At 38.2% G+C, this 144179-nt stretch overlaps 3 protein-coding genes and 1 pseudogene across 8 annotated transcripts in view; 3 read left to right on the plus strand and 1 right to left on the minus strand.

Moving 5' to 3' along the window:
* Nucleotides 1–3876: 3876 nt before the first annotated feature.
* Nucleotides 3877–81427, plus strand: KLHL20 (kelch like family member 20). Its single transcript, XM_082669919.1, has 12 exons — nucleotides 3877–3994; nucleotides 4916–4979; nucleotides 18656–19229; nucleotides 44266–44424; nucleotides 45172–45266; nucleotides 47560–47675; nucleotides 53740–53923; nucleotides 62455–62598; nucleotides 75530–75663; nucleotides 76335–76543; nucleotides 77162–77268; nucleotides 79900–81427. Exons 2-12 carry the CDS (start codon nucleotides 4957–4959, stop codon nucleotides 79982–79984), a joined length of 1830 nt encoding a protein of 609 aa, XP_082526045.1. The 5' UTR covers nucleotides 3877–3994; nucleotides 4916–4956; the 3' UTR covers nucleotides 79985–81427.
* Nucleotides 81428–102616: 21189 nt separating this feature from the next.
* On the minus strand, nucleotides 102617–118775 carry CENPL (centromere protein L; the record flags this gene model as incomplete). Of its 4 annotated transcripts, none has more annotated exons than XM_082676668.1 (5): nucleotides 102617–102688; nucleotides 104675–105217; nucleotides 110448–110699; nucleotides 114154–114330; nucleotides 118707–118775. In XM_082676668.1, the coding sequence occupies 4 exons, from the start codon at nucleotides 114325–114327 to the stop codon at nucleotides 102617–102619; spliced, it is 1041 nt and encodes a 346-aa protein (XP_082532794.1). The 4 variants fall into 4 exon arrangements, with proteins under 4 accessions (XP_082532794.1, XP_082532795.1, XP_082532792.1 ...); XM_082676669.1 differs by lacking the exon at nucleotides 118707–118775 and adding an exon at nucleotides 114657–114707; XM_082676666.1 differs by lacking the exon at nucleotides 118707–118775 and having other exon boundaries at nucleotides 110514–110699; nucleotides 114154–114327.
* A 1241-nt stretch (nucleotides 118776–120016) lies between these two features.
* Nucleotides 120017–141147, plus strand: DARS2 (aspartyl-tRNA synthetase 2, mitochondrial). Of its 2 annotated transcripts, XM_082676649.1 has the most exons (17): nucleotides 120017–120237; nucleotides 120939–121038; nucleotides 122175–122241; nucleotides 124387–124488; nucleotides 124885–124980; nucleotides 126373–126496; nucleotides 127087–127133; nucleotides 127799–127905; nucleotides 128708–128777; nucleotides 129671–129850; nucleotides 131292–131399; nucleotides 132956–133018; nucleotides 133891–134043; nucleotides 136382–136600; nucleotides 136804–136914; nucleotides 139155–139230; nucleotides 140530–141147. In XM_082676649.1, the coding sequence occupies exons 1-17, from the start codon at nucleotides 120117–120119 to the stop codon at nucleotides 140742–140744; spliced, it is 1959 nt and encodes a 652-aa protein (XP_082532775.1). In that variant the 5' UTR covers nucleotides 120017–120116; the 3' UTR covers nucleotides 140745–141147. The 2 variants fall into 2 exon arrangements, with proteins under 2 accessions (XP_082532775.1, XP_082532776.1); XM_082676650.1 differs by lacking the exon at nucleotides 133891–134043.
* Nucleotides 141148–143923: 2776 nt separating this feature from the next.
* The window catches only part of LOC309823143 (ADP-ribosylation factor-like protein 5A), a 999-nt pseudogene continuing 743 nt past the window's right edge, over nucleotides 143924–144179 (plus strand). Inside the window, exon 1 of the transcript in view lies at nucleotides 143924–143996. The product of the transcript in view is annotated as an ADP-ribosylation factor-like protein 5A (transcript). The remainder of the gene's footprint in view (nucleotides 143997–144179) is intronic.

Below are 144179 nucleotides of genomic sequence, written 5' to 3' on the forward strand. Positions count from 1 at the left end.
ATATGCAATACAGCATTATAAACTACAGTCACCATGTTGTACATTACATCCCCATGACATACTTATTTTATAATGGAAGCTTGTACCTTTTGACCTACTTCACCCATTTCACACACCTCCTGCCTTTGCAACCATCAGTCTGTTCTCTGTATCTATGAGCTTGTTTTTTGTTTGCTTGTATAAATGAAATCATATGGTATTTTTCTCTGTCTGACTTATTTCACTTAGCATAATACCCTCAAGGTCCATCCATGTTGTCACAAATGGATAAAATGTCATTATTTTTTATGGGTGAATAATATTCCATTATATATATAACATTTTCTTTATCCATTCATCCATTGATGGACACTTAGGTTGTTTCCATATTTTGGCTATTGTAAATAATGGTTCAATTAACTTGGGGGTATATATATCTTTTTGAGTTAGTGTTTTCATTTTCTTCAGATAAATACTCAGAAGTAGAATTTCTGTATCATATGGTAGTTCTATTTTTAATTTTTTTAGGAACCTCCATACTGTTTTCCATAGTGGTTGCACTAGTTTACATTCCCCCCAACAGTACACAAAATTCCCTTTTCTCCACATCTTCACCAACACTTATTTCTTGTCTTTTTGAGAATAGCCATTCTAAAAGATGTGAGATGATATCTCATTATGGTCTTGATTTGCATTTCCCTGATGATTAGTGATGCTGAGCAACTTTTCATGTGCCCATTGGCCATCTGTATGTCTTCTTTGGAAAAATGTGTATCCAGGTCATCTGCCCATTTTTAAATTAGATTGATTTTTGTTTGTTTGTTTTTTGCCAGTAAGTTGTATGAGTTCTTTATATATTTTGGATATTAACCCCTTATCAGATATATGTGTTGCAAATATTTTCTCCCATTTAGTAGGTTGCCTTTTCATTTTGTGCAGAAGAGTTTCCTACAATTCATATGACAAATTTTTTAATTATAAGATGAGGGGGAGTGACATTAGATTGATTTTATTTAACTCTATACTTTATCACTTACTAGTTTAATGCTAACTAGCTGCAGAATCTTAAGTCAGTCATTTAACACATATGTACCTCAACGTCCTCATCTATAGAGTGGGGATAATCTCTCTCTCCTAGTGTTTTGTTTTTAAGGCTATTTTTTGTAGAATTTGTGGTGATTAATTGTAAAATTAATTGTATAATTAAAATTATTATTGTAAAATTATTTTCCATTTTACAGAGGAGTTTATATAAGCACAAGTTGGGTTGCTTACACAAGATATCCAAGTTCATGGATTTTAAATCATAGATTTAAATTAAATCTACATAAAACCAACCACATACCCCTCCTGATATCCTAAAACTCCCTAGGATTTCCTATCCCCAACTCAAAACTCACTGCTTTCTGGCTTAGTCTTATTATTTTGCACGGGAAGTCAACCTTAAATTCCCAAATGAGAAAGTAAAGAGTGAGAGCTATCTTAGTGCCTACATTTGGTTCCTTTATAAGTCATTAACACACTCTGGGACTAATGATTAGCTATGGACGGCAGTTATTTTAGATTATAGCCATTAATTAATTGTATGATTGAATTCTACCAAGGAAAAATTTCTTTTTTAAAGTCCCCAATTTAATCAAATAAAATCTGCCTTTATTTTCCATCAGCCATAGCAAGAACAGTTCTGGAAATATTGATCTCTATTCTTTCTCACATGTGACTGTCCCTATAGTTAATATGGAACTTCCACATTTTCCTCCTCTAATTTTCAAGGTTTTGAATTTAGGATCAACTCTTAAACCTAAACTGAGCTGAAATATCTCCAAATACCTTCCATAGAATTTAAAATAAAATCTGAACTTCTTACAATATCCTACAAGACAATATATGATCTTGTTCTCGCCTATCTTTCTTACCTCATATCTAATATTATTTCTAGTCACAGTGGCTTTTTTTAAGTTCCTTGAATAGGATGAGCTTATTTATGTCTCAGGTCATTTCCCTTTGCTATTCACTCTGCTTGAAACACTCTTCTCCCAGCTTTCCACCTGGATTGCTTCTCCCTCACCTTTCAGATCTCAACCCACCTTTTCAGAGAGCACTTACCTGATCATGCTAGTTAAAGCAGCCTCTCCTTTCCCTAAATAGTCACTCTCCATAACATCACCTGTTTAGCTCCTTCCTAGATAGCATTTGCCACTGACCGAAATTATTTTACTTATTTGTTTACTTGTTTATTTTGTCTATATCCTTTTACACAAACTATTATGCTTTTGGCTGCAATTAATAGAAACCCCCAACTCGCTTATTGGAAATTTATTATCTCACATAACTACAAGTCCAGCAATAGGGAAGTGTCCGGGCAAGGGAGAATGAGTAGTTTAAAAACTACATTCAAGAACCCCAATTCTTTCAGTCTCTCTGTTCTACCATCCTTATTGTCTAGCTTCATTCTCCTCTGCCTTCCCTCATAGTTGCAAAACAGTTGTGGTCTTCCAGGTGTCTCATCCAGGCACAACAATGGCCAAAAGGAAAAGATGCTATTTCTTCCTGCATCTCTTCTAAAAATGCTAGGAAATCCTACCCCACAGTCCCCATTAGATTTCCTCTGATTTCTCATTAGTCGGTATTGGTTATTTGCATGGAGATGGTTGAGACCAATTACTCATAATGAAAAAGTTGTTCGAAAGTCAACCATCATAACCACATAAATGATCGCTAGAGCTTCAGGATGGTGTCTATCTTGTTCACGACTGTATTTCCAAAGCCTAGCATGGTACTTGGCATGCAATAAGTGCTCAGTTGAGTCCATTTAAAGAAAGAGGAGAGAAAACTGACATTTGTTGAATGCCTACTAAGTGCCAGACACACATGATCTTCATTATAATTGACTTCTCTCAACAATTGTATAAAAAGAGTATTATTTCCCTTTTATACAAAAGAAACTAATGCCTAAGAGATTAAGAAATTTGACCAAGGTCACAAATCTGGTGAATCACAGGACTAGGATTTGAAACTATCGGTGTCTGGATCTAAAGACCATGCATTTCCTACTACAAGCTAATTAACAAAATGCATTCTTTCCCTTTCAGACACAACTGCAAAAACCTGTGTAGATTCCATGTGAAGAACAGATAAAGAAAATCTGGTTACGTTCATGCTCAGCCTATAATAGTTATCAGGAAACCAGCAACAGTCTTTCACTGATATTACTGAAATTGTATCCCCCACCCTATCACTTGTTTGTTTTCTAAACATATAGTGAAAATTAGGTGGCTGTGTGCTATGGGAAAATCAGGCAAAGGACAAACTGACAAAGATTTTTTTTTTTCTCAGTAATACTAAAGTGAGTTCAGAGAAGTGTTTGGTGAAGTGTCTCTTGTAGAATACTAAGTGAAAGGGAAGCTGACATAGCCTTAAAATCCTGAGTAAAACCCTGGTGTCTTGAAAGCTAAACAGGGAAATCTGGAGCCTAATAGATATATGGGGCCTAATAGATATATATCGACTGCATGTACGCATGTGTCAATCATTCAATCCACAATAAGGGAAAAGATTGCGCCAACAGGAAACGCACCAGCTACAAATAAATCAAAATTCCTGGCTTTCCGTGACTCCTCCCATCTTTCTATTGGCTTCTGATGGGGAGAAGAAAGAAGCCTTCAGTATTTAAATATTGCCAGTTCAGCGGTGAACTAGCACAGTGGTCACCGTGGGGATACAAGGAACTGGTAACGAGGACTGGCAGTCTTTGAAGGGACCTAAGCCCCCAACAAAGGGCGCATCTACTTCCTTATCTGCGCCGGAACCTCTTGGCAGAGTACGTGGGTTCCAGAGGGAACGATTTAGAAACAGGACTACTTCCTGCTGCTGAAGTGGGGCGGGGAGTGTGGGGGAAATAAGCTCGAGGAGCGGCATCCTCCTTGCGCTACCCGAGGCAGAGAAGAGACCAGAGAGGAGGCGGCGGGCGGAGGAGGCAGAGGAGCCTACTGCAGAGAAGAAAGTGTCGGAGCCGGTAGGTTAGGAGCCTTAGAGCAGGGGACAGTGGACAGCACCCAGGACTCGCTTTGCAAATCTGTGGTCCCAAGTTGCCGAGCTGCCCATTGGGTAGGGGCCGTGCGTCTCCCGCCGCCTGTCAGTCGGCACCAGGAAGGGACTGTTGGGGGACTGGGGCTGGGCCTTGCGGGGCACCAGACTGCGCTCGAGCTGGCTGACAGCCCTACCCCGGAGCCAGGGGAGCCGCTGGGCCGTTCTGCCTGAGGGCGTGGGGTTCCGCACCCTGGACAACTTCCCTAGACAGGGGTTGGAATTTGTGGGGAAGGAAGTGGATATCGTGAGTCCCACTTAACCCTCGGGACCTAGCGAAATCTTGCCAAGTGGGTGGTGGACATTGTTTCGGGAATTGAGGGAAGGGCTTGTAAAGAGAATGTTAGTCTGGAGCCATAGTTTCTCTACCCTGTTCTATCTGCCCGGGCTATCGAAAGTGGAGTTGTTTGTACTTAAAGGCAAGTGACTACTCCTACTCCTGTCCCTTCGGGACAACTCAACAGCTTTCAGATCCGTTGTTAAACCAGCGTGTTCCCTATCCGATCTATCATGTTAGTACTGCTATGGGTATCTGGTGAATACTCTGTAGATATACTTGATAGGTCAAAGTTAAATGTCTCCAAAGCACTTTTTGAAGAGAGACAAGACTAACCTAGCAGTCGGGACTATTTAGCGCACTTACCCTCACATTCACATAGAATCTTTTTAGCATTCAGAGTAAAGATGGTCATCTTAAAGGTACTAGGTAAGGGTTATGATTGTGCATCTGCAAAAGGCCTGTCGTATAATAGGATATAAAGTTCTTTATCACTGAACGAAATTATTGTATAGAGATTGTTATCGGAAAGATCAGAAATAGTTTTTAAGTACTGCTTTTCTATTGTCTTAGGTTCGGCTTTAGAGTGTGGTGAAGGGTACTTTTCATGTTGCATGGAAGGAAAGCCAATGCGCAGGTAGGCATTTAGGAAGAAAACCTTCGGTTTCACTAAATGCAATTCACATAATAGTCCAGGGCTTCATTTAAAAAAAATTTTAAACGTTTTACCAAATTCTGCTTGTAACTAATGATTCTTGTTCTAAAATAAATCAAAAGTAGTATCAGGAATTAATAGCTTTTTAAATAGAGTAAGATATAAAACTTAAATTGCTAAAGAGTGCTGTGAGTTTTATGTAGTTAACACTTCAGTTTTCCTTTTTGCATGGTAATTTTTTGTGGTAATCACTAAGTGTACTGTGATACTGTATGGGTTTATTATAGTCTTCAACCATAGAATGTAGAGGGTTCTGTTGCCACATAAGACTAATGATTGCTTATAATACGCTGTACTGAATGTCTAATTATGGTTTTGGTTATTTCATTGATGTTCATTAATACATTTGTTCTATTAATTAAAATAGCTGCATTGCAGGGAAGTTTGGTCGAGGACTAAAAAAGATATTGGACATAACTTAGTCCATAGAAAAATAGAACAGTGTGTGGGAAAACATAGACAATTCTCCTAACCCTAGAATTTAGAAATTTGGTAATGCTTTTTCTCAATCTGTTCCAACAAATAGGACTCAAATCCTTATTGAAAATCAGCCCACTTCTGTTTCTTCATTTGTAAAACTCATTTTACATTTATTGAACTGTATTTAATCATTTTTGTTTAACATCAAAGATAAATAGCTCTGGTAGACCCTTTTAAGAGAAGAAGCATTTTGTGATGGGGGTATGACTTAGAACCAGGAGGAAGAACCAGAATATAAATGTTTTTTCCAAATCAGTTATTGATTTTTTTGATTGCCCTTGACCTGTTCACCTTCTTTGTGCCCCAGTTTACTTCTGTAATGTATCTGACCAGGATATTGGGAATTAATGAATGCTTGCAAGTGCTTTGAGATCGCCAGATGAAAAGATGTTATGGATATAACAAATACCATTATCTTATTTGTGTCTGACTCTAAAGTAGGAATAATATTTGACTGAAAGTACATGAAGAAATTAACAACACATATATTAAATGCTTCATCACTTCAACTTCTAACATGATTGCCAGAACCACTGATTGCTTCTCATCCTCAGCTGCCATAAATGTCATATCTTATGTAATTGTTTAATATGAGCTTATTATTTTTCAAAAAGAGAAGGCACAGCATGAGAATGTTTTTGGTTTATCAGTAATTTCTGTATAAAATATTTGCTTAATCACTCATACCTACCCTTTTTTTTTTCTTGCTTTTTTTATATAATATTGCCAGTTGTTTAAACATATTGGAGAATTCTGATGCCATTAATTGTTAAGTTACAGTTCTTTTTTCATCACCATCACTTGGCCAGAGCCTGGCCTACCACTGCTCTCTGGTTTTACTTTTACCTGCTACCTATATTAAGTCTTGGTCACACCCTTTCCTTATTGGGCTGTCATTCTTGCTGCTGCAACCCAGAAAGCAGTCTCTGGAAAGTAATGTTGGGTTTATACCTACCAGCTATTGGAGAAGCTTTGAATGAGAAATAACTGTTTATACTGAGATTATTTGAATACATGTTTGTTCTCACTACTAGAGTGTGAGCCCTTTGAGTGTCATATGTCTTCTGTATCTTTGTATCCCTAGCACCTAATGATCACTGAATAATCGTTTGAATGACTGAACAGCTGAACCGTATCTACAGACTTTTCCCATGAGGGGGGAAAAACTATGAACAAGAAAAGATTGAAAATTGCTGTTAGGGTATTCCAGTGCTTAATCATAAAGCTTTATGAAACTGATTGGCATTTTATTAGTAAAGCTTCATTGCATTCATTTATTTAACTACCTATTATGGGTAAATGCTACAAAATTTAAAAGCTAAGATATTCAATGAAAAGTAAGTCTCCCAATGCTGACCCTAGCTCCCAATTTTCCTCTCCAGAGGAACCACCTGAAAGCAGTTTCTTATGCATTTTTCAGTATTGTAATGCATATACAAGCATATATAGAATATCTCCCCTTTTTAAAAAACACTAATGTTTACACATCATGCGCAGTCTTCTGTATCTTTCTTTTTTCACTTCACACATTATCTTGTAGATATGACAAATACATAGACCCACCTTATTCTTTTTAATAGTTACATAGTATTTTATTATCTGTAAGTACCATAGTTAACCAGTCCCTTTGAGAGACGTTTATTTCAAACGGTTTGCTGTTACAACCAATTCTGCAGTGAATATCCTTGTATGTGGCTTTTGCCCAGTTGTGTAAGTATAGGATAAATTCTTAGATGTAAAATTGCCCAAAGAGTATGTGCATTTCAAGATTTTGGTTAATATTAACATATTCCTCTCCTTAGAGATTATACCAGTCTGAAGTCTCACCAACAGTGTGCCCGTCTCCCAAGATACTATTTTTTAATCATTGATTTAATTTAGAGATACTAAAACATTTTGCAATGTAATTCTTCCATCTTTTCTTAAATATACAAATAGGAAACTGAGCCTGATTTTATTAGGAATTGGTTTATTCACTCACCAAACATTTATATAGTACTTGTTCTATGCCTGTATACTGTACGTATACAGATGAAGTGATGGAAAGACATGTAAACAGGTACCATAATACGACATGAACAGGACTTTATTTTTTTTGGCTGCGTTGGGTCTTTGTTGCTGCACATGGGCTTTCTCTAGTTGCGGCAAGCGGGGGCTACTCTTCATTGTGGTGCGCGGGCTTCTCATTGCGGTGGCTTCTCTTGTTGCGGAGCACAGGGTGTAGGCGAGTGGGCTTCAGTAGTTGTGGTGCATGGGCTCAGTAGTTGTGGCTTGCGGGCTGTAGAGCACAGGCTCACTAGTGTGGCACACGGGCTTAGTTGCTCCGCAGCATGTGGGATCTTCCCAGACCAGGAGATTGAAACCGTGTCCTCTGCATTGGCAGGCGGGTTCTTAACCACTGCGCCACCAGGGAAGTCCCATGAACAGCATTTTAGTAGAGATGTAAGCCTGTGCTCTGTGGAGATGAGGAAAGCTCACCTTCACAGAGGTGGTGATATTTGAGCTGCATCTTTTAGAAAGAATAAGAATTTGCTTTAAAGAATGTGCTTTAAGGGATAAGAATTAAAGAAGGGAGATAATAAAGACACCATAAACAGTAGGAACAGCTGTGCCAAAAACAAAAACGAAAACACAAAAAGACACCAAGACCTGGAAGTGTTTAACATGTATGGAATGGTAAGTATATCTGGAGTGTAGAGTATATGAGGGAGGAAGAAGGGGAAACAAGGGGGGAAAATCATGGAAAATGAGGCTATAACCATGGGAAAGAGTTCAACTTTACCCTTTAGGTATTTAAGAGCCAATGGATGTTGTTATACAAATCAGATTTGGTTTTGGGGCTGATATTTAAGAAGATAGGATGTAGACCAGAAAGAGGGAAAAAATAATGGCAAAAAATACTAATTTAAAGGAGTTGTAGTAGTTTAGATGAAAGCTGATGAGGCCCTGAAGTAGATCAATGGCAGTGGGGATTGAGAGAAGAGGATGGAATTAAGAATTTAATAGTAAAATCAAAAGGATTTGGTGAATATAGTGTGAGGAAAAGGTAACGATATAAATGACTCCAAAGATCTTAGCTTGGGAAACTAGGTGCTGCCATAATGAGATCAAAAATACAGGAAGAGGGGCTTCCCTGGTGGTGCAGTGATTGAGGGTCCGCCTGCCGATGCAGGGGACGCGGGTTCATGCCCCAGTCATGGAGGATCCCAAATGCTGCGGAGCGGCTGGGCCCGTAGGCCATGGCCGCTGGGCCTGCGCGTCCGGAGCCTGTGTTCCGCAACGGGAGAGGCCACAACAGTGAGAGGCCCACGTACCGCAAAAAAAAAAACCCCAAAAAACGGGAAGAGGAACAGGTTTTACTAAGCCAAGAATAGATTCTCTTTTGTATTCTTTAAGATTATTATGTCTAGGAAACAGCCAGGTAGAGATAGCCATCATGTAATTGGACTATGGATCTGGGGCAGAAGAATGGTTTGGGCTGGAGAGAAAAAAAAAATTGTGAGTCATCAGTATGCAGAAGATTCTTGAAGTTGTAGGTGTGAATGAGGGTAGAACAGAAAAGGAAGATGCCAAAAGCAAAATCCTAGGGAGTACCAGGGGTGTTTAAGGTGGGGCCTAAGATGAAAACCCATTGAAGATTCATAAATGGGTAAGAAGCTTTAGGTTCTTTGGGTTTTGTTTTATTTAATTGTGTCTAGAGATTTTTTTGATAACGTTCACTCATGGTGAAGATCACAGATGAGCTCCTTGAGTTCAACATCAAAAGACAAATCCCATTCAGATCTCTTGTCTTTAGAATTTCCAGTTTATTCTACTTAGTCTAAAATGTATGCTTTAAAATAGTAGTATAAGGAGACTTCCCTAGTGGCGCAGTGGTTAAGAATCCACGTGCCAATGCAGGGGACATGGGTTCGATTCCTGGTCTGGGAAGATCTTACATGCCGCGGAGCAGCTAAGCCTGTGTGCCACAACTACTGAGCCCACATGCTGCAACTACTGAAGCCTGTGTGCCTAGAGCCCGTGCTCTGCAACAAGAGAAGCCACCGCAATGGGAAGCCCACACACCGCAACTAGAGAAAGCCCATGCGCAGCAATGAAGACCCAACTCAGCCAAAATATAAATTAATTTAAAAAAATAATAATATAAGATACACCTGCTTGATTTGGCTCTTTCTTGGTGTGCCATGCCAAGTTGGCTTACTCAACACCTCTCCTTTCTTTCCTCCTTCTACTATATAGACACAAGAAAAAAATATTATACTTGATATGTTTAATATTCTTTGCATTTGGGGTTGGCTGTGTAACACAGTGCTGCCAATGAAATGTCAGTGGAAGTTGCTGAGAGGTATCCTAGGAAGACTTGCTTTCCTGACATAAAGGGAGACCAGCTTGTTTGCATGGCCAATTGCCCTTTCTCCATCTTACCTTAATTGCTGGGCCAAGGCACCCAATGCTGACCCTCATTTCGTCCAATAAACAGTGATGCCTTAAGGCTGAAGTATTCATGACCTACTTTCAGATTAAGGAATTAACTGCCTGGCTTTCTGGTGTGGTAGGGAATGTACTGCCTAGTGGATGCTCTTCTAATAAGCCTCACTGGCACTTTGAGATGTTATTTCTGTTTTAAGGATTTGTATGCTCAAATCTCTAGCTCTCCCTATTCGTGTGTGCTTAGGACTTTAAATGAGGGTCAACTCAGCTGAATCTTTTAAGAGCAGGCTGTTAATTTCCAAATTAAAACAAATGTTTGAAGTATAAAGGGAGAGATGCTCATTTGGTAGATAAGGAGCACAATTCCAATCTAAGGAAAGATTCTGCAGGTCTTTGGACTAAGAGATAAAACTTGATTATAAATGCTTTAGAAGGCTATGTTTTTCTAAACTTTTTATTGTGTTTGATTTCAAATTATCATAGCCACTTATAGAACATGATTCTTTCCTCAATTAAGACTATTACTTTTGAAGTAGATCTGAGGAACGAGTGCCATGATAGCTGTGAAATTTAACTTGACTCAAATATTTGGGGTATGTGGAAATGCTGTTATTAAATGTACTTAGGGAGGTACTAAAGTTGTAGCATTCCTTTAGCAAACATGAAGAATATTTAAGATATTTTATTTGTTCTTTGGTTTATGTTTCCTACATGCACATGACTTGATTCTTCTATCTTTGGAGATATCAGTATTCATGGGAATGACCCATGCATTTATCTAGCCTGCATTTCCTTGACCTCCTAAATTCTTGGGACTTTCACCTTCACTCACTTCAAAAATTCATTCCTACTATCACTCAGAAAATCTCTCTCTGAAATCGTTTTAAGTCCCGATACCTTGTTTTCTGACCATAACCTCTTGAATGCCCATTCCAGCTGTTCTTTGACCTAATCATAATCAACACACTTTTGTCTCTTGTGTTTTTACAGTTTACTCCTGCAACCACTTTAACCATTTTCTAGCCACCACTCACTGAACTCCCGAGTTTGTCCGTGGCATTTACCCATTCTAGATTAAGGCAGGCATTTATATTCTGTAATTTGGGCTGTTGATTACTGCTGGATAAAACCAGCCACAGGGAATTCATGCTACTGTATTCAGAGTCTTTAATATCATTTGGGCCAACAGTGTCATCCAACAGTATTTCTATGAGTCCCTAATCAATGCTTACTCATTCCCCACAGTAGCTATTTCACATCCTTACCCATTCTTCTCATAATCCTCTTAACACTCCTTTCAGTGGCAGCAAGTGACCTGCTCCCCCAAATCCCAGCTTCACAGAAAAAAGAGGCCATCAGGTATGAACTTCCTCAAGCTCCTGACACCTCCTTACCGAAAAATAAATGTGTCTGTTTCCACACTATGTTTCCTCCCACGCCGTTACTCTGACCTCTTATGGTGAGGCCCTCTCCCTTTTGTCTAAGATCCATTCTTCTGTATTTTGTTTCTAAATACCCCCACTTTTCAAGAATTTTGCTCCATCATTTATTCTCTCCCTCTTTACATATATTTTAAAACTTCTCCCTCCTTCCGGTTCTTTGCATCAATATATAATCATTTTCCAGTTATTACTCTCTTTAAACAGACATAGTAGTTTATGTCTCTTTTCACAGCCAAGCTTCTTTCTAGAAATACTGCATACTCTCTCTCTCTTCACCTTCATTGACCACTGCCATTGAATATCTCAGGATTTTACTGAAAGTTTAGGGATAATGAAGGAGACCATAAAGGTTTGGCCATTCATTTTTTTCTCACTGGCTGTTTCTCTCCTTAAATCACAACCTGCCACCACCAGTTTTAATCAGTCTCTGTTTTTTTTCCTTTCTAATTCTCTTTCTCGCCCTAAAACTTTCTCCCTTTGAAATTACTGTTACTTTATTATACTGAGTAGTTTAGTTCTCTTTGTTACAATCTTGCTGCCTCTGGAACAGAGGTTAAAAAACAAAATCCTCGTATATCTTATAGGTGGTTCATATAAGTGCATGGCATAGTTTCACATAAGAGAGAGTGGTGGGGTCTGTGGTGAACTAAGATTCCAAGCCCTCCTAATGATATTCAAATTCAATTTAAATTTCAAAACAAACCAAAAAATACTGCAGACGAAGTACATCTAATGGTCTTTATCATCCCAAGGGGCCCTCACCTTGCGTTTTATAATTAAAAGGCCCAAATAGATGTTTTCTTAAAAGCACCATCTGTCTCTGAAATAAACATTGCCCTTTCCCACAGAATGTGAAAGAATAATAGAAAAAATTTTAATAGCAGCTTTTTCCTTCCAATTATATGTACAAATTCAAATGTAGTAATTAGTTTTTTGTTTTTTGTTTTTTTTTTTTTTGGCTATGTTGGGTCTTCGTTGTGGCACGCCGGCTTCTCTCTAGTTGTGGCATGCAGGTTTTCTCTCTACTTGTGGTGTGCGTGCTCCAGGGCATGTGGGCTCTGTAGGTTGCAGCCCCCAGCCTCTCTTGTTGAGGCGTGAGAGCTCAGTAGTTGTGGCGCGCGGGCTTAGTTGCGCTGCGGCATGTGGAATCTTTTTCCCTGACCAGGGATCGAACCTGGGTCCCTTGCATTGGAAGGCAGATTCTTTACCACTGGACCAACTGTAGGGAAGTCCCTACAGTTTCTTAAAATGATTTCATACATAATGTCTGATTTTTTTAGATTTATTGACATTTTGGTAAATGTGAATCCTTCTTGTTTTATTTCATTTTGTATGTTTGACAAGACTTCGCTCTTACTTTTTTTCTTTCCTTTATAGCTACATTTTGAGTCATTACTTTCTCCATGTTGTTATTTCCTTTCAACTTAGGTCAACATAGTCTCTTTGTAAAAACCAACAGTTTCTGCTAATAAAGAAATTTTATTTATTAGTCAAATTTATTAGCCAGTTATTAGTCAAACTTTAATTTGTGTTAAAATAACCTGCTTGCTAAATGCAGACTCTGTAACTACACCCCCAGAGATATTGATTCTCTAGCCCCCCTTAAGAATCTGCGCTTTTACCAAGCACCCCCGCATAGCTGGTGTTAGAGAAACAGTATTTTAAAACTTAATGTAACAGCCTAACAGGAATTGGGCAATCAGCCATGAAGAAAGAGTATCTAGTCTTCTAACAACATTTTTACTTCATTTGAAAGAAAAGGCACAAATTCAAACCATAATTCTAAATCTATCAGTACCATATTTAGAAAATCTGATAATAATGGAGCAAGAACCTCTATATACAGGAATAGTTGGCCAGTCAAAGCAAGGGCAATTTTTTCTGTATTAATGTTGTTTAGAACATGTGGCTAATTTTACTGTTTCACATTTTTTTGTGTGTGTGTGGTACGCGGGCCTCTCACTGTTGTGGCCTCTCCCGTTGCGGAGCACAGGCTCCGGACACGCAGGCTCAGCAGCCATGGCTCACGGGCCTAGCCGCTCCGCGGCATGTGGGATCTTCCCGGACCGGGGCACGAACCCGTATCTCCTGCATCGGCAGGCAGACTCTCAACCACTGCACCACCAGGGAAGCCCTGTTTCACATTTTAACTACTGTGTTTTTGGTATCAGAAAGTTTGGGGCTGAAAGTAACAAAGTTTCTTGACTCAAACTGGCTTAATCGATATGGACATCTTTTATTTACATAACGAGAAGGCCATAGGTAGTATGAGCTCCAGGGCTGGTCGATGCATAGCCTGATAGTACCTCCTTCGACCCAAGTTCTCTCTGCGTCTCCAGTGTAGCCTCTTCACTATCAGCTTCATCCTGACCTAAAATTGCAAGAGAATTTGGGATTCATCCTTAAAGCTGGGGACATGGTCAGCTTCCCCTGAAGTACATGGCTGGTAGAACGAAATAAGATTTTGTTAAGGTTTGAGAGAGTTGATGGTAAAATATGCCATTAATAGACTTTATCTTGAAGTTATGTTTTTCATAAGCACTTAATGAATACAAAATCTGCTAAACTGGCAGATTTTACACCCTTTTGGTTTTAGAAAGACTGATTCTTTCCTAGAATTGGCAGTCCTTCCCCCCTCTTTTTTTTTAACATCTTTATTGGAGTATAATTGCTTTACAATGGTGTGTTAGTTTCTGCTTTATAACAAAGTGAATCAGCTATACATATACATATATCCCCATATCTCCTCCCTCTTGGTGCTGGGAAAACTGGACAGCTACATGTAAAAGAATGAAATTAGAACACTCCCTAACACCATACACAAAAATAAACTCCAAATGGATTAAAGACCTAAATGTAAGGCCAGACACTATAAAACTCTTAGAGGAAAACATAGGCAGAACACTCTAGGACATAAATCACAGCAAGATCCTTGTTGACCCACCTCCTAGAGAAATGGAAATAAAAACAAAAATAAACAAATGGGACCTAATGAAACTTAAAAGCTTTTGCATAGCAAAGGAAAATGTAAACAAGATGAAAAGACAACCCTCAGAATGGGAGAAAATATTTGCAAATGAAGCAATTGGCAGTCCTTTTGTGGGAGAAGGCAAAAGCTCTATTTGGTCTCCTTAGTTTGTTAACTGTGGATAGAGTCCAGAATAATCCTTCCACTTAGCTCCTTCAGCCTTAAAACATATGTAAATTAGTCTTGAAAATTAAGTTAATAAAAATGTTATTTGAGTTCAATTTCTTTATGTATATATTATATTTTATATATATATATATATATATATTTTTTTTTGTAATGTCATTAGTTCACTATTGGGATAGAAAAGCAAATAATTTGAGACCCTCTGGTTTCTCCAGATGAATTTTCACTTGGACAATCAGGCTTGCTCCCCCAAGCCTTTAATTAAAAGCTTTCCTAATCAAAAAAAACAAAAACAAGAAAGCAAATGAACTTATTTACAAAATAGAAATTGACTCACAAACATAGAAAACAAACTTACAGTTACCAAAGCAGATAGTGGGGGGGGCGGTATAAATTAGGAGTTTAAGATTAACATATACACAGTATAAAATAGATGAACAATAAGGACATACTGTATAGCACAGGGATATATAGTCAATATCTTATAATAACCTATAATGGGAAATAATCTGAAAAAGAACATATATATATATATATATGTATACATATATGTATGTATAACTGAATCACTTTGCTCTGCACCTGAAACTAACAACATTGTAAATTAACCATACTTCAATTTTTAAAAAGTGGTTAAAAAAAATAGCTTTCCTAGGGCTCTTTCCTCTTGCTGGGGAGCAGTTCACACTTTAGTTTACCACCCCACCCCTCAAATCATTAGAGTACTTAATCCATCAGACTCCAAACAAAGAATTTGTGAATATAGATGTGACAAGGTATGAACACAACCTATTTCTGGGACACTTATTGTAACTTCCCCTCAAAGATGCCCAGAAAAATATATGGGGATGTACGGGGCGGGGTGGGGGGGGGAGGTAGAAAAAACGAACCATTTCTGCCAGTAGAACCCTTTGGATGTGATGAGACTGTTGGAGGATGTGGGCTTAGATTTTTTGAAAGTAAACATTTACAAAAACAAATAGCAGAACCACAGAAGAAATAACTTAATGTATAGAATTAAATATAACATCTAGAATTAAATTGCTAGAAATAAATACAACTTCTCAGAAGATTTAAAATGAGGCACCCCTTATCGTCTCAGTGATCCTTGTTCTTGCTCCTTCTCATTCTCCTAAAAGAGCAGCATAGTCCAGCCATGTGGCAGCATGCTTGCCTTTTCTCCCTTCTAAGAACAACAACCACGTAAACCAGATTGCCAGGATCATTTCCGCCTCAAATGCTCCATCTAGTTGACCAAAACAGTTCAGGATAAAGCACTGACTTTGGAGTCAGAGGACCTACATTCAGACAAATCCCAACACTGTCATTTTCCTTGTGAGGTAAGTGTAATTATCCCCACAATTACAAATGATGAACTTGAGGATCAGAGACGTTAAGTAATTTGCCCAAGATTATACCTAATAAATGATGCAGCTAAGGTTTGAATCTATGTTTGCCTGGCTACAAACTGGGCATTCTTTCAAGAGAACCAGACAAGAAAGTTTGGAGGGTATAGTTTATTTTGGCAGGAAGAAAAGCTGAATTTATTTGACAGCTATTTAATGAGCACTGGATCCACATGTTGAAGGATAGCATTGAGTAAAAGAGAACAGAGGCCTTGTTTTTATGGAGCTTATGTTCTGGTTGGGAGAGAAAGCCAATACATTATATCAGGAGGTAATTATTCAAGAAGAAAAATTAAGCACAGTAAAGGGTATAGGGTAGTAGAAGAAAGAGATGCTGTTTCGTATAAGGTGGTCTGATAAGTTGACATTTGAACAGAGATCTGAAAGAAATAAGGGAATGAGCTCTGCAGATATTTGGGGAAGAACCTTTCAGGAAGGAGGATTAAGGCTCTGAAGCAAGAGAGGCCTTGGCGTGTCCCAGAAATAGCAAGGAAGTCTGTGTGACTAGAGAACCATGAGTGAGGGGAAAGTGGGAGACGAATTCAGAGAGTTAGCCAGGGGAGGAGTCATATAGAAGTTCGTAAACTCTATAGGCTTTGTTTTTTGCTACTGATATGAGTGTTTAAAGGATTTTGAGCAGAGGAAAGGTATAGTCTGACTTTTCTAAAGGATCAGTTTGGTTGTTTAGAGAAGAGAATATAAATCAGCAAAGGTGGAAGCAAGCAGACCACTTATGAGGCTATTATCATATAAAGAAGTGTGAGGATAGCCTGAATTAGGGTGGGACTAGTGGAAAGGTAGAGAAATGGTTGGATTCTAGGTATTATTTGGAGGTAGAATGACAGAATTTGCTGATGGATTGTGTTTGAGGGTATGTGGAAGGGAAGGGGCTCCAAGATTTTTGGCCTGGGACGTCCCTAGTGGCACAGTGGTTAAGAATCTGCCTGTCAATGCAGGGGACACAGGTTCGAGCCCTGGTCCAGGAAGATCCCACATGCTGCGGAGCAACTAAGCCTGCAAACCACAACTACTGAGACCGCGTGCCACAACTACTGAAGCCCGCGTGCCTAGAGCCTGTGCTCCACAACAAAGAGTAGCCCCCGCTCGACACAACTAGTGAAAGCCTATGTGCTTTAGCCATTCACATATGGGTGATGGGAACCATGAGATTAAATGCACTTCCCCAAGAATGTGTATAGAGAGCAGAGAAAACAGAACTTTTGAGAATGACCACATTTATGAGAATTCCTTCCAAGTTTGCAAACCAGACAGTTGATAAGAATAGAGAAATTGTCAATTATTGAAAGTCAGAATCTATACAATCTAATACAATCATAAGTGTTTTTATTTGCATACTGTTTTTTTTAAAAAAGTAGATATGTAGAAATTAGCTTTCATATTGTACTTAGGTGAAATAAAAAATTGTTTATGTCTGAGTTCAACAGTACCATCTTTGTGTACATAATTAAGGTCACAACAAAAACTCTTTAATTTCAACATACAATGTCAGTATTATAATGGAAATTTTTAAATGGTCTTGTCTTTAATGGTGTACCACTGTTAACCACGTGATGTATTATTTCAGCATCTACTACAAACAAGAGACCATTAAGTACTGTGGCTGAAAGCTTTTTTGCTTGTTTACATGGGTGGTAACAATTATCCTTTAACTCAGTTTTGCTCAGTTTTATGTTTCAGTTTTAAATTGTCAAGCATAAACAGTGCTGTTTCTACCAGATGTCAGGAATTATGAACAGTTTGTACTATAGAATACAGTTACCTGTAGGCTGAGGCCAAGCGTAGAAATATTGAATGTATAAGTACTTGGGAAAAACAGGTTGCTGCTGAAGAAAGGAAGAGCTAAGTGTAGTTTCTTCTTCCTAAAATGTCCTTTTATATTCTCCTCTCCTTCCCAGGGGATTCTGTCAACACTCTAGTGTTTTATTATACTGTAGGTCTTGTCAGTGCTACAGCTTTAGGGGTAGTAAACTGATACTGTCTCTTGCAGGCCAGTATTAGACTATCTCAGTACAGTCATAGATGATTAGTTTCTGAGACTCACATGAGTCAGAAGACTGCTTAGTAAGTAGAGAATCAGAAACAGAAGTATAACGATCTGAACCATGTGTGTAGGATACTTCACCTAAGCTCTGGAAAAATGCAATGTAATATTCCTACTTCACACACAAAAAAATACATACCCTTGTAATAACCTGATAGCTTCTGCCAGGTCTATGTTCCAGTATAAACAAATAACTATAGATTTTGCCTTTCTGAACCACATTTTTTATCCTGGTTGCCCCCTTTCTGGCTATTCATGTGTCTCTCACTCCTTCTAGATAATTAGGTTCCCTGATTACCTCTTTATATTTCTTTGAATTTTCCTCAGTCCATAGCAAAATGCTCTGTAAAATATAAGAACTAGTAAATATTTGTTAAAAGCATAGTTATCATCTTAACTGAGGGGCATAGATTCTCTTTTTTCTCCATGTTGATAGATACAGTGTGATGATTATGAAAATCCAAATATCTTAGTTCTAATTATTTGTCAATAATTTAAGTTTGTGGCATTTACCTAGTAAGTTAGCACCTGAATTTCTACATACAATATACATGTGAAATGCAGGAATTAGCTTCTAAAAATATTGCCATCTTCTCTTCTCTCTACCACCCCCATCTCTGTAGGTGTACCAACATTCGACCAGGAGAGACTGGAATGGATGTAACAAGCCGCTGCACCCTTGGAGACCCCAACAAACTGCCAGAAGGGGTTCCCCAACCTGCCCGTATGCCCTATATCTCAGACAAGCACCCTCGACAAACCTTGGAGGTGATTAACCTTCTGAGAAAGCACCGGGAGCTGTGTGATGTGGTGCTAGTTGTGGGCGCTAAGAAGATATATGCCCATCGAGTCATTTTGTCAGCCTGTAGTCCCTACTTCCGAGCTATGTTTACAGGAGAATTGGCAGAGAGCCGTCAGACGGAAGTTGTGATCCGAGACATAGATGAGAGGGCTATGGAACTACTGATAGACTTTGCATATACCTCCCAGATAACTGTGGAAGAGGGCAATGTTCAGACCCTTCTGCCAGCTGCTTGCCTCCTTCAGCTGGCAGAAATACAGGAAGCCTGTTGTGAATTCTTAAAGAGACAATTAGATCCTTCTAACTGCCTGGGCATTCGGGCTTTTGCTGACACACATTCATGTCGTGAGTTGCTAAGGATAGCAGACAAGTTCACGCAACATAACTTTCAAGAGGTGAGTTGTACTTGGTGGTTTGATGCATTCACAATGTATTTGTCAGGAGAACAATATGGGTTCACCATTCTGCTAACACATACCTGTTTAGGTATTTACTGCTAATTCTAACTCATAATATCAAAGAAATGTTATAAATTCTAAGCCTGGTTTTTATTTTATAGGACAATTTTGTGTTCTTTTAGCAAAAACTAAAGTTTTCAGGGATTGATTTCCCTAGACATATTCATAAAAGGCTAATTTATAAGCCAGAATACAGTTTATTACTGATAGGATAGTTGGTATTGGTCGTTTTTATAAAGCACTTCCTTCCTGATTATATGATTGTTCAGCAGAATAAACTGTAGATCAGAGATTGTTTGAACTAATAATCAGAAAAATGAAATTGGATGTTATTAGAAGGATTTTTTTATTAAACCTGTTATTTTTCATTTATTCATTCATTTAATAAGTATTTGTAAAGCTACTATACTTCAGCCACTGTGCTTGGGAACAGAGGCTACAGTAATGAACAAGATGCCTAGAGTGTCTGTTCTAGTGGAAATTATAATCTAGCAGGGAAGATAGACATTGAATTCATAATTACATAAATAAATAATTACAGTTAATGGGTGCTACAGAGAAGAAGCCCTGGATGATTTAACAGTGTATTACAGAGAGATTTAACTTTGGTTCTGGAACACTTCATACAAAATTCTGAAACATGAAGAAGCATAACAAGTTCAAGGAACTGAAAGAAACCCAGTGAGATCCAGAGGGCAAAAGGGAGGATGTAACATAATGATTTTATAGAAAGAATAGAGCCAGATCACAATGGAGCTAATAGACCATGTTAAGAATTTGAAATTTAATCTTAAGACCAATAGAAAACCATTAAAAGGGCTTCCCTGGTGGTGCAGTGGTTAAGAATCCACCTGCCAATGCAGGAGACATAGGTTCGAGCCCTGGTCTGGGAAGATCCCACATGCTGTGGAGCAACTAAGCCTGTGTGCCACAACTACTGAGCCTGTGCTCTAGAGCCCTGAGCCACAACTGCTGAAGCCTGCACGCCTAGAGCCCACTCTCTGCAACAAGAGAAGCCACAGCAGTGAGAAACCTGAACACCACATGAAGAGTAACCCCTGCTCACCACAACTAGAGAAAGCCCACGCACAGCAATGAAGACCCAACATAGCCAAAAATAAATAAATAAATAAATTTATTTTAAAAAAGAAAACCATTAAAGGGTTTTAAGCAAAGGAAAGACATGGTTCATTTTATTCTTTAATACCACTCTTCTGTCCAACAGGATAACTTCCAATGGATCAAAGGTTTAAAAAATACAAAGTGAAACCATGAAAATAGTAGCAGATGACATGAAGCAATTCCTTTATAATCTTGAAATGAAGAAGGCCTTTCTAATTGACTAACCCAGAAAGCATAGAAGAAAATATTGATAGATTTGACTATATAAAAATTAAAAATTTCTGCATGGTAAAACAAAACAATATCAAGACAAAAATCAAAGACAAACTGGGGGAAAATATTTTCAATTCATATTACAGATGATATATCCTTAATACATCAAGAGCTCCTATTGGTCAATAACCTAGACCAGTGACCTAACAGAAAAATGGGCAGTAAACAAGAAGTTCAGATTGCCCTTAAACATGAAAATGTGCTCAAGTTTGTTCTTAATAACTTAAAAACGAATTAAAACTATACCAAAGTACTATTTTTTATGTATCAGATTACAAATTTGTAATCTATCAGATTGCAAGTATCCAGAAGTTTGATTACACACCCTGTTGACAAGACCATGGAGAAATAGCTACACTGCTAGTGTAAGTATAAATTGATATAACCCCTCTGGAAGGAAACTGGGCAGGATATCAAAATTACACACTTTTTGTTCACACTCTTTGACTCGGCAATCTCATTTCTGGGAATCTGTACTAGAAATGAAATGGACAGGGGAACAGTTTGAGGAGGTAAAATCATGGGTTCCATTTTAGATATATTCAGTTTGAGATGCCTGTGAGATAGCTAAATAGAGATACTGAGCAGCTCACTGTTTATATGCATCTGTATCTTAGAAAAGAAGTTAGGCTGAGATTAAAATTTAGGAGTCATCAACATAGTAATGAAGTCATAATAATTAAACTATGGCCTAACCCTTTTTAGGCAGGATATAACCCTGAAGCCATAAAAGAAAATTGATATATTTGATTGTATATAAATTTAAAACTTTTTAATATTTTATATAAATATAAAACTTTTTTACAAAAAGCACCATAAACAAGGTAAAAAAAATCAATGCCAATGAGATCACATAGTAGGTAGAGAGAAGAGAAGAGCCCTAAAATTTTTCCAAATATTGAAGGATAATTAGCAAAAAAGCAACTGACAAAGGAAGCTGGGAATAACTAGCGTAGAGAAAGGAGGAAAACCAGCAACGTGGGGGTCATGAAATGCAAAGGAAGGGATTGGTTAAGGAGGATACACACACACACACACACACACACAAACACATACACACACACATACATATAGTTGGCCTTCCATATTTGCTGGTTCTGCATTCACAGATTCAACCAACTGTGGATCAAAAATATGAAAAATTCCATAAAATTCCCGAAGATAATGTTTGAATTTGTCAGGTGCTGGCAACTATTTACATAACATTTATATTGTATTAGGTATTATAAGTTAATCTAGAGATGATTTAAAGTATATGGGAGGATTTTGTAGATTATGCAAATACTGTGCCATTTTATATGAGTCTTGAGCATCCATGAATTTTGGTATCCTGGGGGCACAGGGGAGTGGGGTAGAGGGCAATCCTGGAACCAATCCTCCTCAGATACCAACGGATAACTATTTATGCTGGAACAGCCAGGTAGTTTCCAAAATTTAATATTAGAATCATTGGCTTTAAGAAATACTACAACAATACAAACAGTTTGGAACTAAAGAAGGAACAGATCAGTGGCACTGAGAAGGGTCCAGAAGTAGATGTTGCAAGTCAGTGGAGGAAAGTAAAATTGTTTACTATGTGTCTTTAGTAAAACTGGTGATTTGGGGAAAAAATAAACTCTTTAAACAGATGGAATTCCCAACTGATAAATAAATTAAACCTAAAAAATTAAATTCTAAAAGTACTAGAAGAAAGCATTAGTAGGCTGGGGGTAAAAATGGCCGTTTTAAGCAGGATATAACCCAGAAGCCATATAGAAAGATTGATAAATTTCATTGCATAAAAATTAAATATTGTTCAAAAAAGTACCATAAACTAAATTAAGTAATGCCAAACTCAGAAAACCTATTTTGCGCATATGTGTCAGAAAAAACACTAATTCCCATAAGACTCATACAAATTCAATGAGAAAAACCATAAAAAATACATTAGAAAAATAGGCAAAGGATATGAATAAGCGATGTGTAAAAAAGATATTCAGGTATAAAATAAACATATGAAAGGATACTCACCATTACACATAACTAAAGAAACATACATCAAAACATTTCTTAACCTATCAGATTGGAAAGATAATTTTTAAACTTTATTTGAAAAAATTCAAATGTATAAAAAATTGTAGGAAAAAGAAAACTTTCATGTTCTCTTTACCAAGATTCACCAGTTATTAACATTTTGCCACATTTTCTTTATCACTTTGTCCTTATTATATAAATATTTTTCGTTCAACAATTTGAGAGTATACTGCATACATCATATTCCTTTACTCCTGAATGCTTCAATGTGTATAATCCCTTATTGGTCATATCATTTGCAAATATTTTCTCCCATTCAGTATGTTGTCTTTTTGTTTTGTTGATGGTTTCCTTTGCCATGCAAAGGCTTTTAAGTGTAATTAGGTCCCATGTGTTTATTTTTGCTTTTATTTCCTTTACTTTAGGAGACGCATGCAAAACAATATTGCTGCGATTGTGTCAAAGAGTGTTCTGCCTGTGTTTTCCTCTAGGAGTTTCATAGTATCTGGTCTTACATTTAGGTCTTTAATCATTTTGAGGGGTTTTTAAAAATTTTTTTTCAAAAGCAGCCAGTTTAATTCATAGTAGTATTCATAGAACTTTTGTGGGGGACGTTGTTTATTTTTTAAATTTTTATTGAAATATAGTTGACTTACAATGTTGTGTTTCAGATGTACAGTAAAATGATTCAGTTATTCTTTTTTACATTCTCTTCCATTGTAAGTTATTACAAGATATTGAGTATAGTTTCCTGTGCTAGACAGTAGGTCCTTGTTGGTTATCTATTTTATATATAGTAGTATGTATATTTGAATCCCAAACTCCTAATTCTTTTGAGTTTGTTTTTCTATATGGTGTTAGAGAATGTTCTAATTCTCTTTTATGTAGCTGTCCAGTCTTCCCAGCACCACTTATTGAAGAGACTGTCTTTTCTCCATTGTATATTCTTGCCTCCTTTGTTGTAGATTAATTGACTATAAGGGCGTGGGTTTATATCTGGCCTTTCTGTCCTGTCCCATTGATATATGTGTCTGTTTTTGTGCAAGTATCATACTGTTTTGATTACTGTAGCTCTGTAGGATAATCTGAAGTTAGGGAGCATGATTCCTCCAGCTCTGTTCTTTTTTCTCCAGATTGTTTTGGCTATTCGGGGTCTTTTGTGTTCCCATACAAATTTTTTAATTATTTGTTCTAGTTCTGTGAAAAATGCCATTGGTCATTTGATAGGGGTCGCATTGACTCTGTAGATTACCTTGGGTAGTGCGGTAATTTTAACAATATTGATTCTTCCAGTCCAAGAACACAGTATATCTTTCCATCTGTTCGTGTTGTGTTCAGTTTCTTTCATCAGCGTCTTACAGTTTTCAGAGTACAGGTCTTTTGCCTTCTCAGGTAGGTTTATTACTAGGTATTTTATTCTTTTCAATGTGATGATAAATGGGATTGTTTCCTTAATTCCTCCTTCTGATACTTCATATTAGTGGACAGAAATGCAACAGATTTTTGTATATTAATTTTGTACCTGCAACTTTACCAAATTCTTTGATGAGTTCTAGTAGTTTTCTGGAGGCATTTTTAGGATTTTCTATGTATAGTATCGTGTCATCTGCAAACAATGACAGTTTTACTTCTTCTTTTCCAATTTGGGTTCCATTTATTTCTTTTTCTTCTCCGATTTCTGTGGCAAGGACTTCCAAAACTATGTTGAATAAAAGTGGTGAGAGACTTGGTGGCACAGTGGTTAAGAATCTGCCTGCCACTGCAGGGGACACGGTTTGATCCCTGGCCCAGGAAGATCCCACATGCCACAGAGCAACTAAGCCCACTACTAAGCAACTAAGTTGCACCACAACTACTGAGCCTGCGCTCTAGAGCCCATGTGCCACAACTACTGAAGCCCGCGTGCCTACAGCCCATGCTCCGCAACAAGAGAAGGCACTGCAATGAGAAGCCTGTGCACCGCAATGAAGAGTAGCTGCTGCTCGCCACAACTAGAGAAAAGCCCATGCAGCAATGAAGACCCAACGCAGCCAAAAAAAAAAAATTAAAAAAAAAAGTGGTGAGAGAGGGCATCCTTGTCTTGTTCCTGATTTTAGAGGAAACACTTTCAGCTTTTCACCATTGAGGGTGTTGTTAGCTGTGGGTTTCTCATATATGTAGTCTTTATTATACTGACGTATGTTCCCTCTATGCCCACTTTCTGGAGAGTTTTTATTTTATCATAAATCGATGTTGAATTTTATCAAAAGCTTTTTCTGCATCTTTTGAGATGATCGTATGGCTTTTATTCTTCAGTTTGTTAACATGGTGTATCACATTAATTTGCACATATTTAAAAATCCTTGCATCCCTAGGATAAATCTCACTTGATCATGGTGTATGATCGTTTTAATGTACTGTTGGATTCAGTTCGCTAGTATTATTTTGTTGAGGATTTTTGCATCTGTGTTCATCAGTGATATTGGCCTGTAATTTTCTTTTTGTGTGTGATATCTTTGTCTGGTTTTGGTGTCAGGCATCAGCCATCAGGTATGATGGCTTCATAGAAGAGTTTAGAAGTGTTCTTTCCTCTGCAATTTTTTGGAATAGGATAGGTGTTAAGTCATCTCTAAATGTTTGGTAGAATTCACCTGTGAAGCTCTTTGGTCCTGGACTTTTGTTTGTTGGGAGTTTTAAAATTACTAATTCAATTTCAGTACTGTTTCAATTTCTGTTTCTTCCTGGTTCAGTCTTGGGAGATTGTACCTTACTAAGAATTTGTCCATTTCTTCTAGGTTGTGCATTTTATTGGCACAGAGTCGTTCATAGTGGTCTCCATGATCCTTTGTATTTCTGTGGTGTCAGCTGTAACTTCTCCTTTTTCATTTCTGATTTTATTGACTTGGGCCCTCTCCCTTTTTTTCTTATTCTCTCTCTCTTTTTTAATTGAAGTGTAGTTGATTAACAATGTTGTATTAGTTTCTGGTGTACAGCAAAGTGATTCAGTCTATGTATATATCAATTTTATATATCTGTATATTCAGTTCTTTATGAATTTCCCTTTCATTTTGGTTATTACAAGATACTGAATATAGTTCCCTGTGCTATACCATAGCACCTTGTTGTTTATCTAGTTTATATATAGTAGGGTATATCTGTTAATCCCAAACTCCTAATTTATCCCTTCCCCATCCTTTCCACTTTGGTAACCATAAATTTGTTTCCTATGTCTGTGAGTCTGTTTCTGTTTTGTAAATAAGTTCATTTGTATCATTTTTTTAGATTCCACATATAAGTGATATCATATAATATTTGTCTTTGTCTGGCTTACTTCACTTAGTATGATAATCTCTAGATGCACCCATGTTACTGCAAATGGCATTATTTCGTTCGTTTTTATGGCTGAGTAATATTCCATTATATATAATGGAATATATATAATATAGGGTATACATACATATTATATATATACACCACATCTTCTTTATCCATTCATCTGTTGATGGACACTTAGGTTGCTTCCATGTCTTGGCTATTGTAAATAGTGCAGCTCTGAACATAGGGGTGCATGTGTCTTTTTGAATTAGAGTTTCTGTCTTTTCTGGATATATGCCCAGGAGTAGGATTGCTGGATCGTATGGTAACTCTATTTTTAGTTTATTAAGGAACCTCCATACTCTCCATAGTGGCTGCATCAGTTTACATTCCCACCAACAATGTAGGAGGGTTCCCTTTTCTCCACATCCTCTCCAGCATTTATTATTTGTAGACCTTTTAATGATGGCCATTCTGACCATTGTTATGATACCTCATTGTAGTTTTGGTTTGCATTTCTCATTAGCAGTGTGGATATCTTTTCATGTGCCTGTTGGCCATCTGTATGTCTTTGTTGGAGAAATATTTATTTAGGTCTTTGGCCTACTTTTTTTTTTTTTTCTTTTTGCGGTACACGGGCCTCTCACTGCTGTGGCCTCTCCCGTTGCGAAGCACAGGCTCCGATGCGCAGGCTCAGCGGCCATGGCTCAGGGCCCAGCTGCCCCGCGGCATGTGGGATCTTCCTGGACCGGGGCACGAACCCGTGTCCCCTGCATCAGCAGGCGGACTCTCAACCACTGTGCCACCAGGGAAGCCCTGCCTACATTTTGATCGGGTTGTTTGTTTTTTTGATATTGACCTGTATGAGCCGTTTGTATATTTTGGAAATTAAGCCCTTGCCAGTTGCATCATTTGCAAATATTTTCTCCCATTCTGTAGGTTGTCTTTCTGTTTTGTTTATGGTCTCCTTTGCTGTGCAAAAGCTTGGAAGTTTGATTAGGTCAAATTTGTTTATTTTTGTTTTTATTTCTATTGCCTTGGGAGACTGACCTAAAAAAATATTTGTACGATTTATATCAGAGAGTGTTTTGCCTATAATCTCTTCTAGGAGTTTTATGGTGTCATGTCTTATGTTTAAGTCTTTAAGCCATTTTGAATTTATTTTTGTGTATGGTGTGAGGGTGTGTTCTAACTTCACTGATTTACTTGTGGGTGTCCAACTTTTCCAACACCACTTGCTGAAGAGACTCTTTTTCCCATTGTATATTTTTGCCTCCTTTGTCGAAGATTAATTGACCATAGCTGTGCGGGTTTATTTCTAGACCCTCTGTTCTGTTCCATTCTGTTCCATATGTCTGTTTTTGTGCCAATACCAATATAGTTTTGGTATATTGTTATATATATTGGTATATATAGTTTTGGTATATTGGTATATATACCAATGTAGTTTTTCTGAAGTCTGGGAGGGTTATGCCTCCAACTTTGCTCTTTTCCTCAGGATTGCTTTGGCAGTTCTAGATCCTCTGTACTTCCTTATATTTATATATTTTATGATTATTTTTTCTAGTTTTGTGGAAAATGCCATTGGTATTTTGATAGGGATCACATTAAAGCTGCAGCTTCCATTGGGTAGTATGGCCATTTTAACAATATTAATTCTTCCAAGAGCATGGGATATCTTTCCATTTCTTTGAACCATCTTCAGTTTCCTTTATTAATGTTTTATACTTCTCAGCATGTAAGTCTTTCACCTCGTTGGTCAGGTTTATTTCTAAATATTTTATTATTTTTTTGATGTTATTTTCAAAGGGATTTTTTTAAACTTTTTTTTCTGATATTTCATTGTTAGTATAAAGAAATGCAAGATTTCTGTATGTTAATCCTGTATCCTGCTACCTTGCTGAATTCGTTTATCAGTTCTAGTAGTTTTTGTGTGGAGTCTTTAGGTTTTTGTATATATAGTATCATGTCATCTGCATATAATGACAATTTTACCTCTTCCCTTCTGATTTGGATACCTTTTATTTCTTTTTCTTGTCTGGTTGCTGTGGCTACGACTTCCAATACTATGTTGAATAAAAGTGGCAAGAGTGGGCATCCTTATCTTGTTCCAGATTTTAGCAGGAAGGCTTTCAGCTTTTCAGTGTTGAGAATTATGTTGGCTGTGAGTTTTTCATAAATAGCTTTTATTATGCTGAGATATGTTCCCTCTGCACTCACTTTGGTGAGAGTTTTTATCATGAATGGGCGTTGAATTTTGTCAAATAGTTTTTCTGCATCTACTGAGATGATCATGTGGTTTTCGTCTTTTGTTGATCTGGTGTATCACATTGATTGATTTGCTGAACCACTCTTATGACCCTGGGATGAATCTAACTTCATCATGATGTATGACCCTTTTTATGTGTTGTTGGATTTGGTTTGCTAATGTTTTGTTGAAGATTTTGGCATCTATATTCGTCAAAGATACTGGCCTGTAATTTTCTTTTTTGGTAGTGTCTTTGTCTAGTTTTGGTATAAAGGTGATGACAGCTTCATAGAATGACTTTGGGAATGTTCTGTCCCCCTTAATCTTCTGGAAGAGTTTAAGAAGGATTGTTATAAGTTCTTTTTATGTTTGGTAGAATTCCCCAGAGAAGCCATCCAGTCCTGGACTTTTGTCTGCAGGGAATTTTTGGTTTGGGGCTTTTTTTTCCTTTTGTTTTGTTTTTAAATTACAGCTTCTATTTAAATTCCAGTGATTGGTCTGTTCAAATCATCTATTTCTTCTTTTTTTTAATTAATTAATTAATTAATTTCTTTTTGGCTGCATTGGGTCTTTGTTGCTGCACACGGGCTTCTCATTGCAGTGGCTTCTCTTGTTGCAGAGCACAAGCTCTAGGCGCACGGGCTTCAGTAGTTGTGGCACATGGGCTCAGTAGTTGTGGCTTGTGGGCTCTAGAGCGCAGGCTCAGTAGTTGTGGTGCACGGGCTTAGTTGCTCTGCAGCATGTGGGATCTTTCCGGACCAGGGCTCGAACCCGTGTCCCCTGCATTGGCAGGCTGATTCTTAACCACTGCACTACCAGGGAAGCCACATCTATTTCTTTTTGATTCAGTTTTGGTGGGCTGTATGTTTCTAGAAAGTTGTCCATTTCCTCTAGGTTGCCCAATTTGTTGGCATATAATTGTTCATATTTTTTCTTATGATTTTTTGTATTTCTGCAACGTCAGTTGTTATTTTTCCCTTTCATTTCTTATTTTGTTCATTTAGGACCTCTTTCTTTTCTTCTTGGTGAGCCTGGCCAGAGGTTTATTGATTTTGTTTATCCTTTCAAAAAACCAGCTTTTAGTTTTATTCGTTTTTTCTGTTGTTTTTTTTAAATCTCTCTTTTATTTATTTCCTCTCTGATCTTTATTGTTTCCTTCCTTCAGCTGACTTTAGGTTTTGCTTGTTCTTCTTTTCTAATTCTTTTAGGTGGTAGGTTAGGTTTTTTATTTGAGATTTTTCTTATTTTTGAGGAAGGCCTGTATTGCTATGAACTTCCCTCTTAGGACTGCTTTTGCTGCCTCCATAGATTTTGTATGGTTGTGTTTTCATTGTCATTTGTGTCAAGATATTTTTTAATTTCCTTTTTTATTTCATTGTTGACTCATTGGTTTTTTAGTAGCATGTTTTTTTGTCTCCATATAATCTTTTTTTTTTTTTCAGTTCTCATTCTGTGGTTGATTTATAGCTTCATACTGTGTGGTCAGAAAAGAGCCTTGAAATAATTTCTATACTCTTAAATTTGTTAAGAGTTGTTTTGGGGCTTACCTGGTGGCGCAGTGGTTGAGAGTCCGCCTGCCAATGCAGGGGACACGGGTTCGTGCCCCAGTCTGGGAAGATCCCACATGCCGTGGAGCGCCTGGGCCCGTGAGCCATGGCCACTGAACCTGTGCATCCGGAGCCTGTGCTCCACAACAGGTGAGGCCACAACAGTGAGAGGCCCCCGTATCAAAAAAAAAAAAGAAAAAAAAAAGAGTTGTTTTGTTTCCTAGTATGTGGTCTTTCCTAGAGAATGTCCCATGTGTGCTTGAAAACAATGTGTATTCTGGGTTTTTTTTGGATGTAATGTCTTGAAGATATTAATTAAATCTAACTGTTCTATTGTGTCATGTAGGGTCTCCACTGCCTTATTGATTTTCTGTCTGGAAGATCTGTCCATTGATGTCAGTGAGATGTTAAAGTCTCCTACTTTTGTATTCCCATCATTTTCTCCCTTTATGTCTGTTAGTATTTGTTTTATGTATTTAGGTGCTCATATATTGGGGACATATATATTAACGAGTATAACATCCTCTTCTTGTATTGATCCTTTTATCATTATATGATGTTCTTCTTTATCTTTCTTTATGGCCTTTGTTTTAAAGTCTATTTTGTCTGATATGAGTATTGCTACCCCTGCTTTCTTGTCATTTCCATTTGCCTGAAGTATCTTTTTCCATGTGTGTGTCCTTCACCCTAAAGTGAGTCTCTTATAGGCAGCATATTGTAGGCTCTCATGTTATTATCCAATCTGCCACTCCTTGTCTTTTGATTGGAGCATTTAGTCCATGACATTTGGGGTAATTACTGATATATATGTATTTATTGCCCTTTTAAAGCTTATTTTCCAGTTGATTTTATATTTCTTCTCTATTCCTTTCTTTTTCTTTTCCTTTCATGTGTGATGGTTTTCTTTTCTATTATGCTTGGGAGTTCTCTTCTTTTTCCTTTTTTGGAATCTATTGTATGTTTTTGATTTGTGGGTACCCTGGTTTTCAAGTATGCTAACCCATTACTAGATCTACTTGCTTTAGACTGGTAATCACATAATCTCAAACACAGTCTAAAAAAAACTCTACATTTTCTTACTTCCCTCCCCTACATTTTATCATTTTGATGTCCTATTTTACATCTTCATGTTTATCCTTTTGCTGTTTATTGTAATTGTAATTGCTTTCATAAAATATTTTGATTTTTTTAAAATAACCTCTGTACTGGTAAGTGATCTACAATCCTTTTATATATTTGCTTTTCCTATTGTGATTTTTTCTTTCCTATAGATTCTTATTTCTTTTCTATTTGGAGAAGACCTTTCAATATGTCTTTTAGGAAAGGTTTAGTATTGCTGTATCCTTTTTGTTTTTGCTTGTCTGAGAAATTCTTTATCTCTCCTTCTATTCTAAATGATAATCTTTCTGGGTAGATTTTCCTAGGTTGAAGGTTTTTCCCTTTCATGACTTAGAATATATCTTGCCGCTCCCTTCCACCATGCAGCATTTCTGTAGAGAATTCAGCTGATAGCCTTATGGGGATTCCCTTGTAACTGACTTTTTGTTTTTCTATATCTGTAACTTTTGCCATTTTAGTTATAATATGTCTTAGTGTAGGTCTGTTTGGGTTCCTCTTGTTTGGGACCCTCTGTGCTTCCTGTACCTGGATATCTATTTCTTTCTTTAGGTTTGGGAAGCTTTCAGCCATAATTTCTCCAGAGAGATTTTTTTTATCCCCTTTTCTCTTTCTTCTCCTTCTGGGATCCCTGTTATGCCTAGTTGGCATACTTTATATTATCCCATAGGTCTCGTATGTTGTTTTCATTTTTTTTTTTCATTTGTCTTTCTGTCTGCTATTCTTATTCAGTGATTTCCATTATTCTGTCTTCCAGATCATTCATTCTTTCTTCTGTATTATTTAGTTTGCTATTTCTTATTGCTTTTAGCTCAATTTTCATCTCAGTATTTAAGCTAATTTTGACTGGTTCCTCTTCAAAGTTTCTTGTTACAGTGATCTTCATTTCTATCAACAGCCTTTCTTAATTCCTTCTGCATTTTTATTACCTCCTTTTTGAACTCAGAGTCAAGTAGACTGGAGAGATCTGTTTCATTGTTCTTTCGGGCATTTTCTCTTGTTCTTTTAATTGGGAGTAGTTCCTACCTCTTCATTTTACTTATATTTCTCTGACTATGAATTTAGGAGAAACAGTTATCTACTGTGGTCTTGAAAAGCTATTTTTGTACACAGGGAACATCCCTGTGTAGCCTGCATGAATCTAGTATTTTTGATGTGAGGGCTGTTTTTGATATGGATGCCTACCATGTCTTTCCTCAGGGAGTGCTCGTTGTTATGCCCTTGATTGGGGGTGTGACTGGTGTTGTGGTGACCAGAGCCTGCGCTGGATGTCACATCCCTGTTGGCGGCAGGGTCAGCTCCCCAATTGTTGGAGTAGAAGCCCCTAGAATCGGTTCTAAGCTGTGGTGTGAGATAAGCTGGACTGGAGCATTGTCGCTGGGAAAGGAGCTACTGAGTATTCCTGTGCAGGAGCTGTTCACCAAGACATTTACTCTTTGACATTGCCTGTCACCCCTTGTGCACATTCACAAAGTACAGTGTTGTTGGCACTGCCCTCAGCCCCACCTTAGCTGTGGGAACATGGGCAATCAAGTCCCTCAGGCGCTGTGTTCACAAAGCTGCCAGTGCAAATCCGCTGAAATTGCAACACCCAGACCTGCTGTAGTTGCACACCTTGACCCATCTGGGAGTGCTGGGAATCAGCCCATATCCCAGCCCTGCCTCCGCATGTGCACACCCACAAAGTCCACTGCTTCTAATGCCTGACCTGCCCCAGACAAGGGAGCAACAGTAATCCACTTGCATGTCCCACAGGCACTTCGCTCACAAAACTGCCAGCTGCATAAATTCACCAGAGTCATGCCCCTGCCGGCAATTGGATCAGATTTGAGCCCCACCTGTGTGTGGGCAACCCACCAATGCTTGCTGATAGCAGCAGAGTTGTGTCCGTCATGAGCACGCTGAGAGTGAGGATGCTATGATGAGGCCATGCTCCTGCCTTTGTGTGCAAGTTGATAATGGAGCTCCTGTGACAGACCCGGGCTCTGTCCTGCCCACACCCCAAGTTGTGGCCCACACCACACTACATGACCTTCAGGCTGTCTCCACACAGCCAAACCAAGTCCTTTTCTCAGATCTTTCTGTTGAAGCCCAAGTTGCAGCACCCAGCCACTGTACACACCAGCAGGAGTGTGTCTTGGGCTGAGAAGTACACCAGGGTGTCCAGGACTCTCTGTGCTGGTCTTTCTCTAGCCTACCTGCCACAAGCCAGCCGCTGCACTCTCCTCTGAGCCTCTGAAGCTTCCTTTCTGTCCCAGCTGATCTCCCAGTAGGTAAAGGAGGTTCCAGGGTGAGCGAACCTTTCCCCTTTCACAGCTCCCTCCCAGGGTCACAGGTCCCATCTCAATTCCTTTTATTTATTTTCCTTTCCTCCTACCTGGTTACATGTTGATCTTTTCTTGCAGCTTTGGTTGTGCGAGATCGTCTGCTAGTGTTCAGTAGGTATTCTGTAATAACTGTTCCACATGTAATGTATTTTGATTAATTTGTGGGAAGAGATGAGCTGCATGTCCTTCTATTCCACCATTTGATCTCCCCTCCCTTTTTTTCTTGATGAGTCTGGCTAAAGGTTTATCAGTTTTGTTTATCTTTTCAAAGAACCAGATTTTAGTTTCATTGTTCTTTTCTATTTTTTTTTACTCTCTAATTCATTTATTTGTGCTCTGATTTATGATCTCTTTCCTTCTACTAACTTTGGGTTTTGTTTGTTCTTCTTTCTCTAGTTCCTTTAGGTGTGAGGTTAGGTTGTTTATTTGAGATTTTTCTTGTTTCCTGAGGTAAGCTTGTATTGCTGTAAATTTCCCTCTTAGAACTGTTTATGCTGTGTCCCATAGGTTTTGGATCTTTCTGTTTTCATTTCTCTCCAGGTATATTTTAATTTCCTCTATGATTTATTTCTTCAGTGATCCATTGGTTGTTTAGTAGCATATTGTTTAGCCTCCATGTGTTTGTGGTTTTTGCAGTTTTTTTTCTTGTAATTGATTTCTAGTCTCATAGTGTTGTGGTCACAAAAGATGCATGACATGATTTCACTTTTCTTAAATTTACTGAAGCTTGTTTTGTGGCCTAGCATGTGATCTACCCTGGAAAATGTTCCATGTGCACTTGAAAAGAATGTGTTTTTTGCTGCTTTCAGATAGAATGCTCTTTATATATCAGTGAAATACATTTGGTCTAATGTGTTATTTAAGGCCTGTGTTTCTTTGTTGATTTTCTATCTGGATCATCTGCCCATTGTTTTAAGTGGGGTGTTAAAGTCCCCTACTATTATTGTGTTACTGTCGATTTCTCCTTTTATGTCTGTTAATATTCCACGTATATATTGGGTTGTATATATATTTACAATTGTTATATCTTCTTGGATTGATCCTTTGATCATTATATAGTGTCTGTCTTTGTCTCTTGTAACAGTCTTTATTTTAAAGTCTGTTTTGTCTGATATAAGTATTGCTATTCCATCTTTCTTTTATTTCCATTTGCATGGAATATTTTTTTCCATCCCCTCACTTTGATTCTATATGTGTCTCTTGACCTGAAGTGAGTCTCTTGTAGGCAGCACATACACAGGTCTTGTTTTTGTATCCATTCAGCCAGTCTATGTCTTTTGGTTGAGCCTTTAGCACATTTACACTTAAGATTATTATCAGTGTGTATGTTGCAATTGCCATTTTGTTAATTGTTTTGGATTTGTTTTTGTAGGTCTTTTTTTCCCCTTTCTTATTCTTTTGTTCTCTTCTATTGTGGATTCCTTTTTCTTTTTTGTGTGTATATCTATTATAGAATTTTGGTTTGCAGTTACCATGAGGATTTTGTATAGCAGTCTATATATAAACACGGTTGTTTTAACTTGCTGATCTCTTAATTTCATATGTATTCTAAATACCCTGAATTTGTACTATCCTCCCCTCACAGTTACTATTTTTGATGTCATATTTTACATCTAATTGTTTTGTGTATCCCTTAACTGCTTATTGTGGATACAGATGATTTTACTGCTTTGGTCTTTTTTTTTAAATAAATTTATTTATTTATTTTTGGCTGCATTGGGTCTTTGTTGCTGCGTGCAGGCTTTCTCTAGTTGCAGCCAGCAGGGACTACTCTTTGTTGAGGTGTGCAGGCTTCTCATTGTGATGGCTTCTCTTGTTGGAGTGCACGGGCTCTAGGGTGCGTGGGCTTCAATAGTTGTGGCACATCAGTTCATGGGCTCTAGAGTGCAGGCTCAGTAGTTGTGGTACACAGGCTTAGTTGATCCATGGCACATGGGATCTTCCCAGAGCAGGGGTTGAACCTGTGTCCGCTGCGTTGGCAGGTGGATTCTTAACCATTGATTGAGCCATCAGGGAAGTCCCTGCTTTTGTCTTTTAACCTCCCTACTTGCTTTGTGTGTGGATGATTTCCTACCTTTACTGTATGTTTGCCTTTACCGGTGAGCTTTTTCATTTCATAATTTTCTTGTTTCTATTTGTGGCTTTTTCTTTTTCACCTAATGAAGTTCCTTTAACAACTTATTGACTGGAGACCTATTAATGCATCTTTTATTACCTGAACGTTATTGACCAGAGGCGTATCAATATGTTTTTAGAGAGTGATATAATTAACATCACCATGCGAAGTTGTTAGAGCTTAAAATTGATCAAGGGTTCATTTTACAACTTATGATTGTTTTTATTCACATTTTCCTTTGTTAGGTTTTTGTTCCAACCTTGTGTATGTTATAAACGCAAGTTCATTACCATAAAAAATGTTTAAATGACTCATCACAAAATTTGAATGAAGAATTTTTCAGTGAATTTTATGCAGATACTTTCTCCGACTGTCCAAATGACATATATGCTAGTGTGTTAGAAGATGATAGTTCCTCAGAATATAGTTCTGATTCAGACGATGTGAATATTAGACCAACAAAAAGACAAAAAAAACCTTAGTGATTGATTCTGATACAGAAAGTGAAAATGAAACTCATGGTTCTGGAAAATGCTCCTTTGCTTCTACAGAAGAGTGTATTGAAGACAACATTTCATGAAAATTAGAAGACTTTACAGGTGTGTCAGGTGTAACTGTTGAATGTAATATCCCGCAAAGTGTTAGTGAAATAACAGAACTAATTTTTGGTAACGACTTTTTCGAGTTGGTCACTTCTCAAACTTGTATCACCAACAGAATGAAAAATCATATAAAAAGTATGAGAAGGCTTTAAAATGGACTGATGTAATCAATAGTGACATGAAGAAGATTCTTGGATTAATAATTTTGATGGGACAAATAAGAAAGTCACACTGGAAAGAATATTGATCGACTGATCCCTTACGTGAAGTACATATCTTTCCAAAGATTATCATGAGAAGAAGGTTCGAACAAATGATGACATTTCTTCACTTTAATGATAAATCAGAAACTCCACTTCCTGCAGACAGAATTTCAAAAGTTAAACCTCTCTTGGATTATTTTCTACCAAAATTTCAGTCGATCTTTATACCCAAACAAGAGCTGTCACTTGATGAGGCAATGATAAAGTGGAGAGGACGACTCAGATTCAAAACGTATAATTCCAGAAAACTTACAAAATATGGAGTTTTGCTCAGGATGGTTAGCTAAAGTGAAACTGGGTATACATGCAAACTTGAAATTTAAACAGGTGAAGGAAAGAAACTGCAAGAAACAAAATTATCAGTCATACAACTTTATCTTGGTTCATGGCACCATATTTACCAAAACAATTATTACAACAGTGTGTCTACATCTGAAATATTGTTGAAAAATAAAACCAGAGTTTGTGGGACTATAAGAGAGAATCATGGTCTACCAAACCAATTAAAGGAGAAATTTTAAAAAGTCTACAGAGGGGAGAAATGACATTCTTATGGAAGGGAGAAGTGATTCTTCTTACATGGAAAGACAAGAGGCTAGTCCACATGGTGACAGCTATTCATGAAGACTCCACAGCATCTACAGGAAAGGAAGACAGGAGGACTGGCCATCAGATAACTAAGCCCACTTGTATACTAGAGTATAATAAATATATGAAAGGAGTTGATTGATCTGATCTATATCTGGCAAACTTCAGTATCCTCTGGAAAACTAGAAAACGGTATAAGAAAGTGGGTTTCTATTTGAGTAATTACAGTTTATTCAATGCGTTTAAAGTTTATTGTAGCCTTAATGCACAGAATAAAATGACTTACAAGCAATTTTTGTCAGCAGTAGCTAGAGAATGGGTAACTGAGCATTCTGATGAATGTAGTGGTAGTCCCACACCTGGTCCTTCTTGTGGCATTTCTAAAAGAGCCGCCTGCAAAGATCCACCTTGTCGACTATCAGGTAAAATAAAAGAACATATTCTAGAGATAATAATACCAACAGGACTAAAAAATAAATAAAAATGCCACCAGAAAGTATAAGTCTGCTCTTCCAGGGGAAAGCACAGTGAAACACAGTATATTTGTAATAGATGTTCTTTTCCCCTGCACAGAGGATCCTGCTATATTGCCCATCACACTCTAATGAAATATTAGAATGCTTTAGTAAGATATGTACAAAGTTTCAAATAAGTACATTAAGTGCAAAAAAAGTTGATATTTACTCAAATGCAGGTGTTTCAATATTCACTTATATAGCAAATCACTGGCCACAGGTGTTAGTTTCTGCAAAAATCCCCCGGTCAATAATGTGTCAACATTTGTTACAAAGCTAATTTGGTGGTGCTGAACTGTTAGATTTTGCTTGTCTTTAAAGCTTTTGATTTCTCCATCAAATCTGAATGAAAGCCTTGCTGGTGGAGTATTCTTGGTTGTAGGTTTTTCCTTTTCATCACTTTAAATATATTGTGCCACTCCCTTCTGGCCAGCAGAGTTTCTGCCGAAAAATCAGCTGATAGCCTTATGGGAGTTCCCTTGTATGTTATTTGTTGCTTTTCCCTTGTTGCTTTTAATATTCTCTCTTTATCTTTAATTTTCGTCACTTTGATTACAGTGTATCTTGGTGTGTTCCTCTTTGGGTTTATCCTGTGTGGGACTCTCTGAGCTTACTGAATTTGGGTGATGGTTTCCTTTCCCAGGTTAGGGAAGTTTTCAGCTAGCATGTCTTCAAATATATTCTCAGGCCCTTTCTTTCTCTCTCCTTCTTCAGGGACCTCTATAATGCAAATATTATTGCACTTGATGTTGTTCCAGAGATCTCTTAAATTGTCCTCATTTCTTTTCATTCTTTGTTCTTTTTTCTGTTCAACAGCAGTGATTTCCACTACTCTATCTTCCAGCTCACTGATCCATTCCTTTGTATCATTTAGTCTGCTACTGATTCCTTTTAGAGTGTTTTTCATTTCATTTATTGTATTCTTCATCTCTGTTTTGTTCTTCTTTATATTTTTCTTTATATTTTCAGTCTTAACCACTGGAGCACCAGGGAAGTCTCATAATAAGTAAAGTTGTCTTTTGTTTTTTTTAAAAAAACTTCTGACTTCTCATTCTGTGCATCCATTCTTCTCCTGTGTTCTTTGATCTTTATGATCATTACTCTGAACTCTTTCTCAGGTAGATTGCTTTTCCCCACTTCACTTAGTTCTTCTGGGGTTTTATCTTGTTCTTCCATCTGCAATATATTCTTCTGCCACCTCATTTTGTCTAAGTTGGTATTTTATTTTTATGTATGTGGTGTGTTAGTTACATTTCTCAACCTTGAAGAAGTGCCCTACTCTAGGAGACGTCCTTTGCATCCCAGCAGTACACTCCCCTCTTGTCACCCAAGCTGTATGCTCTAGGGGTTCCCTGTAAGAGGGCTGTGTGGGTCCTTCTGTTTTGGAGGGCTGACTATGTGTGTGGACTGTTAGGCTTGGTTGGCCCCTAGTCCAGTTGGTTGCCAAGCTCTGCCTTGTGTTGATGCTGCTGGCTGCTGTTTAGTAGGGCATGGTCACAAGGCAGATGATTGCAGAACCTAGGGGGCCCCAGGGTTATGGTTCACTGGTGGGTGGAGTCAGGGTCCCAAAGACCCTGGGGCCATTGCCCACCCAGTGGTGGGTAAAGCCAGATTCTGGGGCTAGTGCCAGACTACCAGAAGACAGAGCTGGCTCCTGGAGTCTGCTGCAGGGCCCAGGGATCCCCGAGCTCATTTCAGATTATTGGGGAATATGGGGGCATTTCCTGACACAGTTGGGTATGGGGTCCACAGTGTCCCAAACCTTGCATTGGCCTGCTAGTGGGCAGGGCCAGGTCACAGCTGATTCCAGGGTATGGTCTGGCCTGCTGTTGGTGTACTTGATCTACAGGCTACAGGATCATAGTTTTCTTGCTTCTGGTGTCTGCCTCCTGATGGGTGAGGCTGGTCTGGAGGCTAGTGCAGCCTTGTTGGTGGGAAGGGCTGGTGCCTGCCCAGTGGTGGGTGGAGCTGGGCCTTGGCCCTCTGGTGGGCAGAGCTGTGTCTAGGGGCGTGTTTAGAGAGAGCCATGGGCTCAGGAAGTCTTTAGGCAGCTGATGGATAGGGCTGTGTCCCTGCCCACTTAGTTGTTTGGCCCAAGGCATCCCAGCACTGGCACCTACAGGCTATTGGGTGGGGCCAGGTCTTGTTGCTAATGAGCCAAGATAGCAACTGCCAGTAGCATTGTTCACACATTTGAATGTTCCCCAGTAGGTCTGCCACCAGTGTCTATGTCCCCAGGGTGAGCCACTGTCACCCCCTCACCTCTCTAGGAGACTCTCCAAGACCAGCAGGTAGGTCTGGCAGAGGCTCCTATCAAATGACTGCTTTTTCCCTGGGTCCCCAGTGCACGTGAGATTTTTGTGTGCACACTTTAAGAATGAAGTCTCTATTTCCCCCAGTCCTGTGGAGCTCCTGCAATTAAGCCCCGCTGGCCTTCAAAACCAAATGCTCTGGGGGTTCTTCTTCCCAGTGCCTTATTCCTGGCCTAGGGAGTCTGACATGGAGCTCAGAACTCTCACTCCTTTGGGAGAACCTCTGCAATATGATTATTCTCCAGTTTGTTGGTTGCCCTCTTAGAGCTATGGGATTTTTTTTTCTTTTTTTTTTTCTGCACTGCACGCCTTGTGGGATCTTAGTTCCCCAACAAGGGATTGGACCCGGGCCCTCGGCAGTGAAAGTGCAGAGTCCTAACCACTGGACCACCAGGGAATTCCCTGGGCTATGGGATTTGATTATATCACGAGTCTGCCCCTCCTGTCAGTCTTGTTGTGGTTCCTTCTTTATATCTTTAGTTGTAGAAGATCTTTTCTAGTAGGTTCCAGTCTTTTTCATCAATGGTTCTTCTGCAGATAGTTGTGATTTTGGTGTGCTCATGAGAGGAGGTGAGCTTGGGGTCTTTCTGCTTTGCCATCTTGGCTACTCTCCCCTCTTAGCTCTTTTATATTTTTATTTTTTGTCCACATATGTTAGTCTCTTATTATTAATGTGTTTCTATCTATTACCCCTTGCATTATCTGTAGTTATATTTGTTGTCACTATGTTGCTTGATGAATATATAATCCTTTTGTATCTTACTTATAAATTGTAACTTTTAGCTTTGTAAAGTGTCCTCCTTTGTCAGATTCAATTATTTTGTTCTCTGAATTCTATTTTGTCTGATATCTGGCTTTCTGTTCCTGTTTTCTTATTGTTTTCAGTTGCTTGATGTATCTTTGCCCATCCCTTTACTTTTCGTCTTTTTGCATCATGATGTTTTAGGTATTTTTCTTGAATTGGGTTTTGCTTTATGAGCCAGTTTGAAAATCTTTTTCTTTTAAATAGGCAGTTAAAACCTACTTGTATCTATTGCTATGACTGATATGTTTGTTCTCAACTCTGTTATATTATATTTTTGTAAATAGTATCTGATTTAGTTGTTTTTACTCTATTTCTCTGTATAGTGTCTTCTTTGCTTTTCATTTTAATATCTTTTAGTATATAGGAAGGTTTGTATTTTTGTTCCAGTGGTTACTTTTGTAAACTAGAAAAAAAGAAGAGCAAATTAAACCCAAAGTAGAAGGAACAAAGTATAAAGGATGAAGCAAAAATCAATGGTACTTTGAAAAAAATTGATGAACCTCTAGCTGTACTGATAAAGAAAAAACGGAGAGAAGATACAAATTACCAGTATCAGAAATAAAAGAGAGGACATCACTTCAAATCCCTCAGACATTAAAAAGGACAATAAGGGAATATCATGAGCAATGTTTTGCCAATAAATTCAACAACATGAAATTGACAAATTGTTTGAAAAACACAAATTACAAAAACTTAAGAAACAGAAAACCAGAATAACCCTATATCTGTGAAAGAAATTTTAAACCAATGATTTAAAAACCTTCCCACGAAAAAAGACACCAGTCCCAGAAGGTGAATTCTGTCAAACATTTAAGAAAGAAATAATACTAATCCTATACCAAATCTTTCAGAAAAAAAGTGGTGGAGGTTGCCAAACAAGGTCAAAATCACCCTGATGTCAGAAACACAGACACTAAAATAAAACTACAGATCAATATCTCTCATGAATTTACATGAGAAAGTCCTTAATACAATATTATTAAATTGATTCCAACAAAATATAAAAAGAGGAATATACCATAACTAAATAGAGTTTATACTTCATTAAAATTGAGTCAGTATTTTATAGTCACACTTAATTTCTCATTCAGAGTAACTCCTTCACACAACTTCTTTAACAGATTTGACTCTTAACTTCATTCCACTATTTTTAAATATCAAATCCATTCTCCAAAAAATAAAGATTTGCCATCATTTAGGATTTCCAAAATAATTTGCCAAAGTCATTGGACCCCAGATTAAGAAATCCCTGCAGTTCTAACCCTGCCTCCAAAGTCAACTGATATATTGAAATCCCAGTGAGGAAACCTTACCCTTGATCATGGACTAGAATGGTTCTGTGTAGATGCAAAGAAAGTTACCATTTGGGGCTGAAAACTTGTGATTCATTTAAGTTATTTTCGAACTTAAATCTATATTTAATTTCCTTCTATTTTATTAGGCATAACTTAATTCATACAGTGTTACGCTTGCTCATAAACATAAATTAAAATTTTTTCTTTCAACTCAACATCACTGAATTCACCATTCATTTCTGTTACAACTCTAGAATACTTTCCTTATTCATTCTTATTGTTTTCAGCTTTATTCATTCTTCAGATTGTATCTACATTTATCTGAAGAAACTAAAAGTAAGCGCATTACCATTAATAGTGTGGGACTTAAAATTAGATCTCCTGCAAACTCTTATTTTAAAAGCAGGTATTTTAAAGCATTATTTTCTTAACCTGGTTGTTTGGTTCAAGGATAGACTTCAGTGCTAGATTTGCCCTAATGGTAGATCATTAATATCTTTTTCTTGTTGATGGAAAAAAGAAAAGTGACATTTTAATCAGACTTTGTTCATCAAAAATATTATTTTTACTCTTTGCTGTTAGTGCCAAAAAACATTTTCTCAGACAGATGTTTGTGTCTTCTTGCCATCTTGGTGTTCCTTGATATTTATATATTTGTTTTATAATCACTAAATCGGGGAAAAAATTTATACTCTGACAAGATCCTAAAAGAATGTTAACGTACTTCACAAAGATATACGATACCACTTGTCTTAAGTAAAGAAATCAGAGTAAAAAGAAAATAAGAGGAAAGAAAGATACAACTATGGCTAAAATTTTGTATGCCGTGAAGGCCAGCATACTTCATTTGGAGCTAGGCCCCAAATCTGGCTCTTGACTTTATAGCCCCCAACATAAGGCTGTCACATAAAATACAGGATGGCCAGTTGAATTTGTTTCAGATGAACAACAAATAGTTTTTAGTATAAATATGCTCTGTACTCTTATTTGCTAAATCCAACAACCCTGCCACAGAGAGTACAATGCAGGCATTCTAACTAAGTGACCTGGCTAAGCAACCTCACCTATAATTTAAAGGTTTCCTATTTCATTCCTGAACCCCAGAAAGTCTCTCACTCAGATGATACGAAGACTTGTGCCATAAAACTCAAAGTACTCATTAGTGTTTTCTACTATAAGTACAGATGACTTTATAGCCCTTAACTTTTATTTTGAGATTTGCATTTTTTCTAATGTACTTGGGGGAAAATTCTTAATCACATATTCAAATTGTTATGGCTTATCTTGTTTCCTGCTAAATATTCTGACTTTTTTTGATAAGCATGAAAATAACCCTGTCCCGAGAGAATACATCATCTGCATCAGAGGTTGCATGGTGGGAATTTGAGCTCTTAAACCATATCCTTCCTACACTAACAGACATCACATGTAGCATACTCTTCTGAAGGGGAGAACAAACCACATGGAGTATAGCAGTGACCATTTCCCTTCTCTGCATTGCACCTTGTCCCTTTTACTCTACATACCGATGACAAGCTTTACAAGATTTTGGGATTTGTGGCTGGACTGCACAGCAATGTTGCCATTTCATCTGCATTCTGACAATGCCCTAAAGCCTTGGGTACAGATAAATAATTGGTGTGTTTGTAGTTTCATATATATATATATATATATGAGAATATGAACATATCAGAGTGGTTTGGTCCTCAGAGGGGTTTTCCTGGGTCTAATGCTCTCATCGTTATGTTCATTCTTGCTTGTAGAAATGCTGACATGCTCATTCTTTTTTCAAACTGGCCCCTTGGGTGTTTCTGTCCCAGACATTGCCCTTTCAGCAACTAACCTTCCTCTGAAAGCTTTTCCTGATTTTTTTTATATGCCTCTTATATTTCTGGGAGTTCTAATTTGGTAGTTAGTTTAGTTTATTTTGAATATAAATTTTTATCTTCATACTTCATTTTGGAAAAAAAGTATCATTTTTCTTAAATTGCTTAAATCACAAATTATTATTTTTCCTAAGTTTTAATTGTGCCCTCTGTATTCTATGTTCCCTTTTTAAAATTTAATAAACTTTATATTTTTAGAGCAGTTTTAGGTTCCCAGCAAAACTGAGCAGAAAGTACAGTTCCCATGTACCCTGTGTCCACACACACATAACCTCTCCCAATATCAACATCTTGCACCAGAGAAGTACATTTGTTACAACTAATGAACCTACCTTGACATATTATTATCACCCAAAGTCCATAATTTACATTAGGGTTCACTCTTGGTGTACATTCTATGAGTTTTGACGCATGTATAATGATATGTATCCACCATTGTAGTATCATACAGGATAGTTTCATTGTCCTAAAAATCCTCTGTGCTCCACCTATCTCTGTTTTCTTTTTAAACTTTTCTTGTTCTCTGGTACTATTTTGAACTTCAGCTCCACTGTGGAATAGAGTTTTGCCCTACAACCCTGAAGAAAAATATTAAAACTATCAGATCTGATCACAGAGTTCTTTTTTTTTTTCTTACTGAACTTCAAACAGGTGATGGAAAGTGAAGAGTTCATGTTGCTTCCAGCCAATCAACTCATTGATATAATATCTAGTGATGAACTAAATGTTCGCAGTGAAGAACAGGTGTTCAATGCAGTGATGGCCTGGGTTAAATACAGTATTCAAGAAAGACGTCCTCAGTTACCCCAGGTATGATGGAAATGCTTCTTTAAGTAACTGTTTTGTACTGGATGAAATAATATGTATTTGACTTGCAGAAAAGAAACAATCTTCACTAGCCTTCATATTAGACTGTAAAAAAGACCATCTCTTTCCAAATAATCAAGGAGATAAGTGTTAAGAAGCATTTTAAGCGTTTATCATTATGAACTTTTTGCTCCTTCTTCTGTTTTGCATCAACTCTAGGTTTGGGCCATAGCACAAATCAGAACTTAAATGATACAAAATGAACAAAAGAGAGCAAGGATAGCAATTATCATGCTTCCCTTCCCTATGGCTTGGAAATCCCACCACAGTTTGAAGAGTAAAGAATTAAATGGGTCATAAGTGGTCACTAAATGAAATATTGAATGTTCTTGTTATTATGATGATAGTCCTTAGCAATTTAATGGAATATTCTTCTAGATTGTTAATTACAGCCATGTGAGCTAATTATAGAAGAGCTTATAACAACATACTTCTGAAAGCATAAAGTAGCATTCTAAAGTGATATTAGCGTGCTTTCAATTTTCTGATTGTTCTAATTACTGAATTGGTTAGAATAAATTTAGTATTTATGCCTTCCCTCCATCTTCATTGTTTATTAGTTAGATCAATTAATTAATCCAATTAGATCTCAAAATAGTTGGAAACACAGTAGGGAGCACGGGTTATGTATTCTCTTAAATATCTTGCAGATGGGAGTTTGTGCCTTTAATAGTGTTTATTATCTCATAGGTGCTGCAGCATGTTCGTTTGCCTTTGCTTAGTCCCAAGTTTCTGGTGGGTACTGTAGGCTCTGATCCCCTCATCAAAAGTGATGAAGAATGCAGGTATGAATGACCCTGGATGGGAAAAATCAACAACGAAACATTCCTGTCCTCTCCTAATTTCCCTATTTATATTGCTTCCTAAATATTGTGTTTTTTAGTGCTGAAATCAAGGCAGTAGTTAAGTGGTTTTTCTTCTGGGCTAGGGTCAAAAGGAGATGGAAAAAGAGATGACTGAACTTACAGTATTCCATTCCATTAGTTTTTTTATGTGTGGTATTTATTGGTGTAGAAGTGGCAATAAAGAGGTAGATTTCTAAGATTTAATGCAAGCTTGAGTTTGAAGAGGCAGTTCTCTGCTAATACATCTTTTCTTGAGATAAATAATGCTCTTGACTCCATCAAAAAAGTGTATGAGGAGCACTTTTTCATTCCATCACGTATGCCTAGTTAGGGAATAGGATCAGCCTTGCTTTCTGAGATCGTGGACAGAGTTAAAGGTCTACGACACCCCTAAAGTAGCTATGGAAAGATTTCCACTAGAGCTTGATGAAGCAGTTTCATAATGTTATTTTGACTGAAAGAAACTCTAAATGCTTTTACATGACAAACAAACAGAACACCTACTTTATTGGGCTATCTCTGTACTATATACAGAATTTAATAAACTACTTTTCCACTTGACAGATTTTAAGGTTCAGTTTCAAATCTTAAACCATATGGTGTTTTTAACAGTTGTTTCCCAGCATGTTCCATATATAAAAATGAAAGAGTGAGTCAGAACTCTCTTTAAACTATACCAACCTTTGGATCTTCCTTTGTGACTAAAGAAACTTGTTCTAGAATCAGGAATCTCTAGAACAAAGATAGGACATATAGATTCATTTGCATTTCTTCTATAATCTGAAGTGTGTTCCTTTAACCGGAGATGTTAGAGGGGGTTTTAGGTGTTTACCTTTTAAACTTAAAGACAAGAGGCAATTAATTCCCCCGAAATATTTATAACAGCAGAAGGAAAACCACATGAACTATGGCTGCTGAAATCTGAAGAAACAATACAAAGGTGCCCCTCTCCCATAAAATAGAAATTGGATTGTACTGATTCCAATGCAGAAATTAAAGATACTTCTAAAGTCACTTTTAAAAGAAGCCTGTTCCTGATATCCTGACCTTATTATTTACTAGCTGTGTGACCTTATTCAAGTTACTTAAACCTCTTTCTGGTACAGTTCCTTTACCTATAAAATAGGGATAATAACAGTACCTATTCCACAGGGCTGTGGTGGAGATTAAATGAGTTAATATGTATTAAGCCCTTATTATTGTTACTATTAATTTTGTGTTAGCCACTAAGTATTAGCTCTATAGTACTCTTTCTAGGAACCCTTGAACAACTTAATTAAAAACCAGTAATTAGGAGATCACAGTCTTTGTTTTTAGCTGAGGAAGCTAGAAAAAGTTCTTGGCCATCAGCTTGGGATTTTGGGGGAGTTTTGTTTGTTTTTGTTTTTAGCATAAATAAACTCAGATGAGGCCTTAGCAAAGCCATATACTGGAAGTACATTACTGGGTCATGCCTGGGACTGGTCCAGCAGGAATAAATTACTCGATGTAATATAAAGTAAATAAAGAAATGAAAATATAGTGTAATTTAGGAAACACTTTCAGAGTTGAGAAAGAACAGTGACAGATTGAATTTGCACTAGTCACACATTGAATCACTCAAAGGACTCAAGTGAAATAAGTACATAAATAGTTTGAGTTAGGATATTATATTTAACAAGTGTAATTACTAGGTTCTTATAAAGTACCTCAATAGAAAAAAAAAAAACTGTGTTCATCCTCAGTAGACTTGTTGAGAATAAACTATTCATACAGTACCAGATAGAAAATTAATATTAAATGACAATAGTGTTTCTTTTTAGCAATCCAATTTTTGACCTAGTTTTGTTACTTTAATCTAGCAAATATCTAGTGTCATGGCTGATGTGCTACTTTGCCAGTATCCTGCAAAATCTAGTAAAATTCATTAGAAAGCAGTAACTATGCAGGCTGATAATTAACTTGTAATTTTTAGTTTCCCATAAGTTACTGTTAGCATCAAGCATGTTGAGTTTTAGGCTAAATTTGTGGTAAGATATGAAGTCATGATGGAAATACCAATCAATTCACAGCTCACAGTGTGACTGGCATCATTGCTCTCATGTTTGTTACCTTTTTAATGTTGGCTGGCATTCATGATTTGGTTTGATTTATGCTTGCTCCCCTTTGCCATCTTACATATTCCTTAACCATATTGGGATTTGACTAACAATATTATTTAGACATTTGGAATAACGGCAGAATTTTTCCACAGAGACTTGGTAGATGAGGCTAAAAACTATCTTCTATTGCCTCAAGAACGACCACTAATGCAAGGACCAAGGACAAGACCACGGAAACCTATTCGATGTGGAGAAGTACTCTTTGCAGGTTTGGATCTTAATACACTGTGACTAAACCGAATATTTTCCCACTTGAGAGACTGTCATTTGAGTATCCTTTGGTCGGTTGTGATATCTGTAAGAAATGCATAATAATTTATGATGTGGACTTCCCTGGTGGTCCAGTGGTCAAGACTCTGTGCTTCCACTGCCTGGGGCACAGGTTCAGTCCCTCGTTGGGGAATTAAGAACCAGCATGCTGTGCAGCACATAGCCAAAAAAATAAAATATATTTTTTTAATTGTAAAAAAAAAATGTTCACACCTTTTAAAAACAAACAAAAAATAACTTATGATGTATCTTGACTCTTAACTCATGATCCAACACTGGTGCTCTCCAAAAGAGTGCTGCATTTTTATATAAATCTAAAAATGTCATGCAGTGGATGTTTTGTTATAATAAATCATATGCATGAATTTTATATTCCAGTGTGCCAGTCACCTCATAATTACATGGAACTGTCAAGAAACATTACCTTACTTTAAACAGTTACACTGTTTCCTAGCTCTCCTGAGCTAGACTGAGCCCAAGATATCCTGCTGTATCATTCTGCTCCCACTGTCTGCCCCTAAATATCTGAGAACTTTCAATCTTAGATATTTCACTTCTGTGCACATAAATTCAGCTCTCTTAGTCACTTGAATAACAACTTTCTCACTGTTTGGTAAAACTTCTCACTAGTTCTGTCTTAGTCCGTTCAGACTGCTATAACAGAAAACCATATACTGGGTGGCTTATAAACAACAGAAATTTATTTCTTATAGTTCTGGAGGCTGGCGAGTACAAGATCAAGGTGCCGGCAGATTTTGGTGTCTGGTGAGGGCCCACTTTGTCCTTCTTCATAGACTCCGTCTTTTCATCTTTTGCTATGTCCTCATGTGGAGGAAGGGGCATGGGATCTCTCTGAAGTCTCTTTTATAAGAGTACTAATTCCATTCATGAGGGCAGAGCACCTCCCAAGGCCTCACCTCCTGATACCATTACATTGAGGAATAGATTTCAATATATGAATTTCAGAGGGACACATTCAGTCTATAGCAAGTTCTTTCTCTTCAAAATTTTTTTCAAATCCTGATTCATGGAACTAGCTGGAACCTATTGTATTCTTTGTATTTATGCTCCCACATTTCAGTAATTCCATGGCTATTAAGTGTAGGCTTCCTCGGATTCTGTTTGATATGTTAAGTGTTCTATTCCTTTTCATCAGGGAATTCTATGTAATCACTGGGGCATAGTATCCTTTCCCTTCAGCCTAACCACTTGCCTATCTTTTTCCCTTCAATTTTATTTTCTCTTGGCATGTGGGAATGTATTTTCCCTTACATTTTTAGAAGAAAAATTTGATAATTTATGTTTGAGATCTCCTTTTTAAATTTTTTCATCTACATTTCTTCACATAGAGGACTGTAGCATTTCTTCAAGAAGAAAATTGATGCCACATTTTCTTTTTCTGTCTAATCCTCATCGGGCTTTTTCCTTCTCTTTTGAAAGATTCCTTCATTCCTGTTTTAGATTTCAAACTTGATTATTAATTCATCATGTACTGAATTCTCCCGTACTCTCAGTATCCTATGTCTCTTGTTTATTGTTATTAATAGATTTATTTCTATTATCATTCTTATTTATTCCTATGACTTTCATTCCTATATATGCATGCACAGGTACATATTCACGTACTCATGTGAGTTTACTTGCTTGCATGCTCACACCTATGTACATCTGCCTCCTCACTTCCACATACCATCTATAGTTGCCATAAATCGGTGAATAAATTCATTGCCAGATCTGGTTAAGTTCCCAGGGAGGTCTTTATAACATTTGTTTAGCTTTGTTGGTTAAACTAGATAAATTATATTGTTAAATGTCTTTTATTTATAAAAGTAGTTTATGTGCCAGCTCCCTATACATACAAGAATGCTATAAATTACATCAGAGTTTCTGTTTCCCCAATTATGAAAGTCAGTTATCTTTTTTTTTTTTAATTAGAAGGATGTAAGATCTAATTATTTGGTACCTAAGGTTTATTTTCATGATGTCATGTTGGTTTCAGGAATTCTAGTACTAGTAGGGCCATCTTTGTGGAGGTATATCCATTGTTATCAAGATCTATTAACTATTTTATTTGGCTGTTATGGTACCTGGAGAAGGGATGACAGTATACTACTGCTTCATCAGCCTCAGAACATTCTGGCAGTGAATTAAGAACTAGATTAAGGAAGAGGGGAGGATAATGGGAACTCAGGAGAAAATGGAACGGAAGAGAACCTTCCTATGATCAAAAGCTAGAAACTAAGCCAAATAGGTTTATGGAAAGTACAATACATTTCAGGGTCTTTATGGATTCAGTGGGGGTTACCAATCCAGTGGAACTAGACAAGGTACACCTTTGGGGATGCTGAGAGACAATAATGTAACTCCATTAAATAGAAATTTAAACTTGACTTGAATTACTCAACAGCTGCCATCTTTATCCTACTGGTTCCTACCATATTCTTCCAATATAACATGATTATAAATTGTCAGGTGCCATGTTTTCAGTGTGTAACCATCTTCACTAAAATCTCATTTGCCTCTGTTGATTAAATCATGGTATTAATGAAATCACACTTTGCCTTCTTTAGAAGCCAGTTAAATTGGATCAGTTTCATGATCTCAAACTTTTTTTTTTTTTTTTTTTTTTGCGGTACACGGGCCTCTCACTGTTGTGGCCTCTCCCGTTGCGGAGCACAGGCTCCGGACGTGCAGGCTCAGCGGCCATGGCTCACGGGCCCAGCCGCTCCGCGGCATGTGGGATCTTCCCGGACCGGGGCACAAACCCGTATCCCCTGCATCGGCCGGCGGACTCTCAACCACTGCGCCACCAGGGAAGCCCCATGATCTCAAACTCTTGCTAGTAATCTCATAATTTCATATTGCTGATTGGGTATCTGATTCCTCTACTATATTTTTAACTACTTCAGAGCAAGGACCATTTCTGATTTATTTTTGTAGTTTCCAGATTGTATAGCAATCTTGTCAGAGCAGGCATCAATAAAGATTAGTTGCATGCTGTTGATCCTGAGGAACACTAGTGAGAAATTAGCATCGACCCATCATGATTAATGGAAAAGGAAAATTGGAAAACAATAATGGATTGCTAATGTCAGTTTGTGCATGAAAGATAACCTATTTTTATATTTTTTTAATATTTATTTATTATTTTTGGCTGCGTCGGGTCTTAGTTGCGGCATGCAGGGTCTTAGTTGCGGCATGCAGGATGTGGGTATGTGGGATCTTTCATTGCAGCATGGGCTCTTTTTTTTTTTTTTTGCGGTACGCGGGCCTCTCACTGTTGTGGCCTCTCCCGTTGCGGAGCACAGGCTCCAGATATGCAGGATCAGCGGCCATGGCTCACAGGCCTAGCTGCTCAGCGACATGTGGGATCTTCCCGGACCGGAGCATGAACCCGTGTCCCCTGCATCGGCAGGCAGACCCTCAACCACTGCGCCACCAGGGAAGCCCCAGCATGGGCTCTTTGTTGCAGTGCACAGCCCTCTCTCTAGTTGTGGGGTGTGGGTTTTCTCTCTGGTTGTGGCGTGGGCTCCAGAGCACTTGGGCTCTGTAGTTGTGGTGCACAGGCTCCAGAGCATATGGGCTCTGTAGTTTGCAGCACATGTGCTCTCTGGTTGAGGCACATGGGCTCAGTAGTTGTGGTGCGGGCTTAGTTGCCCCACAGCACGTGGGATCTTAGTTCCCCGACCAGGGATTGAACCCGTTTCCCCTGCACTAGAAGGTGGATTCTTTACCACTGGACCACCAGGGAAGTCCCACAATAACCTATTTGTAAATAACACTTTTTAAAGTTTTTCTGATTATTGAAGTGAATACACATGAAATATAGAAATATTTGTTAACACAGGAAAACATAAAGAAGAAAAGTTAAATCGTCTGTCACCTCTTTTACACTATTAAACTAAAAGTTTCCTTTTTCATTTGTAGAGAAAAACCATTAGGTCTTTTTCTTACAACTGTATTGGTTTTCCCTGCTTTCTCAGTCTTTTTATGCTATCCAGATCTGACCTCTATTCTTGAGTGATACTGTTCCACTGACATTATTTTAGATCTTGACCCACCTGTCTCTACTTAAAACTTAATCCTTAATTTGCTTTGGTTTTTATTGCAATTTTTTCATTATCTTTGGAATGCCAAATTACCAGTTCTCACTTAACTTTGGAAAATTGAGTCTTCATTTCTTCATCCTGGAAGCCTAAGATCAAATCTATAATCTCAGTAGGTTTATTACTCAGCATTTTACTCCTACTGATGTCTTCTGGTATGTCCTCTTGTTTTCCATTAGGTTTCTTGATGCTTCTCAATTCTGTGCTTCTTTTTTGTTGGGGATTTTTTTTTTTTTTAGTATTCAGTTCACTGATCCTTATTCCAGACACTTTGTGAAAGTTGCCTACTTTAAGGTAACACTTTTTGATCAAATCTGTCTGTGAAGTAATTCTTTTCACAGTCAACATCTCACGCATATAAAACTATTATGTCACCTTTTCAGCAATATTTTGTCTAAAGTACATCACTTAACACAAATTGAGTGTTCTCACAGCAGAAACTATGCATACACTTTATCTTGCTAAGTACAGTGTACTGGCTTGTAATAATAACTTAGCTAGTTCTGTCCCCGTTATGCCATCACCTGCTGCCTTGGAAATCATAATGCACATAAAATTGCCATGAGGCAGTGGAATTGAACAACTTTTTCCTTTGCTTTTTTCCCCAGGTCACAGGAAAGGTTTAAATTTGATTTCCTAACGGCCTATTTTTTTTTTCTTTAGTATCAAAGAACACAGATTATGAAGTGATATTAACTTGATTTGGAGCCGTGTAATCCAATAAACAGCTGGTTTTAATAGCTTTCGTTATAAATTGTGCCTGAGGTTTAATAATTAGGCTGTTTGATTTGTCTCAAGTGCTTATAACCCTCACATTTGCAGCCAAATTTTATGTTGGAAGTTAAGATGTTTTCTCTGATATTGAAACTCCAGGCATATATCCCAGAACAGAATTCAAATTTAAGCAAATTAATATAGACAAAACTTACTGTGATTTAGTATTAGTTGAATATCCTAATTTAAATGAAATCATAATAAAATAAAATGTATACAGCATACTGAGATTTGAAATAAGGAATGAGTTTTCAAATCCACCAGAAGGTTAGAAACATTCGCATTTTATTCTGGCTCAGGAAGTTATTGAGACCTCCAAGAAACCATTAGTTTTCAAATGTTTTGAGGTTAAGTTATCCTTAGACTTCACTTTTTAAGCTCCAGAATCTAGCTCTTGTTTTAGATTGACATAGAGATGATTTTAAAGAATAACAAATTAAATTTATCTGCTATAATTACACTTTTTTTCAGGGAACATTCAGAGAAGCTTTATTGAACTCAGTTTGAACCTGTTATTCTGAGTATTACTTACTTATGAAAAATGTAATTTCTTCAAAATGTTTTCTGATCCTGAATGTCATGTTGGATATTGTAGAATTCAGTACAGACTGCAGATTAAACAGAAGGCAAAACATTTTATAAGTTGTAAGAATTTTTGTATTATTTTTAGTCACAAGATGAGGTCATGAGCAGATGAGCCGAAATCCCTCTCCCCTAATAGAATAAAAGAAATTTTTTTTTTAAACAGGCTTCTGAGGTATGGTTCTTCTTTTGGTTTTTGATAATACATTACATTTATGTAGACACAACAGTCAAGCCCTAGTTTTCTAACTAAATTCAATGTTTTGGCCATTAAATGCCACATTACTTCCCAATATAATTTGAATTGGTGTCCTTGCCCTCCTCTGTAAAATGGACCTAATACTAACTTATTTAGAAAATTCTAAAGATTATAGCAATCCCAGTGGAATAAGTAAAAATCATAACTTATGTTTTAACCTGCTTCTAGAGGCATTTGGTAAGTCCAAGCATTAGGACTTAACCAAATAAAAGTTAGCAGTGAGTGATACATTCTATGCTTTAGGACAGGTATTCTCCTGACCATTTCTGTCACTTCCCCAGTTGGTGGTTGGTGCAGTGGAGATGCCATTTCCAGTGTTGAACGATATGATCCACAGACCAATGAATGGCGAATGGTAGCTTCAATGAGCAAAAGGCGATGTGGAGTTGGGGTCAGTGTTCTTGATGACCTGTTATATGCAGTAGGAGGCCATGATGGGTCCTCTTATCTCAATAGTGTTGAAAGGTAAGTAGGGTCAATTTGAAATTTTTTTCTCTCCTATTCATATTGTTTTGGTTGAGATGTTAATTAGAAACAGATGTAACGTGTTGCTTTAGTTTTGTGTCTGTGGCACTAGCTGGCAGCCTAGACCACTTACTGTGACATACAAGTCCTTTATGATCTGACCTCCACCTGTTTCTCCAGTCTGTCTCCCCTGGCACACCACTATTCCCTAAACACGCTAGTGCAGACCCACCAAATTGTTTGCAGTTCCTTAGACATGCTGTCCTCTTTCGTGCCTCTTTGCCTATATATATGCATGCTGTTCGTTCTTCCCTGGAATATCTTTTCAAGATTCAAATGTTACTTCTTATATAAAGCCTTCTCTGGCACCACAGAGACAGGTTAGTTACTCAGTCCTCTGATCTTTCACAAGTATTTTGAACATACTTGTACATATCACATTGGCTGTAATTGTTTATTGAAATGTCTTTTCCCACATCTGTGACAATGCCTGGCACATCAGAAACCTACAATAATTTATTTTTTAATAACTTCTAGCTTCTTGTTCTCATCCAACCCTTTTTCATTCAGCTGTGTTCTTGATACTTACCAAACATATGTATGAAACCCTGCAGCATATCAAGATCTAGAGATACAGATTGTATAGTTGGAAAGAAAAAACAACAACAACAGAGGGATCAGCTCCATAGAAGTTTTTTAAAAAAAAGCACACTTAAAAACAAATTGAGTTAACTAAATAAGGGTGGAAATGATTACATATTTACAACTTAATAACAGTGAAGCCCATGAATATCAAAATGTGTGGTCTGCAACTAAAGTAATATTCAGAGGCAGATTTATATACATTATAACTTATGTGCATTCATTTGAAAATAAGAAAGATGGGAAAATAAATCATGCTTTTAAATAAAAAAGTGATAAAAAGAGCAACAAAACCCAAGAAAATAGAAAGAAGAAATTAACTGGAAAGAAAAGTTAATGAAATTAAAAACAAATATATAGCTACAAAAAGAGCAATTTGATAGTATTTTTTTAAATTAAAAATGAAGAGGGGGACCTTCAAGATGGTGGAGGAGTAAGACATGGAAATCACCTCGCTACCCACAAATACATCAAAGATATATCTACAAGTGGAACAACTCCTACAGAACATCTACTGAATGCTGGCAGAAGACCTCAGACTTCCAAAAACGGAAGAAAATTCCCCACGTACCTGGGTAGGGCAAAAGAAAAGAGGAAAAACACAGACAAAAGAATAGGGATGGGACCTGCACCTCTGGGAGGGAGCTGTGAAGGAGGAAAAGTTTCCATACACTAGGAAGCCCCTTCACTGGTGGAGATGGGGGGTGGAGGGGAAGCTTCAGAGCCACAGAGGAGAGCACAGCAACAGGGGTGCAGAGGTCAAAGCGGAGAGATTCCTGCACAGAGGATCGGTGCGGACCAGCACTCACCAGCCTGAGAGGCTTGTCCGCTCACCCACTGGGGAGGGTGGGGGCTGGGAGCTGAGGCTCGGGCTTTGGAGGTCAGATCCCAGGGAGAGGACTGGGGTTGGCTGCATGAACACAGCCTGAAGGGGGCTAGTGCACCACAGCTAGCCAGGAGGGAGTCCGGGAAAAAGTCTGGACGTGCCAAAGAGGCAAGAGACCATTGTTCTGGGTGCACAAAGAGAGGCAATTCCTTCCCTCTGTGCCCACAGAAGGCAGAGCACTGCCTAAGCAAGCTCCAGAGATGGACGCAAGCTGCAGCTATCAGCTTGGATCCCAGATATGGGCATGAAATGCTAAGGCTGCCGCCGCCGTCCACTAACAATCCAGTGTGCAAGCACAGGACACTATCCACCACCTGCCGTGGGAGCCTGTGCAGCCTGCCACTGCCAGGGTCCCATGATCCAGGGACAACTTCCCCAGGAGAACACACGGCATGCCTTAGGCTGTTGCAATGTCACACTGGCCTCGGCTGCCACAGGCTTGCCCCGCATTCCCATTATGACTACCGTACCCCTCCCTCCACCCAGCCTGAGTGAGCCAGAGCCCCTTAATCAGGCGCTGCTTTAACCCCCTCCTGTCTGGATGGGGAAAAGGTGTCTCAGGTCTTGGTGGGGAACAGATGCCTAAGGGTGACCTACACACAGAGGTGGGACCAAAACCAAAGCTGAACCCCAGAAGCTGTGCAAAGAAAGAAGAGAAAGGGAAATTTCTCCATGCAGCCTCAGGAGCAGTGGATTAAATCCCGACAATCAACTTGATGTACCCTGCATCTGTGGAACACCTGAATAGATAACAAATCGTCTCAAAATTGAGGTGGTGGACTTTAGGAGCAACTGTAGACTTAGGGTTTGCTGTCTGCAGCTGATTTGTTTTTGATATTTATGTTTATCTTAGTTTAGTTTTTAACACTTATCATTGGTGGATTTGTTTATTGGTTTGGTTCTCATTTTTTAAAATTATTATTTTTTATGTTAATAATTTTTTTTATGTACTTTATTTTATTTTACTTTTATTTTTTTCTTTCTTTTTTCCTCCCTTTTCTTCTGAGCCATGTGACTGACAGGGTGTTGGTGCTCCGGCCTGGTGTCAGGCCTGAGCCTCTGAGGTAGGAGAGCCAAGTTCAAGACACTGGACCACCAGAGACCTCCTGGCCCCACGTAATATCAATCAATACTAAGACCCAGCTCCACGAACAGAGAACTATGCAGCTGATGAAGCAGCAAGGTAAAAACCCACCAGACCAAACAAATGAACAGGGAATAGGAAGTCTACATGAAAAAGAATTCAGAGTAATGATAGTAAAGATGATCCAAAATCTTGGAAATGGAATGCAGAAAATACAAGAAACGTTTAACAAGGACCTAGAAGAACTAAGGAGCAAAAAAACAATGCTGAACACCACAATAAATGAAATTAAAAATTCTCTGGAAGGAATCAATAGAATAACTGAGGCAGAAGAACAGATAACTGACTTGGAAGAGAAAATAGTGGAAATAACTACTGCAGAGCAGAATAAAGAAAAAAGAATGAAAAGAATTGAGGACAGTCTCAGAGACCTCTGGGACAACATTAAACGCACCAACATTTGAATTATAGGGGTCCCAGAAGAAGGAGAGAAAAAGAAAGGGTCTGAGAAAATATTTGAAGAGATTATAGTTGAAAACTTTCCTCACATGGGAAAGGAAAGTCAATCAAGTCCAGGAAGCACCGCAAGTCCCATACAGGATAAATTCAAGGAGAAACATGCCAAGACACATATTAATCAAACTATCGAAAATTAAATTCAAAGAAAAAATATTAAAAGCAGCAAGGGAAAAGCAACAAATAACATTCAAGGAAATCCCCCATAAGGTTAACAACTGATCTTTCAGCAGAAATTCTGCAAACCAGAAGGGAGTGGCAGGACATATTTAAAGTGATGAAAGGGAGAATCCTACAACCAAGATTACTCTACCCAGCAAGAATCTCTTTCAGAGTCAAGAGAGAAATTAAAACCTTTACAGACAAGCAAAAACTGAGAATTCAGCATCACCAAACCAGCTTTACAACAAATGCTAAAGGAACTTCTCTAGGCAGGAAACACAAGAGAAGGAATAGACCTACAAAAACAAACCCAAAACAATTAAGAAAATGGTAAGAGGAACATACATATCGATAATTACCTTAAATGTAAATGGATTAAATGCTCCAACCAAAAGACATGGACTGGCTGAATGGATACAAAAACAAGACCCATATATATGCTGTCTACAAGAGACCCACCTCAGACCTAGGGACACATACAGATTGAAAGTGAGGGGATGGAAAAAGATATTCCATGCAAATGGAAATTGAAAGAAAGCTGGAGTAGCAATTCACATATCAGAAAAAATAGAGTTTAAAATAAAGACTGTTACAAGAGACAAAGAAGGACACTACCATAATGATCAAGGGATCAATCCAAGAAGAAGATATGACAATTATAAACATTTATGCACCCAAAATAGGAGCACCTCAATACATAAGGCAAATGCTAACAGCAATAAAAGGGGAAATCAACAGCAACACAATAATAGTAGGGGACTTTAATATCCCACTTTAACCAATGGACAGATCATCCAAAATGAAAATAAATAATGAAACACAAGCTTTAAATGACACACTAGACAAGATGGACATTAATTTTTATGTATAGGACATTCCATCCAAAAACAACAGAATACACTTTCTTATGTGCTCATGTAACATTCTCTAGGATAGATCATATCTTGGGGCACAAATCAAGCCTTGGTAAATTTAAGAAAATTGAAATCATATCAACTATCTTTTCCGACCACAATGCTATGAGACTAGATATAAATTACAGGGAAAAAACTAAAAAATCCAAACACATGGAGGCTAAACAGTATGCTACTAAATAACCAAGAGATCACTGAAGAAATCAGAGAGGAAATCAAAAAATACCTAGAAACAAACGACAATGAAAGCATGACAACCCAAAACCTATGGGAAGCAGCAAAAGCAGTTCTAAGAGGGAAGTCTATAGCAATACAATCCCACCTCAAGAAACAAGAAAAATCTCAAATAAACAACCTAACCTTACACCTAAAGCAATTAGAGAAGGAAGAACAAAAAAAACCCAAAGTTAGCAGAAGGAAAGAAATCATAAAGATCAGATCAGAAATAAAACAAAATTGATAAACCATTAGCCAAACTCATCAAGAAAACAATGGAGAACACTCAAATCAATAGAATTAGAAATGAAAAAGGAGAAGTAACAACTGACACTGAAGAAATACAAAGGATCATGAGAGATTACTACAAGCAACTATATGCCAATAAATTGGACAACCTGAAAGAAATAGACAAATTCTTAGAAAAGCACAACATTCTGAGACTGAAACAGGAAGAAATAGAAAATATAAACAGAACAATCACAAGCACTGAAATTGAAACTGTGATTAAAAATCTTCCAACAAACAAAAGCCCAGGACCAGATGGCTTCACAGACGAATTGTATCAAACATTTAGAAAAGAGCTAACACCTATCCTTCTCAAACTCTTCCAAAATATAGCAGAGGGAGGAACACTCCCAAACTCATTCTACGAGGCCACCATCATCCTGATGCCAAAACCAGACAAAGATATCACAAAAAAAGAAAACTACAGGCCAATATCACTGATGAACATACATGCAAAGATCCTCAACAAAATACCAGCAAACAGAATCCAACAGCACCTTATAAGGATCACACACGATGATCAAGTGGGGTTTATCCCAGGGATGCAAGGATTCTTCAATATATGCAAATCAATCACTGTGATACACCATATTAAATTGAAATATAAAAACCATGGGATAATCTCAATAGATGCAGAAAAAGCTTTTGACAAAATTTAACACCCATTTATGAGAAAAACTCTCCAGAAAGTAGGCATAGAGGGAACCTACCTCAACATAATAAAGTCCATATATGACAAATCCACAGCCAACATTGTTCTCAATGGTGAAAAACTGAAACCATTTCCTCTAAGATCAGGAACAAGACAAGGTTGTCCACTCTCACCACTATTATTCAACTTAGTTTTGGAAGTTTTAGCCACAGCAATCAGAGAAGAAAAAGAAATAAAAGGAAGCCAAATCGGAAAAGAAGAAATAAAACTGTCACTGTGTGCAGATAACATGATACTATACGTAGAGAATCCTAAAGATGCTACCAGAAAACTACTAGAGCTAATCAATGAATTTGGTAAAGCAGCAGGATACAAAATTAATGCACAGAAATCTCTTGCATTCCTATACACTAATGATGAAAAATCTGAAAGTGAAATAAAGAAAACACTCCCATTTACCATTGCAACAAAAAGAATAAAATACCTAGGAATAAACCTATCTAAGGAGACAAAAGACCTGTATGCAGAAAACTATAAGACACTGATGAAAGAAATGAAAGATGATACAAAGAGATGGAGAGATGTACCATGTTCTTGGATTGGAAGAATCAACATTGTGGAAATGACTGTACTACCCAAAGCAATCTACAGATTCAGTGCAATCGCTATCATACTACCAATGGCATTTTTCACAGAACTAGAACTAAAAGTTTCACAATTTCTATTGAAACACAAAAGACCTGAATAGCCAAAGCAATCTTGAGAAAGAAAAATGGAGCTGGAAGAATCAGACTCCCTGACTTCAGACTATACCAAGAAGCTACAGTAATCAAGACAGTATGGTAGAAAGCCCAGAGATAAACCCACGCACATATGGTCACCTTATCTTTGATAAAGGAGGCAGGAATATACAGTGGAAAAAAGACACCTCTTCAATAAGTGGTGCTGGGAAAACTGGACAGCTACATATAAAAGAATGAAATTAGACCCCTCCCTTACACCATACACAAAAGTAAACTCAAAATGGATTAAAGACCTAAATGTAAGGCCAGACACTAACAAATTCTTAGAGGAAAACATAGGCAGAACACTCTATGACATAAATCACAGCAAGATCCTTTTTGATCTACCTCCTAGAGAAATAGAAATAAAAACAAATGGGACCTAAGGAAACCTAAAAGCTTTTGCACAGCAAAGGAAATCATAAGCAAGACGAAAAGACAACCCTCACAATGGGAGAAAATATTTGCAAACGAAGCAACTGACAAAGGATTAATCTCCAAAATATACAAGCAGCTCATGCAGCTCAATATCAAAAAAACAAACAACCCAACCCCAAAATGGGCAGAAGACCTAAATAGACGTTTCTCCAAAGAAGATATACAGATTGCCAACAAACACATGAAAGGATGCTCAACATCGCAAATCATTAGAAAAATACAAGTCAAAACTACAATGAGGGAGCTTCCCTGGTGGCGCAGTGGTTGAGAGTCCGCCTGCCGATGCAGGGGACACGGGTTTGTGCCCCAGTCCGGGAAGATCCCACATGCTACGAAGCGGCTGGGCCTGTGAGCCATGGCTGCTCAGCCTGCACGTGCGGAGCCTGTGCTCCGCAATGAGAGAGGCCACAACAGTGAGAGGCCCGTGTACCGCAAAAAAAAAAAAAAAACTACAATGAGGTATCACCTCACACTGGTCAGAATGGCCATCATCAAAAAATCCACAAGTAATAAATGCTAGAGAGGGTGTAGAGAAACAGGAACCTTCTTGCACTGTTGGTGGGAATGTAAATTGATACAGTCACTATGGAGAATGGTATGGAGGTTCCTTAAAAAACTAAAAATAGAACTACCATATGACCTAGCAATTCCACTACTAGGCATATACCCTGAGAAAACCATAATTCAAAATGAGTCATGTACCACAATGTTCATTGCAGCTCTATTTACAATAGCCAGGACATGGAACCAACCTAAATGTCCATCGACAGATGATTGAATAAAGAAGATGTGGCACATATATACATGGATTATTACTCAGCCATAAAAAGAAACAAAATTGAGTTATTTGTAGTGAGGTGGATGGACCTAGATTCTGTCATACAGAGTGAAGTAAGTCAGAAAGAGAAAAATAAATACTGTATGCTAACACATATATATGGAATCTAAAAAAAAAAAAAAGGTTCTGATGAACCTAGGGGCAGGATAGGAATAAAGAGAGACATAGAGAATGCACTTGAGGACACGGGGAGGGGGAAGGGTAAGCTGGGACGAAGTGAGAGAGTGGCATGGACATATGTACATTACCCAATGTAAAATAGATAGCTAGTGGGAAGCAGCTGCATAGCACAGGGAGATCAGCTTGGTGCTTTGTGACTACCTAGAGGGGTTAGATAGGGAGGGTGGAAGGGAGATGCAAGAGAGAAGGGATATGGGATATATGTGTATGTGTAGCTGATTCACTTTGTTATACAGCAGAAACTAACCGAACATTGTAAAGCAACTATACTCCAATAAAGATGTTAAAAAAAAATGAATATACTCTTTGCTCCATGATTCTGCTTCTCATCATCCATTGCACAAGGAGAAATATACAAGGGTGATCACTGTTTTTAATAACAAAATGTCACAATGTAAGGATACATCAATAGAAATATGATTTAAATAATATATGGCACACACAATATAATTAGATAGTTCAAAAGAGAAATCTAGAGCTATATCTATTATGAATAGATCTCAGAAATATATTGAGTGAAAAAGTAATGCATAATATGTGGCATTACTTATGTACAGAAAACATGCTTGCATATAAAGAAATATATATATATGGATAGATATATACCTATTTAAAAGAATTTTACCGAAAAATCTTGAAGGATGTACACCAAATCAAAATGGGAAAAGAACAGAAGTTGGGTGGAACTCAAAGAGAATTTTAGCTTTATCTATAACATTCTGAAAAAAATTTTTAAAGAAAATATATTTATATGTAACTTTTTAAGTAAAACTGAATTTCAAAAACTATATATAAATTAGACTATCACATATTTAGTTACTTATCAGCCTATATTTGGGGAAAGAATATATATATCATATTATATATCATTGCATGTATAAACATAGCCCTCTTTGTGTAATACGAACTGTGTTCTTGACGTGTTCTCTGCAGGTATGACCCCAAAACAAACCAATGGAGCAGTGATGTTGCTCCTACAAGCACCTGCAGGACAAGTGTTGGTGTGGCTGTGCTTGGAGGCTTTCTCTATGCTGTGGGTGGCCAGGATGGAGTGTCTTGCCTCAACATCGTTGAGAGGTGATTTTTTTAAAGTCATTTTCATTTTTTTAAAAGAAACAATTTAGGACACTAGGGATTCACTATTCTGTAGATTTCCCATGGGCTTTAAGGAAAAAGTTTTCAGTTAACTTTAAAGTCTAGGAAGATGAAAGATATAACCCAATTTTTTTAAATTATGTGTTACACTGACTGAGCCTAACATTGAAGTGTTGGAATCATACTTTAAATTTCATTTTATATATGATATCAAGGATACCACTTCTGAAATCTGTTCTGATTTTTTTCCCCCAGTAATTGGAATGACTTTGCTCAGGCTTCCTCCAGAAAAAATGATTAAAGCAATAATTCTTTGTGTAGCATACCTTATAAAAACTCCAAGGTATTTTGTATGTGGATTCTCATTAATTCTTTAAGTTTTTATTTATTTGTTTGTTTGTTTATTTTGGCTGCACTGGGACTTTGTTGTGGCACGCAGGGTCTTTGTAGCAGGGCTTCTCTAGTTGCGGCGTGCAGGCTCAGTAGTTGAGGCATGCCGGCTCTCTAGTTGCGGTATGTGGGATCTTAGTTCCCCAACCAGTGATCAAACCCAGGCCCCCTGCATTGGGAGCATGGAGTCTTACCCACTGGACCACCAGGGAAGTCCCTGGCTCCTCTCATTAATTCCTGAAGTATACTTGGGGAAATCTTGGTGGGTTGCTATAATTTACTGTATACTTTTTTTTTTTTCTTTTTGTCTGCGTTCAGTCTTCGTTGCTACACATGGGCTTTTCTCTAGTTGCGGACAGTGGGAGGTACTCTTCCTTGCCGTGTGCAGGCTTCTCATTGCAGTGGCTGCTCTTGTTGCAGAGCACGGGCTCTAGGTGCACAGGCTTTGGTAGTTGTGGCTTGCAGGCTCTAGAGCACGGGTCAGTAGTGGCGCATGGGCTTAGCTGCTCCACGGCACGTGGGATCTTCCCAGACCAGGGCTCGAACCCGTGTCCCCTGCATCGGCAGGCGGATTCTCAACCACTGGGCCACCAGGGAAACCCCTATTATCAGATTTTTTGAAGCAATACTTTATGCCAGAAGAAAATGGAGTAACATATTTTAGATAGGGAGGGTGGAAGGGAGATGCAAGAGGGAGGGAGATGCAACAAAGAATTCTTTGTTGGGTGGGGGAGGGGCTGTCCTGTGCACTATAGGGTGTTTAACAGCATCCTTGGCCTCTACTGATTAAGTGCCACTAGTACATGCCTGGTTGTAATAACCAAAAATGTCCCCAGACGTTGCCACATGTCCTGGGGGGTGGGGTTGGAGGCACAATCACCCCAGTTGAGAACCAGTTGTGCTAGAGCCATCTAGTCACTAGGAACCCTCAAAATTGACCAGCCAAGATGGCTTTCCAGGACAGGGCCCACACTTCTGGGAGCAGAGTCAAAATTGAGCAGAACAAGGACAACAGATACAGTGAAAAGAAGGCCAGGTTAAAAGTAGGAGTATTGAATAAAGCCAATACACCTCAGGAGGCAAACCACTATATTTTTTAATGCTACATGAAAAAAAAAAAAAGAGGGAACTCCATGAAACTGGAAATATTAGCACAAACCACTCTTTCTTCTAAGAGTTCAGGAAAACTCATTTCATGTAAAAATGAGCAACAGAAAGGTGTTGAGGCTAGATCCCATTAAAGTTAATATATGAAGAGAGAATAAGCAGCAATTACGTCTCTATAGAGAATGAAAGCATACCAGAAAGATACAACTACAGAACAGATCAAAACTATAATCAACTATTTCAAAAATATGCTAAAAGGCATTAGGAAAACAGTGCGAGATATGAAAACACACAAGTCAGAATCTGAAAAGCTCAGAAATGAGATGACAAAACTCAGAAAAATACTAGAAATGTAAGAAAAAATCACTGTAGAATGAAGGGTTAAATTAGAACAAATGAGCAAAACAGATAATGCCAAAAGACAAATAGAAGGTGAAAAAGAGGAAAGTTTTAAAGTCAAAAAGAAATAAAGAGGTAAAAAGGATTTGAGAGACAGCAACAAATATTGAAGACAGGTAAAAATCCACTATACAGATAATAGGAGTCCATGAAGAAGAAAATGAAAACAAGGGAACAGAGCAGATGCTAAAAACTGTGATTCAAAATTATTTTCCTGTTGTAATTTTTTAAAAATTGAAAAATTTGAGTTAAATTTTTCTTAAAAAAAATTATATTCTAGCTCTATCAACTGAAGAGGCGTAGAAATAATGACCAGCCAAGTCAGTGAACATCTCCACTCCCTGACTGTCTTGAAATTCCTTTTCCCACTAAAAGAAACCAGGGCTTCTTAGAGAAATGTCTGATTCCAGATTTAGGACAGGGAATGTATAGATGAGCCTGGACCATCTTTTCATACCAGATAGCAAGCAAGCTATCAAAGACTACTAGATATCAAAAAGATTCAAGAGTCAATTTGAAGATGTTCCACTGACCAAAGATGATACAATTTTAACCTTAAAAGAGATAATTGTAATTGATTAAAATCCAATAAATATATTTAAATCTATGGGTTCCTGTTGATATTTTAAAAAAACCTAATTAGTTACCTTTGGAAGATTTTATTATCTTGAAAACTAGTAAGCATATATCCAGGCTTTCTTTTACCAACTGTATCGCATATGAATTGGGTAATAAAATAGTAGGAAACAGAGGCAGAGAGAGAGAGAGAAAGAAACAGAAGCAGAGAGAAAGTGAGAGAGAAGGAGAGGCAAGGAAGCGGGGAGAGAGAGAGAGGATCCGTAGATAAGAGGATTGTTTCTTTTTATAAAGTATTCCAGCAAAAGAAAATAAAGGATAGAATATCACCATATTGCAACACTCAGTAAATTAATGCACCTAGTAATTAATAACAGCTCCTAACACACCACCTTCTGTAGTGTTGCCAAAGGGACCAAACGTGGTTTGATCTAACCTCTGAATCCAGCTGCCAGTTTGCAGAACATACAGAGGACAGGCCAATGTGTAGAGCTGCACTATAAGTGTACAGTCGATCAAATCCATATTGTGGGAGAAGTTGCAGGTCAAATGCCCAGGTTCTAAAACATGAATTCTGGGAGTGGGGGAGGGAGAAGGAGAATAGAGGAAAAACCTGTAGAAAAAAGGAGACTTTTTAAAAATATGAAAAAGTGGTCCAGTTGTTAAGACCCCGCGCTTCCATGGCAGGGGGCACGGGTTAGATCCCTGGTCAGGGAACTGAGATCCTGCGTGCTGCATGGCACGACCAAAAAATAAAAAAATACAAACTAAGTAAATAAAAATACAAAAAGAAATTAATAAGTAAGAGTAAGTGTCTAGGGATGCATACGTGGCTGATAAAACTATAAAGAAATGCAAGGAAATGATTACTGTAAAAGTCAGGATAATGGTTACCCTGCCTGGGGGAAGGTTTTGAGATTGGAAAGGGACACGTGGAAGGGCTTCCAGTGTGGCAGGCAAAGTTATTTTTCTTGGCCTGGATGGTGGTTATAAGTAGACTTTCCTTATAATAACTTATTAAACTATACATTTGTTCTTGTGTGGCTTTCTGTATCAATATTTTATTTTACAATAAAAGGGTTTAAAAAGTTATGCAAAGGCTTTTGCTTCTAAGTAGAATGCAATAAGTAGTGACAGCCATCATTCCCACTGCAACAACTAGGAAAAAATGACAAAGTACAAATATCATATTTTTAAAATCATCAGAGACATGTAGAAGTAACAAGGACTAGATGAGCTAAGAGTCCACTGAAGAAAGAGCCCATCTTATGTGAGATGAGATCATCAGCTATTTTCTTCCCAAAAACATTTGCCAGGTTTTAACATGGGTTGAATACTGGACTTGGTCTAGGCAGAGGGGTTCTCCTGGAGGAGGATAAATCAGGGGAACTTTTGAAAATCATGTAGGCTGGCATGACAGATTGGATTCTGGAACATACTTTTGTTTTTCCCAGTGGGACGTTTGCTGAGTGCTGGGATAGCACAGGAGAGCAGTGGACCAGGTTAAGTGAAATCTCATGCAATCTTACAGTGCTTAGAAGATAAAGTCCTACTATAGGGAGGGGCCTGCAACAAATACAAGACATCTCATCCTTGAGACATTTAAAAACAAAGGTGGACTGAGTCTAACTAAAGCTCAGTTCCTTTTTTAAAAAAATATTTTTATTGGAGTAGAGTTGATTTACAATGTTCTGTTAGTTTCAGATGTACAGCAAAGTGAATCTTTATACATATACATCTATCCACTCTTTTTTAGATTCTTTTCCATAGGCCATTACACAGTATTGAATAGAGTTCACTGTGCTATACAGTAGGTCCTTATTAGTTACCTGTTTTATATATAGTAGTGTGTATATGTCAATCCCAATCTCCCAATTTATCCCTCCCCCCAACTTCCCCCTGGTAACCATAGGTTTATTTTTTTCTTATTGGTGTAAAATTGCTTTACAATGTTGTGTTAGTCTCTGCTGTACAATGAAGTGAATCAGCTATGTGTATACCTATATTCCCTCCCTCTTGGATCTCCCTCCCACCCCCTCCCCCCATCCCACCCATCTAGGTCGTCACAGAGCACCGAGCTGAGCTCCCTGTGCTATACAGCAGGTTCCCACTAGCTATCTATTTTACACATGGTAATGTATTTATATGAAACCTAATCTCCCAATTCATCCCACCCTCCCCTTCCCGTGCTGTGTCCACATGTCCCTTCTCTATGTCTACATCTCTATTCCTGCCCTACAAATAGGTTCATCTGTACCATTTTACTAGATTCCACATATATGCATTTACATACGATACTTGTTTTTCTCTTTCTGACTTACTTCACTCTGTATGACAGACTCTAGGTCCATCCACATCTCTACAAATGACCCAATTTCATTCCTTTTTGTGGCTGAGTAATATTCCATTGTACATATGTACCACATCTTTATCCATTCTTCTATCGTTGGACATTTAGGTTGTTTCTGTGTCCTGGCTACTGTAAATACTGCTGCAGTGAATACTGGGGTACATGTGTCCTTTTGACTTATGGTTTTCTCAGGGTATATGCCCAGTAGCAGGATTGCTGGGTCATATAGTAGTTCTATTTTTAGTTTTTTTAAGGAACCTCCATACTGTGTTCTCCATAGTGGCTGTATCAATTTACATTCCCACCAACAGTGCAAAAGACTTCCCTTTTCTCTACATCCTCTCCAGCATTTATTGTGTGTAGATTTTTTGATGGTGGCCATTCTGACGGTGTGAGGTGATACTTCATTGTAGTTTTGATTTGCATTTCTCTAATAATTAGTGATGTTGAGCATCTTTTCATGTGCCTCTTGGCCATCTGTATGTCTTCTTTGGAGAAATGTCTATTTAGGTCTTCTGCCCATTTTTTTTTTTTTTCTTTGCAGTACGCGGGCCTCTTACCATTGTGGCCTCTCCCACTGCGGAGCACAGGCTCCAGACGTGCAGGCTCAGCGGCCATGGCTCATGGGCCTAGCCGCTCCGCGGCATGTGGGATCTTCCCAGACCAGGGCACGAACCCATGTCCCCTGCATCGGCAGGCAGACTCTCAACCACTGCGCCACCAGGGAAGCCCCTTCTGCCCATTTTTTGATTGGGTTGTTTGTTTTTTTAATAGTGAGCTGCATGAGCTGTTTATACATTTTGGAGATTAATCCTTTGTCCATTGATTCATTTGCAAGTATTTTCTCCCATTCAGAGGGTTGTCTTTTCATCTTGTTTGTAGTTTCCTTTGCTTTGCAAAAGCTTTTAGTTTTCATTAGGTCCCATTTGTTTATTTTTCTTTTTATTTCCATTACTCTAGGAGGTGGATCAAAAAAGATCTTGCTGTGATTTATGTCAAAGAGTGTTCTTCCTATGTTTTCCTCTAAGAGTTTTATAGTGTCTGGTCTTACATTTAGATCTCTAATCCATTTTGAGTTTATTTTTGTGTTTGGTGTTAGGGAGTGTTCTAACTTCATTCTTTTACATGTAGCTGTCCAGTTTTCCCAGCACCACTTATTAAAGAGGCTGTCTTTTCTCCATTGTACGTTCTTGCCTCCTTTGTCATAAATTAGGTGACCATATGTGCATGGGTTTATCTCTGGGCTTTCTATCCTGAACCATTGATCTATATTTCTGTTTTTGTGCCAGTACTATACTATCTTGATTACTGTAGCTTTGTAGTATAGTTTGAAGTTGGGGAGCCAGATTCCTCCAGCTCCATTTTTCTTTATCAAGATTGCTTTGGCTATTCAGGATCTTTTGTGTTTCTGTACACATTATAAAATTTTTTGTTCTAGTTCTGTGAAGAATGCCATTGGTAGTTTGATAGGGATTGCACTGAATCTGGAGATTGCTTTGGGTAGTATAGTCATTTTCACAATATTGGTTCTTCCATCCAAGAATATGGTATATTTCTCCATCTGTTTACGTCATCTTTGATTTCTTTCATCAGGGTTTTATAGTTTTCTGAGTACAAGTCTTTTGCCTCCTTAGGCAGGTTTATTACTAGGTATTTTATTCTTTTTTTTGCAATGGTAAATGGGAGTGTTTCCTTAATTTCTCTTTCTGATTTTTCATTGTTAGTGTATAGGAATGGTAGAGATTTCTGTGCATTAATTTTGTATCCTGCAACCTTACCAAATTCATTGAACTCCAGTAGTTTTCTGGTGGCTTCTTTAGGATTTTCTATGTATAGTACCATGTTATCTGCAAACAGTGACAGTTTTACTTCTTTTTTTGCAATTTATATTCCTTTTATTTCTTTTTCTTCTCTGATTGCCATAGCTAGGACTTCTAAAACTATGTTGAATAAGAGTGGACATCCTTGTCTTGTTCCTGGTCTTAGTGGAAATGCTTTCAGTTTTTCACCATTGAGTATGATGTTTTCTGTGGGTTTGTCATACACAGCCTTTATCATGTTGAGGTAGGTTCCCTCTATTCCCATTTTCTGGAGAGTTTTTATCATAAATGGGTGTTGAATTTTGTCAAAAGCTTTTTCTGCATCTATTGAGGTGATCATATGGTTTTTATTCCTTAATTTGTTAATATGGTGTATCACATTGATTGATTTGCATATATTGAAGAATCCTTGCATTCCTGGGATAAATCTCACTTGACCATGGTATATGATCCTTTTAATGTGTTGTTGGATTCTGTTTGCTAGTATTTTGTTCAGGATTTTTGCATCTATGTTCATCAGTGATATTGGTCTGTTATTTTCTTTTTTTGTAGTATCTTTGTCTGGTTTTGGTATCAGGGTGATGTTGGCTTCATAGAACGAATTTGGGAGTACTCCCCCCTTTGCAATTTTTCGGAAGAGTTTGAGAAGGATCGGTGTTATCTCTTCTCTAAATGTTGGATAGAATGCGCCTGTGAAGCCATATGGTCCTGGACTTGTTTGTTGGAAACTTTTTAATTACAGTTTCAATTTCATTACTTGTGATACGTCTGTTTATATTTTCTAGTTCTTCCTGGTTCAGTCTTAGAAAATTGTACTTTTCCAAGAATTTGTCCATTTCTTCGTGGTTATCCATTTTATTGGCATATAGTCATTTGTAGTAGTATCTTATAATCCTTTGTATTTCTGTGGTGTCAGTTGTGATTTCTCCTTTTTCATTTCTAATTTTATTTATTTGAGTCCTCTCCCTGTTTTTTTCTTGATGAGTCTGGCTAAAGGTTTATCGATTTTGTTTATCTTCTCAAAGAACAAACTTTTAGTTTTATTGATCTTTGCTATTTTACTTGTTTCTATTTCGTTTATTTCTGTTAGAAATAATAAAAAAATAAAAATATAGATGAAACAACAACCAGAAGGTAAAACAGAACCACAATAGTAAAAAGGAGGAAAAAAAAAGCGGAAAAGGCCTTGGCTCTGGGGGGCGGGGTTTAGGTGGTGGGTGGGGCCTATGCTTAGGTCCCACAGGGCCGGATAAGGCCCTGGGAGGGTGGGGGCTTAGGCTCAGTGCAGCAGCAGTGGCCCAGGAGTGCCTCTGGCTTTGGAGGGTGGAGGACCAGGTCCAGGACCCCAGCAGGCTCCCTGGGCCCGAGAGGGCAGGGGAAACGCTAGGTGAGTTCCCCCCGATCCTCCAATCCCTGGAGGGCCCTGCCCCATTGGCCTCTCTTCTTCTTCCCCCCCTCCTCCCTCCTATGCCCCTAGGACCCACAGATCCAGAGGGGGCCCCAGAAGGCAGGGGACCAGACCAGGAAGCCCAACAGGCTTTCCGGGGGCAAGTGGGCAGGGGAAACGCCCTCTGTGCCTCCCCGATTCTCCAATCAAAGAGGGCTTTGGGGCTTCCCTGGTGGTGCAGTGGTTAAGAATCCACCTGCCAATGCAGGGGACGTGGGTTCAAGCCCTGGTCCGGGAAGATCCCACATGCCATGGAGCAGCTAAGCCCATGCGGCACAACTACTGAGTCTGCACTCTAGTGCCTGCGAGCCACAACTACTGAGCTCGTGTGCCACAACTACTGAAGCCCGTGAGCCTAGAGCCCATGCTCCGCAACAAGAGAAGCCACTGCAATAAGAAGCCCACGCACTGCAACGAAGAATAGCCGCAGCTCGCCACAACTAGAGAAAGCCTGCGTGCAGCAATGAAGACCCAACACAGCCAAAAATAAGTTAATTAATTAATTAATTAAAAAAAAAAAAAGAAGGCTCCACCCTGTCCTCCTCTCCTCTTCTCCCCCTGCCTCCCTCCTACGCCCCTAGAACCAACATGGCCCAGAGGGGGCCTCAGAGGGCAGAGGACCTGGCCCGGGAACCCTGCAGGCTTCCCGGGGCCCGATTGGGCAGGGGAAACGCTAGACTTGCTCCCCCTGATCTCCAAGCCCCCCAAGCGTTCCTCCAGTTATGAGAACCCCTTCCCCCTCCCAGCCACCCCTCAGGGGCACCGGTCCTGTCTGACCTCCACTTCTCATCCCCCCTTACTCCCCCCACATCCTACCCGGCCTCTCAGGGGTTCCTCCCATCTCCTTGGGCATCGAGGTCCCCTACCAGTGTCCGGCCAGCGCCCTAGTTGTGGGGAGGCACGAACTCAGTGTCCTCCCCTGCCGCCATCTTGACTCTGCCCCGTAAGTTTATTTTCTACATCTGTAACTCTATTTCTGTTTTGTAGATAAGTCCATATGTAGCCTTTTTTTGGATTCCACATATAGGCGATATCATGCTATTTGTCTTTCTCTGTCTGACTTACTTCCATCAGTATGACAGTCTCCAGGTCCATCCATGTTGCTACAAATGGCATTATTTTGTTCTTTTTTATGGCTAATATTCCATTGTATATATGTACCACATCTGCTTTATCCATTCATCTATCGTTGGACATTTAGATTGTTTCCATGTCCTGGCTATTGTAAATAGTGCTGCAATGAACATTGGGGTGCATGAACCATTTTGAATTATGGTTTTCTCCAGATATATGCCCAGGACTGGGATTGCTGGATCATATGGTAGCTCTATTTTTAGTTTTTTAAGGAACCTCTATACTTTCTCCATAGTGGCTGTACCAGTTTACATTCCCACCAACAGTGTAGGAGGGTTCTCTTTTCTCCACACCCTCTCCAGCATTTATTGTTGTAATTTTTTGATGATGGCTATTCTGATGGTGTGAGGTGATACCTTATTGTAGTTTTGATTTGCATTTCTCTAATAATTAGTGATGTTGAGCATCTTTTCATGTGCCTCTTGGCCATCTGTATGTCTTCTTTGAAGAAATGTCTATTTAGATCTTTCGTCCATTTTTTGGTTGGGTTGTTCGTTTATTTGATATTGAGCTGCATGAGCTGTTTGTGTATTTTGGATATTTTCTCCCATTCTGAGGGTTGTCTTTTCGTTTTGTTTATAGTTTCCTGTGCAAAAGCTTTGAAGTTTAATTAGGTCCCATTTGTTTATTTTTGTTTTTATTTTCATTACTCTAGGAGGTGGATCCAAAAAGATCTTGCTGCGATTTATGTCAGAGAGTGTTCTGCCTAGGTTTTCCTCTAAGAGGTTTATAGTATCTGGCCTTACATTTAGGTCTTTAATCCATTTTGAGTTTATTTTTGTGTATGGTGTTAGGGTGTGTTCTGATTTCATTCTTTTACATGTAGCTGTCCAGTTTTCCCATCACCACTTATTGAAGAGACTGCCTTTTCTCTATTATATATTCTTGCCTCCTTTGTCATAGATTAGGTGACCACAGATGCATGGGTTTATCTCTGGACTTTCTATCCTGAACCATTGATCTATATTTCTGTTTTTGTGCCAGTACCATACTGTTTTGATTACTGTAGCTTTGTAGTATAGTTTGAAGTCAGGGAGTCTGATTCCTCTGGCTCCGTTTTTTGTTCTCAATATTGCTTTGGCTATTCAGGGTCTTTTGTGTTTCCACACAAATTGTAAAATTTTTTGTTCTATTTCTGTGAAAAATGCGATTGGTAATTTGACAGGGATTGCATTAAATCTGTGGATTGTAAAGCTTAATTCCTGATTGGATTGAGGTGTTCAACATTTCACCGTGTCTGCCTAACATAAGAAAGAGTGAATCCATTGTTTGGGGCATAGGTGTTGTCAACAGGGGTATAATATCAATTTCTGTTTCTAGGATTCCATTATTTTATGATAATGCCAAGCATACAATAAAAAAATATATGAGACATATAAAGAAACAGAAAAATGTGGCCAATAATTGAGAGAAAAAGTAGACAACAGAAGCCGACTTATAGATAATCCATATTTGGAGATGACAGAAAAAGACTTTAAAATAAGTATAATAAATACATTGAATAAAATAGAGGAAAAGATCAATGGGTTAAAAAGTTGGAGAATTTTAATATAGGATTGGAATCTAAAAATAAGATGTACATTTCTACAATTGGAAAATATAGTATCTAAAATGAAGAACTCACTGAATGAGATTAAATAGGGTAGAAGTAGACTGGACACAGCAGAAGACAGAGTTAGTAAACTCAAAGTCAGATTAATAGAAAATATCCAAAAAGAAGAACAGAATGTAAAGAACAGACCATAAGGAACTCAGGGAACACAAACAGACTAACACATATGTAATTGGAGGCCCAGAAGGAAAATAGCAATAAGAGCAGAAGCAATATTTGAAGACAGAATATTTGGCTGAGAATTTTCTAAAAGTGATGAAAAATAAACTTTATTCAAAGTGCATGAACCTCAAGATACCTTTACTGACTAACCATAACCTTTCTCCAGGGCCTCCATTCTGCAGCACTTATATCTCTGCTTCTTTCATCTCTGTGAGTTACTACATTCTCAGAATTTGTTTGGAGGTTTTTCCTTAAGAATGTGCTGTGTCTCCCCAGCTTGCTTCTTAAGAATAAGGGCTATTTTTAGTATTATTTATTTTATATCCTGTAATATTGATATAGTTTGCTATACAATACTTAATATACTAACAGAATTTTTCACCTATGTAATAAAATGCCCAGCACAATTCCAAGTGATTTTTGTCATATTTATTTCTGAACACCAATAATTTATCAATCAGGGCTCAGTTAAAAAAAATGGAAACCATATCAGCTATTTTAGTAAAGAGAATTTGACATTAAAAAATTGGCTAGGGCTTCCCTGGTGGCGCAGTGGTTGAGAGTCAACCTGCCGATGCAGGGGACACGGGTTCGTGCCCCGGTCCAGGAAGATCCCAAATGCCGTGGAGAGGCTGGGCCCGTGAGCCATGGCTGCTGAGCCTGCACATCCGGAGCCTGTGCTCCGCAACGGGAGAGGCCACAACAGTGAGTGGCCCGTGTACTGCAAAAAAAAAAAAAAAAATTGGCTAGCACATATTGAAGGGCTGGAAAAAAAAAAAAGAAAAAAGGACACTGAAGTAACTGTAGGAACCCTAGGTCTAGGAAGACAAGGAAAGAGATTAGAGTTATTAGAGCCTAGAAGCTTGGAGGAGAGGTCCCATAGAACTAGGACCATCAGCACCTGAGGAGAGGGTGCCCTGAACAGCTGTGACTCACATCTCCATGGAGGGTTATTTGCCTGGCTGGTTCTGGAAGGCTGTATTTTCCAAAGATGGTTACAATACCTGACATCTCACATGCTCTTCATACAATCTGACTTTGAAACTCTGCACTGAGAGATGAGGTCTGTGTTTGCTCCCCTTGAATTTGGGCTGGCTTATCAGTATATGGTAGTAGCTCTATGTGACTTGTGAGGCTAGGTCATAAAAGATGATACATCTTTCACTTGTAACTCTTGGGGCACTCACCTTTGAAGCCTTCAGCTGTCTGAGGTCGCCATGCTGAGAGGAAGCCCAACTAGCCTACATGGAGAGACCCTGAGGCTACATGGAGACATGCCCAGCCAGCGCCCAGCTGCTTCAGCACCTGGGTATTCCAGCTCTAGCCACAATTTGACAGCAACGACATGAGACACCTGAGCCAGAACTTCCCTGTGAAGCTCTTCCTAAATTTCTGATGCCTGGAAACATAAGAATTAGTAAAATAATTATTGTGGAAAGTCACTGAGTTTTGGGGTGGTTTGTTACACAGCACAGATAACCAGAACACTGGTACTGTTATCTCAGGAGCTCAGAGGAGCTGCCTCACAGAGCTGTGACTGAAACCCCCAACAAGGCTAGCTTTGGAAGTGCCAGAAAAAGTCTAGAAACTGAAATTAACTGCTACTGTCAGAGTGAAAGGCCAATGTTGAGACAATATTGACAGGGTTGGCAAGCAAACAGAAAGTGTCTAGTCCTTCCTTTTGGCAGAATCTAGTAGAGAGCCAGCTTCGCAAAGGAGAAATGTAGTTTTCAGAGTTCTAGCCCCAGTTCATAAGTCAGAATACTGATAACTATGTAAAAATGTTAGATTCTCTCTGTACATTTGACCTTAGCAAATCTATGTATCTAACATATCTTTAGCATAATTTCATACCTTATGGAAAAGGCTTCACTTAATAAAAACATGCGTGCAGTCTTTGGTTTCTCTTACCGCAGGTATGATCCGAAGGAGAACAAGTGGACTCGGGTGGCTTCTATGAGTACTAGGAGACTAGGCGTGGCTGTGGCTGTGTTAGGAGGGTTCTTATACGCTGTAGGTGGCTCTGATGGGACATCTCCACTCAACACAGGTTAGTTCCTTCCAAAGTCAGTCTGGTTTCCCCAAACCAATACATTTTTTCTTAGGAGAGTCCCCTTACAAAAAGTATAAAAAGTTCATGTTATCCTATCATTTATTAAGAAAATTATTTTCCCTCTAGGAGAGTTCAACTGTTAGCTCTTCCTCAGCTCCTTCTGCAGTCATAGTCTACTAGTATATTCCCAAAGTATTTCTTTCTCCCTTCATTTCACAAGTTGCTAGGAATTTATAATGAATAAAACAACTATTTTCTTAATATTATTTCCCTCCCCCCAACCATCTTTCCTTAAAAAACAAATAAAATCCTCTGTATTATAATCTAAAAATAAATAAAAACTTATAAACTGGTTTATAGTCTAATCCTGTCATTTAAAGATAAGGAGAGATGCCACGAGTCACGTAGCTAATGAGTCATATAGCCAGAACTAGAACTAGGTACCTTGACTCCAACACATGCCCTTTCCATCAACCATACATAAAAGAAATCAGTCCCTGATGAGAATATAGTAGTATTATCCAAAGGTAGCTGATTCCTTCTCAGAAGCAAAAATCAGATTGCTTATTGAAAATATATGTTATCACAAAGTGAAGTAGCTATGAAGAAAACTAGAGGTGAAAGGAAATGATTGCATGGTCACTTACTGGTTTTTCTTTTCCCTGCAGTGGAGCGTTATAATCCTCAGGAAAACAGATGGCACACCATAGCCCCTATGGGGACCCGGAGGAAACACCTAGGCTGTGCAGTGTATCAGGATATGATCTATGCCGTAGGAGGTAGAGATGACACTACAGAGCTTAGCAGTGCTGAGAGATACAACCCCAGAACCAACCAGTGGTCTCCAGTGGTGGCTATGACATCCCGCCGTAGTGGAGTAAGTGCCCGGCTACTGAAAACTTTGAAAAGCAAAAGCACCAAGAGAGGGCTGTGCAGAAGGAGAAGTCTGATCTGTAAAGTATAATACAATGGGACAGTGAGGAGATGCACTGTATAGGCAAAACAACCCCTGTCACTTTTGTACTGGAAAAAAAAGTTAATTTCTTTTGATTACTATTATCTCAAGAAGTTAAATATCTTATATCCAATCATATCTTTAATTAGAGAATTATTTTTATGATTTATTTACTTTTATTGAAGTATAGTTGATGTATAATATTATGTTAATTTCTGCAGTACAGCAAATGATTCAGTTATACATATATACATTCTCTTTTAATATTCTTTTCCATTATGGTTTATCACAGGATACTGAATATAGTTCCCTCTGCTATACAGTAGGACCTTCTGGTTTATCCATTCTATATACAATAGTTTGCATCTTATGATTTATCTTGTAATCAGTTGCTTCTTTGAAAGGCATCGCCCTGTCTTATCTACTACCTTATCTAACTTCACTCGAATTCATTGATATTGGATTGGATTGGATATATAGATTCATCCATACCTAATAGAGAGCAGCTTCTTCAGCAGCCACTGTGTTTTGGTCCCATAGGTTGGCCTGGCAGTAGTGAATGGACAGCTCATGGCTGTAGGAGGTTTTGATGGCACAACGTACTTGAAGACCATTGAAGTTTTTGATCCTGATGCCAATACATGGAGGTAACCTTTAAGCTATGTTGCAAATCACCTCACTGCTGACTTGAAAATCATAGGCTTGAGATAAAACATGACCATGAAAATCAAGATGGTCAGTATACTGAATTACCTCTTGCAGTACTTTGAAAAGGGCTCAAAGTTACCCATATTCGATGGCTTATTTTGACTTCATTGCTCTAAAGTGGCTGACATCTTACAAAATTCCTCTCTTTGGTAACTGTCCATTTTTATAATTGGAGGTAGCAAAAACAGAAAAAACAATCTCCCCTCTAGCTCCGTCACATTCAGCTGAGGAAACTAAAGCACTGAGAAATAAAGAGACCTGCCTAAGCAAGTTAGTGACAGAGTTAGAATTAGAACCTAGACCTTTGGCTGTCAATCTGTCATTGCAATTTTTATGCCCAGGAAAAACAAATTGCAGTTACCGTTTTAAAAATAATACTTTATTTCATTTTAAAACTATTTTTTCTCTTGAGTTTTAAAAATATTTAAATATGTTATTACTCTATTTTAATGTCTGGTAAATTGTAACAGTCACTTTTAGCAAGGAGGCTACATCTTACTTAGGAGAGTTTAAGTTAAGCTGTATTCGTAGGCTTAATTTTACTTTGCTTTTAAATCCTTAATTGTCTAACAAATCCTTCCTAAATACCTAAGTAGTTCTTATAAATTCACATAAATTGGGTGACTCTTGCATTTATTTTAAATATTCAAAAACTTTTACAAATGTAGCAAAATTCTCTTAAACCTTTCAACTTAAAATCCTAAGTCTAAATCTTTGCTCAGTCATACATTTTAAACTTGATCTTTGCTCAATCACACATTTTAAGCTTGATTGACAAAACTAATCTGATAGATGCTCTAATATGCCAAAGTCTCTTAAACACTATAAGTTTAGAAGGTCAAATATATAGTTAATTCTCATTTTTAATATAAAATATTAATAGTATGGGTTTGAGGTACTTTATATCTATACTAATATCTATTTTAAATACTAGCTTTGAAAAAAAAAGTTTTACCTTCTAAGCAGTTCTTTCTCAGAGAATTGGGCTTATTTGCCTAAACACGTCTGGGGTAACCATCTCAGTGGTTGAAGTTGCACATAAACCACAGATAGCAGTCTAGATATGATATCTGAGGCAGAAGACATTCTGAAAGATTTTTCTCATGACTATGAAAGATAAGTTGACGTCTTTTATAGTCACTATTATATTCCAGAAGGGGCAGTCTTGTAGTCCATTCCTGCTGCATTCTGAGTATACATTTTCTAATTTTGAGCCTGTAACTATCACCCAGATTTTTTTCATTAGTATGTAAGATTCAACTAATGAATTTACTGGGTTCTTTTTATAGTCTTCATCTCTGGGAAACAGGGAAAGCCACACTTTGACAGATATCTGAATGACATTCTTTGGATTCTGCATCTCTCTCATGCTCTGCATGGCTCAGTGGTCACAATACTAAAAGTCAGACTAATAACACTGTAGCACTTTTTGCTTATACATCACATTTTCACAACCTTTTTCATGAAGTAAAGATTTACTGAGTGCTCTAGACCCTGGGGATACAAAAGTGAACACAACAAAATTCCCTGCCCGCCTGGAACTGACATTACGAGGGAGATAGTGCCATACCAGGGGTGGAAGTGCTATGGCAAATAGCAGAGAGGCAGGGAGTCCAGGGAGGATTACCCACTTTAAAAGGTAGCCCAGGGAGGCCCCACTGAAAAGGTAACATTTCAGCAAAACCTAATAGCGGTTAAGGGAAAGAGAATGGCAGGTTTTCATGAATAGGAGCCTCTCACTTATGGTGTATTTTCTTCCATATACAGCTTTCTATTTTTAGTGGGAATCTGGGTAAGCATAATTTGGGAAGACAGCCAAGTTTATTTCTGCCACTTAATGACTATCATCCTATGTAAGGACTTGTTTCTCAGTAACTATTACTAATATATGTTAGTAATATTTGACCAAGTAATATTCATGAAATTCTTAAGGACCATCTGTTGAGGGATTACTATATAAATTTTTGTAGTTACATATCCCAAATTTAAAGCCAATTTAAAATCAATACTTACAGTTGACAGAGGATCTAATATTCTTTTCCATGGAAATCCTTAATTTTGAAGATGATCTTTTTCACATATCAAAAACTAGATGCAGACTTTATTTAATCATATCCAGCTTTGTTCCATAAAGGGTTTGAGAAGACTTCTAAGAGTACATACAAAACAAAAGGATAGAAATAAATCACTGAAGTTTAGGCAAAAGCAAAATGTGGGTGGGAAAATATTATAGCCAGGGTCAAAATTAGACACAAAAATGTAGAATATGTGATTCTGTGTAATTGTTATAAGTCAGTCTACATGTAGAGTTATAAAGTTACAAGGCAAAATGGATATATGGTGCTCTCTTAAAACAGTGTCCTAAAAGTCAGAGAATTTCAGTCAATGTCTGAAATAATTCTGCTACTTGCCAGTGCTCAATTCCAGCTCCTACTCTTTGGAAGAGATGTATGAAGCTAAAAATATTAGTTGTGATATAAAACAAAGAATTGTGTTTTATTAACATCTGCATTATGGAAGAAATAGTGCTTTTTCTATTTAGAAATCTGATTGTGTTTCTTTCTTTGCAGGTTATATGGCGGGATGAATTACCGTCGGCTTGGAGGTGGAGTAGGAGTTATAAAAATGACACATTGTGAATCCCATATATGGTGACCATATAGAAGACAGTCATGCATTTGCTCCTCTGTATTGTGGAGAGCTTTGACTTTGGAGCTTTGTACAGCTCTAGAATACACTAAACAAATTTTATTATTTGCCGGTGCCTCAACATGTGGAAATACAGATACATTGAAAGTACTTCACCTGCAAGACGCCACCTTTGCACAATAATTTTCAGTTCTGTGCAGAAGAATATTTATTTTTGGTTTTAATTTATCATGGGATTTTTGTTGCTGGGTTTTTGGTTTTTTGTTTTGGGATTTAGCCTTCCTCCCACCAAAAGAGAAAAAAAGGAAAGACAAAAAAAAAAAAAACATTTCAAGCAGTAAAACCTTATTTTTAAGATACTGATTAAGTTTGAAACTACTAATAAGGGAAGAGGTCTATATGGGATCTAGTTGTCAGTTCTAAGCACTCCATCCACAAGACTCCACTACTTACAGGGACTTATCAGTGACAAAGATAGGTATGCAAGGTGTATTAGTTAGGCATCATTCTTGCAGTAAGCACCAGAAGACTTAAAAATCTAAAAAACAAAACAAACATCTCATTTAACTAGAACAATTCAAAAGGAATATTAAATGAATAAGACCAGGACTCAGATGCCAAAGTTTTCATCAGTGGAAGCTCACATCTTGTTTCCTTCCTTATGGACTTGCTTGCCACTATAAAGTCTTTTTTTCTAGAGTTCCTGCTAGATCTAGAGCTCTGCTCAGTGCCTCTACAAAAACAGTATATGATTCTCATATACTGTCTTGAGAATCCCCCAGTAGAATCACGTGTAACTCTGCAAGTTTTTGCTCAAAAACGTTACTGACTGAAGCAACTTTCCTTTCTATTTCCTATTGCTACTAAGGACCAGCAGGGAGAAATGGCCTCTCCCCAGCAGTGAATACTGTTAATGCAATTTACACTTGATGCTCAGGCCTGCTGAAGCTGAGGCTTACCTGTAATCACAGCCTCCAAGGGAATGAATTCTTCAGTTCATGAAATAGTATGCTAACGAGTATAAAATCAATTGAAGCATTTAATTGATAAAATCTTGGTTCTTTTATAAAAACTATATATCATTATCCTCATTCTATAAAGCCACTATTACCACCACTCTCAAATTGCACTTTCTGGTAAAAAGTTAACATTTTTAAGGAAAAAGAAGAATACAGATTTCAGTGGTTAAAGTGTTTTTGTTATTGTGATCATACACCAATTTTTTCAATGTATCTTGCAGTAAAAGCTTTGAAAAAGACTTTAACCACAACCATAAGGAATAACCTTCTTCTCCCTCCCCTCACTACAAAAATGTTTGGCAACATTTGTGTTTACATTTAAAGATCATTTGCACCTTTATAAGGAAAAAAAAATAAGTATTTGGTAAACAATTGTTTACATGCATCATTTATGCTTTTTTCTAGCATGTATAACTTTTTAAAATAAAGGTAGTACTTACCATAAAAAAATTTTGGTTAATGCTTTTTAATGCTTGTATCTCTGCTACTTAATTTAGATTTTCTGTTTCTATGTCATTTACACTTCCTATTATAAAGTTAAAAGTACTTACAACCTGAAGGAATAAAGGGATTACCAGCTAGAATTATGAATGAATTTTTATTATCTATTTTATATAATAGTATATTACCTAACCTCTAAACTTATTTTCTTGTGTGGGACTTGGAATCAAACAATTTTGAGCTAGAAGGACTTTTAAAAATCATCTGGTCCAGGGACTTCCCTGGTGGCACAGTGGTTAAGAATCCACCTGCCAACACAAGGGACACGGGTTCAAGCCCTGGTCTGGGAAGATCCTGCATGCCGCGGAGCAACTAAGCCTGTGCGCCACAACTACTGAGCCTGCGCTCCAGAGCCTGTGAGCCACAACTACTGAGCCCATGTGCCTCAACTACTGAAGCCCGCATGCCTAGAGCCCGTGCTCCACAACAAGAGAAGCCACTGCAATGAGAAGCCTGCACGCCGCAACTAGAGAAAGCCCACGTGCAGCAATGAAGACCCAACACAGACAAAAATAAATTAATTAAAAAATCATCATCATCATCAGGCTTCCCTGGTGGCGCAGTGGTTAAGAATCCTGCCAATGCAGGGTACACGGGTTCAAGCCCTGGTCTGAGAAGATCCCACATGCCACACAGCAATTAAGCCCATGTGCCACAACTACTGAGCCTGTGCTTTACAGCCCTCAAGCCACAACTACTGAGTTCACATGCCACAACTACTGAAGCCCACTGTGCCTAGAGCCTGTGCTCCACAACAAGAGAAGCCAATGCAATAAGAAGCCCGTGCACCACAATGAAGAGTAACTCCCACTCACCGCAACTAAAGAAAGCCCGCGCACAGCAACAAAGACCCAACGCAGCAAAAAATAAATATTTTTTTTAATGGCTAAATAAAATCATCATCATCATCTGGTTTAAACCCATTTATCGCTCTGCTTTAAGACTGAAAACCAAGGAAGTCCTGCCTAAGTGTAAATAGTCAATGATAGAACCAACATTTGAAATCAGTTCCCCTAACTCCTACTTCATTTCTCTTTCTATGCCATACAGCCACTGCAGACCTACCTGAAACATGGCCTGGAACTAAATATACTAATAGACCTTAATTTTAAGGTCTGGTATGCAACATTGAAAAAGTATAAAAATTTTTATGAGATCATTACGGTACTGCATCACTAACAGTCAGTCTTCAAGACAAAATCACATATTTCCAAAGACTCTACTATTTCATATATTTGAAGAAAAGGAGGGGAATAGTAACAGCAACAAAATTCTAGGGGTTAGACTTTCCATAAGCAGGGAAGTCCCCAGTGAGAGCAATTCACATGGCAGTGATTCAAGAGTAGAGACCCAGGAACTATAGCACTGGCCAAAGTGACCATCGGAGTCTAAAGGGTCTTTTTTTTCCTTACACTGAAGGTGCTCCAGTTTTATTGAGTGAAGTGTACTTATTCTATAAAAGACATTGGTGTAAAATAGAATATTTATTAACTTATTTGCACAGTGATTTCCACAACACTATGAAGTAAACTTGGGTTGGGTTGGTGGTTATCTTCATTTTATAAATAAGTAAATTGAAGCTTAGAAAAGTTAAAATGACATGGTAGATGCTGAACCTCAAATGCACATCCCCTGATTCCAAACCCATTCTTCTCTATAGTGCTCTCCACATTCCCATTTCTAATGTCACTGTTCCCCAGTTTTGTTCTCCAATATTTTACCTGCAAATAATCTACACTCCAGAGACTAGTTCTTGACAACTGTAAAGTAGAAAAGGTCCCTCCTGAACAATATTTGAGTGAAAGTAGGGAAAAAGCATTTCAAACTTTATATTAACTTAGGAAACAGATGGGAAAAGAAAAAAAATGGGATAAGGAAAGAAATAGAGGAGAGAAGAAGGAAGAGGCAAAAACAGACCAGTAAACCCAAATATCACTGGCTAGTTGTCTAAGTACTTTGTGACACTGGCTCTTTAAATTGCTTTGAGGTCTCTGTACTGGAAGTGACTGATAAGAATAGCTCCTAGAAATGACAAAACTCTTCAACTAGAGTTGTCTTAAGTGTCCTTAACAATAGTAACCTTTAAGTTATTTAGTCATGGTTAGGAACTTTTAAATGTAGAAGACGGATGGTATTATACTAACATTAAATATTCAGGGTGTTCCAATAACTGTCAGTAACCTATTAATATCCCTATCCTAGAAAGTTAGAATATTTACTAAAGGGATTCTGAATTCCTAGGAAAAGAGGACGTGTATCTTCAGTGTGAATTTAGATCAATATATATTTGGACTCCTACTAAACAGAAACAGTCCCTGGCTTCAAAAAGCTTACAGTTTCAAGTAGACCTTCAAAATGGCAGAGGAGTAAGACGTGGAGATCACCTTCCTCCCCACAAATACCTCAGAAATAACATCTACATGTAGAACAACTCCTGCTAGCAGAAGACCTCAGGCTTCCCAAAAGGCAAGAAACTCCCCACGTACCTGGGTAGGGCAAAAGAAAAAAGAATAAACAGAGACAAAATAGGGACGGAACCTGCACCAGTGGGAGGGAGCCGTGAAGGAGGAAAGGTTTCCACACACTAGGAAGCCCCTTCACGGGTGGAGACTGTGGGTGGCGGAGGGGGGAAGCTTCGGAGCCACAGAGGAGAGCGCAACAACAGAGGTGCAGAGGGCAAAGCGGAGAGATTCCCACACAGAGGATCGGTGCTGACCAGCACTCACCAGCCTGAGAGGCTTGTCTGCTCACCGGCCGGGGCAGGCGGGGGCTGGGAGCTGAGGCTCGGGCTTCAGAGGTCAGATCCCAGGGAGAGGACTGGGGTTGGCGGCATGAAGACAGCCTGAAGGGAGCTAGTGCGCCACAGCTAGCCAGGAGGGAGTCCGGGAAAAAGTCTGGAACTGCTTAAGAGGCAAGAGACCATTGTTTTGGGGTGCACGAGGAGAGGGGATTCAGAGCACTACCTGAACAAGCTCCAGAGATGAGCGCAAGCCACGGCTATCAGAACAGACACCAGAGATGGGCATGAAATGCTAAGGCTACTGCTGCAGCCACCAAGAAGCCTGTGTGCAAGCACAGGTCACTATCCACACCTCCCCTCCCAGAAGCCTGTGCAGCCCACCACTGCCAGAGTCCCGCGATCCAGGGACAACTTCCCCAGGAGAACACACAGTGCGCCTCAGGCTGGTGCAATGTCACGCCGGCCTCTGCCGCCACAGGCTCTCTGCATTCCGTACCCCTCCCTCCCCCTGGCCTGAGTGAGCCAGAGCCCCCTAATCAGCTGCTACTTTAACCCCATCCTGTCTGAGTGAAGAACAGACGCCCTCAGGCGACATACATGCAGAGGCGGGGCCAAACCCAAAGCTGAACCCCAGGAGCTGTGCAAAGAAGAGAAAGGGAAATTCCTCCGAGCAGCCTCAGGAGCAGCGGATTAAATCTCCACAATCTACTTGATGTACCCTGCATCTCTGGAATACCTGAATAGACAACCAATCATCCCAAAATTGAGGCGGTGGACCTTAGAAGCGAATGTAGACTTGGGGTTTGCTTTCCACATCTAATTTGTTTCTGGTTTTATGTTTATCTTAGTTTAGTATTTAGAGTTTATTATCAGTGGTAGATTTGTTTATTGATTTGGTTGCTCTCTTCCTTTTTTTTTATACATAGGTATATATTTTTTTCCTCCTCTTTTTGTGAGTGTATATGTGTATGCTTCTTTGTGTGATTCTGTCTGTATAGCTTTGCTTTTACCATTTGTCCTGGGGTTCTGTCTGTCCATTTTTTTTGTTTGTTTGTTTTTTAATATAGGTTTTAGTGCTTGTTATCATGGTGGATTTCATTTTTGGTTAAGCTCCTCTCTTCTTTCCTTGTTTTTTAATTACTTTTGAATTATTTTTATTTTTAATAATTTTTCTTACTTTTTATTTTAATAACTATATTTTATTTTATTTTATTTTTTTCTCCCTTTTCTTCTGAGCCGTGTGACAGGGTCTTCATGCTCTGGCAGGGTGTCACGCCTGAGCCTCTGAGTGGGGGAGCCCAATTCAGGACACTGGTCTACCAGAGTCCACCTGGCTCCATGTAATATCAAACAGCGTAAGCTCTCCCAGAGATCTCCATCTCAACGCTAAGACCCAGCTCCACTCAATGACCAGCAAGCTAGAGTGCTGGACACCCAATGCCAAACAACTAGCAAGAAAGGAACACAACCCCACCCATCAGCAGAGAGGCTGCTTAAAATCATAATAAGGTCAATGACACCCCAAAACACACCACCGGATGCAGTCCTGCCCACCAGAAAGACAAGCTCCAGCCTCATCCACCAGAACACAGGCACCAGTCCCCTCTACCAGGAAGCCTACATAACCCACTGAACTAACTTTACCCACTGGGGACAGACACCAAAAAAAACGGGAACTATGATCCTGCAGCCTGTGAAAAGGAGACTGCAAACACAGTAAGTTAAGTAAAATGAGAAGACAGAGAAACACACAACAGAAGGAGCAAGATAAAAACCCACCCAACCAAACAAATGAAGAGGAAATAGGCAGTCTACCTGAAAAAAGAATTCAGAGTAACAATAGTAAAGATGATCCAAAATCGTGGAAATAGAATGGAGAAAATACAAGAAACATTTAACAAGGATCTAGGAGAACTAAAGAGCAAACAAACAATGATGAACAACACAATAAATGAAATTAAAAATTCTCTAGAAGGAATCAATAGCAGAAAAACTGAGGCAGAAGAACGGATAGTGACCTGGAAGATAAAATAGTGAAAATAACTACCACAGAGCAGAATAAAGAACAAAGAATGACAGAGACCTCTGGGACAACATTAAATGCACCAACATTCGAATTATATGTGTCCCAGAAGAAGAAGACAAAAAGAAAGGGACTGAGAAAATATTTGAAGAGATTATAGTTGAAAAATTCCCTAATATGGGAAAGGAAATAGTCAAGTCCAGGAAGCGCAGAGAGTCCTATACAGGATAAATCCAAGGAGAAACATCCCAAGACACATATTAATCAAACTATCAAAAATTAAATACAAAGAAAAAATATTAAAAGCAGCAAAGGAAAAACAACAAATAACATACAAGGGAATCCCCATGAAGTTAACAGCTGATCTTTCCGCAGAAACCCTGCAAGGCAGAAGGGAGTGGCAGGACGTATTTAAAGTGATGAAAGGGAAAAACTTACAACCAAGACACTCTATCCAGCAAGGATCTCATTCAGATTCGATGGAGAAATTAAAATGTTTACAGACAAGCAAAAGCTAAGAGAATTCAGCACCACCAAAACAGCTTTACCACAAATGCTAAAGGAACTTCTCTAGGCAGGGAACACAAGAAAAGGAAAAGACCTACAATAACAAACCCAAAACAATTAAGAAAATGTTACGAGGAACATACATATCGATAGCTACCTTAAATGTAAATGGATTAAATGCTCCAACCAAAAGACATAGAATGGCTGAATGGATGCAAAAACAAGACCCATACATATGCTGCCTACAAGAGACCCACTTCAGACCTAGGGACACATACAGACTGAAAGTGAGGGTATGGAAAAAGATATTCCATGCAAATGGAAATCAAAAGAAAGCTGGAGTAGCAATTCTCATATCAGATAAAATAGACTTTAAAATAAATATTATTACAAGAGACAAAGAAGGACACTACATAATGATCAAGGGATCAATCCAAGAAGAAGATATAACAAGCGTAAATCTTTACACACCCAACACAGGAGCACCTCAATACATAAGGCAAATGCTAACAGCAATAAAAGGGGAAATCGACGGTAACACAATCATAGTAGGGGACTTTAACACCCCACTTTCACCAATGGACAGATCATCCAAAATGAAAATAAATAAGGAAACACAAGCTTCAAATGAGACATTAAACAAGATGTCCTTAATTGATATTTATAGGACATTCCATCCAAAAATAACAGAATACACTTTCTTCTCAAGTGCTCATGGAACATTCTCCAAGATAGATCATATCTTTGGTCACAAACCAAGCCTTGGAATATTCAGGAAATTGAAATCGTATCAAGTATCTTTTCCGACAACAACGCTGTGAGACTAGACATGAATTACAGGAAAAAGTCTGTAAAAAATACAAATGCATGGAGGCTAAAGAATACACTACTAAATAACCAAGAGATCACTGAAGAAATCAAAGAGGAAATTAAAAAATACCTAGAAAGAAATGACAATGAAAACACGACAACCCAAAACCTACGGGATGCAGCAAAAGCAGTTCTAAGAGGGAAGTTGATAGCAATACAACGCTATGTCAAGAAACAACAAACAACTCAAATAAACAACCTAAACTTACACCTAAAGCAAGAGAAAGAAGAACAAAAAAGCCCGAATTTAGCAGCAGGAAAGAAATCATAAAGATGAGATCAGAAATAAATGAAAAAGAAATGAAGAAAACAATAGCAAAGATCAATAAAACTAAAAGCTGTTTCTTTAAGAAGATACACAAAATTGATAAACCATTAGCCAGACTCATCAAGAAAAAAAGGGAGAAGACTCAAATCAATAGAATTAGAAATGAAAAAGGAGGGCTTCCCTGGTGGCACAGTGGTTAAGAATTCGCCTGCCAATGCAGGGGACACGGGTTTGAGTCCTGGTCTGGGAAGATTCCACATGCCGTGGAGCAACTAAGCCCGTGCACCACAACTACTGAGCCTGTGCTCTAGAGCCCGGGAGCCACAACTACTGAGCCCACGTACCACAACTACTGAAGCCTGTGAGCCTAGAGCCCGTGCTCCGCAACAAGAGAAGCCAACGCAATAAGAAACCCGCACAACCCAACGAACAGTAGCCCCCGCTCTCCACAACTAGAGAAGAACCAGTGCTCAGCAACGAAGACCCAACGCAGCCAGAAAAATAAATAAAATAAAAAATTTTTAAAAAAATCTTCCAACAAACAAAAGCCCAGGACCAGATGGCTTCACAGGTGAATTCTATCAAACATTTAGAGAAGAGCTAACACCTAACCTTCTCAAACTCTTCCAAAATATAGCAGAGGGAGGAACACTCCCAAACTCATTCTACAAGGCCACCATCACCCTGATACCGAAACTAGACAAAGATGTTACAAAGAAAGAAAACTACAGGCCAATATCACTGATAAACATAGATGCAAAAATCCTAAACAAAATACTAGCAAACAGAGTCCAACAGCACCTTAAAAGGATCATACACCATGATCAAGTGGGGTTTACCCCAGGAATGCAAGGATTCTTCAATATATGCAAATCAATCAATGTGATAAAACATATTAACAACTTGAAGGAGAAAAACCATATGATTATTTCAACAAATGCAGAAAAAGTTTTCAACAAAATTCAACACCCATTTATGATAAAAACCCTCCAGAGGGCTTCCCTGGTGGCGCAGTGGTTGAGACTCTGCCTGCCGATGCAGGGGACACAGGTTCGTGCCCCGGTCCGGGAAGATCCCACATGCCGCAGAGCAGCTGGGCCCGTGAGCCATGGCCGCTGGGCCTGCGCGTCTGGAGCCTGTGCTCCGCAACAATAGAGGCCACAACAGTGAGAGGCCCGCGTACCACACACACACAAAAAACACCCTCCAGAAAGTAGGCATAGAGGGAACTTACCTCAACATAATAAAGGCCATATGTGACAAACCCACGGCCAACATCATTCTCAATAGTGAAAAACTGAAACCATTTCCTCCAAGATCAGGAACAAGACAAGGATGTCCACTCTCACCATTATTATTCAACATAGTTTTGGAAGTTTTAGCCACAGCAATCAGAGAAGAAAAAGAAATAAAAGGAAGCCAAATTGGGAAAGAAGAAGTAAAGCTGTCACTGTTTGCAGATAACATGATACTACACATAGAGAATCCTAAAGATGCTACTAGAAATCTACTAGATCTAATCAATGAATTTGGTAAAGTAGCAGGATACAAAATTAATGCATAGAAACCTCTTCCATTCCTATACACTAATGATGAAAAATCTGAAAGAGAAATTAAAGAAACACTCCCATTTATCATTGCAACAAAAAGGATAAAATTCCAAGGAATATAGGGGCAAGACGGGAATAAAGATGCAGACCTGCTGGAGAGGGTGTGGAGAAAAGGGAACACTCTTGCACTACTGGTGGGAATGTGAATTGGTACAGCCACTATGGAGAACAGTATGGAGGTTCCTTAAAAAACTACAAATAGAACTACCATATGACCCAGCAATCCCACTACTGGGCATATACCCTGAGAAAACCATAATTCAAAAAGAGTCATGTACCAAAATGTTCATTGCAGCTCTATTTACAATAGCCAGGAGATGGAAGCAACCTAAGTGTCCATCATCGGATGAATGGATAAAGAAGATGTGGCACATATATACAATGGAATATTACTCAGCCATAAAAAGAAACGAAATTGAGTTATTTGTGGTGAGGTGGATGGACCTAGAGTCTGTCATACAGAGTGAAGTAAGTCAGAAAGAGAAAGACAAATACCGTATGCTAACACATATATATGGAATCTAAGAAAAAAAAATGTCATGAAGAACCTAGGGGTAAGACAGGAATAAAGACACAGACCTACTAGAGAATGGACTTGAGGATATGGGGAGGGCAAAGTGTAAGCTGTGACAAAGTGAGAGAGTGGCATGGACATATATACACTACCAAACGTAAAACAGATAGCTAGTGGGAAGCAGCAGCATAGCACAGGGAGATCAGCTCAGTGCTTTGTGACCACCTAGAGGGGTGGGATAGGGAGTGTGGGAGGGAGGGAGATGCAAGAGGGAAGAGATATGGGAACATATGTATATGTATAACTGATTCACTTTGTTATAAAGCAGAAACTAACACACCATTGTAAAGCAATTATACTCCGATAAAGATATTAAAAAAAAAAAAAGATGCAGACCTACTACAGAATGAACTTGAGGATAGGGGGAGGGGAAAGGGTAAGCTAGGACAAAGTGAGAGAGTGGCATGGACGTATATACACTACCAAACATAAAATAGATAGCTAATGGGAAGCAGCCGCATAGCACAGGGAGATCAGCTCGGTGCTTTGTAACCACCTAGAGGGATGGGATAGGGAGGGTGGGAGGGATGGAGATGCAAGAGGGAAGAGATATGGGGACATATGTATATGTATAACTGATTCACTTTGTTATAAAGCAGAAACTGACGCACCATTGTAAAGCAATTATACTCTAATAAAGATGTTAAAAAAAATACCAAGGAAAAAACCTACCTAAGGAGATAAAAGACCTATAATGCAGAAAACTATAAGCCACTGATGAAAGAAATTAAAGATGACACAAACAGATGGAGAGATATACCATGTTCTTGGATGGGAAGAATCAACATTGTGAAAATGACTATACTACCCAAAGCAATCTACATATTCAGTGCAATACCTATCAAACTACCAATGGCATTTTTCTCAGAACTAGAACAAAAAAATTCAAAATTTGTAAGGAAACACAAAAGATATGAATAGCCAAAGCAATCTTGAGACAGAAAAATGGAGCCGGAGGAATCAGGTTTCTGGACTTCAGACTATACTACAAAGTTACAGTAATCAAGATAGTATGGTACTAGCACAAAAACAGAAATATAGATCAATGGAACAGGATAGAAAGCCCAGAAATAAACCCACTCACATATGGTCATCTTGTTTTTGATAAAGGAGTCAAGAATATACAATGGAGAAAAGACAGCGTCTTCAATAAGTGGTGCTGGGAAAACTGGACAGGTACATGTAAAAGTATGAGATTAGATCACTCCCTAACACCATACACAAAAATAAACTCCAAATGGATTAAAGACCTAAATGTAAGGCCAGACACTAACAAATTCTTAGAGGAAAACATAGGCAGAACACTCTATGACATAAATCACAGCAAGATCCTTGTTGACCCACCTCCTAGAGAAATGGAAATAAAAACAAAAATAAACAAAAGGGACCTAATGAAACTTAAAACCTTTTGCACAGCAAAGGAAACCATAAACAAGACAAAAAGACAACCCTCAGAATGGGAGAAAATATTTGCAAATGAAGCAACTGACAAAGGATTAATCTCCAAAATTTACAAGCAGCTCTTGCAGCTGAATATCAAAAAAACAAACAACCCAATCCAAAAATGGGCAGAAGACCTAAATAGACATTTCTCCAAAGAAGATATACAGATTGCCAACAAACACATGAAAGGATGCTCAACATCAGTAATCATTAGAGAAATGCAAATCAAAACTACAATGAGGTATCACCTCTCACCAGTCAGAATGGACATCACCACAAAATCTACAAACAATGAATCCTGGAGAGGGTGTGGAGCAAAGGGAACCCTCTTGCACTGTTAGTGGGAATGTAAATTGATACAGCCACTATGGAGAACAGTATGGAGGTTCCTTAAAAAACTAAAAATAGAACTACCATACGACCCAGCAATCCCACTACTGGTCATATACCCTGAGAAAAGCATAATTCAAAAAGAGTCATGTACCACAATGTTCATTGCAGTTCTATTTACAATAGCCAGGACATGGAAGCAACCTAAGTGTCCATCAACAGATGAATGGAGAAAGAAGATGTGGCACATATATACAATGGATTATTACTCAGCCATAAAAAGAATGAAATTGAGTTATTGGTAGTGCAGTGGATGGACCTAAAGACTGTCATACAGAGTAAAGTAAGTCAGAAAGAGAAAAATACCGTATGCTAACACATATATATGGAATCTGAAAAAAAAAAGAAAGAAAAGGTTCTGAAGAACGTAGGGACAGGACAGGAATAAAGATGCAGACGTAGGGAATAGACTCGAGGACATGGGGAGGGGGAAGAGTTAGCTGGGACGAAGTGAGAGAGTGGCATGGACATATATATACTACCAAATGTAAAATAGCTAGTGGGAAGCAGTTGCATAGCACAGGGAGATCAGCTCGATGCTTTGTGACCACCTAGAGGGGTGGGATAGGGAGGGTGGAGGGAGGGAGATGCAAGAAGGAGGAGATATGGGGATATATGTAAACATATAGCTGATTCACTTTGTTATAAAGCAGAAACTAATACACCATTGTAAAGCAATTATACTCCAATAAAGACATTAAAAAAGAAAAAAAGCTTAGTTTCAAACTTTGAGTTTGATTAATGGCTCTCAAAGTGAACCCTGAAGTACTCAAGATTCTTTCATAGTATCCATGAGTCAAAGCTTTTTCCTTAGTAATCCTAGGAAGTTTTTTGCCTTTTTTTTTTTTTTACTGTGATGACATTTGCACTTTTGATGCAAAAACAATGGTAGATAAAGTTGCTGAGGTGTTCGCACAGTTCAAGGCAGTGGAACCAAACTGTACTACTAGTTATAATATTCACCACCATCCACTTACAGTTCAAAAAAAAAAGTCAATTTCACCTAAGATATCTCAACCCTTAGATATATGAAATATTGCTGCTGCATACCAAAAGAGTGATTGTCACAAGAAAAATCTTTGTGTGATTGTTTTGAGTTGCAAGCTGAACAAGCCACTTCTTTTTGAAAGAATGACTGAGAGACAAAGTTATTCAGACTCAGGTGGTGGTGAACATTTTGTGGAAAATGAACACAGTGAGGCTGTCACTTCAAGGAAAACAACTGACTGCATTTTATCATCAACGATAAAATTCTAGCTTTCAACAGAAAATGAGAATTTTGTGAAAGTTGTATGGACCACTGTGGTAGTTAATTTTATGTGTCAAGTTGACTTGCCTAAAGGATGCCCAAATAGCTGGTAAAACATTTTTTCTTGGTGTGTCTGTGAAGATGTTTCTAGAAGATCTTAGCATTTGATTCAGTAGACTGAGTAGATTTCCACACTCACCAATATGGGCAGACATCATCCAATCTGTTTGGGGCCATATGGAACAAAAGAGGAAAAGATGGCAGAATTCTCTCTCTCTTCTTGAGCTGGGATGTCCATCTTTTCCTGCCCTCGACCATCAGAGCTCCTAGTTCTCAGGCCTTCAGACTTGGACTGCATTATACTGCTGTCTTTCCTCGTTCTCCAGCTTGCAGAGGCAGACTGTGGGACTGCTCAGCTTCCAGAACTGCATGCAACAGTTCCTATAATAAATAGATAGATAGGGACTTCCCTGGTGATCCAGTGTTAAGACTCTGTGCTCCCAATGCAGGGGGCCCAGGTTCGATCCCTGGTCAGGGAACTAGGTCCCACATGCTGCAACTAAAGATCCTACACGTGGCAACTGAGACCCAGCACAGCCAAATAAATAAATGAATAAATATTTTAAAAATTAGCTAGCTAGCTATCTAGCTTGATGATAGATGATGATAGATAGATAGATAGATAGATGATAGATATAGATCCCTAGTCAGGGAACTAGATTCCGCATGCCACAATTAAGAATCCGCATGCTGCAAGTAAGACCTGGCGCAGCCAAATAAATAAATAAATAGTCTGGAGGGGTATAGACTGGAAGAGTGATCAGAAAGGAAGTTATGGCTGAAAAAGGTTTGAAAGACAGAGTAGTTTTGCTAAGTAGCAAGAGTGGAAAGGACATTCCAGACAGAGTAGCATGTGCAAGATATACAGAATAAAGTCAGTGAGACAACATGGACTGTTTGGGGAAATCAAAGCAGTTTGGTTTATCAGGAGAATAAAATGAAAAAAGGCAAGTGTCCAGAAATTAGACAGGAGAAGCAGGCAGCCGGCAGGTACCATCATAAAGGACCTCATTGCCAATAGTTTCCTCTCTTAGCTTTCTTTTCTGATGTTTATTCCCCAAGTCTTTTTTTCTGTGTGGGTGTGGTGGCTAGGTTCCAAGATGCCCCTAGTGATCCCTGCCTTCTAATCTCTGTGTAATCCCCTCTTGCACTGCGCTAAGGTTGGTCTGGTCTGTGAGTCTAATTGTATGCTACAAAAGTGATGGTATGTCACTTCCAGATTAGGTTATGAGACCCTGCTTTCATATTGGGTGTCTTTCTCTCCCTCTCATCTCTCACTCTGGGAGAAGCAAATACATGAAAAAAAAGAATATAACAAATCCACAAATGCCCATGTACCCGCCATCCAGCTTCAATTTTTGTTAATACTTTGCTAATCTTGTTTTATCTATTCCTTCCCACTCTCACTTCTCCCACCATCACTGGAGTATTTTAAAGCAAATCCCAGGCACCATGTTATTTCACTCACACTTGAATATTGAATTTTTACATATAAGGTCTACTTATAATAACACTATCACATCTGATAAAATTAACAATTCCTTAACATCATCTAATACCCAGTCCATATTAAAATTTCCCTAATTATCATTTTTTTTATGTTTACAATTATACCTTGGAGTTTGCTTTTTTCCTGTCCTTCCATTTACTCATTTGGTTAAATTGCTTTTTTGTTCCTTTGCTCATTTTTGGAAATTCTTCTCTAGTCTCTATTCTATGTATATGTGTATATCACCCCATTGTAAAAGAAGCAGTCAAACTTACATTTCTCTATAAAGATATTCAAATTAAATAATATTTAGAAATACTTCTTAAGGACATATGTAATACCTGGACAGCCCATTATGTCCCTTGTATCATTGTTGTCATACATTTCACTTATATATAGACATATATAAATACATGTTTATATGTATATATTATGTAATATATTTATATATAAACACATACTTATGTATATTATATATAAGCATACATAATCAAATATTGTATTATTTTGAACTGTCATGTTATATCAATTAAGAATAAGAAAAATAAAACTTTTTACTTTACCTTCACTTATTCCTTCTTTGATGTTCTTCATTACTTCATACAGATCCAAGTTTCTGACATATATTATTTTCCTTCTCTCTGAAGAACTTCTTTTAACATTTCTTGCAAGGAAGTTCTACTGATGACAAATTCCAACTTTCACTTGTCCAGGAAAATATTTGTGTTTCCTTCACTTTTGAAAGATAATTTCACAGAATTCTAGGTTGCTGGGTTTTTTTTTTTTTAACACTCCACAGTCTTCTCGCTTGCACAGTTTCTGAGGAGAAGTCAGATGTAATTCTTATCTTTGTTACTCTATAGGTAAGGTGTTTTCTTCCCTCTAGCTTCTTTCAGGATTTTTTCCTTACCTTTGACTTTCTGTAGATTGAATATTATATGCCTCAATACAGTTTTTTGTTTTTTGTTTTTTTTTATCCTGCTTGGAGTTCTCTAAGCTCCCTTGATCTGTGGTTTGGTGTCTGGCATTAATTTGAAGAAATTCTCAGTCATTATTGTTTCCAATACTTCTTCTGTTACTTTCTCTCTCCTGGTATTCTCATTGTGTGTTAACAGTTGAATCTTGAACACAGGTTAGGGGCACCAACCCTCCACACAGTCGAAAATCCATATATAATTATAGTTGGCCCTCCATACACACAATTCCTCCATATCCATGGTTCCTCTGCATCTGCAGTTCCACATCTACAGATTCAACCAAACTTGGATCACATAGTACTATAGTATTTACTATTGAAAGAAATCTGTGTATAAGTGAACCAGCATAGTTCAAACCCATGTTGTTCAGAGTCAACTGTATGTTATACCTTTTGCAGTTGTCCCACAGACCTTGGCTATTGGTTTGTTTGGGCTTCTTTCTTCAATCTTTGCTCTCTTTGCTTTTCAAGGATTCTATTATTTTCTAGCTCAGAGATTCTTTCCTCAGCTGTGTCATCTACTAATAAGCCCACCAAAGGCATTCTTTTTTTTTTTCTTTTTGGCTACGTTGGGTTTTTGTTGCTGCGCACAGGTTTTCTCTAGTTGCAGCGAGCAGGGGCTACTCTTCTTTGCCGTGCGTGGGCTTCTCATTGCGGTGGCTTCTCTTATTGCAGAGCACGGGCTCTAGGGCGCGCAGGCTCAGTAGTTGTGGCGCACGGGCTTAGTTGCTCTGCAGCATGTAGGATCTTCCTGGACCAGGGATCAAACCTGTGTCCCCTGCATTGGGAGGCGGATTCTTAACCACTGAGCCACCAGGATGTCCCCAGAGGCATTCTTCATTACTGTTACAGTATTTTTTATCTTTAGCATTTCTTTTTGGTTCTTTCTTAGGATTTCCATTTCTCTGCTTACACTGCCCATCTGTTCTTGCATGGAAATACTTTATCCATTGGATCCCTTAACATATTAATCATAGTTGTTTTAAATTCCCAGTTTGATAATCCTAACATCTGCCATGTCTTGCTCTGATGCTTGCTTGATGTGTTCCTTCAAATTGGTTTTTTGGGGGGTTTTTTTGCCTTCTGATATGCCTTGTAATTTTTTTCTTGATAGCCAGACATGATGAACCAGGTAAAAAAAACTGCTGTAAATAGGCTTTTAGTAAGGGGGTAGTGAGGTATGGGGAGAAGAGAAGGGCTCTGTAGTCCTGTGATTAGGTCTCAGGCTTTTAGTGAGCCTATGCCTATGGACTGTGAACTTCACAAGAGTTTCTCAGTTTTTTCTCCCCACTTAGGTGGACAGAATGGCTAGAGCAGGCTAGTGTTAGATATTTCCCTTTCCCCAGGTTAGTTAGGCTCTACATAACTAATCTCCCCTAAGGGCAGACTTTGTTAAGAAAAACCAACTGCTCTGGTATATTTCAAAATTGTTCTTTTTCCCTCCCCTCTACCAGAAGCATGAGAATTTTTCTCTGATATTTGCTGTAGGAACCTGGTTGAGCTCCTGAAGGTAAATCTCACAATAATGTGAGGGCTCCCCTATGACCAGGTTCCCCTGGAGTTCTTAATTCTCAGGTTTATCCACACTGAGCCTCCAGCAATTCATCAATTGTAATTCATGTTTTCCAACCCTGGCACTGGTTCCTGCAGTGGTTTCTCCTCATGAGCCACTGCTCCTGTAAGCCATGATTCCCCATATTGGCCTGTTTGTCTCTCCAATCATGGAGGCAGCAGTTTGTTCTGTGTCCTCCCCTTTCTTACAGACCCAAGAATAGTTGATTTTTCCATCTGTTGATCTCTTTACCTGTTAGGACAGAGTGGCGACTTCCAAGCTCCTTACGTGCAGAAGCCAGAAGTGAAAGGTGTGGCTTTAAGTAAAAAAAAAAAAAAAAATCATGAATCATCCCAATAGATGCAGAAAAATAATTTAACAAGATCCAACATCTATTCATAATAAAAACCTTCAGGAGAGTTCCCTGGCGGTCCAGTGGTTAGGACTCAACACTTTCACTGCCAGGGCCTGGGTTCAACCCCTGCTCAGGGAACTAAGAATCCACAAGCTGTGCGGCGAAAAAAGAAAAGAAAAACAAAACCAAAAAAATCCTTCAACTGGGCTTCCCTGGTGGCGCAGTGGTTGAGAGTCCACCTGCCAGTGCAGGGGATGTGGATCCGTGCCCTGGTCCGGGAGGATCCCACATGCCGCAGAGCGGCTGGGCCCGTGAGCCATGGCCACTGAGCTGGCGCATCCAGAGCCTGTGCTCCGCAATGGGAGAGGCCACAACAGTGAGAAGCCCGCATACTGCAAAAAAACACAAAAACCTTCAACAAATTAGGAATAGAAAAGAACATCTTTAACCTTATAAAGGACATCTATGAAAATCCTACAGCTAACAGCATATTTAATGGTGAAATATACTTTCCCACTAAGATCAAGTGCAAGATAAGACTGTACATTCTCACTACCTCTACCAGCCATTGAACTGGCAATTCTAGCCATGGCAATTTGGCAAGAAAAAGAACTAAAAGGCATCCAGATTGAAATTAAGAAGTAAAACTGTCTTTTTTCAATGGCATGAATCTTATATATAGAATATCTGACAGCATTCACTGAAAAAGCTACTAGAATAAACAAGTTCAGCAAGATCATAGGATACAAGAGCAATATACAAAATCAATTATATTTCTATACACTAGCAACAAACAATCCAAAAATGAAATTAAGGAAACAATTCCATTCTCAATAGCATAAAAAACAATTTAGAAATAAACTTAACAAAAGAAAGTACAAAACTTGGACACTGAAAACAATAAAACATTGTTGAAGAAAATTTTGAAAGATTTAAATAAATGGAAAGATATCACACATTCATAGACTGGAAGACTTAGTATCATTATGAGGGCAATACTCTCTAAATTGATCTACAGATTCAAGGCAATCACTATCAAAATCCCAGCTTTTTTACAAATATTGACCAACTGATCCTAAAATTCTTATGAAAATGCAAAAAATCAAGAAGAGTCAAAACAATCTTGAAAAAAGGACAAAGCTGAAAGACTCACCTTCCTGATTTCAAAACACAGTACAAAGCTACAGTAATCAAGACAGTGTGGTACTGGTGTAAGGACTGACATTTAGATCAATGAAATAGAATTGAGTCCAGAAATAAACCCAAACATCTATGGCCACTGATTTTTAAGAAAGGTAACAGACAATTCAATGGGAAAAAGACAGCCTTTTCAGTAAATGATGCTGGAACAAATGAATATCTGTATGCAAAATGATGAATCTGAATGCTTACCTCACACCATACATAAAAATTAACTCAAAATGGATTACAGATCTAAATTTAAGAGCTAAAATTATAAAATGCTTAGAAGAAAACACAGGAGTAAATCTTCGGGACCTTGAACTAAGCAATGATTTCTTAGATACAACACCCAAAGTACAAGAAACAAAAGGAAAAATTTGACAGATTGGGCTTCATCAAAATTAAAATTTGCATTTCAAAAATAAATGAGTTCATTCCGATATTTCCAATTCAAAGTTAATATTACAGAGTTTCTACTTAACTTACTTGATTTTATAATTGTAAATTTTTTTCTCTTACAACGTTAGAAATCTTGGTTTCTAACATTGTTATAGTCACATATATTTTATCCTGTTACGAAAAGTGGTAAAATAACAATACCAATATTATTAAAAATAAGATAACTTAATGCAATTTAAGATTCCTTTGTTGCTCTTCTTTTCCTAGGATATAGCCCACTGATGATATACAGTCAAAATACAAGGATTTAGAGATACTAAAAACGATTCTTTGTGTGATTATGGTCTGAACGTAATATAGTTAGGTTCATTTGTTTTCAGTTTTTAAGGATTGCTTTTTCTTTTTGATCTAATTTTGTTTCATAATTACATAAAACACTTATATGGTTCCAAACTATAAACAAGGAACATTCAGATGAGTCCTGACTTTCATTCCTGTCCCCTCTACACAGTTGGTTCCCATCATTCCATTAGCAATCACTTTTACTAGTTTTTGGTTTATCCTTCCATTGTTTTTGTAGGGAAATATACACACATACTCATATTCCACCCCCATTCCTTCCATAAAAGATAGCATACTATACACTCTATCCTCATCTTGCTCTTTCACGTAACAATATATCCTAGAGAGAACTCCATGGCAATATTATATATCTTCCTCAAACCCTTTTATAATTACACAGTAGTAGTTCACTGTGCAGCTATACCATAATTTATTCAACCAATCCCTCTCTGATGAGCATTTGGATTGTTTTTAGTCTTGCTATTACAAATACTGTTGGAATAAATAGCCTCGTTTCTGCTTCACTTTATATTTTTGCTAGTGAATTTTGGGGATAGAATCCCAGAAGTGGGATTACTAGTCAAAGGGTAAATCACACATAATTTTGTTAGATATTGCTAACTTCTCCATGAGGTTGTACCATTTCTAACAACATTTTACCTGTTTTCCCTTTTCCACTCTTGTCCACCTATAACTCATTCTCCATCATATCTTATAAAATCTTGTAAGATACAAATTGGATCATATAACTCTTCTGCATAAAACTTCAGTGGTTCCCCATTGCATTTAGAATAAAATCCAGTCTCTTCATAGTACCTGTAAAAACTTAGATGATGTGGATTCTTCCTCTCTGTATCAGTTAGCATTAGGTTTGACTATGAGCAAGAGAACCAAAGTAACAATAGCTTAAACAAGATAGAAGTTTACATCTCTGATACGTAAGTCTGGAGGAAGAACATCCCGGTTGGCACTGGAGTTCAGCTTCAAGAAGTCCTCAGGGCACAAACTCCTTCCAGGCCATGCTCTGCTGTCCCTAGGACCTGACCCTTATCCCAGTGACCTAAAAGAGCAACTAGAGTACCAGTCATTTTATGTGTTCCAAACAGCAAAATTGGAAGAAGAATAAGGGCAAGGGGTAAAGGCCTACTCTGTTTATTAACAAGATTTCTAGAAGCTCTACATGACACTGGCATTTTTATGCCATTGGGTCAGAACTTAGTCATATGACTGTACCTACCTATGAGAAATGCTAGAAAATGTCATCTTTATTCTGGGCAACCACACGCCCAGCCAGAAATTGGGAGACTTATCACGATGGAAGAAGTCTCTGCTGCACAGTCTTTTTTTTAAATTTAATTTTATTTATTTACTTACTATTATTTTGGCCACATGGCATGTGGGATCTTCGTTCCCTCACCAGGGATCGAACCCACGACCCTGCAATGGAAGCACAGAGTCTCAGCCACTGGACCACGAGGGCAGTCCCTGCACAATCTCTTTAGTTTCATCTCATACTACTCCACCCTTACCATGCTCCAGCCACACAGACTTCCTTTACTCTTCAAATAAGAGCTTGCTCTTGCCTATCTCAAGGCCTTTGCTCTTGCAGTTTCACCTGCCTAGCACATGCTTCCTCAGATCTTCAAACAGCTGGTTCCCTCTCATCATTCAGGACTCAGCTCAAATGTCACTTCCTCAAAGAGACCTTCTTTGACAACTGTATATAAAGTAGGCACTATCCCAGTCACCCTTTTTCATACTGCACTGCCTTATTTATAGCATTTATCTCCATCTGAAATTATTTATCTTTTGCTTTCCTCTACTAGAATATAATTTCCACAAGACAAGGATCTTTTTTATCTTCACTACTATATCTCTTTTTACCCAATACAATTCTGAGTAGACAGTGGGAGCTTAATTTTAGTTGAATGAATGAATGTCTGATTCCAAAGGACAATGAATGTCCATTCCAATGGCTGATTCCAAAGCCCATGCTTTTTTCACTACTTCTGCTGTGCCTAGTATATGTGAAATAATACCCCATTCCAGAAGTTAGTCCTTGTTTTTGAATCACAGCCTATTATAGTTATTTTCTTTCAAAGAAGATTTTAAAAAACATTGTTTCTAAAGTAAAACAAAATCTTCCTCTGCTCGGTGAGTAAAAAGAAGAGTTTTAGATATAACATCTTGTGCACATCTAAGTTGTGCAATTTTGTAGTTTTCACCTGCAAAATGTAAGAGTTGGTTAAAATTAATTCACTTAATCTACAGATATTTAGCAAGCACTGTGCTAAAACAAAATTAGGGACATGAAAATTACATAATATAATTCCTGCCCTCAAAAAAGATTCACAGCTGCCTTTCAACTCTACGATTTGTATGATTCCATACAGTTGTTGAGTAACCTTTGTGCTAGAGAAAAAGCCTATGACTTCCCATTCCTGAGATATTTATTAAAGATCTGTCACCAAAACACTGATAAACACAAGGCTTCCTTTTAAAAGTGAATATTTAATTCAATACTGCAATAAGAATTAAACAGCATTAAAAACAGAAGCATATTAGTGGCTTAAAAAATGTATAGTAACTTTAGTTTCCTTTGGGGAGGATTTTGATTGCTGGCTCTCTACAGCAAAATGATGCTAGGAAAATGTCTACAGAACATAGAAATTCTCTCTGACTACAAGTCTAAAATGCTTAAAATTAGGGATTAAAGGTTTTAAAGATGCAAATCAGAAATATTCAATATTAGAGGTATCTCATTTGAATCCTAAAAATTTTCACATAATAAAACATTATATATTTTTTAGAAAGATGGCCAACAAATTAATAACTCGGCATATTCTACAGACTGGCATCCCAGATGACCAGGACTATATTACACGAGCACCTGGCTGTGGTTCATCCACTACCACCTTCTTTGTTCTTCTAGATCCTTCTTGGCTTTCATCTGGGTAACTCCAAGGCACTGTGAGGAAAACAGATGTACAGATGCCCATTTCTCCTGCAGTCCCCCTCAGCATAGCAATTAGGCAGATAGTCAATGAGAAAAAGGTATATAATCCATAACTTATAGTCCCCACAAGGCCTCACTCAATTTGAAAAATTGCCAGTTCTGTCAAATATGCCAACACTCCAATAAGGTATTTATGACACAAAATCTGAAAAAAAAAAAAAGACATTTAAAATTAAAATACAATTACTTATAGCAAAGCAGTTTGATATTTGATAAATATTCCAGGCTTATTTTAAATTCCATATCTACAAGCTAAGCTATGAATATAAACCCAAACCATTGCTGTTCTAAGTCAAATAGACTTTACTTAATAAAGATGACTGACTTTAATAAATTTACAACTATTAGTCAATGGTGCTTAGATGGAATTAGACTAGGGTTCTTATTTATCCTGGCTTCCATGGGTAAGATATCTGCCTAAAGAGGAGGAGGAAGGAGTATCTACGAACCCCTTAGACTTATATGCAAATTGAGTATCTACATTTTCTAGAAAGAGTTCCATACCTTCCTTCTTCTCAAAGGGATATATGATGCCAAAGTGTCTTGTAGAAACTAAGCAGAGGCAGAAACCTGGTTAATACATTAATTTCAAACTTTTGAGAGGCAGTACAGTGTTGCAGTTAAAAGCATAAGCTTTTGAGTCAGATGACTGGGTTTAAATTCCAACTCCACTTATTAGCTGTGTGATCTTGAAGGAGCCTACTTATCCTCTGTGCCACAATTTCCTCTTTACAACCTATGCAAATAGGTTGTTGTGAAAACTAAATGGGACAATATGTGTAAATGGTTAATAATGCTTGGCACAGTTAGTGCTTGATAAATGTTAGCTTCATCATGGCATTATTTGAACCTAGGAGCCACAGTTACTGTCTTAGATCCTTACGAGAGGCCCTTAGAATAGGCCAGATAAAACAGGGCCACCCTTACATTCATAGATGGATAAGAACAATTATATAAAATAGTTTTAAAATGTAGTTTATTAATAGAATGTGAGAATATGGAAATAAAATTTTAAAATATAAGGACTTCATGAAATTGAATTGAGGTGCCAGAATGTAAATTTATTTCTTTATAATGTCAAAGTAAGATGGAATAGTATATAATATTTCAAATTTATTACTGTGAACCATAGTAAGAAATAAATTTAACATCATGACCCAGTACAAGCAAATGTATATCCTTAGTATATGTTATATATTCTCATTTTTATATTTTCCACTCTATTTTTCTTTTGTTTTTTAAAGCTGGTTTCTTCTCATCAAATTACTTCCTAACCTACTGCTGCATTGTGACCTCCAGTCTGAAAAGCATTAAAGTAGTGCTTATAAGATAGAGTATGAACTTCTTGGAACCTAAGAGATTAAGTGTTTAAATCTTGACTCTTCCTCTTACTAAGCTATCTTGCATGTGTCACTTAAACCTATCTTGGCTTCAGCTTCCTTGTTTTAAAAATAAAATAAATGTAGATAGAAACTCCTAACTATAGGGTTGCTCTAAAGATTAGAGTTAAAGTATGTTAAACTCCTAGCACAGTGACAAGACCAATATTCACGAGTGTTTATTGTGGCTGTATTTTAATATATTTTAAATATATTAATATAATACACTTAAATATATTTAGGTGCCTACTCTCAGTTTTTTTCTTTTTTTTTTTCTCAGTTTATTTCTGATACGTTCTCTAATAAGGCCTTCATATACACTAAAACAATGTCTCTATTATTTCTTTCCCAGTAGGGATAGAAAAGCCTAAAATATAAAGATGATATTTTAGTTCTGTGTTTCTACTATAAGTTTCTTATCTAACACACAAAATCCTGTTACTCTGATAATTATTTCAAAATTGACAAGAAAATTCTGAAAATTTCAAAGTTACTACAGAATAAGTCATATTATTACCAAAGTCTATGGGCACACAGAGTATAGTAAGTATCCTTCCACTATAAAGCTGCATATAGAAGGCTTAAGACTTTTTAGTAAACCATTTATAAAGCATAAAATAAAATCTCTCTACTGTCATCAATTGGCAGACATCCCAAAGTGTTTCGTCAATGTGGAAAATACAATTGCCATACATTTTGAAAACTATGCAACAATAAGGAAAAATTACTTAACTAGATTTGCTCCAACTAACCTTTATTTTTCCATCAGTATGTGCTGAAGCTACAGATGTTGAAACACGAACCAATCTTGTGGCTGATAAATGAATTTTGAAATGTCTATGGAAATGTGAATACAGGCAGTCCATGAATAAGTCAACTTCCTCCTGGGTAACTTCCCCAGGTGTTTTGTGAACACTGTCCCACAAAGCTTTTGCATCTTCTGGATGTATGGCATAAGAAATATCCAGACTTTGAGGGCTACAGGGTACAGACCAAAGAAATTCAGTAGTAGCCATATAATGGTCCATTTTGCATGCAGTCCACATAGCAGCCATCCAAGAAAGATTAAACGCATTGATTGCTAAGGGACGGAAATAACAGTCAAAAGTTTTCTGAAACCAGGTTCCAATTATGGCTGTATTAGTCTCTGCACCATTTGCAAGGAATAAGGGTAGACAGGTGAAATCTTCTGAAACAGTCTCCAGAAGACTGTCTCCAAATATACAGCAGAACCAACCAGTCCACAACACTTTACCTTCTCTGTGCTCAGATGGCAATTGAGATTTTGACAGAATCTATGAAGAAAAATCAAACGGGTTCATTAAATTCGAAAGTACATCTACTCCTAAAGTGCATCTTCTCAGCATTAATTAGTACATTTAAAAATAAGAAGATATGTAGTATTACCTGCCAAAAACCACAGAGGTAATAGTCTCCCTGATCATTATTAGGGTGTATCAAGTTAACTGACCTTTCTCCTAATACTCTTTATTAGGACAGACATGGTATATGGCAAGACCTTGGTGCAACCAAAATGCAAAAAGGGGTGCCAATATGGTATAACCAGGTACAGTACCCTGAAAAAAAAAAGTCTCAAAATCTCAACTTTAACTTCGTCTTCCAATGCAGGGGGTGCAGGTTTGATCCCTGGTCAGGGAGCTAAGATCCCACATGCCTCCTGGCCAAAAAACCCAAAACATAAAACAAATTCAACAAAGACTTTAAAAAACTGGAAAACAAAAATCTCAACTTTAGAAGGGGACTTCCCTGGTGGCGCAGTGGTTAAGAATCTGCCTGCCAATGCAGGGAACATGGGTTCGAGCGCTGATCCGGGAAGATCCCACATGCTATGGAACAACTAAGCCCATGCACCAAAACTACTGAGCCTGCACTCTAGAGCCCACAAGCCACAACTACTGAAGCCCGTGCGCCTAGAGCCAGAGCTCTGCAACAAGAGAAGCCACTGCAATGCGAAGCCTGTGCACCGCAACAAAGGGTAGCCCCCGCTCACCAAAACTAGAGAAAGCCCACGTGCAGCAACAAAGACCCAACACAGCCAAAAATAAATAAATAATTTTTAAAAAAAAACTTTAGAAGGGACTGTAAAAGGTCACCGAATCCAATGTGCTTGAATTATTCCACTGAGGAAGACGTCACTATTTCCTAAGGGAGCTCTGTCTATCCACTTAAAATGTTCTTTCATATGTTAGGCCCTACAGTTTCCAACCACTGGTCCTACTTTCTTCCTTACGTGTATGTAGATGAAATCTAATCTAATCTCTCTTCTACATAAAAAGCCCTTCAAATATTTGATTATCCTTATCATATATACTGCTACGGTCAACATCTCCAGTTTCTTCAACCATTCCTTCTATGACATACATTCAAGTGCTCACACTATCTGGACACTCTTCTCTGAAATTCTTTGGCAAAGGAGTCATTCATAAGTGAACATAATTACTTTAAAAAGGTCTGATTACAGGACTGTCACCACCTTTAACCTAGATTATACTCCTACTAATATAATCTTAACAGTAGTTTTCTGGTTTAGTTGACAGCTTTACATAAATTAACCCTACATACTCATTTTTGCTATTAATAGGTAAATCCTCCCCCAACTTACAATGAGGCAGTAAACTTATTCCTATTAAAATATTAATCTCTTTCAATTTGGCCCACTGTGTCAATCCATTCAGATCTTTTAGAATCTTGATTATATTTTCTAGCAGATTGACTAACCCCTCAAACTTTAAATTTGTAAATTATATAACAAACATACCTTCCAGATATTAATAGAAGTTTTAATTAAAGTTTGACCAGGACAAGGTGAAGATCACAGCCCTATATTATATCCCTTTAGAGATGATCATTTGAACAATTATTTTTGCCATTTTTCTCCTTGTTCAAGAAGTTATGAGACTTTCAAATACCTTAAAGCCAGATGTATTATGTCTATCACGTTTTTATAACCTATAAGTCCTGTAACCCTGGCAAGAAATGAGATTTAATTAGAAAACTATTAGGACACTATACTAGGAATTCAAGAGGTTATTTCTATTCCTCACAAGAATATTTGCTTGCCTGATGACATGCAAACCATGTAACTTCTTTGGGCATCAACTGCTTCAACTTGACACAGAGTGCTAATTATCTACCCAGTATCTATTTTTCCTTCCACAGTAAAACAGTGCTTTCACTTGAGGTGGCAAAGTACCCACTAAAACTTTTTTCTAGTCTTCTTTCCATCTGGGATATAAAGAGAAGTATCTGTTGGGTGTCAGCAAGTCTCGTTAAAGGTTTACTCAGCGGCAGGCATCCTGTCTGACTTTCCCATCTTCCTCCTACTACTTGCCTTGAACTTACATATAGTATTTAGAGCTCCAGGAGCCAATTTAGATTATAGTGTGACCATAGGAGGGAAGCCATGCACCAAGGATGATAGAGAGGACAGAAGGAGCTTAGATTATTAATAATTTCATGAAACATTTACCAGCCTGGAAAAGCTTACCTCTGGACACTTTTTTGGAAGACAAGTAAACCTCTATTGTCACTGTTATTTAGACTTTCTGTTATATGCAGCTGAACCTAATCCCAGTAATCCTGAGATCCTTGCCAATACTATGATCTATACCAGGGGTCAGCAAACCTTTTCTGCAGAAGGCCAGATAGTAAATATTTTAGGCTTTGCAAGCCATGTAGTCTCTGTAGCAACTACAACTCTGCTGTTGTAATACAAAAACAGCCATAGACGATATGTAAACAAATGAAAGGGGCTCTATTCCAAAAAAACGTTGTTTACAAAGCCAAGCAGCAGGCCATAGTTTGCTAACCCCTGATCTATACAACTAAACAAAATTTCAACTGTTTCAGCATTTAACTTATCAATGACTAAAATGAGTTAATTTAGCAGAAACAGAAGGAACAGGCATAAATAATAAAATAAATCTGGTTTCTTAATAAAAGGACAGTCATATTACTTTTATATACTACATATAGTAAGGAATGTAAAATGTTACATTTCTGAGAGTAACTTGGTATGATATATCACAATATGTAACCATGTTACTTCTTTGCTAAAATTCTACTTCTAGGATTTTAATCCCACTAAAAACCATAGAATTATACAGATAAATTTACAAAAACGTAAAATTTACATTTACATTTAGTTACTCAAAATGACATGAGTAACTATCTACAGCACTGATTATTAGTAAAAAAAAAAAAAAAGCCATAATGCACAAGTATGGGCAATATGATCACAATTTTAACAGATACAGACAGCCAAATAGATATATCTAGATTCATGATGGAGTCTGTAATTTTCTTATAATGTCTTTGTCTAGTTTTGGTATTAGGGTAATACTGGGCTCATAGGATGAATTAGGAAGTATTCCCTCTGCTTCTATCTCTGAAAGAAATTGTAGAGAATTGGTGTAATTTCCTCCCTAAACGTTTGGTGGAATTCACTAGTGAACCCATCTGGATCTGTTGCTTTCTGTTTTGGAAGGTTATTAATTATTGATTCAATTTCTCTAATAGGACTAGGCCTATTCAGATTGTCTACTGACAAATAGATGTATACCAAAATGTTAAACTGTGGTTTTTAACTTTCTTTGTTTTTTTGTTTGTTTTTTTAACCTTTAAAATATTTATTTATTGGAAAGGTAGTAGTCTCATATAGTACAAAATTCAAATAGAAATGTACACTCTGAAAAGTTAGTCTATCAGCTACCTCTGTCTACCCGCCTCCCCCAACTCAGTTCTTGCCCCCAGAGCCCAGTTACCATTGTTTCGTGTATCTTTCTGGAGCTGCTCAATGCATATGCACAATGCATAGCTTTTTATTTCTGTTTTTAAGAAAATGTACAACAAAATCTTCTGTTACATGCAGAGTTTAAGTGTTTTTGCAAATACATGTATTATTTTTTCTTCTTTTATGGCCCCTGGCTAAAACGTCTTGTTCAGGAAAGCCGTTCATATTCCAAGATTGAAAACAATTTTCCTATATTTACTTCTAATACTTTTCTATTTGGGTTTTAAATTGACATCTTTAAACCAACTGGGTTTTTATATTTGAACAGAGTCTGATATAGGTGGGGATCGAATTTTATTTTCTTTGAAGTATGGCTAATGAATTGCTTCAATACCATTTAATCCAGCCTTTCCAATGGATCCATATCATTTAATATCCAGGTCCCAAATCTCCAGCATCAGTAACAACCACCGAGGATAGTTTCATCCCACAAGTCCCACTCCTGGGTGCTATGTTTGCCAGGATGCTTCTTCTCTTTACTGGACCTTCTTCCCTCCTTCATGGTGTCCCAATCATGGGTGCTCTTTCTGTACTTGGACTTCTCTGTGCTTCCTGGCGCCACTTTGGCCTTCCTCCTGTTCTCTTTGTGGGAATCTTCATCCTCTTCATCCCTGTGGTGCGTCCTCTTCCACGATACCTGCTTCTCATCGCCATGTCCTCCTCCTCCCTGGACCTTCCCGTCCAGCCTCCGTCTTGATCTCCTGCCTGATGGACACTGGTGTGGTCCTCTGAGAAGCAGCTGGCCTCTTCTCTGTGTTGTGCTGTGTGGGGGCCAGTGGCCATTCCTTGCACAGGTGGGCTTGGAAACCACCGGTTATTGAAGAAATGGTCATGTTTTTTCTGACAGTGATTTACAGGTTCCAGTCTTTGTCGGAAGTGATGAATATTGGACAGTGTGGGTTAAGTGGCTTTCCACTGTTTTCGGCCTTTCGTAGGAACTGGGGGACTTGTGGGGCCTCCTGAAGGGGAATCTCTGCTCCAGCATTGGAGGTCTGGGTGCAGTGTGGTCCTTTTCTCTGTACACAGAGTCTTCTGTCCCCTTTCTAAAGCAAACCTCTGGTTGTAATCCTCTGGCTCTTTGCTTTCTAATATAATCCTGAAGTTCATGTTGAAAAGAGTCATAAGTCTTAGAATTTTCCATTATATTGACTATGGATGAAACTCTGGAGTCATCACCATGCACTAGTTTACTGAGAGAAATTTCCACAAACAGATGGAGCCTCACTTCCTCAAGCCTACAAGTCTTTGGGGTTGTGTAAGTAGAAGATCTGTGGGCCCACAAAGAGCAGAGGTTCGCCTGCCAAGAACCTCAAAAGGAAAGAAGGAAGGAAGAAAGGAAGGAAGGGAGGAAAGAAGGAAGGAAGGAAAGAAGGAAGGAAGGAAAGAAGGAAGGAGCCCTAGACAGGGGTAGGTTTTACTCAGCTCCAGGAGAAGAATCCCAACTTCTTTGCAGCTCAAACTTCTCCCTTTCTTTGTACTTTTATGTATTTTCTAAGTTTTCTAAAATAAACATAATTATATTGTAAAAGGAAAAAAACTTTTTTTTAAGTTGGTCATATCTAATTACTATAATTTGGTCAAACAAGACATAAAATAGGTTATAAATCACAAGCTTAAGAATTTTAAAAACAGTAAGAAAACATCACAATTTCTAAACCAAGACAACGCACATTCTTTTCTCCTAGGAAGCAAGTACTGCTTATATGATATACCTGGACAAGAAATGCTTCAGGGTCTCTCTGTGTTCCTTTCATTCCCAGGAGAGTAGAGAAAATCACTTTGATGTTGAAGTCGTCTCCCACTTCCACAGCAAGTCCTTTTTGCTTTTCAGCAGCAATAAATGCATTCAGAAGTTTAGAATACTCTTTGAAATTAGTATAGGAGAATTTATATAAGGGAGTTAAACTATATAAAGTCCATTGTTTATGCAGAAGGAATGCAAACTTTTGAGGATCAACATCTTCCTAAAAAAAATCAAGACAAAGGAAGTTTAAGAATTAGGAAACAAGAGTAACTAAGAACTTAATCACAGTATCTTAAATATTTAAAACAAAGCCATTACTGGGTACCTGATCTTTGCATCTGCTGTAATTTCCCTTTGGAATGTTCTTCCCAGGGTGTTCACATGGCATGTTCCTTTCCTTCATTCAGGTCTCTGCCCAAATGTCACTCAAGAGGCCACCCTATCTAAAGTAGCACCTGCACCCATTCCAGCTTTGTCACTCTATATCTCCTTAACATGCTTTATTTTTTTCACAGCACTTATTACTACCTGACATTAGGTACTTGCCTGATTTTTACTGTCTTCACTACAGTAAAAAGTATGAGTTTGATGAGAACAGGAATTCTGCCTGTTTTAGAGTATGAGTTTGATGAGAACAGGAATTTTGCCTATTTTATTCACTACTGTATCTCTAGCACCTAGAACAATGTCATCTAGAACAGCTGTTTAATAAATATTTATTGGATGAACAGTTACATACTTTTAGAAACTTCAAATTATACAGTTTAAAAATAGTCACCACTGGAGCATCTAATTTCATTGGTTTTAATTAAGTAATTTCTAAAATTGTTTGGCAGTAAATTCACTCCATCACTCTAATTCAGTAGATTAAATAAAAAGATACATGGGAGTATTGTGGCTAGGCTCTATTGGAATCACAGGGACCACTAAAAACAAAACACTTCATTTGTATTGGCACTATGGCAGTACTGAGGGTCTTCACATACACCCCCACATAAGCTCCTAGTTTTATCCTGAATTGAACTTTTCTACAGAATCCATACTTCCACAGTCCCAAATATCTTTTGGAACTTTCACCACAGTTGTCCACTTGACAAAAATATTTGTTCTGACTAGAGTACTCATGGAAAAGTTGTAAACTTTTTTTATTACTATCAAAAGATTTGGGGGAAAAAAAAGGGGGGGCCAATGGTTAGGACTTGGCGCTTTCACTGCCAGTGCCCAGGTTCAGTCCCTGGTTGGGAACTAAGATCCCTTAGGACGTGTGGTACGGCCAAGAAAAAAAAGATCTGGCAAAATTATTTGTATCATAGAGAAAAGGAAACACTGAACTGGACATTTCAGTCTTTTTTTTTTTTTTTTTTACTGTTGCAATGTTTGTTTTTTTATTTTTCCAGTCTTTAATTTATATACAATCTCTGTTTTCTGGTTAAGAACCATAACTTTCATTACCAGGACTAGTAATTTTTCTTTTTTTTTTTTTAATTATTTATTTTATTTACATTTTATTTTCAGCTGTGTTGGGTCTTTGTTGCTGCACGCGGGCTTTCTCTAGTTGGGGTGAGTGGGGGCTACTCTTCGTTGTGGTGTGCGGGCTTCCCATTGTGGTGGCTTCTCTTGTTGCTGAGCGCAGGCTCTAGGCGTATGGGCTTCAGTAGTTGTGGCTCGCAGGCTCTAGAGCTCAGGCTCCATAGTTGTGGCGCACGGGCTTAGTTGCTCCGCGGCATGTGGGATCTTCCCGGACCAGGGCTTGAACCCGTGTCCCCTGCATTGGCAGGCGGATTCTTAACCACTGCACCACCAGGGAAGCCCTAGTAATTTTTCTTTAAACAAGTTTTCACAAAAAAGCAAAACTTTTCTCATACGCCAAAAGATACTAGACCCACAACACAGACAAGAAAAAGTTAAAAGGAAGGTGTAGGTGACTGATCAGCCAGGTTCCTTGCTAAGTGACTCAAAAGCATCCATCAAACTTGTATTGACGGCACTTCCCTAGTGGTGCAATGGTTAAGAATCCACCTGCCAATGCAGGGGACACAGGTTCAAGCCCTGGTCTGGGAAGATCCCACTTGCCGTGAAGCAACTAATCCCGTGCACCACAACTACTGAGCCTGTGCTCTAGAGCCCTCGAGCCACAACTACTGAAGCCCGAGTGCCTAGAGCCCTGGAGCCACAACTACTGAAGCCCATGCGCCTAGAGCCCGTGCTCCGCAAAAGGAATAGTCGTCCCCGCTCTCTGCAACTAGAGAAAGCCCTCGCACAACAACAAAGACCCAACGCTGCCATAAATAAATAATTAAATAAATTTATAAAACAACAAAAAAACTTGTATTAACTGGGGCTTTATTTCATAGTTCAGTAAAATTACAAATTACTAATGTTAATACACAGGGTTTTTTTATGAATGATCAAAACAGAGCATGTTGCCACCAGACAAATCCAGAACAATATAAACATGAAAATAATTTAGTAAGTAATCAGAAAAATTTTTAAAACAGGAATTCATGAATCTGTACTGATAAATAGATAAATAAATGGAATAGAAATGAGAAGGGCCTAAAATAGAATGCCAAAGGCTGGTTGGTAAATATGGAGCAAATAGAGATGGAAAATTATTATTTTTCAACCATCACCATAAAGATGGGATTAGGCAAAAAGTATCAATGGATGAAGGATGTTAAGTGTGAGGCAAAATTTTGATGAGGCACAGGACATTTGCATTATCTTAAAGTGTCTCCCCACAGACCGCTTATTAGTTGCAGGGGGGAATAAAGCAGTAATTATTGGGCAACACGTTGACAAGATGATCAAAATTAACATCACCTATGTGCTACCAGATGTTATTTCCCAAAAGGATACAACACAACCTATACAGTATTCCAGCCAGCAATACATAATTTCAATCTAATCTTGAGAAAACATCAGACAAATACAAAATGAGGAATATTCTATTTAAAAAGGGAAGAGGAGGAAACATATTCTTCAAAAATGTCAGTGTTATAAAAGACAAAGAAATATTGTGGAAACGTCCCAAATTAAAGGAGGTTAAGGACGGAACTAGAGGATGTCATACTAAATGAAGTCAGAGAAAGAGAAATACGATATCCCTTATATGCGGAATCTAAAAAGAAATGATACAAATGAACTTATTTACAAAACAGAAACAGACTCACAGACTTAAGAGAAGGAACTTATGGTTACCAGGGAGGAAGGGATAGTTAGGGAGTTTGGGATCGACATGTACACACTGCTATATTTAAAATGGATAACCAACAAGGACCTACTGTATAGCACAGGGAACTCTGCTCAATGTTATGTGGCAGCCTGAAACAATCACAACATTGTTAATCGGCTATACTCCAATATAAAATAAAAAGTTAAAAAAAAATCAACCAAAAAAACAAAAACTTTGTCACCATTGGAGAATGCTAAGAAAGCAACCCCTAGCATTATTTTGAAAACTAGGAAATAAAGAGAAAGAATTAAAAAAAAAAGAGGTTAAAAAACATATGGTACTGATAGTGTGAATAATTGTTATAGCTGTTTCTCATTTATTTTATTACCACAGGGAGTAAGAATATACTAAAAATACTATAAATAGTAACAACAATTGAAATGTTTCATTCACAGGCATTCTCAATTATTAGTAACACAAAGGAACACAAAGAGCATACCTGAAGTTGTGAACACTGGGGAATTTTCCTTCGAGGTGGAGTCGGGATAAATGAAGTCTGCTTCCTGACTGATTCTAATCGTTTTTGCAGAGGGGTGGCACCTATAAAGTAATCTTTAAGCCTTGAGGATGCACACTGTCTAGGAGTCGATTCTGGTGCATCATAAGAATCCATGGTCTACATGAAAAGAAATAAAACCAGAATTCTAAAGAGTAAAAAGTTAATTCATGCTCATAGTTTCACTGATTCCTCTATCTACTATAAAGGAATTCTTTCTCTCTCCCTCCTACTCCCTGCCCCATTTTGACTTTTTAATCAAATCCTATATTTCTCATTGGCTATAGGCTATTTTTATGAACATCTTACAGATAGCTCAAACACAGTTATGTTCAAAACTAAATTCAACTCCTTCTGTCCTCCTTCCAAAAGCTAGCTGGTCCATTTTCAAATTCCTGTCAATTTTCTAAGTTAATTTAAACGTATTTAAGTAGTCTCCCACTTTCATTTTTTAACATACAATCATTAAGCACATTCTTTTGAATTTTTCCTTCCTCAGTCTCTCCATCCATTCCCAAAGCTACTTCCTTAGCCAGGTCTTATTACCACAACTAAACGTTCCGTATCTGAGGGTAATCCATTTTTCAGAAATGGTACTTTATTATTAGTCACCTGTGCAAAAAACTTTTCAGTGATGAGATAAATTCTACTCTTCTACTGGGCATTCACAACTCATAATTCAGCTTGTCCTTATCCTACTTATCCTAGACATAAACACATCCTTGTCTTCATGTGTTTGCTTATCATATTCCCTACCTCAAGTGTTCTTTTTCCATTCCACCTCCATTAAAACCATGTGTGAATTTGATGCCTTTTCAAATAGTGGGGTTTTGTTAACCTTTTTCCCCCCAGAATACCCATGTTACACACTTCTGTCTGTGTCTGTATCAGTGGCTCATTCTGGGAAGGTGTGTGTGTGTGTGTGTGTGTGTGTGTGTGTGTGTGTGTGTGTGTGTGTGTGTGTGTGTGTGTGTGTGTGTGTGTGTGTGTGTGTGTGTGTGTGTGTGTGTGTGTGTGTGTGTGTGTACAGAATGAGATCCTCAGGGGTAAATATTCTGAAAAAGCCCAAAAGCCAATGAGTCTAACAAAATCCCTCGAGAATATTCTACAAAATCTTTGGAGATTAATAATGCACCAGCCCACACAGCTCTCTTCAATCACCTAGTCTCTACCACTCATTTTGGCCCGAATTCATCTACTTGTACTATTTTTTTGGTGTGCATTTCTTCTCTTCCCAGAGAAACTACTTTGACTGAAATCATGCTCTTTGTATTTCTCTTGTATAATTACCCTAGTATAATACTGAATGCTGTTTAATTGTTAAGCAAGTATTGGTTTAATTGAACAGAAGTATTTCATGGAACTCCAAAATTGAAAGGAATTATGATTTAAAAGTTATAAAAATTACTCCCAAGAAGTGGCACAGTTACCCTTTCAAAAATTTTTTTCAGGGCTTCCCTGGTGGCGCAGTGGTTGAGAATCTGCCTGCCAATGCACGGGACACGGGTTCGAGCCCTGGTCTGGGAAGATCCCACATGCCGCGGAGCAACTGGGCCCGTGAGCCACAACTACTGAGCCTGCGCGTCTGGAGCCCGTGCTGAGCAACAAGAGAGGCCGCGATACTGAGAGGCCCGCGCACCGCGATGAAGAGTGGCCCCCGCTTGCCACAACTGGAGAAAGCCCTCGCACAGAAACGGAGACCCAACACAGCCATAATAAATTAATTAAAAAAATTTTTTTTCACAAGTGAAGAGCTTTATTTATCATTATATTTAAATTTATATATATATATTTATTTATTTATTTATTTATTTAGTGAGAGGCCTCTCACTATCGCGCCCTCTCTTGTTGCTCAGCACGGGCTCCAGACGCGCAGGCTCAGTAGTTGTGGCTCACGGGCCCAGTTGCTCCGCGGCATGTGGGATCTTCCCAGACCAGGGATCGAACCCGTGTCCCGTGCATTGGCAGGCAGGTTCTCAACCACTGCGCCACCAGGGAAGCCCTATATTTAAATTTCATCATGTCAAAGTATGACACACTCTATACCTTGCACAAAACTCCATAAATTAAATATATAGTTCTCAAAACTCAGATAATGCCCAGAGAAAGATCATATACCATACAACTTAAATAGCAGCAACTCTAAAGCAGTTTGCCTTTAAATGCATACAGAATTGTGTATTCAAAATGGAATTTTAATCAGTCCCATCTACATTGAATGTTTCTTTCAAATCTGTTATTTGGAATAATTGCTAACATTTATTGAGTATTCATCATGTGCCAGGTAACTTTCTAAGCCCTTTAACAAATATTGTCTCATTTAATCCTCAAACAACTGTATGAGGTCGGTTATTATATTCCCAGTTGACAGATAGGAAGATAAAGAAATTAAATAACTTGCCAAAGTCATACAGCTAAAAATGCCAGAGCCAGAATTTGAACCGAGACAGTCTAACACCAAAGTGGGTGCTCTTACCTCCTTCTTGCACACTGCCTTTCAATAGGGATCAATTTCAAGGCAAAATAAGCCCTACTAAGTTTGACTACTTAAAAGAGAAATTCTATGAATTCCAAAAGGATTTTAAAGTCTATCTAGGTGAGAGAAAGACTACTAGCTCTGAAAGGACTGGTATTGAGAAAACATTTCCCTTGAGTAATTTAATACTGCAGTAATGTGAAATAGCCCAATCCATGCATTAAAGATTAGAAAATGGTTTATACCTATTTTACTTTCTCACTCCATACTCAATAATGTGCAATTTTGCCCTGCCAGATAATTAAGAGGTTAAAAATATAGCTTGACTTAATATTTTACTGCCCCAATATTCTTCCTTCCAACTGTAAGGAAAAAGGTCCTCTTACTTGCTTTCTAAAGCCAATCCATCAACCAATATTCTTGATCTCCATGTCCCTTTACATTTCCCTTGGGCACTATCTCCCATGTTTATTTCAAACCTCTATCATCTCTAATCTCTACTTCACAGGATACTTTTCTTCCACTGCCATGCATATTCTTGTATTCCTAACACTAAAAACGTTTTGTTTAAATCCTACTTGTCTCATTCGTTTTGAGACCAATTTCCTGGAAATATGGTATACAACTATTGCCTTCACTTACTAATAAATATTTTTTTGGAAATCTTCAGCAACCTCTCTTATGAATCCATCACTATAAAGACATGGCACTTTTGAAGATTACCAATAATATTTTTGTGAAAACCATGGCCAAATACTTGATTCATCAAGTTTGCTCATCCTTAGTCCTCTAAACTTTGTTACCTTGCTTTTTTTCAGACACTCAATTATTTCTCCTCCTTGTTTCTTATGGTTCCTTCTGATTCATTTGCTGATTCCTATCCTTCCTCCAGTCCCAACAGTGCGTGTCTCCCCAGACTCTGAAATCACTCATTCTCCATATAACATTCATTCTACATATGACTCCTAAATCTCTATTTTCAGACCTTTGCACCTGCATTTCCAATTTCCTGTAAAACATTAAACTTTTTTGTACTCAAACTCATTAAGTTCAAAGCTAAACATTATTTTACAATCAATCTTTCCTTTCCAACTACCCTGTTTCTCAATAATAATTCCACTCTTCCTTCTCATTTTCCTTCCTGCCCCTTAAAATACTCCTTAGTCATCTTTTACTCTTCCCTCAACTTCACGTTTACATCCGAATTAGCATCAAATTCTGACATATTTCTTAAAAGCATACATACTAGCCCTCTCAGATTTGGCCTTCACTTGCATTCTTAATTATAGCCACTTCTCTTATTCCAGTCTTAACCCCTTTCCCCAAATCCATGACTAGTTTCTCCACAGACACCACTTTTATCTTGTCATTATCTTGCTTGAGATCCCATAACAATTCCCACACATCTTCTAAATAAATGAAGCCAAAACTTCTCTGCCTGGGTTTCAAGGCACGAGATCATATTATCTGATCCTATCCAGGTTCATTTTCTACTACTTCAGTTCTTACCCCAAGATCCATGGACAAAGGGTCTTTCCTAAATCTAAAAGCCCTCTAAGGTTGGATGCAAAATGGTGTATGCGTGTGTATTTGGTGGGAGAAGGGGGTGAAGGAAGGTCCAGGAGATGATTCTTTAAACGGTTAAGAGCCACTGCCCTACACCCAAACATGCCCCCTTGCCCTAGGCTGCTCATCACCCTCCTGCTCTTCATGCCTGTCATGTTTGCCTCTGCTCCCGGACTTCTTTATTCAACCTATTGCCAATTAAGACTTCTTCTCTGCACCCATTTGTCTGGCCAAATCCAATCTACCCTTCAAGTTTCATCTCCTCAGGAGAAGCTTCCAAGTATCCACAGAGCTAGCTCTCCGGCCAATTCCTCTTGCACTTGCAGTTCAGAACACACAACTACAACTCAGTTGTTTTTCTTGTGCTAAGTCCGTGAAGGAAGGGACCCTGACTTAAATCACTTTTGTACATCGTCACCTAACGCCAATGCTAAGCAGGTCGTGTGAAACACATCTGAACCCCCAAGTACTGTAAAGATAACGACCACACAACAGGGCAAAACACAAAGTTTACTGCCACGCCTGGACCAATAACAAAGAATCTTACCAATAAAATGCCGTGATGACGCTGTCAACCATTCCCTTCACGAATCATTCTTCAAGTCTGGATCCAAAACTACGTCGAAACTGAAATCCCCTGAAGTAAAACAGCCGCCAAAATGACAGCGAAGGGTTAAGTCCGGAGGAAACCCTGGCGCTCCCAAATTCCCTCTCGCTCCACCACAGCTGGGTTCACGACGGACGCAAACGGGCCCAGTAAGGGCTCCCGCAGGCGCCAGCCGAGCCCGACACTTCACGCCGGGAAGGACATTTCCGCTGACTCAGCCACCCAGCTCCGCGACCCTCGCTCCTGCGGAGTCTGCTTCAGCCCACGGAGGGAAAGGGCAAGGGACAGTGTGTCCCAACGCGCCCCTCTCCACCTGAGGCCTCAGGGGCCAACGCCGGCTCGAAAAATCCCGCCGTTGAGAAGCAGCAACTTTGCGTTCAGCCGCCTCCTCAGTTTAAAATCGTTTCCCGACTCGCTCTGCGGCAGGACGCTGGACGCCTCCATGGCGCCGATTCCAAGTCAGTGAAGCAACTAAGGTTGCCATTTTAACTGAGGGCACGGGAGCGCTCTAACCATTAAAGTCTACTTTCCTAATCGCGGGGTGTTCATCTTCCGCGCTTTTCTACCGGTGCTCAGCGGTCCTTCAAATTTCCGCCCGTAGTAAAGATGGCGGCACTTCCTCTGTTCTGATTGGTTGACTCCCTCCACCGTAATCTTGGTTGTTCGTGGGGTGGGTAAAGGACAGCTTGGCTCCCAGCGGCGATCTGTGTGTGGTTTCGGGCCCTAGAAACATTTTGGATTTGCTTTCATTCCTCCTTCTGAAGACCCAAGGTCGGCCACCAGGTTTGGGAGATTTGAAACGCGGGGCTGATTTTCCTCCCTGTTTTCCGGTTCTGCCCGCGGGAACCTTCGAGGAAGCGTGGAAGGATGGGAAGGGCTTGCGCCTGCTGACCGGCCCCGTGTTGCCTCTGCGTGGCCGCGGTGTCCCGCCTTGGCTGCTCTATGGAATCGTACGCTTGTCACTTCAGGCCGAAGCTTTGTTTGTTAATAGAAATGAAACGGATGCGTTGAAAGGGGACAAAGATTTTAAAAGGCCCTTCCCCTACCCAACTTCCCCAAAGGCCCCAAAGACTGCAGATTTATCTAGTTTGCCGACACGAGCTCTTGAATGTTCAGCGGACAAGGGCTTAAATATAAGAGAGTGGGAACTCCTAACATTTTAAGGGATTTGTGTGTATTTCCAAAACTGACTTTTGACCGCCATCCAACACCTGCTGCGTGAGATTCCTGAGCGTCTCGCCATCCTGCGGCTCTAACATGTTCTGTTGGTCAAGTCGGCTGTACAGGGGTTTATCCAGACCCACTAGAAGGACCACACAGCTGATCTGGGGTTCTTTCTCCCGAAGTCTGGTACTGAGTTCACAGAGGAGAATTCCAGGTGAATGTAGTGAAGAGGTTTGTCCTCTGAACAGCCCAGCCCTTCCTCCTTTTCTCTGCAGCAAGAGTGCTTATTCCATTTTTCCCCTAGTCTCGACTGCATAGCTTTATGTGTAGAAGCACATCATTCACCCTCTTCATTTCTTATAATGTAGTTTTCTCCCTGGAATTTAAAAAGAGCAGAAAAGTAACCACATGAATAGGCTATTCATTAAGCTCATGCTGTGAATAAGAAGCCTAAAAAATTCTTTCATACTTGAGAATACTTTAAATAGTTTTCAAATGTACAAGTGACTATTTCACTCTAGATTCATACTACAACCAGTTACTGCACCGTCAGATTTATGAAATTCCCAAGATCCTATTTCATTTGGGGAAGAAATGTGCACTATTAAGAACAGTGCGTTTTAGGTTAATGCAGATGCTGGGTGATCAAAAATATTTATATTCTTAACACAAGGCAAAAATTTACATTAAGATAGTTATTCACATGGCTTTTGACACATTTGCAGGTAAATTTAATAGTGATTGATTACATTCTTCAACTTTATAAATCTCATCCATTGATATGAAAAAAGATGGTATGATTTGAGAGTCTATCCTCAAACAATGTGCAAATGATATTTTTTTTTTTTTTTTTTTTTTTTTTTTTTTTTTTGCAAATGATATATTTTTAATCTTACTTTTTTTCGTTTCTTTAAGAACTCAGTAGTTTTGTTGCCCGGACCAACACGTGTGGAGAGTTGCGTTCTTCTCACTTAGGCCAAGAAGTCACCTTGTGTGGATGGATTCAGTACCGAAGGTAGATAGAGGCAGGTGTTTTACGTATGCATGATGGTGGTTTTCCTAAGGCAATTTTAAACTGCTATTAATTTTTAACCAGTCAGAAGCATAAAAGCTTTGCAACTCCTGTAGGAGTCTCAGAAGTCATTGAATTTTCAGTTTTATTTTTGTTTTGAAAGACTCAAATAGTGTCACTCCCAGTAAGTACCAGTAACATCTGTTGAACGGTATAATAAGTATGATCCACCAAGGGACAGAAATGTCCCTAGGTTTACTAAGATTGAAGAGTGCCTAGGACGAGTAATTGGGTAAGCTGGTAAGCTTCCATAGCATAAAAAAGCATAGTTTTTGCTAAATTTAGGTAGAGAAAAAGTCTAAAAACATGAACAATGATTCCTTAATGTTAGAGGACATATTATTGTTGTTGTTCATCTCTATATTCCAGAACATACCTGAATGGAACATTAATTCACAATGAAGAGATCCAAAATACATAGATTGAGTGATTTTCCTAAAGAATATGTCCCAAATGGGTGGATATTTGACCCATACATTTGGTGAATTTTATCTCCTGAAGGAAAATCTGAGGAGGCTTTCTGTACCTCTTCTTGGTACTAAGAACTGTATGAGAAATGTTGGTTGAATGCTAAAATATTGGGATTTGGGGGACCTTTTGATGGCTTATAGAGGTATTAAGTTAGTACTGGACCTCTTCTAGAAAATTTTAGATTATATCTTATTTTTAGGAAAATAAGAGATTTTATATTGCCGTATTTTAAAAAATGACCAATCAGATGTCTCTAATGTGCTAAAATCTTACCTTTGGATTTTAATATATGGAAAGTTTCCAATTTTAATTCAAATTTCTTATAAAGACTTAAGCCAATAAAATTAAGTTTTAAAATCTGCCTTTTCATTAATAAGCCATGTGGATAGCATTAGTAAGCTGTACATATAGCTACTAAAAGTTGAAATTGTAAACGAAAAAGTTTTTTCATTAATAAGCTACAAGATAATTACACAAATATAACTATGAATGCATATTATTATAAAAAAGCAACATGTGAAATTGCATGGGTTTTTTATTTGTTTTGCCTGCTTAAATTTTGGTCTCAAAGATTTTATCCTAATATGTTCACTTTCTTCATTAATCAGGCAAAACATCTTCCTGGTCCTAAGAGATTTCCATGGGCTTGTTCAAGTTATCATTCCTCAGGATGAGGTAATAGAAGTTTCCTCCTGTTATCTCCAAGCCTCTTTGATGCTGTGGTTAGAATAAATGAAGCATGTTGGATAAGTATGTTTGAGGTTTCAAATTAAGAAGTTTATTGTTATGGGCTTCCCTGGTGGCGCAGTGGTTGAGAGTCCGCCTGCCGATGCAGGGGACACGGGTTTGTGCCCCGATCCGGGAAGATCCCACATGCCGTGGAGAGGCTGGGCCTGTGAGCCATGGCTGCTGAGCCTGCGCGTCCGAAGCCTGTGCTCCGCAACGGGAGAGGCCACAACAGTGAGAGGCCCTAGTATCGCGAAAAAAAAAAAAAAAAAAGTTTATTGTTAATGAAAATTAAAACTACCATAAGCCACATTAAAACAGATGACAAACTGCGAAAAACTATGTGCAATTCATGTCACAGACAAAGGGCTAATTTCTCTAATATCTAAAAGGCTACTACAAATCAATTAAAATTTTTTAAAAAAATACCAGTGCTGAATATGAACATAAAATTTATAGAAAAAAATATAAATGGCTATTTTTCTATATGTCTGTAGACATATGAAAATATGCCCAACTTCACTCATAGGCAGAGAAATATGAATTAAAGCTACACAGAATTGTTATTTTTTATGCACTGGATTGAGAACACACTGTGTTTGGGGAAACAAGTGCTCATACATTCCTGGAGGGAGTATAACTTGGCACTAGCTCTGTGGATGGCAATATCAAAATTATAAATGCATATATCCTTTGAACCATTCATTCCACTTGTAGTCAATGATCTTAAAGCTATCTTACACGTAGACTTACATAGATGCAAAATGACACAAATACAAGGTTATTCACTGCTGAAATATTTTTAATCGAAAGAACAATCTAGGGCTTCTCCAGTGGCGCAGTAGTTGAGAATCTGCCTGCCAATGCAAGGGACACGGGTTCGATCCCTGGTCCGGGAAAATCCCACATGCTGCGGAGCAACTAAGCTCGTGTGCCACAACTACTGAGCCTGTGCTCTAGAGCCCATGAGCCACAACTACTGAGAGCCCGTGTGCCGCAAGTACTGAAGCCCGCGCACCTGGAGCCCGTACTCCACAATGAGAGAAGCCACTGCAATGAGAAGCCCGTGCATTGCAACGAAGAGTAGCCCCCGCTCGCCGCAACTAGAGAAAGCCCGCGTGCAGCAACAAAGACCCAACACAGCCAAAAATAAATAAATAAATAAATAAATAATTTTTTTGAAAAAGAAAGAACAATCTAGATGTTCCCCAATAAGAGACTGGTGTAAAAAATAATGTACATCCTTACAGCTATGGAAAAGACTGAAGAAGCTTATTATGTACTAATATGGGAAAAAATCCAAGGTATATTGTTAGATATAAAAACAGGATACAGAAGAGCATGTAGAGTGATATTATCTGTACTAAAAAGGGCATGTGTATGTGTGTGTATGTTATGAACTGTCCCTGGAAGGACACATAACATTGGGTATCTCTGGGGAGGGGAATTAAGGAGCTGGAGAGAGACTTCACTGTAGATCTGTTTATACTCTTTGAATTTGAGCCATGTGAAGGTACTACCTGCTCAAAAAATAATTACCATTAAATTCAGATAAAATAAAGTACTCTCATCATGTTGCTGAACGTCACTGGTTTCTATTTTGGTAATATTTACAAATGTTTGTACACCTGAGAAAAATAAGATTTACTCTGCTTTTAATGTTTGAAGTAAGTAAAGAGCCATGGGTTATCTTTCAGGGATCAGGATGCAGAGATGAGCATAGCTAACCCAGGAGAACTCCTTCACTTTGGACTCCATTATTGCTCTTGGATTTAACTGCCCCTAAGGCTAATCCTGGAGACAGTTGCCTTTAAAGTATGTGGGAATTGTTTGCATTAATCATTCTTCTCCTTATTTTCCTTTAAGGAAAAAAAATTTTAATTCTTAACTAATAGTTTTACTTGCTGTATTATACGGAGTCAAAATGGGGATGCAGTTTACCAAATTCTTTAATAAAGTCATTAAGAGAAGCCCCAGTATTTATTGCAATTAAGCTATGAGTATTAACATTTTTCTAAGCCATAATCTACAGTTGCTGCAGAGTCCTTTAAGTTCATTTATTTGTTGGAACTATTTTCCCCTCTTATTCTGTAGTCGGCTGCTTCTGTGAAGAAGATTTTATGTGAAGCCCCCATGGAATCTGTGGTGCAAGTGTCTGGCACAGTAATTTCTCGACCTCCAGGACAAGAGAATCCAGTTAGTAATTTAGAAACTGTCTATTTAAATTTTACCTGTGTACATGGGCACTGTCTGTCAACACATTCAGGCAACAGCGACTGAGTATCTATTAGATATCCAGCACTAAAGCTCTGCAGGTTCTACAAATGAACCTACAGATTTTAAAATCTTCACTGCAAACGTAAACACCTATGTAAATATGCATGTTAAGACATTTGGTAATGAGCTCATCAACCACAGATATACATAAGAATGTCAAAGTCGTACACAGACATTTATGTTTTAGACTATACACTATAAGCACCCCGTGTTTTACATATGTAAATAAATGCTTGTGTTTTATAAATATTCACTGTGTACATGTCCTGATGAGTGATTTTTAAAATAGGTCTTTTCTCTCTTTCTCTCTTTAAGAAAATGCCAACAGGTGAGATTGAAATCAAAGTTAAAACAGCTAAACTTCTGAATTCCTGCAAGAAGCTGCCCTTTGAAATTAAGGACTTCGTGAAGGTGCCGTCCTCTGTTACTAATAAAATAGAGTATCTAGAAAATATTGATAACCAGTAAAGTGTTTTCAGAGTTTTTTAAAGAAAAAGTTTAACTTCTACAAAATTAAGCGTGTTATAGCTATATCATGAATTATTCTGTTAGTTTTACAATTTCCTGGTGAACTGTTCTTAAATATCAACAGTTCTTTAAGCTGTTGCAGCTCCTGAACACCTAGAATGTTTTTTCAGACAGCTGGAAACAAGGTTGTCTTTGAGACTTAGGTGTTATTTGTTCCATTTTGTTGCTATGGTTTTACATTTTGAGAGGAAATTTATGTTTACCTTAGAAATGGCCACATGGCATAGGAGATCCTGCATATATTAAGTTTAAGCCTCTAACAGTGATAAAATGTTTATAAGGCATATAAATATGATTACTGTAATTTAGGATGTTCTTTGAGGAAGCTAGACAACACTGGATATGTAAGCCCAGCTAATTTCCAGCTTTGTCACAACTGTCTACAGTTGTAGACTTATATATACCTAATTTATAAACTAATCTATAAAGGATTTTTTTAATTGCATGGCCACATAGTCTTACAATTGAGTTCCCAGTACTTAATATTTTAATTAGAAAAAGCAGTATAATTACAGAGTTGACCTTGTGGGGAAAAAAAGGAAATATGCAGTTTTCCACCAGCTCTAAGCTTTTAGAAAGAGAAATGACAGGTAGTTCTTCTATTTCTATTTCTAGTATCAAAGAAATAAACTATTCCAGGGGAAAAGGTTGTCAGCACAGGAGGGATGCAGAGAATTCCAGCCTTGAAAATAAGCAGACCTTATCACTGTGTTCCTACTAGTACAGCTGTAGAGATTCGTCTGCTGTTCGCTTGCATTTCTTAAACTTGTCGTCCCATCCAGGTCATAAAGTCGTGGCTGTTTTTGGCCCTGGTATATATTTTCTAATGATCTTTGAAATCTTTACATTTTTTTTTTCAGGATTAAACTCCAGGCTTAAAAATGAATGGGTAGGGAGTTCCCTGGTGGCCTAGTGGCCTAGTGGTTAGGATTCCAGGCTTTCATGGCCATGGCCCGGGTTCAATCCCTGGCCGGGGAACTGAGACCCCGCAAGCCACGTGGTCAAAAAGAAAAAAGGCGGAAAAAAAAGAATGAATAAATGTTTAGTAAGGTAGGCAAATTTCAGTCAATGAAGTGTGGTTCACTGAAAAATGTAAAATCTATGCTAGTAACAAGCCTAGAAGTCATAGGAATTAAGGATGGTGGTGTGTGTGCACAAATGGTGGAAGCTAAAGATAGAGCTAAAGTTCTTAAAAATTCACAATCTGTATCTAAAGTTAATATCTTTTTAATATTTGAAAAATATTTAAACATAAAAATCTTTAAATTTGTTTAGAAAACAGAGGCTCTTCGTTTGCGGTATCGCTACTTAGATTTGCGTGGTGTCCAAATGCAGTATAACCTGCGACTGAGGTCCCAGATGGTCATGAAAATGCGGGAATATCTCTGTAATCTACATGGTAAGGGAAGAAACAGTAATTTCCATGTGTTTTATCCTAGAACATAATTTAGTAACATAAAACATAATTTAGTTCCCTACTGGGTCATAAATACAGCCTTTTAAAGGTGATAGTGCCTGTTAATGTTGTCTAAGTATTTACCATCACTGTTGAAGGTGGACCAGCCCTTTGGTTGTTATCTGTAAGTTTTCTTAATTCTTTATCATGCTTGTACATCATTTGTTGGGAGCTCAAAAATGTCATGTGAATGAAACTAGACTCTTCAGTCAGTCCTGGGTTTTTTTCTACTATATTTGTGTTATTTTTGCTACACTAGCAGAACACAAGGAAAACCATAATAGTTCAGTACACAGAATCTATCAAACAGAATTATTTCATTACAAAATTACCAGCTTTATGAACAGAATAGGATTTTATGAAAATCTTCAGCTTCCCTCTTGGGTTTGTAGAAACCAGAATCAATATGCTTCATAGCTTATTTCAGTCAAAATTCCTAATTAAAGGGTAGCCTCAGATTTGTTGGACTGTATTGTAGACATCATATTTGGTAAATTCCCATCTATTAAATTCCGATATTTCTCTCTTTTTAGGGTTTGTGGATATAGAAACACCAACATTATTTAAAAGGACTCCAGGGGTATGTATATTCCTTAAATCAGCCTACTAATAATGTCCTGTTAGTTATGAAACTGGACCACTTGCTTTTATATTCCCTTAGTTCTATTTCTTTTATTTATTTTACTGCCTTAGGATGTTCACACTAACTAGGTATTTTAAGAGTTGAGCAAATTATATGGGTCAGTACTTTTAGTCAGAATCCTTTAATCCTACATCATTTTCTTGCTATTGAGGTTTATAGCTACAAATCAATAATGAATTGGTTCATTAAAAATAAATCCATTGAAAAATAAATAAATAAAAATAAATCCATTGTTCATTAAGAACTGACATTTTCAAACACTGATATTTATACAGTCTCTGGACTTATAAAATTATAGTTTAAATTTAGAAAAGCAGTTAGGAATTACTTGAATAGGAATTGACGCACAAAATCCTTTTTAGCTAGTAACAGGATTGGGCATTCATTTCAACAAGCATACATTTAATACTTGCTGTATACAAATATTTAAAGCCTACTATGTGCAAGCCTTTTGGGGACTAAAGGATGAGCAAGAAATGATCTGTTATTGTGGGAACCTTGCTCTTTAGTTGATTTCATTGATGAACTGAAGTACTGACTTCTGCCAGTTCTTGAATTTGCTTTTTAATAATATCTCTGCTCTCCCTCTCTCTCATTCAAAGGGTGCAAAAGAGTTTGTAATACCATCCAGGGAACCTGGAAAGTTTTATTCTCTCCCTCAGAGTCCTCAGCAGTTTAAGCAGCTTCTGATGGTTGGTGGTTTAGACAGGTGAGCTTTCTTTATGATAGTACTGGTCAGAAAAGGAAAAGAGGGGGAAGAAAGGGGAAAAGGAAACACAAAATTGTCTAATCTCTTAAAAGAAGGTTTGAAAATGTATGAGAGTTTGGAAAATACTTGTAAAATACCCTAAAAATGTGTAGTCATTATGTAAAGATTTATTGGGTGACCATCGTGTACAAAGCTCTATGCTAGTAGATGGGGTAGGGGGTTAAAAACAAAAAAGAATAGGTTTTGCTCTCAAGGAGCTAATGAATCTAGTAAGACAAAATAGGATATTAAAATCAACTGTGATGTAAACCAAAAATAAGTATGTTGAGCGTTGCAAATTAGTTGTATTAAGAAGTTTGAAATTATATTGTTTTGGGAAATATCATTAAAAACTTTGGGAACTAGGCCTTCTGGGACAGAGCTGCATTTCAGCAGATGAAGATGAGAGTTGGAATGGCATAGCACAGGAAAGCTCAAGTGTATTCATGGAGCAGTGAGTATTTCAGTTTGGCTGAAGCAAAAAAGTGTGTATAAAGAAGCATGGACTGCCTTGCATGTCAGTCTAATATATGAATATCCAAAGGTGCCATTGTATATTTGTAAGACAATATATTGAGCAGTTAACTTCTCATGGGTCAACTATGTATCTGACTAGATTAGAGCATCATAAAGAATTTTAAAATCTCTTATGCCCTTTTAGTATCATTATTATTTTGTACCCTGCATTGCCAGGAACTTTTGGGGGAAAGTGTGTGTGTGTTTCTAGAATCCTGACTCAATTAACACTATTTTCCATTTGTAGATATTTTCAGGTTGCCCGATGTTATCGAGATGAAGGATCAAGACCAGACAGACAGCCCGAATTTACTCAGGTACTAAGTTATATTCACTCATCTCTTACTGATTCAGCCTTGCTACAGCCAAGAATGTCAAAACCAGGATAGAAATTATATATATTTCTCATTACATTTTATCTATCAGATATTTAATTAAACTAACCTACAGTTGAGGCATTAGTTATTTAATTTTTGATCCATTTATAAAGAATATGGTCATAAACTAAGGAATGACAGATTCCTACAGTGTTTTAATGGTCATGATATGACAAAGTTCTTTAAAAAAATCTCTTGTGGGCTTCCCTGGTGGCGCAGTGGTTGAGAGTCCGCCTGCTGATGCAGGGGACACGGGTTTGTGCCCCGGTCCGGGAAGATCCCACATGCCGCGGAGCGGCTGGGCCCGTGAGCCATGGCCACTGAACCTGTGCGTCCGGAGCCTGTGCTCCGCAACGGGAGAGGCCACAGCAGTGAGAGGCCCGCGTACCGCAAAAAAAAAAAAAATCTCTTGTGCACTAAAACAGACAATTCTGTATGTTGATATTTAATCTATTTATCTGGTCAGCGTCATCAAAACTATTATGATTTAGTTTCTGTATGATATCATGTTAATTAGTATGGTACAGAAATCAGTAATCAGCACAAAAACCATAAGATTTGGAGTTGGACAAACCTAAGATCAAATGTAATGTAACTGTACATCATCAGGCAAGTCACTTAGCCTCTCTGAGCCTTAAGCCATGAGATAGTTGTGGGAACTAACAGTTTGATGTATGTAAAGCATTAGATGTACAGTAATATTTAACCTGCTTCCCCATGTATTAAGAACAGAATCCAATGGTAATTTGAAACAAGAGAAATATATAAATATGTATGTATATACTAATATTGTGGCTCTTCAAATTAGTTTCCATATGTTGTTTTGGTTTCAGATTGACATAGAGATGTCCTTTGTAGAACAGACTGGCATCCAGAGTCTAATTGAGGGTTTGCTCCAGTATTCATGGCCCAGTGACAGAGATCCTGTGGTGGTTCCTTTTCCTTCTATGACTTTTGCTGAGGCGTTGGCCACCTATGGAACTGATAAACCTGACACTCGCTTTGGGATGAAGGTACTTTTCTTCACTTTTCCAAGACTCTGCCCTCGAATAGTCCTATAGTCTTTTGAACTATTTTGATGTTTACAACCAGTCACACACACTGTTATATCATATTTTTTGTTGTTACCTTAGCTTGTTACTTTTGTTGTTACCCAGCTACAGCAGGAGAGAATAATAGCATGTTAGCATTACAGTACCTTTTCTCTATCTACTGTGTTCCAAGATTCATTTCCAAGAGCAACGTTCTTGCTATAACGTTTTTATTACTGACAAGTTATTAGTTACATGGATATGAATGGTAACTTGAAAGGAAAAAAACAAAAAACCTGTTCTTTCCTCTTGAATTTTTCTTAAGCTAAAATGGCACTTGGAAGGCAAATGATTAAGAGTTATTTATTCTTTTTCCCTGGTCTATAAAGAGCTCAAACATATGGAAACGTTTATTCACATTGTTAAGATCTACACATATTTAACTAAGGGTACAGTAGAACTTACACAGAGCAGCTTTCCTTAGCAGGCCTCTTATTATTTGCTCTTAGACAGCAACAGCCCTTCATCACTGTAAGCTGGTGACATTTCTATATCTCAGTTCTCAGTGCAGATTCCTTAGAAACTGAGTTCTGCTTGGTCCACGAATAGGCAGTGCTCAATTCTCAGAATGAAAAAAACATAGCACACAAAAAAGCCTATTTACAGCAGCCAGCTTGACTACTCCATGTTTCTTCTCTTGTAATATGAAATGGTTCTTAAGTCAGACTACTTAAGTTAAATTCTGGCTCTGCCACTTACTAGCTGTGTTATCTTGGGCAAGTCATTTCTTTCTCTGTGCCTTGGTTTTCTCATCTATTAAATGGGGATAATAAGAGGGCCTGCCTCATACTCTTGTTGTGCAGATGAAATGAATTATTACTAATGAATAATTAGTACATTAACACTTGTCATGGTGCCCAGCCCATGGTAAACACTCTATGAATGCGCTCTATAAACATTAACAAGATCTACTTTCCTCTTTAAAATATTGTTTGTAAAAGGTTTTGAGGGACTTCCCTGGTGGCGCGGTGGTTGGGAATCCACCTGCCAATGCAGGGGACACGGGTTCGATCCCTGGTCTGGGAAGATCCCACATGACGCGGAGCAACGAAGCCTGTGCACCACAGCTGAGCCTGCACTCAAGAGCCCGCAAGCCACAACTACTGAACCAGCGCTCTAGAGCCCGCGAGCCACAAGAGAAGCCACCGCAATGAGAAGCCCATGCACCACAATGAAGAGTAGCCCCTGCTCGCCGCAACTAGAGAAAGCCCACGTGCAGCGACGAAGAGCCAAATGCGGCTAAAAATAAATAAATAAATTTAGTTTTTTAAAAAAGGTTTCGAAAAAAAAATAAAAATAAAAAAGGTTTTGAGATAAACATTACTTCACGTTTAATTACCTTTTTCTGTTATCCACTTTCCAGATTGTAGATATCAGTGATATGTTCAGAAACACAGAGGTTGGATTTCTTCAAGATGCGCTTAGTAAACCCCAAGGAACCATCAAAGCCATATGTATCCCTGAAGGAGAAGTAAGTGGAGCACAATTCTATATTTTCTTTAAAATGTATATTTGGGAAGTAAATATGTTCAAAATTGGTACATTTAAACTTTAGAAAGAAAAATTCTCTTTAAATAAAAATGTATTTTTCATATAAAGTCTAATAGTGTCTCTAAAACTATAAGTAGAAAATGATAAAACTTTATGAATATGAGTTTACACTTTCGAGATCTAGAGCTTCTATTTTTCCTTTTAAATAATGCTGTAAAGTTCTCCTGTACTTCATTTGGGTTTATTTCCACCAGTGATGAGTATAAAATAGTATTCCTATTCTGTCTCCAGCCTCAGTTTGTCCAACAGCTCCCAGCCCCATATCAGCTCCAGCATAGCCCTTGCGTGTTGGTTCTTGGTCTTCTGACGCTCTGGGGTCTATTGCATTAATAATGGGAAGAGAAAGGAGGTGGAGCTATGAAAAGCAAAAGGAAGGGAAATGAGGGTAGGAGACAGAAAGAATGGTTGGGTTGGGTTGGGTAAGCATGGACTCTTAAGTAATGGGGCATGTCTATTTTCTGTAGTTAGTAAACCTGCTTTGAAAATAATTTAAGAAGAGTTCTAAAAGTATTTTGAATAAGATTACTGTTTTGAAAGGCGATTCAGTTGGATACATAGCATATTAGTATATTTAAAATGGGGAGAAGAATTCAGTCTCATTACTTTTTTTTTCACTTCATATGTTCAGTGGAAAGTAATTTGGTGTCTGTATTCTAGTCCAGAAATATTGAATGTGTTTGGGTAAGCTCGGTATAACATATATTGCTTGTTATTATTATTTACCCCAATTGGAGTATGTCCAATTCTTTCCCAAGTAGATTATAAGGACTGCAGGGTCATGAACCATGTTTTCACCTTTTTTATATCTCCCATAGCTAATTAAGTGCTCCATGAATATTAGTGATGATGATAGCCATAATGTCTCACTTAGAAACACATTGAGATAATTTAGAAAAGTAAGATATAAAGAATTTTAAGAGACTTGAAATAATCAAATTCTGAATCCTCTTATTGATTTTACTGATCCTTCACAATTCAGTTGCAAAGATTCATTTTGAACATATTATAGATACACAGTCTTCTGTGGAATACATTCACAGCTATTTCCAATAAGACCTGCATAATTAGAAAAAAAAAAATACACCCTGTAACAAGCCTTAAAATTTTGTCATTTGAGGGCTTCCCTGGTGGCGCAGTGGTTGAGAGTCTGCCTGCCGATGCAGGGGACACGGGTTCGTGCCCCGGTCCGGGAAGATCCCACATGCCGCGGAGCGGCCAGACCCGTGAGCCATGGCCGCTGAGCCTGCATGGGCTGGAGCCTGTGCTCTGCAATGGGAGAGGTCACAACAGTGAAAGGCCCGCGTACCGCAAAAAAAAAAAAAAAAAAAAATTTGTCATTTGACAACAGAAATTAAATCTTTATTGAATCTTATTATTGTGATGGAAAAACACAAAATACTTGTTTCCCATTTCATTTCATAAACATGTTTGTGAAGCTAAGTGTCATACTGATGAGTTTACTTTTTCTTTCATCAGAAATACTTAAAAAGGAAAGACATTGAGTCCATTAGAAAATTTGCAGCTGACCATTTTAATCAGGTAAGGAGCAGGTTTTTTCCTTTCTTTTAGGGATTCTATATTTTTAACTGTTAATTGCTTGAGCTCTTATGCTATCATTAGTTTTGAGGGGCTTGTTATTTCAGATCATTCTACTTTTCTTCTTTTTATTTTTAAAGTTAATCTTTCCCCTGGGTATAACTCCAAAACTTAAACTTAGTTGAATTCACCATTAATCAGAATGTGAAAGTCCAACCATAGCCTTTTAAAATAAACACTGGTACTTTAATGCAGTTGGGAAAATTAAATAGAGCCCCATGTGCCCAAGGTTTAAATGAAAGCATGGCAGGTATGAAAGAAAGACAGTATTCATTGTTCTTCCCATACCCTTTTTAGAATTATGAGTATACCTTTCCTTTGACAGATACACTTTGTGTTCTTGGCTTGGTGAACAGTAGCACCAAAATATGGAGGAGGAGCAGGGAATGGGCATTCTTACACTGTCACTGGAAGTATAAATTACCTCAGCCATTTTGGAGTCACTAACTTTAAAAATAGTCATATTTTCATTTCCTTCCTGTGCTGAAGCTGCTCCATTGTTCTCTAGGCCAGAGCTTCCTGCATCTTGCTGCTTTGGTCATTCCTATTCCACTCGCCTGCAACCTGCCAAAAATTTTCATAAATCTCTTCGCTCTGATATCCCTTCTCACCCTTCATTCCTTTTTTTTTTTTTTTCATTTTGGTGAGATTAATTTTTAGATTCCTTTAGTATCGTTTTGAAGGGCTTTAGGGAGGGAATAGAGATAATCTCATGTACGTTCATTTTCTTTTGGAAACCAGAAATCTTTGTACTCCAGGAAAAATAAATCAACCCTGCTTTTTGAAAAATGTATAAGTCTTTTTCTTTGTCACAGGAAGTCTTACCTATATTCTTGAAAACCAATAACAACTGGAATTCTCCAGTTGCTAAGTTCATAATGGAGGAGCAAGGCTTGGGACTAATCAGACTGTTGGAGACCCAAGAGGAGGATGTGGTCCTGCTAACTGCCGGAGAGCATAAGAAAGCAGTAAGCAACATTACCTCCTGGCATCTGTGCTGTTGATGCTGAATGATGCCTCTCTTCTCCTGTGTGTACAGTACATATTTGAAATTGTTAATTTCATAAATTGGAGCTGCTCTGCATGAGTTTTTATGTCTTTTGGCACTGTAATAAAATGCACTGTATAAAAACTAGAGTTTTTTTCATCAGCTAACAGCCTACATTGGCATTGCTCACAGCGATTAGATCTGGCTCTAGGAAAGCCACTTAGGTAAAGAGCTATTGGTATTTGTTGTACAACTGTGAAAAAATATTTTCATTTTTGAAGTTTTACAGATTAAGAAAAGTTGGTTGTCCCAAACTTTTGTACATAATGCATTCCTGAAAATGTGGAGGGACAGATCAGACTGCTGGAGGGCTACTGGGCTGGCAGACACCCCTGGCCCTACTTGGTTGAGGCAGTACCCTTTTTCCTCAGGAGCAGCAGCTGGGAGGTGGTGCAGGCTGCCATGCACTGGCTAAATCACCATTCTTCAGGAGACTTATGGAACAATGGATTTAACTTTAGAGATCATTATAAAATATACAAAGTGTGGTATAAAACTCAAACATGAATATTGAAAATATACTGTAAAGATCAAACATGATAAAAATTCATCCTTGGGAATTCCCTGGCAGTCCAGTGGTTAGGACTCGGCACTTTCACTGCCGGGGCCCAGGTTCAGTTCCTGGTTGGGGAACTAAGATCCTGCAAGCCATGGGGCGCAGCCAAAAATAAATAAATAAATAAATATTCATCCTTACACTACAGTATAATATGATATCCTTATAGTGTCTGATTAGTACTTTATCAAGTTCATTCTTCTAATTTATATTTGCACTGTGCCTATTTATCATTATATCTTCCAAAGGAAAAGTTTCAGAGTTCGGCTACAAAGCTAAATATAATCCACTGTCCTTACCTTTCCCTGCAATAGTAGAGTGAGGAAAGCTATGTAATTACAACTTTTCTTGATATTACACCCTTCTTTTTTTTTTTTGGCCACACCACGCAGCTTGTGGGATTTTAGTTCCCCGACCAGGGATTGAACCTGGGCCCTCGGAAGTGAAGCATGGAGTCCTAACCACTGGACTACCAGGGAATTCCCTACAGTCTTTTTTTTTTTAATTAATTCATTTATCAACATTAGTTTTTAATACCAGCCATAAGCCAGTACTGTTAAATTTGCTGGGGGATGCACCAGTTAATTACAAATTTTATTGTCAATGCATTTCTTAAAAAAGAATTTGGGATTTTGTATTAAAAATCCTGCTGCAAATTCATTTGGCTATTAAACTTTCCCCTGGCATGAACTAAAACTGCTCCTGTTCTCTTCCCAGAAAGGCATCACTCTAATTTCTATTGGGACTTCCTTGAGAGAATGCTAGAAAGCAGATTTACGAGGAATAACATTAGCATTCTGAAGCTGTCACAGTGAAGGTGCCCTTTGTGGATATCTAAGTGTCAGATAGAATAGGCTACAGAGTGACACCCTGTGCATGTCTGCAGGCATGTCTCCTGTTCTGACTAATTGCCCTTTCTCAGGGATGCCCTGCCTGTCATCATTAGCACTTATCACAGCACTCTCTGTTTGGCCACAACTATTGCAAGTACTTGGTGTATATTAACTAACTTAATCCTCATGCCAACCCTATTGAGAGAAGTATTGATACTGTTACCATTTTAAAAGATAAGAAAACTGAGGCACAGAGGTTGAGAATTTGTTCACACTCACACAGCTAGGAGGTAGAGGAGAGGAGCCAGGTTTCTAACCCACAAAGTCCAGGTCCAGAAGTCACCTTCTTAATGTAACCTCTAATCCATACTGTCTGTCTAATAACAGCCAACATTATTGAACATTAAGTGTGTTCCAGGCTCTCATCAGTTCCTCACCACAACCCTTCAGGAACAGTAAGGAAATAATAATCATAATAGCTGGTTCGTATTAGAGAGCTTATCTGACTTGATCTTCACAACAGTCTTTGGAGTAGATATTTCTATCTCCATTTTACTATGGAAAAAGGTGCAGAGAAGTTAGTCAGTCGCCAAAGTGAGATACAGACCCAGGTTAATCAAGCTCTGATACCTGTGTTCTCAGTCACTGTGTTGGCAGATACTCACCAAGTCGGCTGAGTCTGACGATTCTCAACCATGTCGCAGTCAGATCATCCTCAGATCTTTCTCTCCTGAGAGGCTAAGAGCATCTCATCTGTAAATTGGCTAATCCTTTCTCAGAGAAAGGCCTGGCTTTAGAATCCATGTTGTGTCATTTTCTGCCTACTCTGTCACAGCAGTTAGCTCAACGTTCGTATCTTCTGTTTGCAGTGCTCTTTGTTGGGAAAATTACGACTGGAGTGTGCTGACCTTCTAGAAGCAAGAGGAGTGGCGCTTCGTGACCCAGCTCTGTTCTCTTTCCTTTGGGTTGTGGATTTCCCCCTCTTCTTTCCCAAGGAGGAAAATCCCGAAGAGCTGGAGACAGCCCATCACCCGTTTACTGCTCCCCACCCCAGTGACATCCACCATCTTTACACTGAGCCCCAAAAGGTAACATATCTATACTTCCAAGTTAAAAGGAAATATGGAAACAAGGCAAAGAACTTCAGGTTTCATAGTCTGACCCAGTTCTAGAAGCCCCAGTAGAAATTGCTGGGTTTAAGCCATTGTATCTAAGTAGCTACAGGGTCTTCAACGTACAGAACAGAAAACCAGAGATTTTCTCTAACATAGAGGCTCTTTGAATCTTCTAGGTCCGTAGCCAACACTATGACTTGGTTTTAAATGGCAGTGAGATAGGAGGTGGTTCTATCCGAATTCATGATGCAGAGCTACAGCATTACATCCTGGCAACAGTACTAAAGGTAACATCATCTTCTAACTTGGCCTTTGTAAAAAACTGTAATATTTGTCTGTTTTGTTAAAATTTGTTATGAATGGAGGATTCACTAGATATAGAATAGTATCTGCTTATTTCTCTACCTTTAGTGTTAGACTTTGAAAAATAAATAATAATATGTATTTTTTAGTGACTACTATATGCCAGGCACTAGGTACCTTATACACATGGACACATTTAATCCTCACAGTTACTTTTTTTTTTTTAATTTATTTTTGGCTGCACTGGGTCTTTGTTGCTGCGCATGGGCTTTCTCTAGTTGTGGTGAGCGGGGGCTACTTTTCGCTGTGGTGCACGGTTTTCTCGTTGCGGTGGTTTCTCTTGTTGCAGAGCACGGGCTCTAGGCACGTGGGCTTCAGTAGTTGTGGCTCGTGGGCTCTAGAGCACAGGCTCAGTAGTTGTGGTTCGCGAGCTCTAGACGCAGGCTCAGTAGTTGTGGCACATGGGCTTAGTTGCTCCGTGGCATGTGGGATCTTCCCAGACCAGGGCTCAAACCCATGTCCCCTGCATTGGCAGGTGGATTCTTAACTACTGCGCCACCAGGGAAGTCCCTCACAGTTACTTTTTAAATTAAGACCTTTATTCTACTCATTTTAAAGGTAAGAAACTGAGGCAGATGAATTAATTTGCCCAAAGTCACACAGCACAGAAGCTGAGCCAGGATTCGAATCCAGGCAGGTTGGTTCTTGAACCCAAGCTCCTAAACTCCTAACCACTGCACTGCTCAAAAAAGGATGCAGTCTGAAATGACTGAAAATGTTGATAATGCTAGAGAAAGAGAGAAAGGTTTGAAAGGATTTTATGTCACTTAGTATTTGAGGTGGGGGTAGATTTTAATGACAGAGAGTGGGTTAGTCAGAATTTTCAAAAGAAGAGTCTCTATAGATGCAAGCCTAAGAATCTGCAGTTTGTTGATGACTCTTTAGGAGGCTAGGATAGATTTTAGGAAGGCAAATGTCCAAGAGTCTGATCCTAAAAGATCATTTTGTGGGATTAACTAACAGGGGTGAGGTGGGATAGAGGAACTTTATTTCTTTTTTTTTTATATAAATTTATTTATTTTATTTATTTATTTTGGCTGCGTTGGGTCTTCGTTGCTGTGCACGGGCTTCTCATTGCCATGGCTTCTCTTGTTGTGGAGCACGACTCTAGGCACGCAGGCTTCAGTAGTTGTGGCTTACGGGCTCAGTAGTTGTGGCTCATGGGCTCAGTATTTGTGACTCGCGAGCTCTAGACGCAGGCTCAGTAGTTGTGGCACATGGGCTTAGTTGCTCCGTGGCATGTGGGATCTTCCCGGACCAGGGCTCAAACCCATGTCCCCTGCATTGGCAGGTGGATTCTTAACCACTGCGCCACCAGGTAAGTCCCAGGAACTTTATTTCTAAGAATAGGATTGGAGAACTCTACACCAAATTCCCCCTTTGGCTTTAAAAACATTGCAAACTCCCTTGACTTTTCTCCTCTTAAGCCAAAGCCCCTAGTGTTTCCCAGCCTATTTTTTTCATTCCTTTCAAGCTTCTCAAAATGTCAGTGAGAATACATTGCTTCCACTTCTTCCCTACCCACCAGTGTTTCTCAGCCCTTCTGCACATTAGAACAGAATCACCTGGAAAGCATTAAAAACAAACAAAAAATACACTCACTGCTCCTTACCAGACCAATTAAATAAAAAGCTCTAGATGTGAAGCTTGGGCATTTGTTTCTTAAAAGCTTGCCACTTGATTGTGATCTGTAGACTGGTTAGGGAACCATTTCAGACACATTTTCAACATTTCTACAGGCATTGCCTCACAAAAGTAACTTGCACAGTCACCAAATCCAGCGGTCTGTTGTTGGCCCACACGCCATCCCACCTTCTGGCAGCATCAGCATTGTTGCCCTTCTAATAACGTTCTCTCCTCTTGGTCCCTCTGACAGATCCTGTTCCTTCTTTCATCCTACCTTTCTGAGGCCACATCTCCATGTCCTTAATTGGTCTTACCCTGTCTGCATTACCAGCATAATAATAGCTGCATTTACTGAGCCCCAGACATTTCCCTGCATGTTGTAGTATCAGTGACTTGTCATATTCTCTTGCTAAACTGTAAACCTCTTAAGGTACTTTTTTAACTCAACTTTTATTTTCCCTTTAGCAACTAATTGTATTGTGTGGCACCTAGTGGACCCTCAGTGTGTATTTAAATTGAATTATCTTTTGAATTTCAGGAAGACGTGAAATTGCTCTCCCATCTGCTCCAGGCTTTAGATTATGGGGCGCCCCCTCATGGAGGAATTGCCATAGGTAAACAATCTGTCCTTTTACAAGCTAAATTTAATTCTGTATTTAATTCTGTAGCTCTAAGTGTCAAATTTGGACGCTCAGCTTATGGGGAAAGGGTGAGGTTAGGGGGAGTGGAGGAGTAAAGAGGGTAGGGGGTGAGCCCAAGGGTTCTAAAGAATTTAATTTGGTGTTTTTCATTTTGATGACTTTTTTTTTTTTTTGGCCACACCATGTGGCTTGTAGGATCTTAGTTCCCCAACCAGGGATTGAACCCGGGCCCTCAGCAGTGAAAGCACCGAGTCCTAACCACTGGACCACCAGGGAATTCCCTGATGATATACTTTAAAAATATATTTAACCATTAATAAAGATAAAACTTAACTGATAATTTGCATTTGAAAGATTTTTAATAGAATGAAACTACAGTCTTAAGTCAACATTGCTCAAATCCCTGGAGGCTCACAGACAAATTCATAAGAGTGTGAAAAGTACTGCTCCACAGTATTCAGCTTGTGCGAAAGTAGGAATATGCCAGTGCCTTTTTTTTTTAATTAACTTTTATTGGAGTATAGTTGCTTTACAATGTTGTGTTTGTTTCTGCTATACAGCAAAGTGAATCAGCTATGTATATACATATATCTCCTCTTTTTTGGATTTCCTTTCTATTTAGATTACCACAGAGCATTGAGTAGAGTTCCCTGTGCTGTACAGTAGGTTCTTATGTGGAAACTAGAAAAATGATACAGATGAACTTATTTGCAAGGCAGAAATACAGACACAGACGTAGAGAACAAACGTATGGATACCAAGGGGGAAGGGGAGGGTGGGATGAATTGGGAGACTGGGATTGACATATATACACTACTATGTATAAAATAGATAACTAATGAGAGCCAGTGCCTTTCTGATGGCCTTGGTTGCTCACACTGCTTGTTTTATCAAACAAGGAAGAATGTGAGAAGTTCTAGGTAGCTTACCTAGATTGTAGGCTCTCAACAATAGGGACTTCCTTCTGTGTTTTTGGAGTCCCCTGCACAGCACTTAATTTTGTTCAACCTTCAGTAAGCCCTTGCTCAGGACTCATTAATTGCTGTGACTATTAATCCCAGTAGCATGTGAATATTAGTCCTGAGCACTTTTCTGGAATGAGATAAAAGAAACCTCTCATACAAACAAAAGTTCTCTAAAAAGGCAGGGAACTATGCTTAGCTGCAACTTATTAAAGGTTCTTACTTAAAAGTTTTCTACAACCTTTATAGAAAAATTAAGTCACCCCCAACCTTAGGTTACATTCTCATCTATTAACTTTGTATTTTACAGGGTTAGACAGACTGATGTGCCTTGTCACTGGAGCGCCAAGCATCAGAGATGTCATAGCCTTCCCCAAATCTTTCCAGGGGCATGACCTTATGAGCAATGCCCCAGATTCTATCCCGCCTGAGGAACTGAAGCCCTATCATATCCAGGTCTCCTGGCCAACAGACTCAGAAACAAAAAAGAGTTCATTGAATCATCCATGCCATCCAGAAAGTTGAGCTTCTGAGTTTTGTCCTCTTTGCTTCCCCAAGGCTAAAATCAGATCTGGAGTTCAGCCACAGATCTGACTTCAAGTTTTTAAATGGAAGGAATCCAGGCAACATTCTTCACCTCAATGAAGAAACAGACAAAAGGTATCCAATTTTAACGAGAGCATGCATTATTAGGATTATTTTATTTGGGACTTTTTTGAAGTTTCTTTTTACTTGGAGAGGTGTGAAACATGGCTTTTTGACAGAGTAACATAATGGCATAGTGTTTTCTAATCATGTTTTTCATACCCCGATAGTAGATTGTTCTCTTAGGACAGAGGTAATCAAACCATATGTGAAATGTGGGAAGATTCTTGCCCCTTTAGACTGGTCCATTGATGGAGGGGTCAGTTCAACCAGCCTCATCAAGAGAATCCTATAAAGGAAGCTGGATAATGACACTTCAGCTATCAACATAATATAGTGAGAAGCAACATGATATAAAGTAAAAAATCACTGAAATAAAAGTCACAAGATCTTAATCAGTGCTTTACCTTGCAAGTTGTATAAACCTCTCTTAGCGTCCCTTCCTGCATGTGTGAAATGTAAGCAGTACTTGCCCTGGCTCCCTCACTGGCCTCTTCTTGCCAGAATCCTAGGAGATAATATATGTGGAAGATAGTGTGAGTAAAAATGCTTTGAAAAACTTTAAAGCATTACTTAAATGTAAGATGGTGATATTATTATCCATCTGTAAACAGTATACAGATATATCTATGTATTTTATAGTTTAAGGTTAAACAAAACTGACATCTGTGGTAAAAGGAAAACAGTAATTTCATTAATCAGTATTCTGCTTATATTTCTATTTTTTAAAATAATCATTAATCCCTGAATAACACTTTCCCTCAATTATAAGTAACTGAAAATATTAATTGACCTTAAACCAACCTCAAATGTAGAAAAGTGAACACTGAAACTCATCGTGATTTTCTTACACGTTCTGTTGACACAAATAAAGGCTTATAATTAATTAGCAGTTATAAAATGGGAATAAGGCCTTAATGACATTGTTCTTTTCTACTTTATCTTCACTTTTGCCTTGACATTCTTTTGATTTACAATTTACACCAAATATCAGTCTTATATTCCAGCCTATTTTTCTCAGTGCTGTAAGCAGTTTGATACTACAATCTTTCTGTTTGAAAATAAAATCAGCTTTGCTTCCAGGTCTAATTTGTTATGCTCAATAGGCTGTGAAGAGTGTGCCCTTCACTGATGCCATTAAGTGGAGCTTTTCCCAAAAGTTTGTCCTTTAACCCAGTCTCTCCCCATTTGTGGATGTACTCTGGAGCCAGAAAATTCTTGCTGGCAGAGTTCTTATGGTGAGAAAGGCATCCAACTCTGCCTACCCTTTCTCAGTGGAGGGAATTTCTAGAGATGCCCTTTATTAGGAAAGAAAATGCAACTTTACATTCATTTACCCCACATCTGCATTACCTAGTTTCTAAATATAATAAATTTACTATTAACTGTTTAGAACCTAATTCTGACCAAAATATTGTCTTTCTATCCTGGAAATGAGAGTTACAGAAGATACCCAAAATCCAGAGACTATTTTCTAGGCTACAGACACCAAAGGCCCCAAGTCCCCAGATGTCATACAATCTCGTGTTGGCATCACAGAGACCTAGTCACTTTGGGCATCACTCAGCTTTTCTTCAGTCCTGCCTGTCAGGAAAAAGAAAAGCTTTTTCTGAAATCCAGGGAAATGTCACTTATTTTTTTTTTTTTTTTTTTTTTTTGGCCACACCACGCAGCTTGCGGGATCTTAGTTCCCTGACCAGGGATTGAACCCAGGCCCTCAGAAGTAAAAGCGTGGAGTCCTAACCACTGGACTGCCAGGGAATTCCCATTAATTAAATATTTTCTCAAAAATAAAGAACCTAGTTACTGATAAAGTTGGAAACAACACAACCAGAGTTTTGGAACACACAAACTGATTGTAAACTGTAAGCCAGGTTTCAGTTCCAAGTCCAATCTCCCCAGCCTCCTAGGGAATTTAGATTTATTCTATGTTGCAAGTTTTAAAAACAAAGTAAGCAACTGCCAGCTACAATATCGATAGTTATTACTGGCTTCAAGAGAGCTTTGTCTTATGAGCAATTTCTCCTTGTTGGGAAGAGATGTGTTAGATGATGAGTGTGACGTTTTATGCTCGTGGGCTTTGGCTTTTATGTCATTTTATGCTCATGGGCTTTGGCGGAATAAAACAATGCATCTATACAGCTGCACTGTCTTTTCCCAGAGTTCCCCTCTCTGAAGAACCAGAACTGTGACACTGATCACATTCCTTGCTGCTGATTTTTTGTTAAGCCTAACTCATCCTAAAGATGCTGCCTTAAGGATACTTTTTTCTTGTTTCATGGAAAGTGAGTTATTTCATGACATGAGAAATAACCAGTACACAATAAAAATATTAGATGGGATACCTGTATAATAATTGCATATGTAAGGCATACATTAAGTGCACTTCTAAGTCAGTCTTCTGTGTTTAAGACGATGGACTTAGTAGAAACAACTTGAGTTGGACATAACTGGATTTAATTCCTGGCTTTAACACTCTCTAGTTATGCAACCTTGGCCCAGTCATTTAACCTCTTTAGGCTCCTGTATCTTTACCTAGAATAGCAGTTCTCAAACATTTTGGTCTCAGGACTACTTACACTCTAAAAATTATTGAGGATCCCAAAGAGTTCTATATAGCTCTTTTATTGTAGCAGGAATTAAGATTTAAGATTAAGATTTAACCCATTACATGCTAGCAAAAATAGTACATTTTTATTTTTAAATTATTTTCCCAAACAAAAATTAGTGAGAAGAGTGACATTGTTTCTGCAGATCTTTTTGATTTCTGGTTTAACAAAAGATACTGGATTCTCATATCTGATTCTGCATTCCATCTGTTGTGATATGTTGTTTTGGTTGAAATAGCTGAAGAAAATTTGGTCTCACATAAATATGAAGTTAGAAGAGCGAGGAGTATTTTAATAGCCTTCTCTGAAAATTATGAATATTCTTCTTTGATACTACACCAAAACTTGACAGGTTTCTTAAAGGTTAGTTGCAATGTGTAATCTGCAATCATATTGGTAAATTTTTCTAAAATCCATTGGTCTGTCTTATATTTTGAATACAACTGTGTTATGCATGGTTTTGTAACACTGCACATTGATCATTTGAAAAATACTGGATCACTGAATTATGCAGATCGTCCAGGTGTTGACAAATTTCATTAAACAATATCTAAAAAATCACATTGATTAACATCATGACTGATCTCATCCTAAGTCTTTAAGTATGGAGGTGTAAGTGCACAGTGACAGATACAAGCTTTCCAAAATTGTAATTTTCATTTGAAAGCTTGAATTTTATCTTTGACAACTAATACCATCAGATTTT

This window comes from Grampus griseus (genome assembly GCF_964374135.1).
Source record: "Grampus griseus genome assembly, chromosome: 1".
NCBI classification, from domain to species: Eukaryota; Metazoa; Chordata; class Mammalia; order Artiodactyla; family Delphinidae; genus Grampus; species Grampus griseus.

What these genes read in the sequence shown, in the direction of transcription:
- DARS2 (XM_082676649.1), top strand. Translation starts at nt 120,117, where the DNA reads ATGTTCTGTTGGTCAAGTCGGCTGTACAGGGGTTTATCCAGACCCACT. An exon ending in GACAGCCCGAATTTACTCAG is followed by an intron (nt 128,778 to 129,670) that starts GTACTAAGTTAT and finishes TTTTGGTTTCAG; the next exon opens with ATTGACATAGAGATGTCCTT. An exon ending in TATGTATCCCTGAAGGAGAA is followed by an intron (nt 131,400 to 132,955) that starts GTAAGTGGAGCA and finishes TTCTTTCATCAG; the next exon opens with AAATACTTAAAAAGGAAAGA.
- KLHL20 (XM_082669919.1), top strand. Translation starts at nt 4,957, where the DNA reads ATGGAAGGAAAGCCAATGCGCAG. An exon ending in TATCTCAATAGTGTTGAAAG is followed by an intron (nt 53,924 to 62,454) that starts GTAAGTAGGGTC and finishes TGTTCTCTGCAG; the next exon opens with GTATGACCCCAAAACAAACC. An exon ending in TGACATCCCGCCGTAGTGGA is followed by an intron (nt 76,544 to 77,161) that starts GTAAGTGCCCGG and finishes TTGGTCCCATAG; the next exon opens with GTTGGCCTGGCAGTAGTGAA.